This window comes from Rutidosis leptorrhynchoides, chromosome 4 (assembly GCF_046630445.1).
Source record: "Rutidosis leptorrhynchoides isolate AG116_Rl617_1_P2 chromosome 4, CSIRO_AGI_Rlap_v1, whole genome shotgun sequence".
Classification (NCBI taxonomy): domain Eukaryota; kingdom Viridiplantae; phylum Streptophyta; class Magnoliopsida; order Asterales; family Asteraceae; genus Rutidosis; species Rutidosis leptorrhynchoides.
In genome coordinates, this window is record NC_092336.1 from 48,808,663 (window position 1) to 48,952,841 (window position 144,179).

A 144,179-nucleotide genomic window follows, 5' to 3' on the forward strand; every position below is an offset into this window, starting at 1 on the left:
TTTGCGTTTTGAATCTTGTACTCTTGTAATTTCGAGACGTTTCTTATCAATAATTGGAACCTTTTTGATTGTCTTTTGTACTTTTGAGCTTTTTGGTCGTTTGCGTCTTCAATTCGTCGAATCTGTCTTTTGTCTTCACCGTTTATTATTTAAACGAATATCACTTGTAAATAGAACAATTGCAACTAAAAGCTTGTCTTTCTTGAGGAATAATGCTATGAAATATATGTTCGTTTTTAGCATTATCAATCATTATCATTATTATCCTTAACTTAGTGTTATTATTAATTTTTGCAAACAGAAGATATTTATATAAAAATATATGTACTAATATTACATAATATTAGGTTTCAACTAATAGAATATTATTTATATTGACATAACGTTAATTAAATCATATATCAAATAGGCATTATAATATATTATATGTATTAATAAAATTTTATATAAATATTAATCTTAATACATAACTTCATATATATAAAGTTGTCCGAATACCATTATATGTGTTAATATACATATAAATGATATAGGTTCGTGAATCCGAGGCCAACTCTATACTTGTTCAATGTCGTCATATGTATTTTTACTACAAAATACAGTATGGTGAGTTCATTTGATTCCCTTTTACTCTTTACATTTTTTGGACTGAGAATACATGCGCTGTTTTTATAACTGCTTTATTAAATGCTTTTGAAATATATTTTGAACTGCGAATACATGAAATGCTTTTATAAATGTTTGACGAGATAGACACAAGCAAAACATTCCTCGAATGAATTATTATGCAGACAGAAGTTCTGCAGATTATTATTGAATTATGTGGACATGATAATTGCCACCATTGAATTATGTGGACATGATAATTGCCACCATTGAATTATGTGGACATGATAATTGCCACCATTGAATTATGTGGACATGATAATTGCCACCAATTGAAGTGAATGTTATATATCGAGAGAATGATTTTATACACAGGTTATGTGTATGATATTTTGTACACGAGATATGTGTACGGTTACAAAGATTTGTTAAAATAGTTTCGTACACGAGAAAGGTGTACTGTATTTAAAAGATATCGCATGTACATTACAGGTGGGTATAGGATTCGGGCCCATTTGTACCATGCAGGATTTAAATCTTGTGGTCTATCAAAATGATGAATTTTATTATTTTATGATAAACTTATGAACTCACCAACCTTTTGGTTGACACTTTAAAGCATGTTTATTCTCAGGTATGAAAGAAACCTTCCGCTGAGCATTTTTCTCATTTTAAAGACATTATTTGGAGTCGATCGTCGTAATGGAACCAGATGTTGGTGACTTCATCCAGATGGATTAGGACGGGCCATCACAGTTGGTATCAGAGACAGGTTAATGTCGTCCATGTGTGGCGGGTTAGTCGTAAAGGAGGTTCTCACAGTGTGACCTGTGACGAAGCATTGGCTCTTACTCCTTGCGATCCCTTACGAGGGTTGGCAGTAGCCGAGAGGCAGGCCCTAAAATCAGTATCTGAGGTACACTCAGTGGTCACCAGGCGGTTAGCTGGGAAGGCACTGGGTGGGACGGTGGTTGTCCCCACTGTATCACAGTTGGTATCAGAGCGGTGGTCTTAGCGAACCAGGTCTTGCATTAGTATGTCTAACTGATAGTTGTTTAGATGCATTAGTGAGTCTGGACTTCGACCGTGTCTGCATGTCAAAAGTTTTGCTTATCATTTCTAGTCGGAAATCATATGCTTATCATCCTTAAGAAATTACCTGCATATTATTCTTAGTCTAGACACGTCTTACTGCCTCTATTGCATAGACAGTGTATAGATAAATTCATATCTTAGCGTATCTGTTATTGTTACCTTTGCCTGATAGCTTCCGTAGATTCCTCCATAGCTTATGGAATTTTAGTATTATATATGCATATGTAAATTATGTATTACAGGGTACTAATCTACATCCTATGATCTGTTTTTTTTATCGAAAATCCTTCATCTGATCGTACGAGGTGAATCCCTCGACTAGTTCGAGTCCCTCAGATTCCGATAGCTATTCCGATAGTTATTCCGACAGCTATTCCGACATGGATATTCACCTAAGCTCCGAAAGCAGTGTAAACGAAATGGATCAACCAACTAGTCATCTTCAATTCATTTGATGGGTTCGTAGTCGACTGAATCAACGGACACGGGAAGAAGGCAGTCCTTTCCATCAACCGAATTCACCTCTTGGTGAAGAACCTGAAACACTTACCGGCGAACTAGTCCGAAACACCATTTTCACTCTCATTTCTCGAATATCTCGCCAAGATTATATTCTATCAAAAATTTTAAACCTTAATCATTCGCTCGTTCCAACCGACAATCATCCCGAAATAATAAAAGAAGTCAACAAACTTCGCGCTCGAAAAATAAATTTGGAGAATATGGTGCAAAATTTGCCAGCTTCAGCAACATCACCGGTACCAACAGTACCATCAGCAACAGCACCAGTATCATTAACAATCCATGCCTCAACATCTCATTCTGTACCTCATGCATAATCATCGTTCTACATGATGTTCTACCTCATTTATCTTCGTTCGACATGACAATTATATAATCCCTAAAGTTTTAGAGATTATTCATTCTAGTTCCAACCAAAAAAAAAAAACCAAATGAGTTTAATATAATATTAACTCATTAAATCTATGATTATGTCTGAAGAAAATATATATGTATATATATATTTTTTTCATAACGATTGTAATTAAAAATTCTTTTGTACAAACTGTTAATGGTGAAAATATTTTAACGGGTAGGTAATACCCGAGGAATATTTAGATTTCACATTAATAAGTTACACTTTACATTCTTCGAATCTGATTCAACAGTCATTTACTATCCTATTTACAACCACCGATATACGTATCCGTTCACCAAAGAATAACCATTTTTATCCAATTTTATATTTGGATTTTGATTTACCAGAATCCAACAAGTGGCATAATGAAGAAAACATTGGACAAAATAAAATTTGTTAGAAACAAACAAATTAACTATAAGAAATTTTGTTAAGAATCCACGCTAACTGTTCCTAGCTAACTGTTAATTCCGTATTACTTTTTATTTATCACAATTTATTTTTCGCATTTTATTTATCGCAATTTAATTATCGCACTTTATTTATCGTCATTTAATTTCTGTTATTTATTTTACGCACTTTAAATATCGGGACACGTATACAAGGTTTTGACATATCATATCGACGCATCTATATATATTATTTGGAATAACCATAGACACTCTATATGCAGTAATGCGGGAGTTAGCTATACAGGGTTGAGGTTGATTCTACAATAATATATATAGTTTGAGTTGTGATCGAGTCTGAGACATATACGGGTCACTACAGGTGGTATTAATATATATGTACAAGGGTCACGATACGTATTAATTAATTCGAATATTATATATTAAACTATATATGAATTATTGGACTGTTAACTGTGGACTATCGACTGTGGACTAATAACATTGGACAATTAAAACGAATTAAAATATTGATTATAACATATGAAACTAGACAATTCTTCAAGTTTGCCACTTGATTTCATCTTAAACCTCGTTTGTATTTTGATGATTACAATCTGCGTTCAAACCTTTCATGATTCTTGAAAACACCTCAATCGAGAGGATGAACCAACCGAACTTCATCTACGAAAGATTGATACATATAGTTATGCACCTGAAAAACTCTCAGAACCTTAGTAAATGTTTAACACGTATCTGTGCTAGCTCCTTTGGCGTTGTTATTACCAAAAATCACTTTGCAACCCCTTTCCAAATTAGCCAATTTTGTCACAGCTTCAGCAAGTCAACTTCAACTTTTCATTCGGATTAACTTTATTAATAACCTTGATATTTATGCATGTTCTTTTATTGTTACCGGGGAACCTTTTATATTCCATCATATTACCATCAGTGTTTAATCATCTAAAAACAATTCTCCTGAAAACACCTCGGATTGATAACCGATGATTCAGATATCGTAGCATTAAATGCAGAGGAAACAAAAAAATGGTAGATGGTCTAAACGGCCAAAAGTTTGATGATAAAGAAAGGAGTGTTAGGAAGCTCGGTAGAAAATTTGATACTGAAAAACAGATTGAGCTAAGTATGAAGGAGACCAAGGACAAATACAAGGACCATACCCTATATTCAAAGAATCCAGTTAATTCTGGATCCGATGAAATCTTCAACAAATATCTTGCTCCGTACTCATATTAAAATCTTGCAGAAAATCTTTTTTCATCAATCATCGAACTTAGAAATTTCAAAATATCATCATAAATATTTTCTATATTTCTGAAGATATTTTCATAAATATTCTCGTCCGAAATTATATATCTCTTCGCGCTATCAGTGTAACATCATATAAGAAACTGTTAGTTTCTATATTCTGTAAACTTTCGAGATTAAATCACGAATGATATTGAAGTAGTGTTAGGAACTGAAGCATGAGTTAGTATAATATAATGACACTTGATCAACGTGATTATATTACAGTAAGTTATACTGAGTTTCTATTGGAACGTGATGATTCACAGATCATAACGTCATCATGTGCCATGTTACATAACTCTTTCATTCTACTTAACTCATGAACAAATCAAGAAAATGTATTCTTGATGGTTCTATCTTCCGTGATGTTGATAAATTTGAAAATCAAATCGTGCTATCATGTTCCTTCCTGCTTAGAACATTATAATCATTCGAAACTCTATATCTACAAATTCTGGACCATTATTCGCTTGACTTAAAGTTGGGAAGTGAAAACAAAAGCATGGAGCCCCGAAATATAAAGGAGTATACAAAACCCGATAACAACACAGGAATTACAAACCGTGTATGTCAATGTTTATCCCAACGTAAAGACACGGGAGAATTAAAAACACTATAACCCCAAGAGCGAAATAGAAGAAAACAGATTCATCCGGTGGGAGTTGGAAGAGGAGAATGAATGTTGCGATAGTCAGAATAAGAATAATGATCAGAACTGGATTAAGCATTTTCACAATCCTTGGAAATGTAAATCAAGGAAAGAAAATATAGAAGTGGTGAAAATAATGGAACGGTAGAGGTAAATTTATAATAAGAGTGTCCGACATAGCAATCGAGGCAGATATCCGCATTTAATTTAAGAGATCTTAATTACCGTATTCAACGAAGAATCAGATCTTTTAGATTTCAAAGATTTTCTTTAAATCCCTTGAATTCCGGAATTCAACCAAGACAACGTCAAAAGCTAAAACGCACCTTATTTTCTAAATTCCACCGTGACTACGTCAAAAGTTAAATCTCTATCTCAATATGTTGTGACAGCTTCATTCGTACTCCTCGAATAATTGAATGGTTTTATCCATATTACTCAATACTGATAAAACTCAATTGATCAACTCATATGCGTCATGAAATCATATTTATTGTTAACCATGACCACCTCACTCAAATTTCGGGACGAAATTTCTTTAACGGGTAGGTACTGTGATGACCCAGGAATTTCCGACCAAATTTAAACTTAATCTTTATATATTTTCGATACGATAAGCAAAGTATGTAATGTTGAGTCTAGAAAATTTTGAAACGATGTTCATATATTCAATTGACCTTCGACTGTTCTCGACGATTCATGAACGACTAATTGTAAATAGATACATATATATATATATATATATTTTTATTTGAAATATAATTGGAGATATAATATTAAATATTATATGTTGTTGTTATTAAAATTAATTATGTAAAATAAAATAAAAATGAGATATTATGATAGCTATTATTTAAAACATATCTATATATATAAATAAATTATGTTAAATATATATTTTGTGATTTCGAATCTATTTAATAAACGAAGGTAACACTCAATTTTCATACGATTGATAGTATACGAGTTAAAAAGGAACTTATGTGATTTTAAAATAAACGGTGATCCAAAAAGGAGTTTTATAAATTATAGGCTAATTAATAATACATTTAGAAGTTATTTGATAAAGTTTAAAACTTTTTATATTTTACTTAGGGGATGGGAGTGAATATTAATGTAATATTTATTTAATAGTTAATGATCAAATTTTATACCATAATGACCTAAATAAATAAAGATACTTAATTTAAAAATTTGGAATTTTTCTGAGTACTTTTTATTCGCCACTAATTAACAACGGAGTACAAAATCCGGTCCTTGATTTATAGTTTAACAGTGTCGGCAGAATTGCAACTTGTTTTTGCACGTTTGATTATATTAGTTGTTTTCTTTCTCTACTTTTTGACTAACATTACATTATTATTATTATTATTATTATTATTATTATTAATATTAATTATAATTATTATTAGTATTATATTAACATAGGTTACTTATATAAATACATAAGTATATCCAATATCCAGTGGCATGATTAAAGATATCACCAAACCCACTTCCATCTATGATCAACCATCGACCATTTTTCATTACCCTCACTAAATTAAAACCCATCTTCACCACATCAACCGCTTCAAACTACTCGATCACCACTATAAACCACAACCACATCACCACCATCTTGCTCAAAACGTCTATCACCTTCAACCACCCTCTTTCACCGTACACCATCACCTTATCACCTTCCATCACCACCACCGAGAACCCTCAACAACCAAATACCATCACCATTATTTTATGTTGTTTTCCAACCTCAAAACCATCTTAACGTCACCATGACCAAACCATCACCGCTGCTATTATCTTGCTGCTGCTACAAACCTGCTATGTTTTCTGTTTTATCGACAGCCCAACAAACCACCATAAACGAATCAATCTTGTCACTGTACCTCTATCCTGTGTAAACTAACACCCAAAGATAAACACCTATGTTATTACTCGACCGTTGTACAACTGCAACCCCCAACAGTGTTAATTAAACTGCAGCTCACGTTCGTTTTCATTTCTAAAACAGAAAGAAAGGATGTTGATGACGATGCTACAATAAAGGATGATGTTGTGGAAACAGAAAAAAAAAAAACAATGATTATAGTGGTGACGATCAGGACATTGATAACGATAGGAAGGTGATGCTTATGATCATACTTAATTATTCATTTAGTTATACAAGGTACTATTAATTGATTTCCAATAATCTGTCTGTTTCAATTATGATCACAGCCCAAACACCACATCGAGCTAATATTTATTCTTGCTCGAACACCATCTTATTCGAAACCCATTAAAACCGTTACCTTCATAAACCCACGAACGATTTCTCTTTTTCTGTTTCTTCTTCCGTTCTATGATTACTAAGAACCCAATACTATTTTTCTTCCTATCGTGAACCACCCAACAAAACCCAAAAGACTACTATTACATTTTGTTTATACTCCAATAAAGATGATGAACAATGAACCTATTTTATAGCTCGAAAGACGATGACCTACAACAACGATGATTATTGATGAAGAGTATGATAACATGATCGTGGTGATGTTACAGTAAAGGTGTTATGGAGATGATGATGATGAATGGTGAATAATGTTGATGATGATAAATCGAAGGAGATGGCTGCAGATCGAAAACCTACTGTTACATACGGCTGCTAACTCCTCACCGTATTCCTGTTTTGGGTTTTAAACTTCAATAAACTGGATCAAATTGTTATTGGGCTGCCATTTTCTGATTTGGGCCGTTTTGTTTTTCTATTGGGCTGAAACATGAACAAGTGGAATATTTAAACTGTTTTCGGGTTAAAAATATTAGGTTAGTAATTTAAATCAGAAAAGTTGCTGATGGATCCACGGTTTAGTGGTGGGTTGGATTAACGAGAGGTCGGGTGTTCGAGTCCCATCTTGGGCAGTTTATTTCTTTTTAATGCTTCTAAGCTTTATGAATCCAAGGCCTTTATTTTGAGGTAGTCTTTTTTTATAATAATTATTATTATTATTATTATTATTATTATTTTTATTATCATTATTATTTTTATTATCATTATTATTATTATTATCATTGTTATTATTATTGTTGGTATTACAATTATTATTCTTATCATTACTAATATAGGTATTAGTTATCATTTATTATTATTATTAAGATTATAGTTAAATTATTATTATTATTATTATTAAGTATTAGTACTATTATCAAAATTATTATTTTCATTATCAATATTATTAAACTTATCTTTTTAGTTAAAAACTACTATTATTATTAAAAGTATCATTCAGCTAAAATTATTATTTTGTTATCATTAAAAACTATCATATTTTTTATTAAAATTTTCATTATTAAAAAGAAACATTTTTTTTATTATATTTTTTATTACTATCATTATCATTATCATTATTATCCTTAACTTAGTGTTATTATTAATTTTTGCAAACAGAAGATATTTATATAAAAATATATATACTAATATTACATAATATTAGGTTTTAACTAATAGAATATTATTTATATTGACATAACGTTAATTAAATCATATATCAAATAGGCATTATAATATATTATATGTATTAATAAAATTTTATATAAATATTAATCTTAATACATAACTTCATATATATAAAGTTGTCCGAATACCATTATATGTGTTAATATACATATAAATGATATAGGTTCGTGAATCCGAGGCCAACTCTATACTTGTTCAATGTCGTCATATGTATTTTTACTACAAAATACAGTATGGTGAGTTCATTTGATTCCCTTTTACTCTTTACATTTTTGGGACTGAGAATACATGCGCTGTTTTTATAATTGCTTTATTAAATGCTTTTGAAATATATTTTGAACTGCGAATACATGAAATGCTTTTATAAATGTTTGACGAGATAGACACAAGCAAAACATTCCTCGAATGAATTATTATGCAGACAGAAGTTCTGCGGATTATTATTGATTTATGTGGACATGATAATTGCCACCATTGAATTATGTGGACATGATAATTGCCACCATTGAATTATGTAGACATGATAATTGCCACCATTGAATTATGTGGACATGATATTTGCCACCATTGAATTATGTGGACATGATAATTGCCACCAATTGAAGTGGATGTTATATATCGAGAGAATGATTTTATACACAAGTTATGTGTATGATATTTTGTACACGAGATATGTGTACGGTTACAAAGATTTGTTAAAATGGTTTCGTACACGAGAAAGGTGTACTGTATTTAAAAGATATCGCATGTACATTACAGGTGGGTATAGGATTCGGGCCCATTTGTACCATGCAGGATTTAAATCTTGTGGTCTATCAAAATGATGAATTTTATTGTTTTATGATAAACTTATGAACTCACCAACCTTTTGGTTGACACTTTAAAGCATGTTTATTCTCAGGTATGAAAGAAACCTTCCGCTGAGCATTTTTCTCATTTTAAAGACATTATTTGGAGTCGATCGTCGCAATGGAACCATATGTTGGTGACTTCGTCCAGATGGATTAGGACGGGGCATCACAGTTTGAAATCCCACCGGATTTGAAATCCTGGGATTTGAAATCCTATCTTCTGTTTGGTTCGAGGTTTTTAAATCTCAGAATTTGTAATGCGAACTCAAAACGTGAATACGATCGCAAAACGCAAACCCAAAATCAAACAAACGGGAATGCGACCGTCATACGCGAACCCGAAACCGAAACGTGAACCCGAAACGCGAACCCGAAACGCGAACCCGAAACTCGAGCCCTAAATGCGAGCCCGAAACGCAAGCCTGAAATGCGAGCCCGAAACTCGAACCCGAAACGGGAACCCGAAACTCGAACCCGAAACTCGAACCCTGAACCCGAACCTGAAACGGGTACCCGAAAAGCGAACCCGAAACGCGAACCCGGAACGCGAACCCGGAAAGCGAATTCGAAACATGAACGCGAAACGTAAATCGTAAATGTAAGATCTTAGAACATGGGATTTCAAATCCCTCATATATACAATGGATTTTCAAATCCTTCATCTATCGGATTTCGTGGGATTTGAAATGCAAATCTCTCCAACCAAATCCTCCAACCAAACATGGAATTTCATGGGATTTGAAATGTAAATCCCTCCAAATCCCACAAAATCCCACGAACCAAACGCCACCTTAAGGTTTTTAGTTTTGCTGAACTAGGTTATTCAACTTAAATTATGGTAAATTTGTATAATTATCACTTAATTCAGTTTAGAATGCTCAAAGAACTCAACTTTTGCCATCACTTCTTCATTTCTAACCACCGATTTTGTTCTGTTATTCTTGTAAATTTGTTTCTCGCATTTGTACCGAATAAATTTGTATAGAAATGAACGGATCTGATTCTGGACGAATCTACGAGCCAGCGATGACGCCAATGACGTCACAGCCGCCGGTCAACCGCATGTACATTCCAGGTGTTTCTGGTGGTTTCAGTATTGCTACTGATGTAATGTCTAGCAGTGGTGGTGGTAGGGGTGGCGGTCGGGTCGTCACAGCTCGATTGGTAGGGTTGGTTATTTTTGAGCTTATTCGTGTTTTTTGTACTTTTGTTGATTTCTTCACGTTTCAGTGAAAGGAGTTCGTTATATAGCATTCGTTTTTTTGGCAAAAAAGTGATTTTAGTTTATATATATTGATTTCAAAAACCACAACAAGAAAAAAAAATTTAATAATAATAATAATATTAATACATTGTTACTCCGTGTTTATTTTAATATAATAATAAATAATATACTAATAATAATAATAATAATAAAATAATAATAATCTATATCTATATAAATATTGACTCCAGATTCATAAATATGCTTATTAACTCAATAAAAAATATTTAAGTTATTTATTAGACGGATAGAAAAGTAAAAAAAATTATGATGTGTAAAAAAGTAAAAAAAAAATTAAAAACTATATTAAATAAAAATGTCATAAATTATATTTAACTAATTAATGATCCATAAATACTAATAGATAAACTTTTCATCTTCTAATTAACATCAGTTATTCTTTTTGTAGCCTATAAATATCTCATCTCCATTTCATTTTTCCATATCAATCATCTTCATTTTAATTCCATTTTTCCGTATCGATAATCCAAAAGAACACACCATATACTAATGTTGCATTTTTGAGTTTTTTTTTATGAAAAGAAAAAAAATGATATATAGATTATTGTTGTAGCTATAGTATATATATCCGGATACAATATATATATATATATATATATATATATATATATATATATATATATATATATATGTTTGTTTTTGTAGCTATCAAAGAAACACCTATTTCAAAATATTGTAAAGCCTGGACAAGTCAATGAGAAACGTGGTAGGCTCTATGTTGGATCGATTCGTCCGAAGATTCCCCTTTTAACGTTAATATTATGATATTATGATTATTATATTGTATATTGTATATTTGTATAATTTATATGATTAATAATTAAGATTATTATTATGATTATGATTATGATTATAGTTCATAATTATAAATATGAATATGATTACAATTATGATTAACAGTAGTTATTATTTTATTTATTATTATTTCTTTGTATTTATAATTTATATAAGTCTGATTATTATAGGAGTAACAGGTTTTATACAACAACAACAACAAAACCCAATCCCACATGAGTGAGGTATGGGGGAGGTGAGACGTAGACAATCCTTTCTCTATCATTGAATAAAGAGAAGTCATTTTTTCACCCCGAGTGTAACACTCCAAGAGTAGAGAAGGTCGTCCCTCTCTCTGTTCGACGGGTAAAGCGATTGCTTCCAAACGGACCTCCGGCCAAAATAAATAAATAAGTAAATTAAAAAAAAGATATATATATGTATATGTATATATATATATATATATATATATATATATATATATATATATATATATATATATATATATATATAATAAAATAAAATAATAATAACGCCATGTAACAGGTTTTATACATGTAAATATATAGATCCTATTTATTTAATTAATGAATATTATGATTATTATATTGTATATTTGTATAATTTATATGATTAATAATTAAGATTATGATTATTATTATGATTATAGTTCTTAATTATAAATATGAATATGATTACGATTATGATTAATAGTAGTTATAATTTTATTTATTCTAATTTTATTATTTTTATAATTTATATAACTATGATTATTATAGGTGAAACAAGTTTTATACATACATATATGCAACGATATCTATCGATGTTAATATGAAAAATGAAAAGTTTGAAACTATTGTTATTATTTATGTGATAACTTAACAAAATTTTAATAAGGAAAATGAAAAGATTGAAACTAATCATATAATTTATGACATATCAATTTTACTTATTATGAATGAATGTTTTAACTAAATTTAAATTAAGGATAATAAAAAGATAACAGTTATCGAAAAGTTTATAAAATTTAATAGTAAATTATAAAGGTAATATATGTTTTAATTCATTTGATCACCTTTAGTAAACTTTTGTTTATATATAGTTGCAACATACGTTAGTACATATGACTTGAATTTGCAGATTTTCATAGTGTAAAACAAAACATATGTACAAAATCTTACTTGGACACTTGCATAATCGGACCAACATCAACTTTTACTTCGCGGTTAATATGTTTTCGACCAACTCCCACTATGACTCTAACCATTCGGAAAACGAATTTCAAAATAGTGAAATTTGAGAGAAGTCATACAAGGCATGAGATGTATAGTGGAATCAACAGTTAAACATAAATTTTAAAAAATTGAAATTTGAAACAATCTGTGCAACGCACGGGCTTTGCTTTCTAGTAATAATAATAATAATAATACTCCGTAATAATTATAATAATTCATAATTAATAATTAATAATTAATAATTAATAATTAATAATTAATAATGAATAATGAATAATTAATTATTAATAATATAATTAATAATTAATAATCAATAATTATTAATTATCTATAGCAAGCGTCGATTTATTGACGACTTGACTGACTCTTAGAGCCTAAATTAACTTTCAGGCGGGATTTAAAACTCTTTGAAATTTGATTTTACCATTTTCACGGCGTCTCAATTCTATTTTTAATTTTTATTTAATTTTTTTATAATTTTTTTTCCTACTTATTGGTGGAGATCTACTCGAAAACAATCTCTATCCGTCGAATAGAGAAAGAGATGACTTTCTTTACTTTTGAGAGTGTTTTCAATCTGGATGGAGAAATGACTTGTCTTTATTCTTGAATAGAGGAATGATTGTTTACATCTCACCTCACTTATACACCACTTATGTGCTATTTAATTTTGTTGTTGTGTTGTGTAATAAGTAATATTAATTATTAATTAATAATTAATAATTAATAATAATACTACAATACTCACCAATCTATTATTAATTCTCTTTATGAATATTAATTACTAATTAATTCATTTCTAAATTCCACAAAACCTTAAATTGCTTCTGCTCTTGAAAATTATATTCCGAATATCCTCACATTTGACATTTATCTGTAAGTATATCATGGATTCCCTCAAATTTTCTCGATTCTCAATTTTATATTTAATTTATTCAATATTTTCCCCTCATGTAGCTGTAAATTTGAAAGAAAATAATAATAATAAAAAAATTCATTTTTCAATATGGTTAGTGTTATTATACTTCCTTTATACGGTACTTCTTTTCTAGTCTAATTTTGTTAATTCAGGGTCAAAATTTGATTTTGAAAAGAATTAGGGTTTTTAGTTTTGCTGAACTAGGTTATTCAACTTAAATTATGGTAAATTTGTATAATTATCACTTAATTCAGTTTAGAATGCTCAAAGAACTCAACTTTTGCCATCACTTCTTCATTTCTAACCACTGATTTTGTTCTGTTATTCTTGTAAATTTGTTTCTCGCATTTGTACCGAATAAATTTGTATAGAAATGAACGGATCTGATTCTGGACGAATCTACGAGCCAGCGATGACGCCAATGACGTCACAGCCGCCGGTCAACCGCATGTACACTCCAGGTGTTTCTGGTGGTTTCAGTATTGCTACTGATGTAATGTCTAGCGGCGGTGGCGGTAGCGGTAGCGGTGGCGTTGGCGTTGGCGTTGGCGGTGGTGGTGGTGGTGGGAGTGGGAGTGCAGGATTCCACCATAATATCAATATTAACGAGCACGGTGGCCACGGACACGGTGCAGGGGAAACGATGGTGAAAAAACGAGGGAGACCGAGGAAATACGCGCCGGACGGTTCTATGTCACCGTTTGCCGCCGCAGTGAAGGCGGCGAAGTTGACTCCTGTAAATGCTGCAACTGCTGTTTCGTTAAACGGATCATTTGAACCGCCATATCCGGGTGGTTCGCCTGTTACGGCAGCTCCGGTTAGTTCGGTTCCTATGGAGGAAGGTTTTGAATCATTGAAGAAGGTTAGAGGTAGACCGCCTGGTTCGACAAACAGGAAACAGAAAATTGAATCTTTTGGTAAAATTTATTACGCTACTTAGTATTATGTGAAAAAGTTTAAATCTTTTTGACTTTTTTGTTTAATTTTTGTTATTAAGATTAAGATTCTAGCTGAAAAGCATTCTTGTTAATCTGTTTTGTTGTGGGTGAATAACAAAATCCTGTTAGCTAATGTATCCTGCTAGAAATTTAAGTGTTTGACTTTTGAATTTTGGTCAACCCAGATCCAAATTCGTTGGTTATATAATATCCTGTTAGTCATGATAGTGGGACATGGAATGTTTCTTTGACTTTTGTTCTGATTAGCTTCTGATTGACTTCGCTAGTTTGTTGTATGTTTGGACCTCATTTTCTGTTGACTTTTCTTTATATACTGTGGTACTAGGTTGCCGTTGACTTGTATGTTTTCTTAATACATACCATAGGATGAAACTAATGAGAATAATGTTTCATTTAGATTATTGATATGGTTGATAATATTGAATTTTGTGTCACAAGATATTGGTGCATGTACATATATGAATATTATGTTCCTTAAAACGGTCCTCCTATAATATTGTAAAACTTTATTTTTGCAGGATCAGGTGAAGGTGAATCTGCTTTTACTGCGCATATCATCATGGTGCAGCCTGGAGAGGTTACTTTATTCCCATTGTTATCTCCATGCTTATTTAAGATCCAAATTTACAACGACATCATGTAAATTATTTAACTGCTCTTAAAGATTGTTGAGTTATTTTAAAGAACGTTAAAGTGCGTTATGTTGCTTAAAGGAAAATGAAACAAGCTTAAAATGTTGAAAGACTGAATGTTGTTTTTATAAATTTTGACTATTTCTAGTCACATTCTTGACTAATCGGCTAATTACAGTGTTTTGTTTTTTGTTCATTTATTTACAATAATGTTCAAATTATTATATGGATTTTCAGGATGTGCTAAACAGGATAATGTCATTTTCTCAAAATGGAGCAGGGGCCATATGCATCATGACCGGCATCGGTGTCATTACTAACGCTACACTTCGCCAAGCAGCAACTTCTGGTGGAACTGCAACATATGAGGTTTATTTGGTTTCATTTTTTTTGGAAATTAAAAAAAAGAAAAAAAAGAATTAGACTCGTATAATAATGAAACGACAGTACTAACGAAGTAATATTATTACATTAATAGTAAGAATTACTTTGTATATGGTGTAGATTCATGTGTAATTTGATCTTAAACTAGGGTTAAGTGCGCCAATATGTATCGAACTAATGACTGACATTTATAATTATAATGTGTATCGAACTATATGGGCTTCCATTGCGTGTAATGAACTTTCACTATATTGCTTTTGTATGTAATTTTTGGTGCTTCTTATTGTGTCATCTATATAAGATATCAAGTGGCATCTTTATGAGTACGTCAACAGAATACAATCAATCAATACATACAATAAATTGAAAAGTTCATTACAAGCGAGGCCCGAATAGTTCGATACATTTTGAAGCACTTAAGGTTCGATAATAGTAACCGCAGTTAGATTAAATATGGTTTTAGTAAATTTTATTGTGGAATCAATATTGGATAATTTCAGATGTTTCTAAATCCAACAATTAATATTCTTGTGGCTTGTGCAGGGGCGTTTTGACATATTATCTCTTTCTGGTTCGTTTGTGCAATCAGAGTTATATGGTCAGCGCACAAGGACTGGTGGACTAAGCGTGATGCTATCTGGACCAGATGGTCGGGTTTTTGGTGGTGTTGTAGGCTGGACTCTTAACGGCTGCATCTCTTGTTCAGGTCTTGTCTAATTTTTCACTCTTAATACTCGTTCCGTTTTCTTTTAAATCCGTTCTTATTTTTCTCAGTATTCACGCAATACCTAATAGTTACCTTTTGTTAAATATTAGTACCAGCTACGGACTATAATTTTTTACAAAGTTTTTTGCGTGGGTGGTTTAGTTCCCTGGGTGATCCCGGACTGCTGATAAAATAATAAAATTAAACAACCTTGTTTATATAATAATAATGTGATGCATGCAGGTTATAGTAGGAAGTTTTGATCTTGAGAATAGTAGAGAAGAGGGTAATAACCATATAGAACCATTAATGAACGGTACATCAGCAAAGGTGGTGACACCAGCAGCTAACCACCATTGCACAGGTGGACCAATTAGCAGCTCCCAATCTCATGGGACGATGAGCGAGTCTTCAGGGAGTCCATTGAACCGAGGAGGTGACGAAAGTAGCCCTCAAGGCATCTTGGCAAACATGCCATGGAAGTGATTATGTTATTGCAGGCAGATTCAACAAGTATTTATTTATTTATTGGGTAGGGTTGACTTGAGGGTATACTTATTTAGTTTAGCATTGATTTGATCTTGTATTTTAGTTGGTAGTTGAGGTCCTGAGGAGTTGCATGATAAGAGTTGAGACCCCGTGTAGGTGTTTCCCAGCAGAACCTATGATCAAATCCAATGCTAGTTTCTTAATTATTATTAAAGCATCGTGTATTTGTTATATCAGATCTTATTCAATACATTTGAAATTATTATTCAAAGTTTTAATTGAAATTATTCTAACTCATAATAATCCATTTGAAATTGTATTGAATGGAAATTGTAAATGATATAAAGTTAAATGATATAAACTTATTGTATCAACCATGTGAATGGAAATTCAAATATAAACATACTGTATTAACCTTTTACATACATATATATAAATTAGTATAATTTATTTACAACCAAAAAGCCAATATTGAGGCTAAACTTTACAACTTTGAGGTTGAGAGTTTAAGTCCTGCATAGGACATTTCGTCGTGGTGTATATATTCGTGTTACTATTAAATAAGTGTGTGAGTTTCCCTTAAAAAAATGAAGTTTTCTAATGACAACCCTAAGGGTTGTCATTAAGATATTTGGACATGTTAATTATGTTTGTACATTCAATGTAACTACTCATTCTCTAGAAATAACCACCACTAAGTCAACAAATGTATCACAAGTTAATGCATAATTTTTTCTTAAAGACAACCCTAAGGGTTGTCATTAGAAAACTTCTAAAAAAATATAATTTATTTACAAATGTTGTGAACATAATTTAAAGTGGGTAGGAAGGAAAAAGTGTTACTAGTTCATTTTATAATAATTAATAGAGTTTTTCAACTTTGAATAGTTGAATACATATTTTTGTCATTCAAATGTTAAATGTTATTGATAAATGCGATAAATGTCAAATGGTTAACCGTTCGAAAAATTTAATGGATTAAACACAACCTTGAACCAAAAGAAAAATTACACTAAATTTATTAATGTAGTACATTTTCTTTCTTTTCTAGCTTGACTCCGTAACTTTTTTTTTTTTTTTAGTTTTCTTTTGTTAGTGACAATCTTTAAAGTTGTGATTAAAATAAAATTAAGCATATAATATAAGTTCGTTATAAGATGTTATATCAAAAAAATAGTTGATTAATTCAAATTTATAAAAACCATTCTTAATAATACTTTGGGTTATCAATATGACGTTCTAAAAAAATACTTTAGGTTATCGCTAGAAAATCATTTTTTTTTTATTGTTTTCATTCATAATAAATAAAAAAAACTCTCACAATAAACAAACACGAAGAGTGTGTAAACTTATCACGTGTCAGATTCTCACCTCCTCACCGATTCCAAAATTGCCGGCAGTTGTTCGACGAAATGCCTCACCCAAATCTCCATCACTTCACCAACACCAACACCAACCTTCTTCTTCTTCAGAGTTAATTTCGGTAAAACCCCCAATTTTACCCCTTATTTTCGAATTTCGTAGTAATGCACTTCCTGTTTTTATGCATAATTATAATTATAATATATTGCTCTACTCTCTGTCGCATATTGCATTTTTTGAGTTTTGAAAATAAGTGATTAAGTGCATTTCTGTGAGTTTATTCATGAATTTACTACTTTAAGGGGGTGTTTGGGTACAGGGTCCGATCTGCAACAGGCAGACTTCCCCTAGAAATTGTAAATTATGTTTCATTTTAAATCTTTGCCTATAAAAGTGACAAAATTAGTTTTTTTGCCCCTCCATGCGAATTTGGGTGGGCTGATTTTGTATGCTTATTTAAACACTGTATAAGTTAGTTGGTTCTTAATTTTATTCTTTATATCAAATACTATTGTTATGCTATGGGTTTTCTGTAAACTCTTTTAGGACTAATTATGGGTCGGTTAAGACAGTTTTACCATAACCGACTCGTCGGTTAATGAGAAATCAAACCCATCGGTTATAGGTTAACCGGGTTGGCGGTATTTGGCTAGTCAGTCGGTTATTGCTACATGTTAACTTAAAAACGTTTTACGTACTGCGTTATATTGGTTCATATGGAAATTGGCTAAAAAGACGTTCATATGAATATTTCTTGATGACATCATCTTTAATGATCTACTAATTGAAGTAGCTTCTAGAAAGTGTATGCTTCAAATTGAATGAGTCTTAGCTTGTGCTGGCTCAGATATTACTTGTTCATGTATCATGTTACCTGCATATGATATTGCAGTTTTTAAGCTAACCAATTTGGGCTATGGGTGGATGTTTGATTTTTGAGATCATAATTATAGTTGGGGATTAAATATTTATTACATGTTTATGCTCATTGGTATCCATTATGGTCTATGTAAAATATGTTACTATGATATTTGTGCTACTGTACATAACACTAGTATTTACATATATAGATATTAGATATATGTTATACAAGTAAAAAAGATTAGTTTTTTGGACCGGTTAATGTAAGTTAACCATAACCAAACCGAATTACTTGGTTAGTTTAAAAACAATAATCAAATCGGTAGTTATTGATATGGTTCGGATAACTCTGTTACATATCAACCAATGTTTTTCTTTTCAGTTCTTTTCTATATCAAACTCGTATCATTTTTAATGTTAACTAAAAATTTCATACAATTCCTCATTGTGGGCAACTAAATCTGATTTTATAATACTAATGATTAATAAATGTATATGTTACTATGGTCTCGAATTTTAGTAGGTATCAACTTATGGGCTACCTTTCATACAAGGGAAATTAGTTATTTGAATACTAAGATATAGTTTAGATAGAATGCTATTATGTTTTGTTCGTTATAGATAGATGGTTTATTTACTGAACATATTATACATCAACGTAGCATTATCATATTATACATCAATGTAGCATTATAATGTTTACATCAATGTAGCATGATTATATTATACATCAATGATAAGCTATTGTAGTACTGTCCTCTATCTAGAATTACCTACCTGCCCAAAGTTCATATATATACAATGTTACAGTAATATGTTAGATTTTATAAAATTCGAAAGTAATCAACTTTTGTTTGTTTATAATTTTTTTTTTTTTTTTTTTTGTTAGCTCAGCTAAGGACGAACGTAAGATCAGATCAACCACTTGTAGAACTAACTTTTAGAAAACAATGGTGAACTCAGAAGATTCAAATGAAAATGGAAATTCATCTAGTGGTATTAACGAAGAAAATGTAATCAAGAAACAGGGGATTGATGATGGACCTTTTGTGATGCCCCTTATATCAATTCCTAAACTCGAAGAGAGAGGCAGTAGTTCAAAAAAAGCATGTAATATTGTTATGTCTGGAACAGCTATAAAGGGTGAATTAGGACCCGCTGTAGGAGCGGTAGATATCGGGATTAACAAAACTGCGTATTTTTTTCAAGTTGCTCTACCTGGTGTCATCAAGGATCCTGGTATGCTTTCTTTTCATTATTTTCTTCCTTCTCGATTACGTGTCTTGTGGGCCATCTGTAGATAGTGATTATTTTGCTATTTTGACTAACCAATGATCTAATAATCAGATATGTAATAGAACAATCTGCACGTTTTATATGTTCTATTAATTAATGTTTGAATTTGTAAGTATCAATCTGTTTTTAAGTAATTTTGATTGATAATCAAAGGAATTGATACGTAAAATATTAAATGAAAAAATGTACCCAGCTTTTTACAAATTCTTATTCGGTACTCAATTTTTTTTTCAAACAGAAGGGATATTTATTATTATATTTAACTCTTATGAAGCCATCATGATGACACCAAAAACTGTTTTTTCGGATGGTTGTGGGACCGCATATTTCTGCCTTTTACAATTAAATGTGATTTTTAACACCTTTTGAAGTATCATGACTAATAAAAATCGATTTATTCAACGTAACAGAAAAAACTTGAATACCTTAAAATTTTCAATGTGATAAAGAAGAGCCCTTTTTGAGACTATCTTGAATGCATTGTGATACCATGTTTGAGTCTCAAGAGAATTTATTTAAGAAACGAAGACCGTATACATATATACATACATATTGTATTACAATTGTAATGCTTCTGGATTATTAGAATAAGCACAGATGAATCATGATGTTGTTATCAATCAATTTTACTTTTGCAGGTCAGTTTAGTTGTGAGATCGAACGTAACGGGATGGTTCATGTAAGAGGTGAAACATCAACAGGTGGAACAACCATTACAAGACATTCTCGTGTTTTCAATATGAAATTTCAACAGCAATCACCACCTGGACCATTCACCCTCTCGTTTACCCTTCCAGGACCTGTCGATCCAAGGCTGTTTTATCCCAACTTTAGATCGGATGGCATTTTCGAAGCCGTTGTTATGAAATGCGATTAATATCTACATGGATTTATAAGCTTTCCTAAGTCTTCTTTTACCACTTTCCAACTAGGGCTAAAGATGATATTGAGTAGCAGTGAGTGGTTTACTAGTAGATAGTTTTTTGTTTGAGACCTGTATTTTGTTTGCTAGCTTTGCTTTCAAACCATTTTTAACTAATTTCTATATTAAAAGTTTGACAAGGTAGCAAAAGTTTATGAGATTAATTCCATCGACAGTTTATATTTTTGTTACATTTTAATTATTACCAATATAACTAATAGACAAAATTTGTCTTTTTTGTTATGAATAGTATTATTTAATTTTTCACTTTTCACAAACTTAACCCCCTAACTTCCATTAAAATACAAATCGAACCCCCACTTTATACCTATATTCTAACTTATTACTTATCCCATCACTATCATCAAAAATACTGAATAATAACATCCACCACGCTTTACCGACTTGTACACTGCGCTCAAACAGTAGGACCCACATAGGCCACTACTGCGCTACATTTTTTTTTGGTCTCCAACGATAAAAGAAACAACTTTCTTAAAAGGAACAACCCTTCAATGCTACCAAAAGATGTCGAAAAACATTATTTTTTACAAAATAGATCAACTAACTTTAACGCTAAAAGAAGCAACTTTCACAAAAGGAACAACCCTTCAATGTTAGACGTCGAAAAAAAAATCTTTTTTACAAAATAGATCAAGACTTTTTTTTTAACTCGCATTCAAAACGGAGCCCCCTGCGTGAAGCGAGGGCTCCACAGCTGGTTACTTACTGCTTACAAAGTCACGTACCGAATCAAACGATTTAATTTGTTTTTTCTGTTATAGATGATACTGTACATTTCGGGTATTTATGCTAAGTGGTTATGTTAACCAAAAGACACAAGTACACAGACACATAAATAGACAAGTGGTTATGTTGAGCCAAAAGACACAGGACACAACTTAATTTGCTGCTTCATTTTTTCTTTTTCTTCTTCTTGGTTCCTTTGTCTTCACGTCTACACGTCCTTTGATTATGGCCATAGTCTCCACATTTACCGCAACGCAGAATTTTACCGCTGGGGACCTTTGACTGATCAATGGTGCATTGTAGGTCTTTAATCAGTTCATTAAGTTCATTTAACCTGTGTGATACATGACAAAAAAAAATTAAAAATTTGACCACGTGTAATATATTAAACTGACACGTGCAAGCTCATTAACGATGTGAATGGTTGACATAGTGTTGAAATAAAAAGGATCAGAACTGTATTTGCTCATCATTTCCTGGAAAAGACCAAACGAAATAGTTGACCAGAGTTGACCAAAGTGGACCAGTTGCCCAACGGCTATTTCCTTTTTAGTCAAAAGCAGATTCTTCAAAAAAGTAAAAAATCACCATTCCAAAATAGGAATTAGCTGTTATATTCTTTGTATTATAAATCAAATAGCAATTCATTGTAAAGATATATCAATTCAAGTTTATGAATAATCACTTATCAATATCAATTCAATACTACAAAATCAGTTCATATTGTATCAATTTAAACATGGTATCAGAGCTTTGGTGTTGATCTAAGATCAAAACACTCAATTAGCTTCAATCATTTACCTCAAATTAAGCTGCCATGTCGGAAGACGGTAGTCTGAATCGTTCAAATCAATCAACCCAAAACAGTAGTAACATTGATGTTACTAAGGTGGGTACTTTTACAGTGCCAACACCTAGCCATTATATGAATTTCAATTCAAAACAGAGCAACCATAAACAACCCAGTTGCCATATAAACCCATCACCACAGCCACCTCTTAAACAAGACAGCACCACCTTAACCCATCACCACCGCAAACCACCCCCGTTATTTAAAGCAAAGAATAAGTGCACATATATTGGGAACTCGAAGCATACAATTGCAGAGGCCGTGGGTAACCTAGAGGAAACCAGCAGCGGCGGCGCCCAATATTCATCCCAGAACTTAGCTTTTCCAGCGGCGGTGGACGGTGGTGCCGGGGTTGAATGGGTGGCAGAACAAGATAGAGAAGGTGAAGTTGCAAGTGGTTTGGGAGTTGTGGCTGAGAAAGACAGAAGAAGCTCGTACAAATTAGGTATAGGGTTTGAGAGTTTACTCTCTAACCCTCTTCCTTCTCTTCCTTTTTATTTTAAACCCCATATAACTTCCAAATTGCATATTAATTCCCCATGTCATTTACAATTTATGAAAACAACCCCTGGTTACTCTAATGTGCGTAAAAACTTATGTGACCTTTCACCATTTACAAATAAAAACTTAAATATCTGTAATTTTCAATCCATGTCTTCCTTATCTAATTCTAATATTTTTTCAAAAGAAACACTAAAAAATAAAAAATTGTTAAAATCTAAATCTTTTAATTTAAAAAACACATCTTCCTTTGGAAAAGCTAATGCGGTTACAAATACGATAAAAAATAATGAATGGATTTTTGATTGTGGTGCTACTCACACCATGACTTTTGAAAAATCTGATTTTTGTACTGAATCGAAACCCCGGGTAAAAAAAATTCAAGCTGCCAATGGAGAGATTGTTCAAGTGAAGGGGGCTGGGAAAATTGAAATTACTCCAACTTTGAGATTATCTAATTGTTTATATATCTCGGACCTGTCTTATAAACTGTTATCCATTAGCCACGTTACAAAAGAACTAAATTGTTCTGTTCTATTACACCCCACCTTTTGTATCCTTCAAGACATTAGGACTGGGGCAATTATTGGACGTGGCACCGAACGGGGTGGGTTGTACTATGTGGACGAAGTAACCCAACAAGGTACCGTGATGCTTGCTCACGGAACATCTACAAGGGAAGCTTGGTTATGGCATAGGAGGTTGGGTCAGCCATCTGCCGGATACTTACATGCGTTATTTCCTAGCCTCTTTCCATCCAATGTTACTTTAAATTGTGAAACTTGTATATTGGCCAAAAGCCACCGAAGTACATTTAAACCTAGTAATACTAGAAAAAATGTACCTTTTGCTTTAATTCATTCTGATGTATGGGGTCCTGCACCGGTTATTGGGGGAAGAAATTTTCGGTACTTTGTCTTATTTATTGATGACCATTCACGAATGACTTGGATGTATTTTTTAACCCACAAATCAGAAGTTTTTGATAAATTTTCCCACTTTTATAAAATGGTACAAACTCAATTTAACAAAAACATACAAATGTTAAGATCCGACAATGGGGGTGAGTTTGTAAACTCATCAATGAAACTCTTTTGCGAAAATAATGGGATTATTCATCAAACCTCATGTGCTCATACTCCCGAGCAAAATGGCGTAGCCGAACGTAAAAATCGAATACTTTTAGAAATGACAAGAGCTTTATTAATTGAATCCAAGGCTCCGAAAAGTTTTTGGCCCGAAGCTCTTGCTTCCGCTACCTATCTTATCAACCGATTACCTACTAAAGTTTTGGGCACAAAAACTCCTAAAGATACTCTTTCCCAATTTCATACCCTTCCGACCTCATTTAGCATTGAACCTCGCATATTTGGGTGTTCCGTCTTTGTTCACATCCCAAAAAGTGAGCGCACCAAACTAGATCCATGTGCGGAAAAGTGTGTGATGGTTGGTTATGGGGTCAACCAAAAAGGGTATCGGTGCTATAGTCCAAAGAAACGTCATGTCTACACTACCATGAATTGTGACTTTCTCGAAACTGAATATTTTTATCATTCCCAACTCATGAGTGAGGGGGAGAAAGAGGATAATGACACTCTAAGTTGGATACAATGGATACCTAGATCCGACAATATCCAAACGTCAACACCAAACGCATTTCCCGATTCACCAAACCCATGTCCCAATTCACAAAGTTCAAGTCACAAATCACCTCAACGAGTTCCTGACGAACCACAAAGTTTAAGTCACGAATCACCTCAACAAGTTCCCGACGAACCACAAAGTTCATATCAACAATCAACTCAACAAGTTCCCGACGAACCACAAAGTTCATGTCATGAATCAACTCAACAAGTTCCCGACGAACCGGGTCAAGCAAGTCAGAATGAATCTAACGAAGGATATGTTCTTCCTCCGAGATCTAACAGGGGAGTCCCACCAAAAAGATATGATCCAGAAAAAGAAGCTCTTAGATCAAGATATCCGATGGCAAATATTGCCAAAGGAAATTTATCAGAAAAAGTAAAGAAATTTAATTCCGCATTATACTCGGAAGAAATACCAACGTCTATTGAACAAGCCTTAAAGTCACAGAATTGGAGAAAGGCAATAGAAGTTGAAATGGAAGCTTTGAAGATGAATGATACATGGGAAAAATGTATTATTCCTCAAGGAAAGAAACCAGTTGGATCTCGCTGGGTGTTTACAATAAAACACAAACCAGACGGCACAATTGAAAGATATAAAGCCCGGCTAGTTGCCAAGGGATATACTCAGACCTATGGGACTATTCCGAGACTTTCTCACCGGTGGCTAAAATTGACACCATTAGAGTGCTCTTCTCTATTGCTGCAAATAAAGGATGGCCCCTTCACCAATTTGATGTGAAGAATGCTTTTCTACATGGCGAGCTCAAGGAAGAGGTCTATATGGAAGCTCCACCAGGATTCGCAGAAAATTTTAAAAACAGGGAAGTTTGTCGTCTTAAAAAATCTTTATATGGGCTAAAGCAATCCCCTCGGGCTTGGTTTAGGAAATTTACCTTAGCCATGAAAAAATATGGCTATAAACAAAGTAATTCAGATCACACACTTTTTTTCAAACAAAAAAACCAAATGATAACTTGTTTGATTATCTATGTCGATGACATGATAATTACAGGAAATGATAGAGATGAATTTTTCAACTTAAAAGCAAACGTATCAAAGGAATTTGAAATGAAAGATCTTGGAATGTTAAAATATTTCTTGGGGATCGAAGTTCTTAGATCGCAACAAGAAATATTTATTTGTCAAAAGAAATATGTTCTTGATCTACTTGCTGAAACAGGGATGATCGACTGCAAACCAGCCGAAACTCCTGCAATTCCAAACCAGAAGCTGTTTATCGAAGAAGGAGCTCAACTTGCAAATCGAGAACAATATCAGAGGATCGTCGGAAAGCTAATTTACCTTGCTCATAGCGTATGCGGTAGGAGTTGTCAGCCAATTTATGCATCATCCTCAAGTACATCACATGGAAGCTATGTGGAGAATCATCAGATACCTCAAAGGAACAGCTGGACATGGAGTTGTATTCAAAAACAACGGACACCTCAAAACTCAGATATACACAGATGCAGGTTGGGGAGGTGAAAAAGGAGATAGAAAATCCACGTCAGGGTATTTCACCTCGGTTGGCGGGAACCTGGTTACGTGGAAAAGTAAAAAACAAAAAGTGGTAGCCCTTTCAAGTGTTGAAGCCGAGTTTAGAGGGATAGCACGAGGAGTACAAGAAGCTTTATGGATCAGAAAGCTATTAAAAGAGATCGGATTTCCACCCAAAGACAGTAGTCAGATTTTTTGCGACAATGAAGCAGCAATTGCTATTTCAGAAAATCCAGTTCAACATGATCGAACAAAGCATGTTGAAATTGACAGACATTTTATCAAAGAAAAGCTAGAAGCAGAAATCATCTCACTTCCATTTGTGAGATCAGAAGACCAGCTCGCAGACATCCTTACCAAAGCAGTCAATGGAAGAGTATTTAACGAAGTACTGTTCAAGTTGAATTTCGAAAATCCCACTATTCAACTTGAGGGGGAGTGTTGAAATAAAAAGGATCAGAACTGTATTTGCTCATCATTTCCTGGAAAAGACCAAACGAAATAGTTGACCAGAGTTGACCAAAGTGCACCAGTTGCCCAACGGCTATTTCCTTATCAAAGAAAAGCTAGAAGCAGAAATCATCTCACTTCCATTTGTGAGATCAGAAGACCAGCTCGCAGACATCCTTACCAAAGCAGTCAATGGAAGAGTATTTAACGAAGTACTGTTCAAGTTGAATTTCGAAAATCCCACTATTCAACTTGAGGGGGAGTGTTGAAATAAAAAGGATCAGAACTGTATTTGCTCATCATTTCTTGGAAAAGACCAAACGAAATAGTTGACCAGAGTTGACCAAAGTGCACCAGTTGCCCCACGGCTATTTCCTTTTTAGTCAAAAGCAGATTCTTCAAGAAAGTAAAAAAGCACCATTCCAAAATAGGAATTAGCTGTTATATTCTTTGTATTATAAATCAAATAGCAATAGCAATTCATTGTAAAGATATCAATTCAAGTTTATGAATAATCACTGATCAATATCAATTCAATACTACAAAATCAGTTCATATTGTATCAATTTAAACACATAGTGCATCTGCAGCCGCTACGGCTTGACAGACTAAACACGATTATATATAGGGGTTTTTATCATATATACTATTCTTAACTTTTAAAATCACATATTTACCTCTTCAATTTACCAGAACGCGAACATATACGTTTTTGGACCTTTGATTTGGACGACATTGATCTTCCGTTCACCAGATCACCGGCGCATTCTAGGTCTTCCAACTCTTTATTCACTTCATTTAACCGTTTTTCCGACTTTTTAATCAGTTCATTTAGTTCATTTAACCTGTGTGATACATGACAAAAAAAAATTGAAAATTGACCACATGTCATATATTTAACTGAGATGTACAAGCTCAGTAACCATACGTTGGGATGATGAAGTGCACGTACTGATCTCCATATGAGTTAGAGCTTCTATTTTTGATTCCTGATACATAATTAAAAAAAAATTCGTCAATCCAATCCCATTAGAAGGAAATGAACTGCTGAATATAAGTTTTTTTAGTTGCTACTAAGTATATATATACATATACATATGCAATACACAATAAATATAAAACAAACGGTTAAAATGAAACTGAAGGTAATCTAATATCGTCAATGCAATCTACCTTTTCCCTTCATTACTACTTGTTCACCACGATGGGTTCCCGGAAGAACCTGCATATGAAAAAGTATATAACCTTAGACAAGTGTAACGAGAATTTAATAAACTTGTTAGTGTTAACAGTAATATTTATTATTTAATGTAAATAATAATGAGAACAGAACCTTAAGAAGAACGTCACCCGTCAATGTTGGGACTTGTATAGTTTCTCCCAACCTTGCCTGCAAGTAGATATAAAGGCAGGCTCATCAGGTAATTAAAATATAGAGATAATGAAGTAGATGAATAACTTAATATGGCCGAGTCTTATTACCTGAGTCTTATTCAGAAAAGCATCAACATGAATATCTGGTCCTTGTCGTCGAAAAACAGGGTGATCTTGCACCTACATATTTATTTATCATCATTCATGATATACATAAATATGCATAATCAGCATACACGTGCAGATACGTACATATGCAATTTTTCTACACACCAAAACCAATAATATGACCCATACATTGAATCCTTGAGAAAATAATAGGGGCATATATGAAACTTGATATTACCTTGATGACAACATAAAGATCACCAGGCTGGTTACCATCTGGATCTGCCCCACCACTTCCAGAAATACTTAATTCTTCATTTGTATCAACTCCTGAATCAATCATGGATGGTGTGTGATCATACATACTTAAAGATAAAAAAAATAAATAGTTATATATTTATATTCAGAAAAAATACAATTTTTTTTTACATCAGCTTATCATACATCTGATGTGGATGTATGATAAGCTGCTGTGAAGTTTTTTTTTTTAAATGGTTTAGTGTTTGGGTTTAGTCCCTAAACCCAAAACCCTATACCATTCGTGTTAAAAACTCAATCTAAACCCTAAATCTAAATCCTAATTACTAAACCCTAAACAATATTTTTCATCCGCTCATTAGTCATTTTTCATTAGTTTTGGTTATCATACATCGATGTATGTTAACGTGCGGTATCATACATCAGATGTATGATAACAAGCTGTGAAAAATAAAAATAAAAAATATTTTTTTATATTCTAAATAGTAAAAATTAACCTTGGAAATTAAAAAATCTGCAATCTAAACTCTAATTTTAAAGATATAAAAAAATTAAATTTGATTATCCCCTTATCCCCACAAAGGGGTGCTTAGAGCTGGATCTTCTCCCTATATATATACGTAGTAATAATTAGTATTAATAATGACCTGGCATTATATCTACTTTCACCGACTTTGGTCCTCTCACAACCTTCTTGGCATTGCATGTCTTGCATGACCGCTGTATGTAAACCAACATTGTAGTATAAGTCATGATGGTTCGGCTAACATTATATTATGTGGTCATATACATTTTATGTGGTCCAAACTTCAACAACCAAATATAGTAACAGTAACGGTAACGGTAATAAAAGTAATGTAAATGAAAGTGAAAACCTAACAAACAAATTTTTGGGTAACACATATATACATTTTTATTTATTATAACATACCTTAAAGCCAAATATACCAGTTCCACCACAAACTTTACAAGTCGACTCGGTCTCGAAGACTACGTTTCTGGTACATCCCAGCACAGCTTCCATAAAGGAAAGTTCAAGGGTTACCTGCATATCATGAAAAAAAACTAACGACCCAATCATACACAAAAAGATCACCAAAAAAAAAACAGACCTTAACATCATTGCCACCAAAATCGCAATCAACTGGCCCACCAAAACCACATTTCTGATGATAAGACTGACAGACAAATACCAAAAGTAACAACATTATTATAATCAAACAACAATATAGTATTATAATTATTATAACTTCAGCCAATGTTGCCTGAAGGTCGTTAGAAACTAAAAATTCACAAACAAAAAACATTATAAATGGAGACCACCGCATGAATTGATTTCTTGATTCTACTTATTTATAAAAGACAGATAGATATATAGATTGTACATGGTCATATTGTGCTCGTTTCTCCTCATCTTTCAGAGCCTGCAGGCAGCAATGAACGAAGGTAAAGTATGAGAGCGTTGACTATAGATGGTAAAAATAAGTTGGAAAGATGTGACATTTTAAGATGGTATATCCTGAAATAGTTCGTTTATCATGAAAATATCATAATAAAATAAATAAAAATAAAACAGATGTTAACTACTACTACAACAACAACAGCAACAGATAGATAGATTGTACCTGGTCCTGGTCATATTGTGCTCGTTTCTCCTCATCTTTCAGAACCTGCAGGCAGCAATGAACAAAGGTAAAGTATGAGAGTGTTGACAATAAATGATAAAAAGTAAGTTGGAAAGATGTGACATTTTAGAATGGTATATCCGAAATAGTTAATTTATCATCAAAATATCAAAATACACTAACAAAATAAAACAGATGTTAAACAACAACACCACCACCGTACCTCGTATGCCTTTGAAATTTTCTTAAACATTGTTTCAGCTGCTTCTGGATCATTTTTATTTACATCTGGATGCCACTTCTTTGCTAACTAGAATATTCAAATAGCACAACAGAGTAACTAACTACTTAATTAATAATAGAGATATACATCACATCTAACCAAACGAACAAGCAAACTCACAAGAAATTGCATAAATCAAAACAATAAGGTTGTGAGAAATGACTAACCCCACTTACCCACCATGTAATAGGCGTTCTTAATTTCTGATGCAGTCACATTCTTATTGACTTTGAGTGTATCATAATAATCTTTAGCAGCCATGTATGCTGGTTAAGATAAAAAAAAAAAAGTTCAACGATCAACCATGGCGGCGAAAATTAATCAAAGGCTAACGTAAATGGTTCCCGTGTTATTAGCCTTATTGATATGATGGCTCCAGATAAAAACTTTTAAAGAGCTAGATATGCAGAAACACGCAACTATTATATTGCTAATGCTGTATGATCTTACCACCAACTACACAATCAAGGTGTTAATAAAGTGGTAATCAATGCCAGCTAATTCATATGCACAAAAAGAAAAAAACTTGGTGTGCTTTTATGATGAAAAGGTGAATCTTGGTTACAAAATAACTTAGTTGCATTAATTAGTATAAATTGTAAACCTGGGTTGTATTCATGATACATTTGCCCGCAAGAAGTTATGGAGCTTCAAATAATAAAGAAATTCATATATATTGGACAGAGAAATTGATACATACAAGTGCCATGAATCGATCTAGTATTTCCAAAACACGCATTAACCTTTACAGAATTTGCCCGATATCTCGAATTAACAACTGCAACAAATTAAAAAACACACCTGCATCATTAATAAATATAGCAACAGAAGCTACAAATATAAACATAATAATGCTTACCAGTTTTGTAATATTGAGAGTTAGGAATGATGTAGTAATAATAAGTATGAATGGATGTACCAAACTTTCTATAACCTCCTTTAATCACCGATTCATACAACTGCATCGTAATTACATTTACATATTTACATACACATATATAAGACAATAACTAAAAAGTACGGAGTACATAAATACACAAATACAAAATATAATAATAGTACAACTGAGAAAGGGAATGCATACGGTGGAATCGTTGGAGAAGGTTCGTCGAGAAATCAATGACAAGAGTTTAATGCCGTTATAACGAACCATTTGTATTTGTAATCAGTATTAAATTAGTGGAAAAACAAAACTTAATTTTTAGGTATCTGTGAGTGTTAAAAAGGGGATTTACAGTAAACCCTAAAAACCCTGACATTGTGGATTTGGAAGGAAATCAAAATCAAACACACTTTCCTTATTAGTCTTTTATCACGAAAGAAAAGGAATGAATTGCAAGTCAAAGTGGAAGAAATTTTCCTCCCAAACTTGACTGATTTGTGAGGGAGGGAACGTCTCATTTTATATTTTATATTTTATAATATACACTTGTATACACATTTTGGGTTTTAAAACCGTATGATGAATGATAAATGATACTCCATAAATGTAAATGATATATTGATAAATTGATAATATGAATACGAACTAGTGAAATGATCCGTAGAAGTACGGGTTTGTTTAAACGAAACAGTTTAACGATATGTTTTAGGTATTAAGTGAACGTAAATGCTAAAGTCATTTAGTTTAATAACCCGTGAAATCACAGATGACATACTAAGAAACTCGTCAGCTGAACATTTCATCAAACACCTAAAATGCATATTAAACAATTCACATTCAATCATAAGAGATAATATTGGTTGTTATTTTATTTTAAAGTGTAAATTAAGATATAAATTTAGAATTGGTTTCCTTCTGCCTAGCTTTTATACCTTCTCGTACTCAATTAAAATAATTAAAAATTATTTAATTTTAATAATTAAAACAATTATTAATAAGATTTAATAATAATAATTAATTAATAAGATTTAATTTTAATTCAAAATTATTTAGATTAATGACATCACCCACCATTCTTAGATTTTTTTTCTTTTGTTTTTTAGTTTTTTTTTTACAAAACAATTAGCCTAATAATGACATCATCATTATAGGATTTTAATAGAAATTATAGATGAATACACGAATATGATAATGATATATACACCTGTTGAAAAGAAGAATTAAATTAAAATGTTAATTATTGTTAGTTCTAAAATAAGTAACGTAATTTAAGTTAAAGATTAAAAATATAAATGTAAATAGGGTTGTAAATGAGCCAATCTAATAACGAGCTACTTAAGTTCAACTCGTTAAAAGTTCGATTTCGAGTCGTGTAGAGACCCGTCCTAATCCGTCTGGACGAATACATTACATTTGGTTATATCGCGAGGTACTTGACCTCTATATGATACATTTTACAAACATTGCATTCGTTTTTAAAAGATAAACTTTCAGTACATCGAAAGTTGACAGACATGCATACCATTTCATAATATCCAACTATAAATGACCTAATCTGTCATTTACTTAATGATAATCTTTATTGAACTCAACGATTTGAATGCAACGTCTTTTGAAATATGTCATGAATGACTCCAAGTAATATCTTTATAATGAGCAAATGCACAGCGGAAGATTTCTTTAATACCTGAGAATAAACATGCTTAAAAGTGTCAACCAAAAGGTTGGTGAGTTCATTAGTTTATCGTAATCAATCATTTCTATCATTTTAATAGACCACAAGATTTAATTTTTATAGTTAACTGCAGGAACACTCATCTGCAAAAATCATCTTACAGGAACACTCATCTGTATAAAATTCATTCATATGGTGAACACCTGGTAACCGACATTAACAAATGCATCTAGAATATCCCCAAATATACAGGTTCACTCATCTGTATATAAAATCGAAGTACTAAAGCATCCATAACCTGGATGGGGTTTGTTAGGCCCGATAGATCTATCTTTAGGATTCGCGTCAATTAGGGGGTCTGTTCCCCAATTCTTAGGCTACCAAGCTAAAAGGGTGATATCCGGTATAATGATCCAGCCATAGAATGTAGTTTTAAGTACTTGTGTCTATTTCGTCAAACATTTATAAAAACAGCGCATGTATTCTCAGTCCCAAAAATATATATTGCAAAAGCATTTAAAAGGGGAGTAATGAAACTCACGATACAATATTTTGTAGTAAAAATATTCATACGACGATACTGAACAATGCAGGGTTGGCCTCGGATTCACGAACCTATATCAGTTTTATATACCAAATAATATTATAAACATATAATGGCAATAAATCAAGTATTGCATAATATATTTTCATATTAATAGTTATAGTTATAAAATAGTTATAGAAATCTTATACCTGTTATACATTTATTAATATCATTTATTAAATTTTTTTAAAGGCAGGTTTTAATATTATTAGTTATTAATGTATTTTAACTATTATATTTTATAATTTATCATTTTTTATAATATATTACATTTTTTGTTATTATATATTTATTTTTAATATAATGTATTAAATTTATATCTATATAATTATTTTGATATTCTTGATATATATCGTTATACATATCATATTAGTATGTACATGTACTATATAGATACTTATATATAATATTATAAATATAATTAATGTTTGTCATAATATATTAAAATATAATAATATATATTTAAAAAAAATTATAATATATGTAATAAATATATTTCTCTATATAAATATTATATGAACTAGAAATTTTAATAATAATAACCATAATAATAATAATACTATTAATAATGGTAATAATATTAATAATGATAAATATAATAATAATAATTTTAATAACAATGATAATTTAATAAAAATGATAATTTTTAATAAAAATGATAATTTTTAATAATAAAGATACTTTTAATAAAAAATAAAATTTTAGTGATAATTTTGATGATGATGATAATAATAATAATAATAATAGTAATAATAATAATAATAATTCTAATAATAGTAATAATTGTATTAGACCATAATCATCATGGATTCATTATCATCATCATGTTTCATCATCATCATTAACATAATCTATTCATTATCATCACCATGTTTCATCATCATCATCATAATCTATTCATCATCATCACCATGTTTCATCATCATCATCATAATCTATTCATTATCATCACCTTAAACTCGTGATCGTTACCTCTATAATTTCGTATCATCATCATTTTAAACATGTCATGATCATAATCATAATCATTCCATCATGATCCATCATCATCACGATATCATTTGCCATAAAATCATCATCATCATAATTCTATTGTTATCATCGAGCATCATGTATCTATTTTCCTAATGTGATGACCCGAAAATTTTTGACTTATTTAAACCAATTCTCTATACGATTTATTATTTTAACACGCTAAACAAAGTCTGTTAGATTGAGTCTCAAAATTTTAGAACTGTTTCATATATACAATTACCTTTGATTACTCTCGACGATTCATGAACAATTATATGTATGTATATATATATATGTACAAGTAAAAACGACTTTCCTACAGTAAAACCCTATTTGCTACAGTAAACACTATTTACTACAGTAAACACTATTTGCTACAGTAAACACTATTTGCTACAGTAAACACTATTTGATGTCGACGAACTAGCAAACAAAAACAGAAAAGGCGGCCATGCGATTGCATGGCAAAAACACTGAAAACTCATGCGATCGCATGAGCTACAGTAAATCGAAAAGTACTATAAAAGGTCAGTTTTGCTCGACGAAATTTTTATAATTATTTATGTAACTTAAATTTTAATTTATAATTATAATTATAATTTAAGTTTAATAATAATAAAGTATATTCGAGGGTGTTTTAATTCGGGTTTCAAACCGCTTTAAGCTAAGGAAATATTGGGTATTGTTCTTGAATCCAAGGCCAACCATACAGTCGTCTACCATCATTACGTCTACGCAATTTGCCAACAATATTGAGTCTCAATATTAAACTGTGAGTTATAGATCCCTTTTTAAATACTTTAAATATTTTTGGGCTGAGAATACATGCAATTTATTTTAAACGCGATAAGACACAAGTACATACTAAATTCTACACTGAGTTAAACTGGAAATCCCTTAGCTTTGGTAACTAGTAGCTGCCAGTACATAGGATATGGACTGGTGGGCGCGAATAATTGTATATGGATCCATAGGGCTTGACATCCCCGTCCGAGCTAGAGCGCTAGCCTTTTAACGGACGTATGTTATTTGAGTTTAAGACACGTTGGTTTGCGTGTATTAAAACGAATGGGGTAATTATCACTATAGCGTTAAGTTTAGTTACCAGGGTGCTCTGTTACGTAGAATCTATTGATAAACTTTTGATGAAATCTTGTGGTCTATCTTTATACATGTTTATGACTCGAGCAATTAAACCTATAACTCACCAACATTCGTGTTGACTTTTTAGCATGTTTTATTCTCAGGTCCTTAGAATGCTTCCGCTGTGATGTGCTTGTTGCCTGCATGGAGTCTCTCATGCTTTGTACAAAGTTTATTGCATTCAAAATAAAACTGCGTTGTGTAATAAATAATTGGACTGTGATGTCAACCTGTAAATTAAAGACTTATGTATTTCGGGGTTTTGCTTATACCTAAGCACTCGCCCACATGTTTATAACTTTCTATGTTTAGAAAGTCACTTATTTTAATGAATGCAATATTTTATCAAAACGTATCATATAGAGGTCAAAACCTCACTGTGGAATCAATGATTAACGTGCCGCGTCAATAGCGATTTTGACGGGTCGTTACAGTTGGTATCCGAGCTTGAGGTCATAGGGAACCAGAAATTACATTAGTGTGTTTAACTGGTAATTGTTATGATGCATTAGTGAGTCTGGACTATGACCATATCTGTTTTTACTGATTTTTGCTTATTATTTGGTCAAAAACATTATATGTGATATATTTATATGCTAACGTAATTGTTGTTTCAATTATGTGATAGATGACTTCCTCTAATCCTATCATTTTGTACGACTCGGAATCGGACACTGAATCTATTCTATCCACAACTGAAAAGGGCGTTCCAATACCTATTAAAGAAGAAATTGTGTTAGCCGGGGAATCTCAACTCCCGGTAAACCCAGAGGAGGTTCCAGCTCCACCCAGCTTTAGTTTTCCGGAGCCACAGTATCGTTGGCATGGACCCATGATCCCTGGAGTAAACGAGGATCGTCCATTTCTAAACAAATATGGACATTGGTCCAGATATACCGCCGACGGGCGGGTTGTGCCGATTACGCCTGGCAGATTTCGGTTCATGACCACCGGTACATATTCTTGCAGTTCGTCATCATATTCTCCTACACATGACTCAGACAGTTCGTCATCAGACGAGATCAGTAAGGAGGAGGATTTCGCTAATGAAATAAAAGAGATCACTAAGGAGAAATTCCAACTTGCTATAGATAATAAAAACAACCACAATAATAAAATGTCCTTAATTATTAAAAAAGAACAGGACCATTCGATCCGTAACCACCCTTATTGTATTAAACCCACTGAGGCAACGGGTACCTCAAAACCCCAACTAAAAATAAAATACACTGCCAGAATGTCTGTCGGACCATGTGCACACAAACAATTGGCAGAGAGAACCAAATGGGAAGAAGTTTCTGATAGTTCTGAATTAACGACCTCGCAACCATAAATCTTCCATGCGCTATTTTATTGCTTATGTGTGCTACTCTATCTTGTTATGTAAAATAAGCATATGTAAAATATCAGTATTGTATGGTATTGTATTATTTTGGTTTATTAATAATAAATGCATGGAATGATTATTTGTATTATTACTACTTATTATTATTATTATTACATAATAATGTAGTAACTCGCTATAATTTTTCATAGTGGAATATTATTAGGATTTTAGTAGTTAATTCCTTGTACTAGCTATTATGTATGAACTTAACGGGTAGGTAATACCCTAGAAATAATTATAAAATGCTAATAAGAAGAAAAGTCTTTTATAATAATTGGTTCATATTATTAATATGCTACGATTAACTATTGACAACTCATTTTACCTATAATATTCTATATGATTAAATTATATCTGTTGTGTTTATTGAAGAAACATGTCTCAAATGTCGGATGCTGAGTTTGAGCAACTAGTCGAGAAACGTGTGAATGAAAGAATTGCTGCAACCGAAGTAGCAAAAGCAACAGCCGAAGCAGCAGCCAAAGCAGCAGCCGTAAACACAAACTCACGAAACGGATGCTCATACAAAACTTTTCAAGGATGCAAACCACAGACGTTTAGTGGAACCGAGGGACCAGTCGGTCTAACCCGATGGTTTGAAAAGATGGAGTCCGTTTTCAAAATCAGTAATTGTGCGAACGGAGACAAGTCAAAGTATGCTTCGTGCACGTTGCAAGATGGTGCACTTACTTGGTGGAACAATTATGCTAAAGCAGAAGGAATAGATACGGCATATGATATCTCTTGGGAAGAACTGAAAAAGATGCTAATCGAGGAGTACTGTCCTCTAAACGAGATCAGAAAAATGGAATCTGAGTTACGTAATCTGAAGGTTATCGGCGCGAATCTCAATAACTATGAAAAGCGTTTCATGGAACTAGCCTTGTTGTGTCCCGAATTGGTGCCAAACGAGAAACGAAAGATAGAAATGTATATTGACGGTTTATCGATCAATATCAAAGGAAATGTTACATCGTCCAAACCGAATACGATGCAGGAAGCCATGACAATGGCACACCAACTCATGGACCAGATCACAGAGAGTTCGATTAAGGCACCAATTACCGAAGTCAAGACAACTGAAGGAAAGAGGAAATGTGAAGACTATAAGGGCAAAAGTACTCACCTGAAGAAACAAGAAACTTTTAAAGGTAAACAAGATGGGGCAACTGCAAGTCCAAACTATAAGGGACCCCATCCGTTCTGCAAAAGATGTTACACACATCATGCAGGTTATTGTCAAGTGGTCTGTGATAAGTGCAACAAGAAAGGACATGTGGCGAAAGATTGTTATGCCACCGTTTCTGAAGTAAAGACAAAACTGACCGATGTCAAGAAATGTTTTGGATGCGGGAAGTCTGGTCACTTTATAAATCAATGCCCTGATAAGGAGAAGAACAAAGAAACCGCACGTGGGAGGGCATTTAATGTTAGTGCCAGTAAAGCACGTGAGGATCCTAATCTTGTCACGGGTACGTTTACCGTTAATAATCAACTAGCTTCTATTATGTTTGATACGGGTGCTGATAGAAGTTATATGTGTAAAGACTTTAGTTTTAAACTAAAATGTGCATCATTACCTCTAGACGATAAATATACTATTGAATTAGCTAATGGAAAACTGATAAAAGCCGATAAAATTTGCCATGGTTGCGAAATGAATCTCGCTGGTGAAACCTTCAAAATCGATTTGATACCCGTAGAATTAGGAAGTTTTGACATAATCGTTGGCATGGACTGGATGTCCAAAACAAGAGCAGAAGTTGTTTGCGCTGAGAAAGCAATTCGCATCCCTCATAAGGATGAAACGTCATTAATGATTTATGGGGAGAAGAGCAACTCAAAGCTGAACTTTATCAGCTGTATGAAGGCCCAGAAACTTATAAGAAAAGGTTGTTATGCTATTCTGGCACATGTAAAGAAGATCGATATTGAAGAAAGAAGCATTAATGACATGCCGGTTGTAAGAGAATATCCCGGAGTATTTCCAGAAGAATTACCGGGGCTACCTCCACACAGATGTGTAGAATTCCAGATTGAACTCATACCAGGAGCTGCACCTGTAGCCCGATCTCCATATAGACTTGCACCTTCAGAAATGCAAGAATTACAAGACCAGTTGCAAGAATTATCGGACCGTGGATTTATTCGTCCTAGTTTTTCACCTTGGGGTGCTCCTATTCTGTTCGTCAAGAAGAAGGATGGATCTATGAGAATGTGCATAGATTACCGAGAATTAAACAAATTAACGATCAAGAATCGGTACCCATTACCGAGGATTGATGATTTGTTTGATCAATTGCAAGGATCAAGTGTTTATTCTAAGATTGATCTACGCTCCGGATATCATCAACTGAGAGTGAAGGAAGAAGATGTTCCTAAAACCGCGTTCAGAACCCGTTACGGTCACTATGAGTTTCTAGTCATGCCTTTTGGATTAACTAATGCTCCAGCAGTATTCATGGATCTAATGAATCGCATCTGTAGACCGTATTTAGACAAATTTGTCATTGTTTTTATCGACGACATATTGATTTACTCGAAGAACAAGGAAGAACATGAGCAACACTTAAGACTGGTACTGGAGATACTCAAGAAAGAAGAATTGTACGCAAAATTTTCGAAGTGTGATTTCTGGTTACAAGAAGTACAATTTTTAGGCCATGTTGTCAGTAAACATGGAATTAAAGTTGACCCCGCCAAGATCGAAGCCATTAGTAAATGGGAAACACCGAAGACTCCAACACAAATCCGCCAATTCTTAGGTCTTGCTGGTTACTACCGAAGATTCATTCAAGATTTCTCTAGAATCACCAAACCCTTAACTGCATTGACTCAAAAGGGAAAGAAGTATGATTGGTCCACAGAACAGGAATCCTCATTCCAGTTATTAAAGAAGAAGTTAACGTCTGCACCCATTTTGTCATTACCGGAAGGAAATGATGATTTCGTGATCTATTGTGATGCTTCACGCCAAGGTTTAGGATGTGTATTAATGCCACGCACAAAAGTCATCGCATACGCCTCACGACAACTAAAAATTCATGAAAAGAACTATACGACTCACGATTTGGAACTTGGAGCAGTAGTTTTTGCACTCAAAATATGGAGACACTATCTATATGGCACCAAGTGTACAGTGTACACCGACCATAAGAGTCTTCAGCATATTTTTGATCAAAAACAACTCAATATGAGGCAACGTCGCTGGGTAGAGTTGTTAAACGATTACGATTGTGAAATCCGTTACCACCCCGAAAAGGCTAATGTTGTAGCTGATGCCCTAAGTCGAAAAGAAAGAGTAAAACCTCTTAGGGTCCGAGCTTTGAATATTAAAATTCGTACTGATCTCACAAAGCAAATTCAAGCAGCACAGTTAGAGGCTTTAAAAGAAGAAAATGAAAAAGGCGAAATGAGCAGAGGGTTAGAAAAACAGCTTGAAGTAAAAGCCGATGGAACCCTGTATTTTGCTGATAGGATATGGGTACCAAAACATGGTAATCTAAGGCAACTAGTACTAGATGAAGCACATAAAACGAGGTACTCAATTCACCCAGGAAACGGGAAAATGTACCACGATCTCAAGAAGTTTTATTGGTGGCCTAATATGAAGACAGAAATTGCTACTTATGTAAGCAAATGTTTGACGCGTGCAAAGGTCAAAGCTGAGCACCAAAAGCCGTCAGGATTACTGCAACAACCAGAAATTCTGCAGTGGAAATGGGAAAGAATAACTATGGATTTCATTATGAAATTGCCAAGGACTGCAAGTAGTCATGATACTATTTGGGTGATAGTTGATCGTCTAACTAAATCAGCTCACTTTCTACCAATAAAGGAGACAGACAGTATGGAGAAATTAGCACACCTATATTTGAAGGAAGTAGTTTCCAGGCATGGTGTACCCATCTCTATCATATCTGATCGCGACACCCGATTCACATCACATTTCTGGCAGTCATTACAAAAAGCATTGGGAACTCGATTAGATATGAGCACCGCTTATCACCCACAGACAGATGGTCAAAGTGAAAGAACAATACAAACATTAGAAGACATGTTACGGGCATGCGTGATTGACTTTGGAACCAGTTGGGATCGACACTTACCGTTGGCAGAATTTTCATACAATAACAGCTATCATACGAGCATCAACGCAGCGCCATTTGAAGCACTTTACGGTAGAAAGTGCAGATCTCCTATATGTTGGAGTGAAGTAGGAGAAAGACAACTTACTGGACCAGAAATTATTCACGAAACCACCGAAAAGATCATTCAAATACAACAGCGATTGAAAACGGCCATGAGTCGCCAAAAGAGTTATGCTGATGTAAGAAGAAAACCGCTAGAATTTCAAGTGGGCGACAAAGTCATGTTGAAAGTGTCACCCTGGAAAGGCGTTGTACGATTCGGTAAACGAGGAAAGCTAAGTCCTAGGTACGTAGGACCCTTTGAAATCACCGAAAGAATTGGAACAGTTGCTTATCGATTAAAGCTACCGCAAGAACTTAGTAGTGTTCACAACACATTTCACGTGTCAAATTTGAAGAAATGTTTAGCTGAAGAGGATGTCGTAATTCCTCTTGACAAAATACGAATCAATGATAAACTCCATTTTATCGAAGAACCTGTTGAAATCATGGACCGTGAGGTCAAACAATTAAAACAAAGCAAAATACCGATAGTTAGGGTTCGTTGGAACGCAAGACGAGGACCCGAGTTTACTTGGGAACGTGAAGATCAGATGAAGCAAAAGTATCCACATTTGTTCACTGATATGGCTCATGAAACAGGTACTACTCAAAATTTCGGGACGAAATTTTCTTTAAGGGGGAGGTACTGTGATGACCCGAAAATTTTTGACTTATTTAAACCAATTCTCTATACGATTTATTATTTTAACACGCTAAACAAAGTCTGTTAGATTGAGTCTCAAAATTTTAGAACTGTTTCATATATACAATTACCTTTGATTACTCTCGACGATTCATGAACAATTATATGTATGTATATATATATGTACAAGTAAAACCCTATTTGCTACAGTAAAAATTACTTTGCTACAGTAAAACACAATTTGCTACATTAAAACACTATTTGCTACAGTGAAACCGTATTTTGCTACAGTGCTACAGTGATTTGCTACAGTGAAACACTATTTGCTACAGTGAAACACTATTTGCTGCAGTAAACACTATTTGCTACAGTAACACTATTTGATGTCGACGAACTAGCAAACAAAAACAGAAAAGACGGCCATGCGATCGCATGGCAAAAACACTGAAAACTCATGCGATCGCATGAGCTACAGTAAATCGAAAAGTACTATAAAAGGTCAGTTTTGCTCGACGAAATTTTTATAATTATTTCTGTAACTTAAATTTTAATTTATAATTATAATTATAATTTAAGTTTAATAATAATAAAGTATATTCGAGGGTGTTTTAATTCGGGTTTCAAACCGCTTTAAGCTAAGGAAATATTGGGTATTGTTCGGGGTATTGTTCTTGAATCCAAGGCCAACCATACAGTCGTCTACCATCATTACGTCTATGCAATTTGCCAACAATATTGAGTCTCAATATTGAACTGTGAGTTATAGATCCCTTTTTAAATACTTTAAATATTTTTGGGCTGAGAATACATGCAATTTATTTTAAACGCGATAAGACACAAGTACATACTGAATTCTACACTGAGTTAAACCGGAAATCCCTTAGCTTTGGTGACTAGTAGCTGCCAGTACATAGGATATGGACTGGTGGGAGCGAATAATTGTATATGGATCCATAGGGCTTGACATCCCCGTCCGAGCTAGAGCGCTAGCCTTTTAACGGACGTATGTTATTTGAGTTTAAGACACGTTGGTTTGCGTGTATTAAAACGAATGGGGTAATTATCACTATAGCGTTAAGTTTAGTTACCAGGGTGCTCTGTTACGTAGAATCTATTGATAAACTTTTGATGAAATCTTGTGGTCTATCTTTATACATGTTTATGACTCGAGCAATTAAACCTATAACTCACCAACATTCGTGTTGACTTTTTAGCATGTTTTATTCTTAGGTCCTTAGAATGCTTCCGCTGTGATGTGCTTGTTGCCTGCATGGAGTCTCTCATGCTTTGTACAAAGTTTATTGCATTCAAAATAAAACTACGTTGTGTAATAAATAATTGGACTGTGATGTCAACCTGTAAATTAAAGACTTATGTATTTCGGAGTTTTGCTTATACCTAAGCTGTAACGACCCGCATTTTTTCGATCATACTATACTTATAAGATTAATATTTATATAAATTAAACCTTGCCAACATGATAAGCAATCCAATTTGTCGAGACTTATATTTCCGAAAAGAGTTTTACACAACGTTTGACCGTCTAGTTTGACCGATGATATCATGAACTATACAATATATGATAATTATACGTTTGTGTATATAAATGTATATATACATATTTAACATGATTAATAAATGTTTTAATATCTCATTTTGTATTAATAACAACAAGTTATATGTGTATTTTGAAACTACTAACTTAAGTTTTCAAAACGATAACTATACGTAACGTTATTTGACATAAATACTTAAGACATATAATGTTTATACATATATTGTATAAGTAATGTATTTAATCACTTTTAAAGACTTAAATACATAAAACCATATAAGTGTATTCACAAAAGATAGCTATATTTGAATCCTCATTCCATTTTTCACAAAATTTCTATACGTATACCTAGAGTATTTGTACTCGTATCATACCAAGCTCCTATACGTATTTACTAATAGTAAATACACATCAAAATCACCACCTAACCAGCCATTATTCATGCCATGAGGGCTAGGTAATTGAACTTGGAAGCAATTAGGACTAGATACATAAAATTATCACTTGAAATTTTGTCCATGTATACTAAAGGCCACGTTTTTTTTAGCTTATATGTATCATCATTTTCATTCATTTTAACTTCAAATTTTTTTAGCTAAACACACATTATCTCTTACCCTTTGAACTCCATAACAATTCAGTAACTTACCAAGAAGATCTAGCCATAAAAACCTTACTTAAACACCATAAAGAAAACCATACAAAAACACTTCAAGAAAACCCTCCAAGAACACCAACTTACTTCCAATCTTTCATCCACTTCTATCACCCTTTTGATTCTAGCTTCTTACTCCTCTTTTACAGCAAACTTATCCAAGGAACTTGAGGTAGAATCTATGTTCATAACCTTATTCGATTCATATATATATAGCTATCTTATTTTGTGGTACAAAAGTTTAACAACAAGAACATAGTTTGAATGTTTTCAAACTTGTTTGCAAACTAAGTAGATCCTTCTAACTTAACTTTTAAAATACTTCAAGACATGTAACATAACTTATTTATATGTTAATTTAACAAGGTAAAACTTGGTTTTTCAAAGTATAAGTATTTTTAGAAAAATGGTCATTAAATGATTTTGTTGTAACAAAAATGTTTAACTTCATATGTTTCACTAATGTTTCACTTATGCCGTATGATTTTGAATACAAACCAAGGTATTTACAGTTCATAGTCTTAAAGAAGAACTCGATCCAAGAAGATGGCAATTTGAATCAACGAAAACGGACTTGTAACGAAGAAACTATGACCGAAACAAAATTGGTTATCCTAGATCATTTCAACTACGGGATCAATTGGAAAAAAAGATATAAATCACATATTTCTAAGATAACATGATATTTTATATATGTGTACTCATAATTCAATTTCATATGGTTCAGGATCACCCGTAAACAACACGAGAAGATTAATCATAAGATCCCATGATTGTACGCAACACGTCATTTGACAACACCGGTACCATGGGTCAAGATTAATCTCGACCAATACATATACGATGGGGTTTTATTTATTTCGTTGGGGGTTTTATTTATTTCATTGCGGGTATATTAAACATCTAAAAATGAACCATTAAAATTGAATTACTAACAACGAACTGCTAACTACGGACTAAGGAAATATTCAAAATATTAAAAGTATAACAAGTATATATATATATAACGTTTGTTTTAAAATGAAAACATATTGATATATTATATATGGATAGGTTCGTGATATCAACCGGAAGACCGAGTCAAAATATATATATCATCAAGACAAGAGTGAGTATATAGTCCCACTTTTAAACTCTAAATATTTCGGGATGAGAATACATGTATTTTATGTTTTACGATATGGACACAAGTAACTGAAAAATATGTTCTACGTTGAGTTGTACCACTGGCATACTTCCCTGTAGCTTGGTAACTAATATTTACAGCGGTATTGTAAACGCGAATCCTGTTGATAGATCTATCGGGCCTGACAACCCCAACCGGACTGGACGACCAGTATTCAACGGTTGCACAGTACTTCGTTTTGTGACTACACTTGGTACGGTGTAGTAAGATTTCATATTAAAGGGAATATGCGACGTGAAAATGTTAAGTATGGTTACCAAGTGCTCAACCACTTAGAATACTTTTATTAAACTGTTTATATACGAAATCTTGTGGTCTATATATATATTGCTGCCGGCACTAAACCTATATCTCACCAACTTTATGTTGACCTTTTTAAAACATGTCTATTCTCAGGTGATTTCTAAAGCTTCCGCTGCATCATGTTGGATCTAACCAGGATCTTGCGTACGCATGTTTGTGTCAAAAATAAAACTGCATATCCGAGATGTTGTATTGTAAAATATGCTAGAAACCGTGTTGTTGTCATCATTTGTAAAGTTTGTAAGTCGAAGATTATCGCTAAACGTTAACCTTCTTTTTATTGTCTTAAGCTTGTAACAAAAATAATGGTTATGGTTTGTAATGTATAATATATGCAGTTTTCTTTCAAAAATGTCTCATATAGAGGTCAATACCTCGCAATGAAATCATACGTTATCTAACGCGTTCTTATGGTTAAGGACGGGTTATGACATGTGGTATCAGAGCGTTGGTCTTAGCGAACCAGGTTTGCATTAGTGTGTCTAACCAAGAAGTCGTTAGGATACATTAGTAAAGTCTGGACTTTGACCGGGTCTGATTTTAAAAACCATTGCTTATCACTGTTGGTTAAAAATTTATATGTAAATATTATGTAGTACTAATGGGTTAGTTGTTGTGTGATAGATGTCGGGCTCGAAACTTATTATCACATTCAGCGACTCCGAATCAGAACCTTCAGATTGTGTTTCAGTCATTAACATATCCGATGACGAAAGTGGTATTTTTGGGGAAGACTCACAATTTCCGGATGAACCAACTATAGAAATATCGGAAAGTGAACCCGAGGAGGAAAGTGAACCCGAAGAGGAAAGTGAACCCGAAGAATAAAGTGAACCCGAGGAAGAAATACTAGAAATTACGAAAGAAAAATTCGATCAAGGAAAGAAACGAAAAGCGAATGAATTAGAAAATTCAAATCCCGAACTTAGTGAGAATGACGTAGCACCAATTCCACTCAACACTACCACCCCTATTCCCGCTATTCCTATTAGTGCTATCCCCGCATCTAGTTCTTCGGCTCCTCAGCCAAAACGTAGGCAGACAGCTAGGATAAGCGTTAGGCCATTCATTGGAACTAAACGCCCTAGAAAATAGACCGAACGATGCACTGCCGTATTAAGCCATGGAATCATATAATGTTTTGTATAATATTATTAGTGTGGTTTGCTTAAAGTTTGATGTAAGATAAGCATATGTAAAATAGCGAAGTATGAAATGCAATAATTTTCCATGGTTAAGTATTATTTAGATTGTAGTAATTGATTCTGTACTAAGCTATTAAGTATGAACATTAACGGGTAGGTACTACCCAAGATATAATTATAAAACGCTAATAAGAAGAAAAGGCTTTTATAATAATACCTGGTTCATATTATTAACAAGCTATAAATGTACTATAAATACACACTACATCTATAATATTCCATGTGAATAATTATTTTCTTTCATTAGGAAATGGCGCGATTGAATCGAATGACGGAACAAGAACTTGAGGAACTCATCAACCAGCGAGTGAACGATAGAATGCTATGGGTCGAAGCTGCAAGAGCTGCTGCAGTTAACCCAAATCCTCGTGTAGGATGCTCCTACAAGACGTTTCAAGCTTGCAAGCCATCATCATTCAGTGGAACGGAAGGACCGATCGGTTTAACCCGATGGATAGAAAAGATGGAGACGGTGTTCAAAATCAGTGGTTGTGATGAAAAAGACATGACCAAGTTTGCATCGTGCACTTTACAAGATAGTGCACTCACATGGTGGAAGAATTATGTGAAGGCGGTAGGAGGAGATGTAGCTTATGATACTCCATGGGAAGAATTCAAAGCGATGATAATCACCGAGTATTGTCCAAGGAATGAGGTTATTAAGTTAGAAGATGAGTTACGAAGTTTGAAGGTGGTTGGTACTGAAATCACCAACTACAATCAGCGATTCATGGAATTGGTTTTACTATGTCCTGAATTGGTTCCAACCGAAGCACGGAAGATTGAAATGTACAAAGGTGGTTTGCCCAAAAAGGTCAAGGCAAACGTTACAGCATCGAAACCTAAGACAATTCATGAAGCTATAACCATGGCGAACGAGTTAATGGATCAGGTCATTCTGGATAAGAAAGCATCCAATACTGATGTGAAGGTATCAGGTAACAAAAGAAAGTGGAATGGAAATTATGATCGAGGTAACCAACAACAATCTTTTAAGAAACAAGAAACCATACAAGGTGCAGGTGGTGGTTCAAGCTTTGGTTATAAAGGACAAAGTCCTTTATGCAACCGATGTCACAAACATCATTTTGGTTACTGTAGTGTGTTGTGCACTAAATGCAATAGACAGGGACATCTTGCTGAAGATTGTAAGGCTCTCGTTACAAATGGTAACAAGACTCCTGCCACCAACGCAAATAGAACTGCTTTGGCTAACATTACTTGTTTTGGGTGTGGAAAACAAGGTCACTATAAGAGTCAGTGCCCGAATCAAGAGAAGAATGGCGGACCTGCACGTGGAAGAGCGTTTGTTATTAATGCTAGAGAGGCACGAGAAGACCCGGAGCTTGTTACGGGTACGTTTACCATTAATAACTTATCAGCATCTATTTTATTTGATACTGGCGCCGATAGAAGTTACGTGTGTATAAATTTTTACACTAAATTGAATTGTTCATCATTACCTCTGGATGCTAAGTACTTGATTGAGTTAGCTAATGGTAAACTAATTAAAGCCGATAAAATTTGTCGTGATTGTGAAATAAATCTAGCCGGAGAAACGTTTAAAATCGACTTAATACCCGTAGAATTAGGAGGTTTTGATGTAATAGTCGGCATGGACTGGATGTCCAAAATAGGAGCGGAAGTCGTTTGTGCCAAGAAGGCAATTCGTATTCCTGGTAAGGATAAAATACCGGTGATGATTTATGGAGAGAAGGGTAATTCAAAGCTAAAACTCATTAGCTGTTTGAAAGCCAAGAAGTGTTTAGAAAAGGGATGTTACGCTATTTTAGCACATGTTAATAAAGTCGAAAAGAAAGAAAAGTACATCAACGACGTGCCTGTGGCAAGAGATTTTCCTGAAGTTTTTCCGGAAGAATTGCCGGGATTACCTCCATTTAGATCTGTAGAATTTCAAATAGATTTAGTACCAGGAGCTGCACCAGTGGCCCGTGCGCCATATAGACTTGCACCGTCCGAATTAAAAGAACTTCAAAGTCAGTTAAAAGAATTACTAGACCGTGGATTCATACGACCAAGTACTTCACCGTGGGGAGCTCCGATTCTATTTGTTAAAAAGAAAGATGGATCTTTTAGGATGTGCATAGATTATCGTGAATTAAATAAGTTAACTATCAAAAATCGGTATCCACTACCGAGAATTGACGACTTATTTGATCAACTCCAGGGATCATGTGTTTATTCGAAAATCGACCTAAGATCGGGCTATCATCAACTACGTGTCAAAGAAGAGGACATTCCGAAAACTGCTTTTCGAACACGTTATGGTCATTACGAATTTTTGGTCATGCCGTTTGGGTTGACAAATGCGCCAGCTGTATTCATGGACCTCATGAATCGAGTTTGTAGTCCGTATTTGGATAAGTTTGTTATCGTTTTCATTGATGATATTCTTATCTATTCCAAGAGTGAGCAAGAGCATGAGCAGCATTTAAGGTTGATATTAGAGTTGTTGAGAAAAGAACAGCTATACGCTAAATTTTCTAAGTGTGCTTTCTGGTTGAAAGAAGTGCAATTTCTTGGTCACGTTGTTAATAGCAAAGGAATTCAGGTTGATCCAGCAAAAACTGAAGCTATTGAAAAATGGGAGACTCCTAAGACACCAACACAGATACGCCAATTTTTGGGTTTAGCCGGTTATTATAGAAGGTTTATTCAAGATTTTTCCCGAATAGCTAAGCCGTTGACAGCATTAACACAAAAAGGGAAGAAATACGAATGGACCTCGGAGCAGGAGAACGCATTTCAATTACTGAAGAAGAAGTTAACTACGGCGCCTATTTTATCGTTACCTGAAGGGAACGATGATTTTGAAATATATTGTGACGCTTTGCGACAAGGTTTTGGTTGTGTTCTTATGCAACGGAAGAAAGTTATTGCATTTGCATCCCGACAATTGAAGATTCACGAGCGAAATTATACGACGCATGATCTAGAATTGGGAGCAGTCGTGTTTGCATTGAAGATGTGGAGACACTACTTGTATGGGGTTAAATTCACTGTGTTTACTGATCATAAAAGCCTTCAACATATTTTTGATCAGAAACAATTGAACATGAGGCAACGTAGGTGGGTCGAGTTAATAAACGACTATGATTGTGAAATTCGTTATCATCCCGGAAAGGCGAACGTGGTGGCCGATGCTTTAAGCAGAAAGGAACGAGAACCAATTCGAGTACGAGCGATGAACATAAAAATTCGCATGAATCTCAACTCACAAATCAAAGAAGTTCAACAAGAAGCACTCAATAAAGAAAACATAAAGAATGAAATAATGAAGAAGTATGAGAAGCAACTCGTTATACGGGAAGATGGAATTCGATATTTTGCAAATCGTATTTGGGTACCGAAGTTGGGTGGATTAAGGAAGTTAATATTGAACGAGGCACATAAGACAAGATACTCGATACATCCTGGAGTTGGAAAGATGTATCAAGATCTTAAGACACGTTATTGGTGGCCTAATTTAAAGACCGACGTTGCAACATATGTTGGGGAGTGTTTAACTTGTTCTAAGGTCAAAGCAGAACACCAGAAGCCGTCAGGGTTACTTCAACAACCAGAAATCCCAGAATGGAAATGGGATGGTATTACCATGGATTTCATCACAAAGTTACCAAAGACTGCCTGGGGATACGACACCATTTGGGTGATTGTTGATCGTCTCACCAAGTCTGCACATTTCTTACCTATAAAGGAAACGGATAGAATGGAGAAACTATTACGATTGTATATAAAGGAAGTTGTTTCAAGGCATGGAATACCTATTTCCATTATATCCGATCGTGATAGTAGATTTACCTCAAAATTCTGGCAATCACTACAGGAGGCACTAGGAACTCGGTTGGATATGAGTACCGCATATCATCCACAAACCGATGGACAGAGTGAGAGAACGATTCAGACTCTCGAAGACATGCTCAGGGCATGTGTGATCGATTTTGGAAACGGATGGGATAAATATCTACCGTTAGCAGAATTCTCGTATAATAATAGTTATCATGCGAGCATTGGAGCTGCGCCATTCGAAGCATTGTATGGAAGGAAGTGTAGATCTCCTATCTGTTGGAATGAAGTAGGAGATCGACAATTAACTGGTCCCGAGATCATACATGAAACGACTGAGAAGATAGTGCAAATCAAGGAGAGATTGAAAACAGCCCGTAGTCGCCAAAAGAGCTACGCCGATGTCCGAAGGAAACCATTAGAGTTTCAGGTCGGGGACATGGTTATGCTAAAGGTGTCACCTTGGAAAGGTGTGATACGTTTCGGCAAAAGGGGTAAATTGAACCCAAGATATGTAGGTCCGTTCAAGATTATCGAACGCATTGGACCGGTAGCTTATCGACTCGAGTTACCGCAACAACTCGCCGGAGTACATAATACCTTTCACGTCTCAAACCTTAAGAAGTGTCTTGCAAAGGAAGACCTCACCATTCCTCTTGAAGAAATCCATGTCGACGAGAAACTACAATTCGTCGAAGAACCAATCGAAATCATGGACCGTGAAGTTAAACAGCTCAAGCAGAGCAATATACCGATTGTTAAGGTTCGTTGGAATGCTAGAAGAGGTCCCGAGTTTACTTGGGAACGAGAGGATCAGATGAAGCAAAAGTATCCACACTTGTTTCTCGATGACGCAAAATAGGTACAATTTTAAAATTTCGGGACGAAATTTATTTAACGGGGAGGTAATGTAACGACCCGCATTTTTTCGATCATACTATACTTATAAGATTAATATTTATATAAATTAAACCTTGCCAACATGATAAGCAATCCAATTTGTCGAGACTTATATTTCTGAAAAGAGTTTTACACAACGTTTGACCGTCTAGTTTGACCGATGATATCACGAACTATACAATATATGATAATTATACGTTTGTGTATATAAATGTATATATACATATTTAACATGATTAATAAATGTTTTAATATCTCATTTTGTATTAATAACAACAAGTTATATGTGTATTTTGAAACTACTAACTTAAGTTTTCAAAACGATAACTATACGTAACGTTATTTGACATAAATACTTAAGACATATAATGTTTATACATATATTGTATAAGTAATGTATTTAATCACTTTTAAAGACTTAAATACATAAAACCATATAAGTGTATTCACAAAAGATAGCTATATTTGAATCCTCATTCCATTTTTCACAAAATTTCTATACGTATACCTAGAGTATTTGTACTCGTATCATACCAAGCTCCTATACGTATTTACTAATAGTAAATACACATCAAAATCACCACCTAACCAGCCATTATTCATGCCATGAGGGCTAGGTAATTGAACTTGGAAGCAATTAGGACTAGATACATAAAATTATCACTTGAAATTTTGTCCATGTATACTAAAGGCCACGTTTTTTTTAGCTTATATGTATCATCATTTTCATTCATTTTAACTTCAAATTTTTTTTAGCTAAACACACATTATCTCTTACCCTTTGAACTCCATAACAATTCAGTAACTTACCAAGAAGATCTAGCCATAAAAACCTTACTTAAACACCATAAAGAAAACCATACAAAAACACTTCAAGAAAACCCTCCAAGAACACCAACTTACTTCCAATCTTTCATCCACTTCTATCACCCTTTTGATTCTAGCTTCTTACTCCTCTTTTACAGCAAACTTATCCAAGGAACTTGAGGTAGAATCTATGTTCATAACCTTATTCGATTCATATATATATAGCTATCTTATTTTGTGGTACAAAAGTTTAACAACAAGAACATAGTTTGAATGTTTTCAAACTTGTTTGCAAACTAAGTAGATCCTTCTAACTTAACTTTTAAAATACTTCAAGACATGTAACATAACTTATTTATATGTTAATTTAACAAGGTAAAACTTGGTTTTTCAAAGTATAAGTATTTTTAGAAAAATGGTCATTAAATGATTTTGTTGTAACAAAAATGTTTAACTTCATATGTTTCACTAATGTTTCACTTATGCCGTATGATTTTGAATACAAACCAAGGTATTTACAGTTCATAGTCTTAAAGAAGAACTCGATCCAAGAAGATGGCAATTTGAATCAACGAAAACGGACTTGTAACGAAGAAACTATGACCGAAACAAAATTGGTTATCCTAGATCATTTCAACTACGGGATCAATTGGAAAAAAAGATATAAATCACATATTTCTAAGATAACATGATATTTTATATATATGTACTCATAATTCAATTTCATATGGTTCAGGATCACCCGTAAACAACACGAGAAGATTAATCATAAGATCCCATGATTGTACGCAACACGTCATTTGACAACACCGGTACCATGGGTCAAGATTAATCTCGACCAATACATATACGATGGGGTTTTATTTATTTCGTTGGGGGTTTTATTTATTTCATTGCGGGTATATTAAACATCTAAAAATGAACCATTAAAATTGAATTACTAACAACGAACTGCTAACTACGGACTAAGGAAATATTCAAAATATTAAAAGTATAACAAGTATATATATATATAACGTTTGTTTTAAAATGAAAACATATTGATATATTATATATGGATAGGTTCGTGATATCAACCGGAAGACCGAGTCAAAATATATATATCATCAAGACAAGAGTGAGTATATAGTCCCACTTTTAAACTCTAAATATTTCGGGATGAGAATACATGTATTTTATGTTTTACGATATGGACACAAGTAACTGAAAAATATGTTCTACGTTGAGTTGTACCACTGGCATACTTCCCTGTAGCTTGGTAACTAATATTTACAGCGGTATTGTAAACGCGAATCCTGTTGATAGATCTATCGGGCCTGACAACCCCAACCGGACTGGACGACCAGTATTCAACGGTTGCACAGTACTTCGTTTTGTGACTACACTTGGTACGGTGTAGTAAGATTTCATATTAAAGGGAATATGCGACGTGAAAATGTTAAGTATGGTTACCAAGTGCTCAACCACTTAGAATACTTTTATTAAACTGTTTATATACGAAATCTTGTGGTCTATATATATATTGCTGCCGGCACTAAACCTATATCTCACCAACTTTATGTTGACCTTTTTAAAACATGTCTATTCTCAGGTGATTTCTAAAGCTTCCGCTGCATCATGTTGGATCTAACCAGGATCTTGCGTACGCATGTTTGTGTCAAAAATAAAACTGCATATCCGAGATGTTGTATTGTAAAATATGCTAGAAACCGTGTTGTTGTCATCATTTGTAAAGTTTGTAAGTCGAAGATTATCGCTAAACGTTAACCTTCTTTTTATTGTCTTAAGCTTGTAACAAAAATAATGGTTATGGTTTGTAATGTATAATATATGCAGTTTTCTTTCAAAAATGTCTCATATAGAGGTCAATACCTCGCAATGAAATCATACGTTATCTAACGCGTTCTTATGGTTAAGGACGGGTTATGACATAAGCACTCGCCCACATGTTTATAACTTTCTATGTTTAGAAAGTCACTTATTTTAATGAATGCAATATTTTATCAAAACGTATCATATAGAGGTCAAAACCTCACTGTGGAATCAATGATTAACGTGCCGCGTCAATAGCGATTTTGACGGGTCGTTACACCTAACCATAACATCATGATCTATTATTCGATCGTCACTTTCATCATTCGTTAATGTATCATTTATCACCATCATTATTTATTTATCTGTACTATAATAAAGTTATCATTAAAGTTTATAACAATAATTATAACAATCATAATTATAATTATAATAAAGATAATAATAATAGTATTACTAACACTAATATACCTTAAAGATGTTTGTGTTTGTTTTGACCTCGATCAAGAATCAGATACAGATTATGGGTCGGCTAGGAGTGGCCCAAATAGCCATAAGAGTTTAAGTAACATGAAATGGCCCAACCGAAAAGCAAAGTACACGGCCCAACAGTATAAACAGCCCATAGCAAAAACTGGAATAAAGTTTACGCTTTTGAACATAGGATTCGAACAGGGAACATGAGCCGTCATTTTCTACTTATCTTTATCGTCATCATTGTTCTTAAAATATAAAACCAAAAGCAATAGCAAAATACGATCAATAGTGGCGGTTGAGTGTTGATTTTCGATGGAGTTGAGTCTGTTTTGAAAGGCTGCAGCTTCAGCAACATCACAGCTGCTATAATGGTGCTTCAAGGCTGCAGTGTAACAACCCTGATTTTTCCGTTACTTTCGTTAACCTTCCGTTAGTTTATTTAACGGCGATTATTTAACTTTTATGCGTTTACGTGTATTAAATGCGTACTTGATCTTCGGAGGGTTTTAATAATTAATATGGGTTGATATTAATTCAAATAAATATTTCGGATAATGAAATACGATAAAAACGATACGATTTTGATAAAAGCTTTTTGAGAAACGAAACGCTCGGGTTTATTTTAATAATTAATTTTATTAATTATTAACTTTTTAAAATATTTAATTTATTGGGTTTTTAATAAATTAGACAATTGGTTGCGTTTAACGATCGGGTTAGCATTCCGGGCCTTCGGTATGACTAAACGGCACTTAAAACGGACCACGATTACACGAGATTGCAAAACGAGAGCCCGGGAACCCCATGTGGGCCCCATTCAGCCGAACCCCCCTCCCCACCCCCTTTATGTTTAATTTTTGATAACTTTAGGGACTTATGTGCTAATTGTTTAAACTAGGGTTAATATAAATACAAGTATTAACACAAATTAGGTATAAACCCTCACTAGAAAAAAAAGGCAGTCGATTTCTCCTTGGCTCACTCCCATCGTCGACCAACACCATCACCACCATACCTTCATCTTTCAAAATTAGCAAAAGTGTTATACACGAATCGCGTTCATCTCCTCGTTCTCTATCCATTGGTATAAACAATTTTGTGATCTAAGGTATATTTACATGAACTCTAATTCTTAAAAATCTGATTTTTATAAAGTTTCGTAGTTATGTTGTCAATTGCTCAAGTCTATACGCGTACGTGTTAATTGTAATCGTTATTTTGATTGTTTGATGCGCTAGGGTTTAAAAACGAATTTGTATTTGTTTGATCAAAAAAATTAAGTTTTTCAAATGTTAATTATTATGTTATAATCAGATTCCTTGCGAAAAACTATTGGGTTTAGGCATTGGATTCGCTTGATTTCGTTTCCGTATGATTAAGTTATGTCGATTTGAATTATCGTTGTGTTTTTGTTGCTTGATCAGAAATCTGGTATTGATAGAAAACGAATTGCAATGTGAGACTTATACCACTAGAAATATAATTTAAAAACACTCAAGTTAGACTAGGATATCATGTCGTTTGCTTATGTATAGCCCGAGATATGCTAGAATTAGTGTAAATGTAGTTTTATACAGCACTTGCATGAAAATAACCTTGTATGATAAAATGTGTTAACTTCCGTGATTAAAGTTTTGCATATTTGAAAAGTAGATAAAAAGTAATTCATCTTTCATGTGGATATCATAGGCTAATTGTATCTAGATCTTCGGATAATCGTATGCGAATGTGACTAACTAAATGAGAATCGAATCTGTAAATTGATCACGGTTTTGTACTCTGTGGATTATGTGAATTGTTTGAGGATGTATGCTTCTGGGAAATGAAACTTAACATGATATGTGACTTATTGTTAGTTTATGTCAATCTCTGACATCTTATGCATTGTGCACAATAGAGCTATACTTAATGTGAATTCTGATTTGAGCTGAAAACTGAATGTTCAACTTGCACGAATAAACTGTACCAATTAGCTAAACAAAAGTTGCTAGATTTTTTATATGTGTTACTTTGATTTGTCCTTGAACTATGTCCACTGGTCTTGTATCAATTGCATGTTCCTAACTCCGGTTATAGCCAAAATGAAATTAGTGCGCGGTCAGAAACTGACTTGGCAAACCCCAAATGTATCCCTTCTGATTCCTGACTTTTAATTGTCGTATGAGTCCCTGGCCATACTTTTTGAAATCTATTTTAAGTGTAATTATGATCTGGAGTTTTTCATATTTACATGAATTTTTTACTATGAGATAATGTGCTAAGTATGCTACGTGTTCATAAATTTTGTGCATGACGATAAACTGAAATTGTGAAAATGATCATTCATGACCTAAAACGTATTGTTTGACTTAGGTTTGACTTATTGACCAATATTTGACATGAACCTACTGATGTTGACTTTAGTTGTCTACTTTGACCAAGTTTGACTTTTGGTTTGACTTCGGTTGACTTTGTTTGACTTGCATGATATAGTTGACTTTTACTTTGAAACGCGTCGAGTCGAGCAATAAGACAATGTACACTATGAAATCACACTTATATAAGATACATATATTGACCAACCTACATACGTATACTTAGGTTACATTACTCGGGTCTAAACCGTAAAAGTCATTTGTCTTTCATTCCGAGCTTATTCAAAGGTGAGTCTACAGTCCCGCTTTTTACATGTTTTCAGGGATGAGAATACACGCTGTTATATTTACATTTTCAATTACTTTTATATTGATATGAGTACTACACATATGCATAATGAGTTTGTTCAAAAAGCCTCTAGCTTGAATACTTTTAATACCATCGGTGTAAGCACAATTTGTGATGACCCGGGAATTTCCAACCAAATTTAAACTTAATCTTTATATAATTCCGACACGATAAGCAAAGTCTGTATGTTGAGTCTCAAAAATTTTGGAAACTTTGTTCATATATTCAATTACCTTTTGACCATCCCCGACGATTCACGAACAATTGTTGTAAATAAAGCTGTGTATATATGAATGTTTGTATATATAATAATTTAAAATTATAAAAATAAACAATAGAACTAAATACATAAATTAAGATACAAAATAATTAGGTGTAATCTAAAACAATTATGTATATATAAATATATAAGATGACTATGTATAAGTAATATTATATGTACATTGTAACATGTATAAAATATTCAAATAGATCACTATATAAATAAATATGAAATATAAGATTAGTGTATTATATGTATTTATAAGTTAAGTATAATGTTATATTAAAATTATGATCATTACTTTCATTAATATTATTATCAACAATAATATTGAAAAATTAATATTTGTATCATTAATATTATTATAAGTATATACATACGTATGAAATTTGATAAGCATAAGTTGTTGTATTATTATTATTATTAATAATATTATTATCAATAACAATTAACATTATAGCTAATAATATTATTAGTACCATTAATAATATTAAACATTTTTATTATCATTATTGAAATTAGTATTAGATAGATTATTATTATTAATAGATAATATATTGATATGAAAATGGGCATATATAAATTGACATAGTTGTATTATAACCAGCATTATTATTATTAATAACAATATTATTAATATAAAATTTTATAGTTATTATTATCAGTATTTTAATTATATCATTATTATTATTAATATTATTGTTATTATTATTATTATAATTACCATTAGTGTTATTAATGTTATTATTGTAATATTTGTATTGTATTATAAATATTGATAATATTAATGTACTATATTTACTAGTATAAGTTAATCTGTATATTTTTTTATACAAATACAGATAGAACACTTTATTATCTGGTCCACTGATTTAATATGGATATTATATACGCTCATGATATCTGTCTTCCTATTTCGCCTGTGACTAAACATTGTAACCCTACAATTGACTTGTTCGACATATTTTTTTTGGATTCAACCGTTCAATCACAACTTATATGCATTTCTGTTAATTGTTAAGGGAGAGGGGTTCTTCATCTTTTTATTTTTTCCTTTCTTTTCTTTCTGTCTTGTAAACTCAAACCCATTTAACCTTGAAATTGATTCAAAATGAGTTAACCAGAAGTAAAATTGCAGAAGTGTCTGAAATCTTGTCGTGAATGCTTCCTCAAATTCGCAGGTCTTAATTTGTTATATCAAACATGAATTCTCGAGTCAAAATTGAAATTTTAAAAGTCAACAGATTGTTCTTCACAAAAATTTGAGTTCGTGTTTACGTTTTAGGATCAATTGATGATTGAGGAAAACTATATAAATGTTTTGGAACTTAATTTGTGTTGTAACTTTTGTCCAAAACTAGCTTGAAATCAAAATTAATTTTTTTTTTCTCTTCTTCAGCGACGACAGTTTTTTCTTTCTTTTCTTCCTTCATATTTTTTTGTTGTTGTTAATTCATATTATAACCTTCGAATTTTACTATGAGGCTGTTATCTGATTGGAAACAAATTGTTAAGAATATAGTTGTTGACTTGAGAATGGATTCTGGTCGACTAGTTTAAGCAAGAAGAAGAGGAATTGTAACAGAAAAAGGAAACAGAATATATAGTTTTAGTTCCTGGTTTAAAACAGATAGATAGCATTGGAGGAATGGTTAAGATGGGTTGCGGGTGAGCTTGAGGTCTCGGGTTCGATTCCCACTGGTGGCATAATTTTTTTTTAGGACATTTTATTGAGGTAGTAACCTTATTATTATCATTATTATTATTGTCATGATTGTTATTATTATTATCATGATTGTTAGTGTTATTATTATTGTTATTATTAATTATTAATGTTATAAAGATTATTATTATTATCACATGTATAAGTATTATTATTAATATCATCATTTGCAATAAGACTTTCATTATTATTATTATTATTATTAATTATTAAGTAGTATTACCAAAATTATTGTTTTCACTATCATTATTATTACTAGTATTACTGTTACTAAACTTATTAACATTATTAATTATCATTATTATCAACATTTTTAGAAGTATCGTTAGCATTAATCGAACTAAGAGCATTAACATTATCGTTATTCCTAAAATAAATATTATAATCACAATTAGGATTATTATTATTATTATTATTATTATTATTATTATTATTATTATTATTATTATTATTATTATTATTATTATTATTATTATTATTATTATTATTATTATTATTATTATTATTATTATTATTATGAAAGTAATATAAATTATTATCATTTTCGTAAATAATAGTATTAATATCTTTTTATAAATAGTAGAAGTGTTAATATTGACATAAGTAATATTATTATCACGAGTATTATTATGTAAGTACTAAAATCATTATTATGACTATCACTCTTACCAATTTTAGTATGATTACAAGTAAATATTTTTATATAAAGATACACTGCGATAATATTAATATTACATATTACTATATTTTTTTTAAAATGATATTAACTAACTATATATATATATATATATATATATATATATATATATATATATATATATATATATATATATATATATATATATATATATATATATATATATATAAAATGTACCAAACTATACATAAATATATATTGATATCTTATATAAACCCTAATATAAATTTTTAGTATTAACATATTAAAGAATGCTAAATAATAGCTATATAAGATATATAAAATTAAATATATTAAACTATCTATATCTATATAACATATAATATAACAATTATAATTATTAATAATATATATATATATACTTATTCAATTACGACTACATATTTTAATATATATAAATGATATAGGTTCGTGAATCCGAGGCCAACCCTACACTTGTTCATTGTCGTCATATGTATTTTTACTACAAAATACATTAGGTGAGTTTCATTTGCTCCATTTTTAAATGCTTTTGCAATATATATTTTTGGGACTGAGAATACATGCGCTGTTTTTATAACTGTTTTACGAAATAGACACAAGTAATTGAAACTACATTATATGGTTGAATGATCGAAATCGAATATGCCCCTTTTAGTCTGGTAATCTAAGAATTAGGGAATAGACACCCTAATTGACGCGAATTCTAAAGATAGATCTATCGGGCCCAACAAGCCCCATCCAAAGTACCAGATGCTTTAGTACTTCGAAATTTATATCATGTCCGAAGGAGGATCCTGGAATGATGGGGATATTCTTATATGTATATTGTGAATGTCGGTTACCAGGTGTTCAATCCATATGAATGATATTTTTGTCTCTATGCATGGGACGTATGTTTATGAGAAATGGAAATATGAAATCTTGTGGTCTATTAAAATTATGAAATGATTATTTATGCTAAACTAATGAACTCACCAACCTTTTGGTTGACACTTGAAAGCATGTTTATTCTCAGGTATGAAAGAAATCTTCCGCTGTGCATTTGCTCATTTTAGAGATATTACTTGGAGTCATTCATGGTATATTTCAAAAGACGTTGCATTCGAGTCGTTGAGTTCATCATGATTATTATTAAGTCATTTATAGTTGGATATATTGTGAAATGGTATGCATGCTGTTAGCTTTCGATGAAATAAAAGTTTGTCTTTTAAAAACGAATGCAATGTTTGTAAAATGTATCATATAGAGGTCAAGTACCTCGCGATGTAACCAACTATTGTGAATCATTTATAATCGATATGGACTTCGTCCGTATGGATTAGGATGGGGTGTTTCACAATTTAGATGGACGGATCCGTTAGGTTGACCACCTCACCCACTATAAAAGTAGTGGTGCATTTATTTTGAACATTAAATAAATTTGAACAAGTGTATAACATTTTACGAGGTAAGGTCGGGTGTAGTGGTTTCTATACTCGGGTCATTGCTAGTATTCAGGTGCTCGGTTTATGCAAGCGATAGAATCTCGTGGTCAAGGAAATCAAACTATTTTTCTTATAACTGTTTTTCAGATACTGTTACATTACTTTAAACCTGTAGATTCACCAACATTATTTGTTGACCTGTTTTTGCGTGTTGTTATTCTCAGGTCCTTAAGAGGTATGCTTCCGCTGTGTTTGCTGCATGACTGGCTGTGGAGTCAGCATTTGATTTTAAAGAACATTATTTACTTTCGCATTTAAAACTTTTATACTGTTTAAATACTGTTGGCTTGTGGTTACGATCACAACAGTGTTTCCATTTTGGGATTTTTGACTTTTGTTTTTGAAAGTTAATTTTTTAAAATAAAATTAAATGCGATTGCTTTAAACGTCTCATATAGAGAGCATAACTGTTAACTGTGAGACCGGAATTAACACGCCGTTAGATGGTAATTTGGCGGGGTGTTATAGTTGGTATCAGAGCTAACGGTTCGTAGGGAAACTAGGACTTGCATTAGTATGTCTGATTTGGTCATTAGGACGCCTTGATGAGTCTAGACTACGACCGGGACTTAGTCATTACACGAGTACTTTGTGACTAACGTTATTTACTTGACTAATCTGTTTTGTTTGTGTTCTTGTACTATGAGTTAGATGTCACAGGATTCAGGAAGCAGTGACAGCGACTCCAGTGTGGCTGAGGTGAATGCTCCAGCCCCAGCACCAGCACCTGCTCCGCATCGGATACCTAACCATCCCGTGAACCTTTATGCATTGGATTTGGTTCATACTAACCGTAACAGGGATATTGTTGATCGTGTTAACGCCTTGAGCGATATTGCTAGGACATATCTGCACCCCGATGATCTCGAGAGAATGGAGGAAAGAGTCACAGGTATAAATACTTATACGTACGAGGCTGAAGCGAGGTTCGTTGAGATGGCGAGATTGATAGCAGCCTTAACTGCCAGGGTTACTGCGTTAGAGGCGGAACGTAATAGGCCGAGGAATGATGGATCTGCCTTCCGTACCCGACAGAAGAGGAAGTGAAGGGTCGTTGACCATGAGTTTCTTTTCATTTTCCATCTGCCATACTTTCTTTATATAAGACTTGCCGGGTGTTATAAACCGGGCTATTAGCACATTATGTTTATTGTTTGGTTTACTACTTTGGAATTTGGTTTATCACTCTTGGATTTTATTTATATTAATGGTGGATTATGCTATTAGTAACTATTATCTTTTATTGCATGTGGTAATATTCTATATTTAGTAACTTTGTATGATCATAATACTTGTGTTATGCTATACTACTACTATTGCCATTAATGTTACTACTATCACTACTATCGCTACTTACACTACTTCTCACTACTAGCGAATCTTTTTGTACTATTATTTACTAGTCTTCAACACTCGTTGCTAGTATATTTTTAGTAACTCTATTTTTCATTGATCTTACCTTGATGTATCGTTTGTGTAGAAGGAGACCATGTTTACTACGGAAATGCTCGAGGCTCAATTGGAAGAACTCATTAACCAGCGTGTGACAGAAGCTATTATAGCTGCAGGTTTTGATTGCACGATTGAGAAATACTGTCCCCGACGAGAGCGGATAAGATGGGAAAATGAACTTTTGAACCTAAGGGTCATTGGAAATGACATTGCTAGTTACACTAACCGATTCCGGGAGCTATCGTTGCTTTGCCCACATTTGGTCGCATCAATGGAAAGAGCAATCGAGAGGTACATGTCGGGATTGTCGATGGAAGTGTTTGGTTTTGTCCTTTCCCATCAACCAAAGACAATACTCGGAGTCATCAACATGGCGATAAACAGGATGAAGCAAGTTAGCTGATCGGAAGGAAAAGAGATGCTTGTTATAGGAAATGAAGTTAATGGGAAAAGGAAACGATGTGAGAATTATGGTGGGAGTCTCACACAGAACCGAGGTGAGAAGCAAGAGATGCCCCGTAACTTTGAGAAGGGATCTTCATCCAACATGAATTACAAGGGAAAACTACCACTGTGTGGAAGATGCGGAAAGCACCATCGTGGGGAATGCAAAGTGCTGGTTTGCACCAAGTGTAAGAAGTTTGGTCATTTGTCAAAAGATTGCAAGGTTAATCTCAACGGCAATACTAACAACAACAACACTGCAAGCAACACGAACAATGCTAATGGTGGTAAGAACTGTTATGGTTGTGGACAACCGGGTCATTTCAAGAAGCACTGTCCTAAGAACAACAATGGGAATGCTCGAGGAAGGGCGTTCAACATCAATTAGTCATGGGTACGTTTTCACTTGATGATCAACTTGTTTATGTTTTGTTTGATACTAGCGCCGATAGAAGTTTTATATCTAAGGATATTTGTCACAATGTTAAGAGACATGTTTCTCCCCTAGATAACGTGTATTCCATAGAACTAGGGAATGGTAACTTGATGAGAGCTGATAAGATTTATCGTGATTGTACTTTGACGTTAGAAAGTAAGCCCTTTAGCATTAATGTGATACCTATTAAACTGGGAAGTTTTGACCTTGTGGTTGGAATGGACTGGTTAGCTGATAATAAAGCCGAGGTGGTCTATGACCTAAAGGCTATTCGTATCCCTATTGCTGACGGTGAACCTATGATGATTTATGGTGAAAAGAATGGCTCACAATTACATCTCATTAACTGCTTGAAAGTCCAGAAGTATGTGAGAAAGGGATGTATCGCGTTCTTGGCTCATGTAAGCCAAATTGTACCAGAAGAAAGGAGACCCGAAGACGTTCCTATAGTTAAGGAATTTCTTGAAGTTTTTCCGGAGGAATTACCTGGTCTCCCACCGCATCGAGAAATTGAGTTTCAGATAGACTTAGTGCCAGGAGCGGCACTGGTGGCTCGCGCACCGTACAGACTTGCACCCCCAGAGCTTCAAGAGTTATCAAGTCAATTGCAAGAGTTGTTAGACAAGGGATTTATTCGACCGAGTTCTTCGCCTTGGGGAGCTCCGGTCCTGTTTGTTAAGAAGAAGGATGGGTCGATGAGATTGTGTATCGACTACAGAGAATTGAACAAGCTGACAGTCAAGAATCGGTATCTGCTACCGAGTATTGATGACTTATTTGATCAGTTGCAGGGATCCAGTTGTTATTCGAAGATTGATTTGAGATCTGGGTATCATCAATTGAGAGTCAAAGAAGCTGATGTCCAGAAGACAGCGTTTAGAACACGTTATAGACATTACGAGTTTACAGTTATGTCGTTTGGTTTGACGAACGCACCAGCAGTGTTCATGGACATCATGAACCGTGTGTGTAAGCCATACCTAGATAAATTCGTCATTGTGTTCATTGATGATATATTGGTGTACTCCAAGAACAGAGAAGAGCACGAACAGCATCTACGCTCGATATTGACTATGCTTAGAGAAGAGCAGTTGTATGCAAGGTTCTCTAAGTGTGACTTTTGGTTACCATAGGTAAAATTTCTTGGCCATGTTGTAGGGGCCAATGGAATACAGGTCGATCCAGCAAAGATTGAGTCAGTTAAGAATTGGGAAACTCCAAAGACGCCAACGCAGATTAGGCAATTTTTGGGTCTAGCTGGTTACTACCGGAGATTCATTGAAGGATTCTCTAAGATCGCCTGACCATTAACCGCATTGACTCATAAGGGCAAGAAGTTTGAGTGGTCAGAACCGCAAGAGACTGCATTTCATTTGTTGAAGGAGAAGTTAACAACTGCACCAGTATTGTATCTACCCGAAGGAAGTGTAGATCTCCCGTTTGTTGGAGCGAGTTGGGAGATAGCCAGTTGACAGGTCCTGAGATTATTCACGAGACAACTGAGAAAGTTCTACAGATTCAGGAACGATTGAGAACGGCTCGAAGTCGTAAAAAGAGTTACGTCGATGTTAGACGGAAGGACATAGAGTTCCAAGTTGGTGACAAGGTTATGCTTAAGGTATCACCTTGGAAGGGTGTTGTACGATTTGGTAAACGAGGTAAACTGAGTCCTAGATATGTTGGACCGTTTGAGATAATTGAAAGGGTTGGACCAGTAGCTTACAGACTGGAACTGCCACAAGCACTCAGCAGTATTCATGACATTTTCCATGTATCCAATCTAAAGAAGTGCCTAGCCGATGATAATTTGATTATTCATTTATAGGAACTACGTATCGACGACAAACTTCATTTCATTGAGGAACCTGTTGAAATCTTAGGCCGTGAGGTCAAGCAGTTGAAGCAAAGCAGAATTCCTATCGTTAAAGTTCGGTGAAATGCGAGAAGAGGACCAGAGTTCATGTGGGAGCGTGAAGACCAGATGATGCTGAAGTATCCGCAATTGTTTCCCGAGAAAACCACTTCAGCGGACGATCACTAAAATTTCGGGACGAAATTTCTAATAACAGGTGGGTAATGTAACAACCCTGATTTTTCCGTTACTTTCGTTAACCTTCCGTTAGTTTATTTAACGGCGATTATTTAACTTTTATGCGTTTACGTATATTAAATGCGTACTTCATCTTCGAAGGGTTTTAGTAATTAATATGGGTTGATATTAATTCAAATAAATATTTCGGATAATGAAATACGATAAAAACGATACGATTTTGATAAAAGCTTTTTGAACAACGAACGCTCGGGTTTATTTTAACAATTAATTTTATTAATTATTAACTTTTTAAAAAATTTATTTTATTGGGTTTTTAATAAATTAGACAATTGGTTGCGTTTAACGATCGGGTTAGCATTCCGGGCCTTCAGTATGACTAAACGGCACTTAAAACGGACCACGATTACACGAGATTGCAAAACGAGAGCCCGGGAACCCCATGTGGGCCCCATTCGGCTGAACCCCCCTCCCCACCCCCTTTATGTTTAATATTTGATAACTTTAGGGACTTATGTGTTAATTGTTTAAACTAGGGTTAATATAAATACAAGTATTAACACAAATTAGGTATAAACCCTCACTAGAAAAAAAGGCAGTCGACTTCTCCCTGGCTCCCTCCCATCGTCGACCAACACCATCACCACCATACCTTCATCTTTCAAAATTAGCAAAAGTGTTATACACGAATCGCGTTCATCTCCTCGTTCTCTATCCATTGGTATAAACAATTTTGTGATCTAAGGTATATTTACATGAACCCTAATTCTTAAAAATCTGATTTTTATAAAGTTTCATAGTTATGTTGTCAATTGCTCAAGTCTATACGCGTACGTGTTAATTGTAATCGTTATTTTGATTGTTTGATGCGCTAGGGTTTAAAAACGAATTTGTATTTGTTTGATCAGAAAAATTAAGTTTTTCAAATGTCAATTATTATGTTATAATCAGATTCCTTACAAAAAACTATTGAGTTTAGGCTTTGGATTCGCTTGATTTCGTTTCCGTATGATTAAGTTATGTCGATTTGAATTATCGTTGTGTTTTTGTTGTTTGATCAGAAATATGGTATTGATAGAAAATGAATTGGCATGTGAGACTTATACCACTGGAAATATAATTTAAAAACACTCAAATTAGACTAGGATATCATGTCGTTTGCTTATGTATAGCCTGAGATATGCTAGAATTAGTGTAAATGTAGTTTTATACAGCACTTGCATGAAAATAACCTTGTATGATAAAATGTGTTAACTTATGTGATTAAAGCTTTACATATTTGAAAATTAGACAAAAATTACTTCATCTTTCATGTGGATATCATAGGCTAATTGTATCTAGATCTTCGGATAATCGTATGCGAATGTGACTAACTAAATGAGAATCGAATCTGTAAATTGATCACGGTTTTGTACTCTGTGGATTATGTGAATTGTTTGAGCATGTATGCTTCTGTGAAATGAAACTTAACATGATATGTGACTTATTGTTAGTTTATTTCAATCTCTAAAATCTTATGCATTGGGCACAATAGAGCCATACTTTATGTGAATTCTTATTTGAGCTGAAAACTGAATGTTCAACTTGCAAGAATAAACTGTACCAATTGGCTAAACAAAAGTTGCTAGATTTTTGATATGTGTTACTTTGATTTGTCCTTGAACTATGGCCACTGGTCTTGTATAAATTGCATGTTCCTAACTCCAGTTATAGCCAAAATGAAATCAGTGCGCGGTCAGAAACTGACTTGGCAAACCCCAAATGTATCCCTTCTAATTCCTGACTTTTAATTGTCGTATGAGTCCCTGGCTGGACTTTTTGGAATTGATTTTAAGTGTAATTATGATCTGGAGTTTTTCATATTTACGTGAATTTTGTACTATGAGATGATGTGCTAAGTATGCTACGTGTTCATAAATTTTGTGCATGACGATAAACTGAAATTGTGAAAATGATCATTCATGACCTAAAACGTATTGTTTGACTTAGGTTTGACTTATTGACCAATATTTGACATGAACCTACTGATGTTGACTTTAGTAGACTACTTTGACCAAGTTTGACTTTCGGTTTGACTTCGGTTGACTTTGTTTGACTTGCATGATATAGTTGACTTTTACTTTGAAACGCGTCGAGTCGAGCAATAAGACAACGTACACTATGAAACCACACTTATATAAGATACATATATTGACCAACATACATACGTATACTTAGGTTACATTACTCGGGTCTAAACCGTACAAGTCATTTGTCTTTCATTCCGAGCATATTCAAAGGTGAGTCTATAGTCCCGCTTTTTACATGTTTTCAAGGATGAGAATACACGCTGTTATATTTACATTTTCAATTACTTTTATATTGACATGAGTACTACACATATGCATAATGAGTTTGTTCAAAAAGCCTCTAGCTAGAATACTTTTAATACCATCGGTGTAAGCACAATTTAGATGGACGGTTCCGTTAGGTTGACAACCTGTAACATCCCGTTTTTCATCATACATGTCCGAGGTACGTTATTGATCTTTAGAATGTTCATACTTGGTTGTATAATAGTATAAAGATGATTGTACGATGAGTGCATGAAGTGTACCAAGCGTGTACGTGTTTCTTGTTCGAATGTCGAAGAAAACTGGACGTTGTTTGAGTTACAAGGTGTGTACGTACCTTTTTGACTCCAAATAAAGTTTGAGTTAATATTTCAAAACCTTACCATTAGAAAGAAAATCTTATTACGTTTCCAACGATATTTGATTCGTCGAAAACGGAGTTACGGTTTGAAAGTTACGAGCAAAACAAGTGTCAGAAAAATGCGAAAAAGGGGCCAGGCGCAAATTGCGACTGGTGGGCGCAATTTGCGGCTGGCTGGAGTTCTTCAGCGCCCAAATGGGCGTATTCTTGCGGCCACTTTTGCGGCTGGCCGTAATTTGCGGCCAGTAGGCGCAAATTGCAGCTGGAAACGCATTTTTGGTGATTTTCTTGATATTTTGTGTTTCAGTGAAGGGTATTTGAGTCTTTTCACTTGGGGGTCGGTTTTGAGCCTCTAAAACTGATCCAATCTCAATCTTATCCTCATTTACACTCCAAACACTCTCATCTTCAACCCTCGAGAGAGAGAAGAGAGTTTAGAAAGAGAGAGCTCCATTTGGAGAAGAAGAAGGGTGTTTCGGGTCAAACCTCAAGTGTTAAAGTTGTTCATCTCGTTCATGGCTACGTTGTGGTAGTGTTGGTAAGTTCTAACTCCGAAATTCATCTTTATGATTTGATATTCAAGTTAGGATTTTGAGCTTTTTAGTTGTAAAACCCATTTAGATGATGAAGTGGGTTTATGGAAACTAGTTATTTTTGATACATGGCGGGTTTTGGGTTGTTTAACGTTTTAGCCATGATTAGGCTTTGGTTATGGGTGTAATCACTCAGTTTAGTAATTTTGAAAGTGTTGGAACCCTTTTGGATGTATTTGGGTTGAATAATTTTGAATTTGGTCAAAATTAGGGTTTATGTGTCAAATTGGGTAAGTTAAGGGTTTAACACTTGTGATTTGGTTTAATTGGTGTATTAGGGCCATTTTCACTTGTGTTAGTGATTATTGATTAGTTTGGGCATTTTTAATGACTTTGGTCAAAATGGGTAAATTGAATTGGGTCAAACTTGATGATGACACTATTTTTGGTCAAACGATTGTTTAAACACTAGTGTTAAGTGTTAAAGGACGTGTTTGGATGTAAGTTAATCGTTGAAAATGATTTTGGGTTGAAATTTGGTGTTTTGGCAATAAAGTCAAACTTGGTCAACCATGGAATGGGTTTTTGTGTAAAATGCGAACTATTATGCGTTTAAAGGTTAAAGTTGATGTATTTGGGTATTTTGGGAATGCGGGAACTAGTCTCGTTAGTTTTAGACCTTCGAGTAGCGTTAAAAGTGCAAAAGGGTGTATTTTGCACTTATGGTTCATTTGGGTGGGTCAGGAGTCCAAATGAGGTTGTATGTTGATTATGTGTATACCTATATGCGTATTATAGGTAAAATTTTGCTCGTTTGCGTGTGGTGGAGATTTCGCGCATGGTTTGTAATGCTCGAGTTCACAAGGTGAGTGGAATAATTATGCGTGTACGTATTTAATGTATTTATTTGTGAAGTATGAATGTGGAATTGTCGCGGTGTTCAAGACACCACATTCTAAGTAACGAGTAGCATTGTCGCGGTGCTCAAGACACTACTCATTGTTTGATTGACATGTGGTATTGTCGCGGTGTTCAAGACACCACATTGTCATGGGAGTGGAATTGTCGCGGTGTTCAAGACACCACTCATTGTTTTGATTGACATGTGGAATCGTCGTGGTGTTCAAGACGCCACATTGTCATGGGGGTGAGTTAGTCGCGGTGTTCAAGACATCACCCAGGGGATTAGTGATTACGCGGTGTTTAAGTAACACTAATGAATGTTATGAACTCCGGCGGTCTTTCAAGTACCGTTCCCTTGTGCGATTGGTTAACCATGGTTATGTGTTGTAGTGTAGCATATTATATTGTTCGAGTTATATGCTATTGTTTGTGCTAGCTTGCGTATTGGAGATTTAGCGTTATACCTTGCGATGGTATGCTAATTATATTGCTAGCGTGTATGCGGTAATTGTGTAAGTGATTGCAAGTAAGTAGGTTATATATGTATATGTATAATTATTGCATTCACTAAGCTTCAAGCTTACCCCTCTCATTGTTTACCTTTTTACAGGTATTGTGATTGTGAAGCTAGCTAGTTGATAGACTAGATGCGTAGGAGCGCTTGGGCTCGATGGGGTAGCTTTTGGATAAACGGATGCGGATCGGGGATGTGGTAGTCCCCGGGATTATGCTCTTAGTATCGGGTTGGGTTATTAAGTATTAACCCGTATTTCGTGTGATTGAGTCATTATTACAAATGCTTTTGTAATGCGTTAATTGTGTACCAAGGGTCGTTATAATTTGTTAAACGTATCGATATGATATTATGTTTTTGGTTAAAACAGAGTTGGAAATGTAATGTATTAATGGGACCTAACTTATAAAAAAAAATGTGCTTCGTTTTTGGTAAACGGATTCGGGGTTGTTTCAAGTGGTATCAGAGCATAGTCTAAGGGAAGTAGGTAACCTTGGAATAGGTGCCTAGTCTTAGACTTATTGGCAGTTGTGCGTTATTTGCAGGACTTGTAGGAATACGGGTCGGATTGAGATTTGTTAGTGCCTTAGAGTAGGTGACTAACTAGGACTTGCGTTTGTCCAAAGTGTGATTATGTGGGCCTTATTTCGTGTGTAAATTAGTGCCTTAGACAGTTAGTGCCTAGTGTAAGTAAGCGAACTTGGACGTTGTTTTAGTGATAGTCACCTAAGTTGTAGGTTGACTTGTGGTTGCGGTGTAATTGTGTACATTTATTATTATATGGTATATAGGTGTATATATACAGGTGTCTTTTGTACGGTGTCCTAGGGATGAATCTATTGGAGAGATTCGAATATTTGGTGGTTTGAGTGATCAAGTTCGCGGTAAGGACTTTGGTCACTCGGGTACTAAGAAATATCGCGTGTTATTTTGTGTGAATGTTGCGTCAGTCCGGGTAAAGTACTTTGCGTGACCATGTGAAAATGGTAAGGTACGCATTTGTAATAGTGACCGATCACCATTATAACGAAAGTGTATCTTGACATCAAGCATGACATGACGAGCACCTGGAAACGTGGCATGGTTGGGGTAGATTCGGGATAAATGAGGAATCTTTATTGGTTCCTAGGTGATAGTTGTCTCGGGTGATGTGCTTGTAGTCACATCGGGTTCGTTGCGAGTCGAGAAGTGTTACAGTGGATTCAGTTAGTTAAGTGGGCGAGCAAACTCACGAGTTTGGCGCGTACTTAGTCACCCTAGGTAGTGGGTGCACTATTGAGATTGTCATTTGGTTAAAGTTACCCATCGTAACTAGAATAACCGATTAGTGTGTGTGTGTGTGTGCGACGAGGATCTGAGTTCCGTAATGGGACGTAGCAAGTTTAATGATTGTAGAATTGAGTTACACTCGGTAGAGTGTGTGGTTAGAGAATCGTGTTAGGATTCTAGTTGTGAGTCTCCTTGGAATTGGCGAATCGCGGAATCTTCGGGTCGTTAAACTCATGAGAGTGAGACCCGTATAACGATGATTGTGTTAGTGTGTTGTGGGTTATAGGGTAACATTCCTAATGGAATATCCCTCGTAGCGGTGGATGTGCCGATATGTGGAAGGGTGTAAGACTTGGTGTTTCCAAGCATCTCTTAGTGTTAGACGGAAGGTTTCGTTAGGCTATATCGTTTGGCCTTGTGGAATTGCGGGTAGCGTGTGATCGCTAGGAACTTTCGATAAGACAATAAATCGTAAGGTTTGTCGGGTAGGAATGACTTCAGGTCATTATTGTAGAGAAATGGGTGACATCGGGTGTATGGAACCCAAAGGTTGAGTTTCTAAATCTCGGTAGAATGCGGTGGGAGTCTGCATGTCACTGTGTCAGGTGCCCCTTTATATCTGCAAAGTGTGATGTTCAACTCCGGTGATGGTGTGATCACTTTGTGCTTAGGGTGACGGTGAGATACCCTTGGAAGCATCGGAGATTATAATAGTGATCGACGGGTGATAGTAGTTCGACGGTGGCGAAAGTCGAAATTTAAGAGCATTGCGGTCAATACTTCTTATGAAGTGACGGATGAGCGAATCTTGCTGCTCTTAAGTGTTAGACGAGTAAAGATGACCGGTGAACCGGTAATGGACTTAATGGTCGGTTAGGCCGAAGGTTACGATGAATTGTAAATATTGCGGTCAATGCAATTATCGTGTCAGATTGGTCACTCTTCTCCATGAGAGTGAGCAATTGTTGATAAAGGTCCGTTGAGTGGAAGTTCGGGTGATCCCGACTGAGAAGCAAGACAGGTCGAGCGGAGTGGCATATGCCTAGGCTTAGAGGCATATGTAGGACTTTGGTGGAGTTCGCTTTGCGAACAACGAATGGCTATTAATTGTGATTAGTGGTATGAAGGTGCGATGTCGTCGCGTGTACGACATTTCAAGTGAATGTGTATGAAGGCTCTGAGAGCCTAAAGTAAATTTGCGGTGATTTGATGTTTATGTCCAATGATGAGATTGCTCATGTGTGTCGTGGAAGGATAAATCCGCGGGATGTTATCATCTTGGCGGTGAAAGTGTAGAGCTGAATCCTAAGTGGGGGAGTTTTACTGCCGCCTGAGGAAGCTCCGGTGGTGTTAGATCAAGTGAAGTGTAAGACTTCTTATGTAAGGTGGTCTTGTAGTACCAAAGTGCGGTATGAGACCAAGTGTGAAGTTTGAGATCATGGAAGTGAGTGAATGTAACTATCATTGCGGGTGCTCTCGTGATGTAAATTTTGAGTTGGTGTGAAACTCGGGTAGTACTGTGAGTGAGTACGAGTTCGATATCGTGGTGAGTACTGTATTTTTCCCTATCGGGAAATGTGTTCGTGGAAAGCGTCAGTGGATTATTCCACTTTATGGATGATTGTGAGGCGGGGAGTGCCGGTTTCGATTGTCTCACATAGAGACACGCGGATGTTGTTTGTTTGCAAGGGTGTGTACCCTAGTGATGTGACCCGTTAGTTTTATTTAAATGTCGAGGTCATCCTTAACGGACGATTTAGGAAGGAGGATTCACCCTGCATAGGTGAATATATTTGTGGGTAGTGTGGCAAATCGCGAATTGTTATGATGATAATTCGCTGTTGACGAGATTCTAGTACACGAATAGTTTTCATGCTATTAATAGGAAGCCGTAGTGTATGATGTGTTGTAGGGTTTAAGGGAGAAACCCTGTGTCGAGTGTTGATGTTTTTCCTAGTTCGTGGTGTATTATTGTCGTCCTGGATTAATCCAGAGACTGATGGTCATGTGTGGATCAATCGATGGGAAAGTTGTGTTCCCTAGAGTGATTATTTAGGTGATACCGAAATTTCTTCGTTGAAGGAATAATCCGGTTGCGGAAATGAGGGAGGTTCGTTCTTGAAATAGAGAACATACTTGATTGACCGGTTGATTGGTGCGTTATGGACTGTTAAAGTACAGAGTTTTAATGGGGGCAGTTTGAACGTTGAGCGCGTAAAATATCGCCTGTTGCGGTAATGCACGCTAGTGATTATTAGCGTGTGGTGAAAACTTCGGATTAATTGAAATTTTTATTAGATTTGTTGCAGACATCAAGTTTGGATGTGTGTCGGAGGACTATAGAGTGTAGGTTCGGATTGGTTAAGTGACTAGGATCACGAGGACGTGATCCAATTTAAGTGGGGGAGAGTTGTAACATCCCGTTTTTCATCATACATGTCCGAGGTACGTGATTGATCTTTAGAATGTTCATACTTGGTTGTATAATAGTATAAAGATGATTGTACGATGAGTGCATGAAGTGTACCAAGCGTGTACGTGTTTCTTGTTCGAATGTCGAAGAAAACTGGACGTTGTTTGAGTTACAAGGTGTGTACGTACCTTTTTGACTCCAAATAAAGTTTGAGTTGATATTTCAAAACCTTACCATTAGAAATGAAATCTTATTACGTTTCCACCGATATTTGATTCGTCAAAAACGGAGTTACGGTTTGAAAGTTACGAGCAAAACAAGTGTCAGAAAAATGCGAAAAAGGGCCCAGGCGCAAATTGCGGCTGGTGGGTGCAATTTGCGGCTGGCTGGAGTTCTTCAGCGCCCAAATGGGTGTATTATTGCGGCCACTTTTGTGGCAGGCCGTAATTTGCGGCCAGTAGGCGCAAATTGCGGCTGGAAACGCATTTTTGGTGATTTTCTTGATATTTTGAGTTTTCATGAAGGGTATTTGAGTCTTTTCACTTGGGGGTCGGTTTTGAGCCTCTAAAACTAATCCAATCTCAATCTTATCCTCATTTACACACCAAACACTCTCATCTTCAACCCTAGAGAGAGAGAAGAGAGTTTAGAGAGAGAGAGAGCTCCATTTGGAGAAGAAGAAGGGTGTTTCGGGTCAAACCTCAAGTGTTAAAGTTGTTCATCTCGTTCACGGCTACGTTGTGGTAGTGTTGGTAAGTTCTAACTCCGAAATTCATCTTTATGATTTGATATTCAAGTTAGGGTTTTGAGCTTTTTAGTTGTAAAACCCATTTAGATGATGAAGTGGGTTTATGGAAACTAGTTGTTTTTAATACATGGCGGGTTTTGGGTTGTTTAACGTTTTGGCCATGACTAGGCTTTGGTTATGGGTGTAATCACTCAGTTTAGTAATTTTGGAAGTGATGGAACCCTTTTGGATGTATTTGGGTTGAATAATTTTGAATTTGGTCAAAATTAGGGTTTATGTGTCAAATTGGGTAAGTTAAGGGTTTAACACTTGTGATTTGGTTTAATTGGTGTATTAGGGCCATTTTCACTTGTGTTAGTGATTATTGATTAGTTTGGGCATTTTTAATGACTTTGGTCAAAATGGGTAAATTGAATTGGGTCAAACTTGATGATGACACTAGTTTTGGTCAAACGATTGTTTAAACACTAGTGTTAAGTGTTAAAGGACGTGTTTGGATGTAAGTTAATCGTTGAAAATGATTTTGGGTTGAAATTTGGTGTTTTGGCAATAAAGTCAAACTTGGTCAACCATGGAATGGGTTTTTGTGTAAAATGCGAACTATTATGCGTTTAAAGGTTAAAGTTGACGTATTTGGGTATTTTGGGAATGCGGGAACTAGTCTCGTTAGTTTTAGACCTTCGGGTAGCGTTAAAAGTGCAAAAGGGTGTATTTTGCACTTATGGTTCATTTGGGTGGGTCAGGAGTCCAAATGAGGTTGTATGTTGATTATGTGTATACCTATATGCGTATTATAGGTAAAATCTTGCTCGGTTACGTGTGGTGGAGATTTCGTGCATGGTTTGTAATGCTCGAGTTCACAAGGTGAGTGGAATAATTATGCGTGTACGTATTTAATGTATTTATTTGTGAAGTATGAATGTGGAATTGTCGCGGTGTTCAAGACACCACATTCTAAGTAACGAGTAGCATTGTCGCGGTGCTCAAGACACTACTCATTGTTTGATTGACATGTGGTATTGTCGCGATGTTCAAGACACCACATTGTCAAGGGAGTGGAATTGTCGCGGTGTTCAAGACACCACTCATTGTTTTGATTGACATGTGGAATAGTCACGGTGTTCAAGACGCCACATTGTCATGGGGGTGAGTTATGTGAAGACCCGTCCTAATCCATCCGGACGAAGTCCATATCGATTATAAACGATTCACAACAGTTGATTACATCGCGAGGTACTTGACCTCTATATGATACATTTTACAAACATTGCATTCGTTTTTGAAAAGACAATCTTTCATTACATCAAAAGTTGACAGGCATGCATACCATTTCATAATATATCCAACTATAATTGACTTAATAATAATCTTGATGAAATCAACGATTCGAATGCAACATCTTTTGAAATATGCCATGAATGACTCCAAGTAATGTTTCTAATATGAGCTAATGCACAGCAGAAGATTTCTTTCGTACCTGAGAATAAACATGCTTTAAAGTGTCAACCAAAAGTTTGGTGAGTTCATTAGTTTAACATAAACAATCATTTTATAATTTTAATAGACCACAAGATTTCATATTTCCAGTTCTCATAAACACACGTCCCATACATAGAGACAAAAATATCATTCATATGGATTGAACACCTGGTAACCGACATTCACAATATGTATATTAGAATATCCCCATCATTCCGGGATCCTCCTTCGGACATGATATAAATTTCGAAGTACTAAAGCATCCGGTACTTTGGATGGGGCTTGTTGGGCCCGATAGATCTATCTTTAGAGTTCGCGTCAATTAGGGTGTCTGTTCCCAAATTCTTAGATTACCAGACTTAATAAAAAGGGGCATATTCGATTTGATCATTCAACCATACAATGTAGTTTTGATTACTTGTGTCTATTTCGTAAAACAGTTATAAAAGTTGCGCATGTATTCTCAGCCCAAAAATATAAAGGGTAAAAAGGCAAATGAAACTCACCGTACTGTATTTTGTAGTAAAAATACATATTACGACATTGAACAAGTATAGAGTTGGCCTCGGATTCACGAACCTATATCATGTATATACTCATTAATATATATAATTGTAATTGATTAAATATATATATCATTACTATTAGTGATATAATTAATTTATAAGTTTAATTATTTATTTATATATTTTCATTTTTGTACATAATAATATTAATACAGTTAAGTTAAATATACTTTTATATGCGGTTTACTTGGTTGGAGTTAATAATTATGATAACACTAACATTAGTAATAATATTGATACTATAAAAAAAATGATTAAAAGTGATAATAATAATGTTAATAATAATAGTAATAATGATAATACTAAATTGTATTAAAATGACTATGTTAACATTAATTATAATAATCCCTTTAAAACATACTTTATATAAGATTTTAATCATTTTCATATTAATATTTATATCCTAAAATTTCTATATTTTTAATCTCAAAATATTATTAAAACCGTATATTCATAGTTATAATAATCATAACCTTCGGTTTTAATTTATAAACTAATGTCCATAGTTTCTTTTAACATTAAATTGTATTTATACTCATAATCTACATGTATTCATATAAAAATTTTCTAATCTTTATCATAACACCTTTTATTATAAATTAACATGTTTAATATTCTTGTAATCATAATAATATTACTAACAAAAATAATACAATAATAATAATACTATAGATAATAACTAACGATGATAATACTTCTAATTTTAAATGATAATACTAATATAGTTAATAATAATAGCTAACATAATAATGATAATGATATAACTTGTGTTAATGTTAATAATAATAATAATTTACTTAATACTAATAACCATAATTAATAATAATAATAATAATAATAATAATAATTCTATTTCTAATATCATAATAACATAACTAACATGATTTATAACAACAACAACAATAATAATAATAATAATAATAATTATAATAATAATAATAATAGTAATAATAATAGTAATTGAAATAAAGAAAATAAAAGTGTATACCATTTGAAAAGTTTTCTAAAAAGACTTGTCCCATTCGAGACTCGAACCTGTGACCTCCTGCTAATCACCAACACCACTAAACCGTTGGGCTGTTGCCCTTTTTCTGTATTAATATCCAACCGAAAAATATATAACTCATATTCTATCTCCATCTCCTTCTTCTTAATTGTAAACGTCCAGAGGTTAACCAAGGATCAAAACCAGTTAATAATATGATTCTAATTATATTTAAGATTAAACGTGGATACAGATTCATTTACAGAGTGGTTAAATGGATTGAGAAAAAGAAGAAAAAAATAACAGAAAATAAAGAATCCCGCTGTTCGCGAAAAAAATAAAAAAAAATATTTGATTTTTGAGTTTCATTGTTTTATAGAAAAAGATTATAATACGAAATAGTTTTCTAATCCTATATAGAAACTATTGGAATCATTAATCGAACTTAAAACCTCAAAACAGATTCAAATTCGATGATGAACACAAAGCTTTGACTTTTTTTGAACTTTACTTTGACTCCAAAATTAACACTTGATAACTCGAATTGGGAGCCAAGGTTTTGCAATTAGTTCAAGTGAAGGTTTCCTAAGAAGACTGCGTTTTTAGATTTTGAAAAACAATTATGAAATCGAATTTTATCTTCATGGCTCAAGAACAGGGACATCGAGACTGTTTTTAAGATTTCTGTTTTCTTTAAGAGACATACACGAAATCAGTGGTTGTAATTGTTATTGGTAGTGAGATGGGATTTGTATGAATACATGACAATGTGAATTAATCAGTTTTATTGCAATTTGAGTAGTCGACAGGAATCAGAATCAGATACAGCATGTTAAATAAAAAATATAAAGTATGACTGTGACTTCTAATAGATTTGGATTTTAATGTATATGAAATTGATAGAGGAATCAATTAGGAAAAAGTGATAACGAAAGGAAACAGATTTCTGATATATATCTGTTTTCATTTATACATATTTATTAATAAATATAAATACATATTATTAAAATACTAATAATAATAATATAATTTATAATAATAAATAATATTGATATTACAAAATAAAATAAAATAATAATACTGTTAATGTTAATAATAATAATAATTTTTAATGATAAAGGTAATAATAATATTTGTTAATTCTACAAATAATAATTAAGATATAACCAGTTAAATGTATCAAATATCATATCTATATATTTATTTTATAAATACTAATATTAATAACACAGATATTAATATTAACATTAGTAATAATAATGAAATTACTAATAGTAATATAATATTTATCTAAATTTGTAATTAGATATATTAATATTTTAATTCGTTAATTATGTAGTATTTAATAACAACATACATTTAATGTTAAATATTTATATATCTTAATATATTAGAATATACATATAATCATAGTCATATTTAGAAAATAATTTATACATAGATTCATTATATTATGTCTATATATACATATTAACATGCTCTATTACAAGGATATTATCCGAATCAGTCAAGTATAATGTTATATGTTTAATACTTTATTAAGGTTTCCAAATCCTAATACCAATAATAGATTTCATTACTTAGTAATTTATTTTCATATTAACCAAACCATTTAAAGTTTTATTTATATTTCTCAATTTATTATACACACATATATGTACATATTTACATATCTAATTACAAACAATTGTTCGTGAATCATCGGGAACAGTCAATGATTAAATGAATGTATGAACGCATTTTAAGATTTTTGAGATTCAACTTAACAAGCTTTGCTTATCGTGTCAGAATAATATAAGGTTAAGTTTAAATTTGGTCGGAAATTCCCGGGTCATCATAGTACCTACCCGTTAAAGAAATTTCGTCCCGAAATTTGAGTGTGGTCGTCATGGCTAACAATAAGAATGTTTTCATAACGAATATGAGTTGATAAATTGAGTTTTATCATCATTGAACAATAAGGATAAATAATTCGATTATTCGAAGAGTACAAATGAAGCTATCACAAATGAATGAAATGAGAAACAAAGATTTGTTTTTAACTTTTAACGTAGTCATGTTTGAATTTAGAAAATAAGGCGCGTCTTAACTTTTGACATTGCCTTGGTTGAATTCCGGAATTCAAGGGATTTAGAGAAAATCTTCGAAATCTAAAAGATTTGATTCTTCGGCGAGTAAGAAAATTAAGATCTCTATAATTAAATACGGTGATCTGCCTCGATTTCTCCGTCTGATATTTCCCTTATAAATTTACCTTTTTCGTTCCATTAGTTTCCACCACTTCTATGCCTTCTTTCTCAGTTCATATATCCAAAAGATTATAATAATGCTTAATCCGGTTCTGATCCTTGTCCTCATCCTTATTATCGCAACAATTATTCTTCTTTTCCAACTTCCACTAGAGGAATCTGCTTACTTCTACTTTGCCCTTGGGGTTATAGTACTTATAATTCTCCCGTGTCTTTATGTTGCGATAAACATTGATATACACGATTTGTAATTTAGGTGTTGTTATCGGGCTTTATATCTTTCCTTATATTTAAATGTCCCTATATCTGTTTTCTATAATCATTGTCATCCACAGTTAATACTCCTTCCTCTTTGCTGCGATTTATACTCCAATTTCTATTTCTTTTGGAGCTTTGTCCCTTCGTTTCTTCTTTTTACGATTGGACACCTCTTGTAATGGTCCAGAATTCGTAAGTATGGAGTTTCGAATGAATATAATGTTCTAAATAAGAAAGAACGTAATAACACGATTTGATTTGTCAAATTACCAGAGTCAATGTGAATAGAACTATCAAGAATATATTTTCTTGATATGTTCAGAAGTTAATCAGAATGAAAGAGTTACGTAACATGTCACATGATGACGTTATAATCTGTGAATCATCATGTTCCATTTAAAAACTCAGCATGACTTACTGTAATATAATCACGTTGATCAAGTGTCATTATATTATACTAACTCATGCATCAATTCCCAACATTACTTCAATAACATTCATATTTTAATGCTCGAAAGTTTACAGAATATAGGAACTAACAGTTTCTATATGATGTAACACTGATATCAGGAAGAGATTATTAATTTCAGATAAGAATAGTTATGAAAATATCTTCAGAATTATGGAGGATATTTATAATGAAAGCTACGATGATATCTTGGAATTTCTAATATCAATGGATGATGAAGAAGATTTATCCGTAAGGGTTTAGAGTAAGGAGCAAAATATTTGCTAAAGACTTCAGCAGGCATTGAATCTTTTGGATTCTTTCAAGTCAAACTTATTCTTTGTGATTTGTCCACAGCTTTCTTCATAGTTTCGCATAATCTGCTTTTCGGTACAAAATTTTCTCTTGAATGTTTCCAATATAATGATACACAGGAAGCACGAAGAGGTATATAATTTCGGACGAGAATATTCATGAAAATATCCTTAGAAATATCGAAGATATTGATGATGATATTTTAGAATTTCTAAGTTCGATGGTTGATAAGGAAAAATTTTCCGCAAGATTTTAACATGACTTCGGAGCAAGATATTCTCTAAAGATTTCAACAGATTCATAATTACCTGGATTCTTTGAATATAGGGTATGGTCTTTGTATTTGTCCTTGGTCTCCTTCATGGTTAGCTCAATCTGTTTTCCAGTTCCAACTTTTCTGAGCTTTTCCAACATTCTATTCTTTATCATCAACTTCCGATGATTAAGGTCGTTTACAGTTTTTGTTGCTTCATTCAACTTTTCAAAATTCAGAGTATTAGTTTGCAGACTGGGTGCTTTTCAGAATTTCAGAATGGAAGATCATTATTCTAAGAGATAAATGTTATACATATAACTGTTGATGTAGATATGCTGTGAGTTTTCAAAGTACTGATTGCCGATTCCTCTACATTTACTGCTACCATATCTGAATCATTGGTTATCGATCTGAGGTGATCTCAAGAGAATTGTGTTTTTAGATGATTAAACGCTGACGGTAATATGGTGGAATATAAAAGGTTCCCCGATAACAATAAAAGAGCATACATATAAATCAAGGTGATAATAAGGTTGTTTCGAACGAAAAGTCGAAATTGATTTGCTGAAGCTGTGACAAAATTTGCTACTTTGAAAGGAATTACCAAGTTATTTTGAGTAATAATAACACTAACGGAATTAGCACAGCTACGCGTTAAACGTTTACTCAATTTTTGAGAGTTTTCAGGTGCATAACAATATGCATCGATCTTTTCTTCCATAGGTAATGTGCAGTTGGTTCATTCTTTCGATTGAGGTATTTTCAAGAATCATGAAAGATTTTGAACGCAGATTTGTAATCGTCAAGATACAAATGAAGTTTAAGATGAAATCAAGTGGCAACTTGAAGAATTGTTTAGTTTCATATGTTATAATCAATATTTTAATTCATTTTAATTGTCCAATGTTGGTAGTCCTCAGTTGATATGTGACAACCCGGAAATTTCCAACCAAATTTAAACTTTAATCTTTATATATTTCCGACACGATAAGCAATATTTGTTAAGTTAAATTTCAAGAATTTTAAACTATGTTCATACATTCATTCAACCTCGACCAAGTTCCAACGATTCACGAACCATTAAACGAATATGATTATATATGTATATGTGTATATATATATTATAACTTGAAACGTAAACAAAATATTAGATTAAATACTTTATATGATTGTATCTGTTTCAAAATGTTTATCAATGGAATTAGAAGATAAGATCAAATGATTGAATTATCAGATATATTGAATTATGATTACAAGTCTCTGTTGAAAGGCCCACGTTGATTTGAGAAATCTTTTTATTTTAACAATATTCGGAAAATGGTAAAGTGATTTATAAATATGAACAAATTGTCAATCATTGAGAACTAGACAAAGGATAGTGGAAGATTGAATCTCATAAAGACTCGATTGATCTATTTAGTTTCAAACGTACAAAAACATTTTCAGTTTAAAAAGAACTTTATTATTAAAACGTATATAACTTTTATAAATATCTAGAACCACTTTTGACAACTCATTACTTAACTAGTATGATAAAGATAACGATATTTATATTTTATTTTATTAAATATATATAACGATTTAAATTAATATTATATATATTTATACGCGTATTATACGTACATAGTTTTATACTTTTACTATACTTAAACTTTACCTTTACTTTATTTTTACTTTACTTTAACTTTAATAATTCATACTTTAATAATTCACTTTAATAATTCATACTTTAATAATTCACTTTAATAATTCATACTTTAATAATTCACTTTAATAATTCATACTTTAATAATTCACTTTAATAATTCATACTTTAATAATTCACTTTAATAATTCAAAAATCTATTATAAATAGAATTTAATAGGTTTCATTATTTCATAGAAACTTGAAAATAGTTTTCTCTAAACTCTCTCAATCGATTTACATATATATATTTACTCCGTATTATCTCAAGATATTATTAGTATACATAAAATATTACGACGGAGTGCTGTCCGAGTGATTTCGAAGTTGTTTTTTTCGAGTGGGATAGGATTAAAGAAATTATGGGTTATAGCTATGGAGGTGATTGAGTATGGTTCATGGGTATGCTCGTGAGGTCAATATAGTGTTTATCATCTCCGTTGCGTTTACGTACCTTTCCTGCAATATTGAATCTCAATATTGACATGTGAGTACTCATAATTTAATTTTTACATACTAATAGTGTATCCCTGACTAGTGCTCGAGTATATAGGATTATGCATGCTTGTACTTTTGATATTGCCATTAGATAGGTTATGTTGATTCCTGAATTAGTTACATATACGATTGAGATAAGGTATAAGATATGCATGTCGTTGGAAAGCTAGCGAAAAATAGTTGAATTTTGGTTTAAGAATCACTTGAATCCAAGTAACGGTTAGAAAGTTATGAAATAAACAAATTGCATAATTAATTTCGTAATTAAAATTGCTGATGATAATTAGTGAACTAATTTTCTGGGTTATAAAAAGTGGTTATTTGGATTCTACTCGTCGAGTAGATGAATTTTCATATAAAGCACGTCTCGTTTCGTTGAACGGTTGTCAAGTTATGGACAAAAGAAGTTTTGCAAATTTTGATGAAATGTCGAAACGGGAACTGAAATTCTCGCTGATCTGCGTTGTTTCATATATAAAAAAAAATACCACTGAATTCTTTGCTGTAAGGTCTAACAAACGACTCTGGCCGTTTGTCAATTCAAGTCTCGACGATTTTTCTAAAAATCATCAAAGTTGACGGTTTGGTCACATTTTAAAATTCTAAAAAGAGCTGAAACTTTTTTATTTAAAAATGTCAGTTTTGTATCAGTTGTCATGGTCGGCCTGATATGTGTTTACTCTTGCCAAAAATCATGTTATATCTTTGTGGTAACGAGAATTTGCAGGCTTTGACCGTTTGTCAATACGAGTTTTGAGGAATTTTCTAAAAATCTCCAAAGTAGGCTACTCGGTCACTTTTGTAAATTTATTAAAGCTGAAAAATTAACTTTGAAACGCCGAAAACGCGTTGGCAACTACGAGTTGTCTAGGTTTAGTTTACTTCTGTAATATTTATGCTTAATCTTTTTGGTAATGTGTAAGTTTTATCTTTGGCCGTTTATCAATCGGAGTTCCGATAATTTTTCTAAAAATAGCTGAAGTGGCCCGTTTAGTCATGTTTGACCGAAAATCATTTTTGTATATGTTATTATATATTTGCATGCGACCTCATTTTTATTTTGACTTTTTACTTTAACCTTTGACTTTTGACTTTGAACTTTGACTTTTCCTGTTAACTTTTCAGTTAACTTTTTGTGTTGATTTTCTCAAAAAAAAAAAAAAAACCTAAAATACTATTTTATGATTATAAAACCATTTGAGTTACGTTGTTTCACACGTCACCTTTTACTAGAATCCTAATTGAGCATGAGTAATATAACATGTTACTATACTGTAGAGTCAGACTCGAGCTATAGGATAGGATTACACTATGACCTGACCTAAATTGCTATACAAATATTGACCAACATATAAATATATATAATTAATATAGGTTCGTGAATCCGAGGCCAACCTTGCACTTGTTCAATGACGTTATATGTATTTTTACTACGAAATACAATATGATGAGTTTCATTTACCTTTTTACCCTTTATATTTTTGGGACTGAGAATACATGCGCTTTTATAAATGTTTGACGAAATAGACACAAGTAATTGAAACTACATTCTATGATTGAATTATCGAAATCGAATATGCCCCTTTTTTATTAAAGTCTGGTAATCTAAGAATTAGGGAACAGACACCATAATTGACGCGAATCCTAAAGATAGATCTATTGGGCCTAACAAACCCCATCCAAAGTACCGGATGCTTTAGTACTTCGAAATTTATATCATGTCCGAAGGAGGATCCCGGAATGATAGGGGATATTCTTATATGCATATTGTTAATGTCGGTTACTAGGTGTTCACCATATAAATGATTATTTTTGTCTCTATGCATAGGACGTATATTTATGAGAACTGGAAATGAAATTCTTGTGGTCTATTAAAATGATGGAAATAAATGATTATGATAAACTAATGAACTCACCAACCTTTTGGTTGACACTTTAAAGCATGTTTATTCTCAGGTGTTAAAGAAATCTTCCGTTGTGCATTTGTTTATTTTAAAGATATTACTTGGAGTCTTTCATAGCATATTTCGAAGAACGTTGCATTCGAGTCATTGAGTTCATCAAAGATTATTATTAAATCAATTTATAGTTGGATAGTGGATATTATGAAATGGTATGCATGCCTGTCAATTTTTGATGTAAAGAAAGATTGTCTTTTAAAAACAAATGCAATGTTTGTAAAATATATAATATAGAGGTCAAATACCTCGCAATGTAATCAACTATTGTGAATCGTTTATAATGTATATGAACGGGTCCTTTCAGTTAGTATCAGAGCGGTGGTCTTAGCGAACCAGGTCTGCATTAGTGTGTCTAACAGATAAGTTGATAGGATGCATTAGTGAGTCTGGACTTCGACCGTGTCTGCATGTCAATAGTTTTGCTTATCATTTTGTGTCAAAAATTAACTACTTATCATCCTCAGTAAATTACCTGCTTATCATTTTTAGTCTAAGACACGTCTTGCTGCATTGATTGCATGAATAGTGTATAGACAAAAATTCATATCTTAGCGTATCTGCTAAATCATATCTTATCGTATCTATTACTGTAAACGTTGCCTGATATATCCCGTAAATTCCTCCGTAATTTACGAAATCTTTTGTTCTATATATATGGATATTCTATGTAATTAGAATACCATCCGATAACCGAAAATCATTTCATATCGGGAAAAAAAAATCCTTATTCAATCGTACGAAATGGAATTCATCATTAATTCAAGTTCCTCGGATTTCGAAATGGAATCCCACTCCAGCTCCGAAAGTAGTGTGACCGGAATAGATCAACCAATCAGTCATCACCTATTCTGGATGAATTGGGGATGGGTTCGTAGCCTCCTCAATCATTGGAGACAAGAAGAAGGTGATCCCTTCCATCCACCACATTGCCCTCTTGACGAAGAACCTGAAGCACTTACCGGCGAACCTGTCCGAAACACCATTTTCTCGCTCATTTCCAGAGTATCTCGTCACGATTATATATTACATCAAATTTTAGATTTTATTTATCCGCTCGTCCGAACCGACAATCACCCCGGTGTAATAGAAGAAGTCAACGAGCTTCGCGCTCGGGTAGTGGCTTTGGAGAATATGGTGCAGAGATTACAAACACCAGCAGCAGCATTAGCAGCATAACCAGTAACACCATCATCAACGCCAATAGTACCATTACCACCCCAACCACAACCACGTCGTAAACCTCAACTTTACACTCTGTCCCACGAGCACCAATGTCATACGCCCTGTAGATACCAAGGAATACCAACAACAATAACCGACGAAGTATTAATTCATAACTTCATTGGAGAAACATTCCGCGCAGATTATGTAATCTCTAAAGTCTTAGAGATTATCTAATCTAGCCCTAACCATAAATCAGTTAAGCGAACCAAAATGATAGAAGGAAGAGTAGAAACCCTGACAAAAATGGGGTGTGATTAACAAGCTAAACTTGTTTTACCAACAGCATCAACAGTACCGTCAGCGTCACCGGCATCATCAGTACAGTCAACATCAGAATCAACAACACCTATAACATCACAAACTCCATCAGCTCAAGAATCACTATGGACATCATTACGAATCAATAACCCGTATATTGTATCAACGAGTTATGAAGATTTAACTCATTCCCTTTGAAGAAATTATATGTATATTTTATATATTTTGAAATAAAAATAAATCTTTCCGTGCTAAGCTATTGTGTGTGAATCTTAACTACTCGGTTAATTCATATTACAAATATGCAATAATGTACGTCCTTCGGCCGCAACTTAACCAGTGTTCACTACAATCTCTGTCGCAATTCAACAAATTCCATTTCATAATAAATCAAGTATATATTTGATTTTACACTTTCATCATCGATGTACCCGAAACTTTTCAGATAACATCATTCGTACTTTGCGAAATTCACAAGAAATTCACGAACCGAACATCATACATCAACAAATAACGAAGTATTGATTCATAATTTCAATGTCATTAAAGAAATACTGCGTAAAAGTTATGTACTTTTTAAAGCCTTTAGGGATTACTCAATTCTAGTTTCAACCGTAAATCAAATTAGTTTAATTTAACATTAACTCATTAAATCTATGTTACATCTGAAGAAAATATACATATATATATTTTCATAAAGACTGTAATAAAATTCTTTTGTACAAAATATTAATTGTGAAATTTTTTTTAACGGGTAGGTAATACCCGAGAGATATATAAATTCACAATTAATATATTATATTCTTCGAATCTGATTCAGCAAATCATCCATTATACTCCCTACTTTCACAACAATATACATTCTTTTATAGAAATCAAAACAACCATACTCATTCAAAATTTAATTACATATTCTGATTTTGAAATCTCAAAATTCAACTTGAGATATGACCAAAATCATCACTCTTAGATCCTTACATCTTTCACAAGCTATATTTTGACTTCAAAACTGTGTTAGAACATCAAATATATGTTAACGATTACCATCTGTGTTCAAACCCTTCGAAAATTTCTGAAGACACTTCGAATGATGAGCAATCGAGATGATGATCCAACCACATGTTACCCACAGTTATGTACCCGAAAAACTCTTGAAACCAAAGTAAAAGTTTAAACAACGTATCCGCATCAGATTCTTTAGCATTTATTAGCAAAAATAACTTTGCGACTCCTATTCAAAGTAGCCAGTTTTGTCACAGCTCCAGCAAGTCAACTTCGACTTTTCAGTCAGACTAACCTTATTATAACCTTGAGATATACACCATCGTTACCAGGGAACCTTTTACATTCCACCACATTATTAACAGAAGTATCAACAACTTCATTACCCTTTGACTTTAGCCTCTCCAAAAAGTCATTATAATTATTCATTGAAACCCCATCATTTACTCATTCGCATCTTGTAATGAGAATTTCCATACGAATCATTGGGAATTAGCAATCAGTATTTTGAAATCTCGCAGCATGTCTACGCCAACAGTTATATGTGTATATATAACGTCTATCTTCTGGACTTAATTTGAATGTGAAGATTCTGAAAAACACTTCGAACTACGAATTGGTTCTCCGAAAATGGAAAAATACTGATGAATCAGCAAAAAACTATAAACGACCTTAACAGTAAAAGTTTGATGATAATGAATAGGTGTGCTGGCAAAGCGCAGAAAAAGAGAAGTCTTGGAACTGGAAAACGGATTGAGCAAAGTAGGAAGGAGGCTGTGGACAAATTACAAAGACTGAACCTGACTTCAAAGGATCCAAATAATTCAGTATCTGCTGAAGTCATTAACGAATACCTTGCTCCTGACTCTAAACCCCTGCGAACAATATTCTTCATCATCCTCTGATATTAGAAATTCTAAAATATCATCATATCTTTCATTATAAATATCCTCCATATTTCTGAAGATATTTTCTTAATTTTTCTTATTTGAAATCATTTACCTCTTCGCGCTATCTGTATTACATCATAAAAGAAACTATTTTAGTTTCTAAATTCTGAAACATTCAAGTTTAAAATAGGAATATTTTGAAGTAGTGTTGGGAACAGAAGCATGAATTAGTATAATATAATTACACTTGATCAATGTGATTATATTACAGTAAGTCATGCTGAGTTTCTAAATGGAACGTGATGATTCACAGATCATAACATCATCATGTGCCATGTTATACGACTCTTGTATTCTATTTAACCTCTAAAATATCAAGAAAATATTTCTTGATGATGCCTTTTCCAAGGTATTTTAGTAATTTGACAAGTCAAGATCGTGCCATCACAATTTCCTTCCTAGAACATTAACAATGTTCATTTTGAAATTCATATCTGTGAATTCTGGACCATTACAAGTGGTGCTTAATCGCAAGAAGAAGAAACGAAAGGACAAAACTCCAAAATAGAAATTGGGGTATAAATTGCAGCAAATAAAAGAGAGCATTAACTGTGAATGATAATGATTATAGAAGACAAAAGCAGAGACTTTGAAATATAAGGGAACATATAAAGCCCAACGACAAACCAGAAATTATAAACCATATATATCGATGCATATAGCAATATAAAGACACGGGAGAACTAGGAACACTATAAACCCAAGAGTATAGTAGAAGTAAATAGATTCTTCCGGCGGTAGATGAAAAAAAGAAGAATGACCGATATGAAAGTTAGAAGTATATCGAGAATCAGAACTGGATGGAGCATATTGATGAATACTTTAAAATATGAGTTGAGGGGGAAAGAATAGAAGGTGATGAAACATGACTAGGAACTTAGAAATCAACAGATTTAACTCACACAATGACAGAATAAGTGAATCAACCCCTCTAGTGAATAGGTTAAGTTTTTTTTTGATTAATTTAGTCAAACCACAACTAAATCAAGTGTGATTAGATCAACACCTAGAGCTATTATTCACCACCTGGGTGATTTGGACTGAGAGAGAATCGAAGGAGCTCACTAGATCTCAGTGTGTGTAACAAATGAGAGGCTTAACCTAAAATGAAGAACATAAGACTTTATATACCCCTGCTGTTGACACGCCCATACGATTCATTCATCACACGTACGAGTTGGCTTCATCAACCGTACGGGTGATCACTCACTCGTGTCTTATCATTTAGGTTGTAATTGTGACTTAGCTCAGCATCAACCATGCGTATGAGCCTGTCAGCCGTACTAGTGAGGCTTCACTCGTACGTCTGACTAAGTCTAACATAGTCAAACATCTAAATCTCGTTCCTGCAGTTCCTGTAACCACATACAAACACGGATAGGATAATAACGAGCAATCATGGTGGCCTGTAAACTGTTGTACTTGCAATGGACGTGGGTAGATGTCTAGGGACTTGCATAAAATGCATCAACAGATGGTGTGAGTTGTAAGGAAATGAAGGAGGTGAATTTATAAGAAAATATCTGACAGAACAATTAAAATGGACGATCGCATTTAAAGCGGATCCTAATTCCCTTGATTACCGGAGAGTCAAATCTTATTAAGAAGATTTTCTTCAAATCCCTTAAAATCTGGGAATCAATCATATCTACGTCAAATGATAAGATGAATCTACACTTACTCATTTCACTCTTCTATGTTACCTTCATTCGTACTCTTCATATAAATGGATTGTTTATCCAAAGTATTCGCTGATGATAAAACTCTAATTTTCAGCCCGTATGCATCATGAAAACATACTTATTATCATTCACGACCTTTCCACTCAAATTTCGGGACGAAATTTCTTTAACGGGTAGGTACTGTGACAACCCGGAAATTTCCAACCAAATTTAAACTTTAATCTTTATATATTTCTGACACGATAAGCAATATTTGTTAAGTTAAATTTCAAGAATTTTAAACTATGTTCATACATTCATTCAACCTCGACCAAGTTCCAACGATTCACGAACCATTAAACGAATATGATTATATATGTATATGTGTATATATATTATAACTTGAAACGTAAACAAAATATTAGATTAAATACTTTATATGATTGTATCTGTTTCAAAATGTTTATCAATGGAATTAGAAGATAAGATCAAATGATTGAATTATCAGATATATTGAATTATGATTACAAGTCTCTGTTGAAAGGCCCACGTTGATTTGAGAAATCTTTTTATTTTAACAATATTCGGAAAATGGTAAAGTGATTTATAAATATGAACAAATTGTCAATCATTGAGAACTAGACAAAGGATAGTGGAAGATTGAATCTCATAAAGACTCGATTGATCTATTTAGTTTCAAACGTACAAAAACATTTTCAGTTTAAAAAGAACTTTATTATTAAAACGTATATAACTTTTATAAATATCTAGAACCACTTTTGACAACTCATTACTTAACTAGTATGATAAAGATAACGATATTTATATTTTATTTTATTAAATATATATAACAATTTAAATTAATATTATATATATTTATATGCGTATTATACGTACATAGTTTTATACTTTTACTATACTTAAACTTTACCTTTACTTTATTTTTACTTTACTTTAACTTTAATAATTCATACTTTAATAATTCACTTTAATAATTCATACTTTAATAATTCACTTTAATAATTCATACTTTAATAATTCACTTTAATAATTCATACTTTAATAATTCACTTTAATAATTCATACTTTAATAATTTACTTTAATAATTAAAAAATCTATTATAAATAGAATTCAATAGGTTTCATTATTTCATAGAAACTTGAAAATAGTTTTCTCTAAACTCTCTCAATCGATTTACATATATATATTTACTCCGTATTATCTCAAGATATTATTAGTATACATAAAATATTACGATGGAGTGCTGTCCGAGTGATTTCGAAGTTATTTTTTCCGAGTGGGATAGGATTAAAGAAATTATGGGTTATAGTTATGGAGGTGATTGAGTATGGTTCATGGGTATGCTCGTGAGGTCAATATAGTGTTTATCATCTCCGTTGCGTTTACGTACCTTTCCTGCAATATTGAATCTCAATATTGACATGTGAGTACTCATAATTTAATTTTTACATACTAATAGTGTATCCCTGACTAGTGCTCGAGTATATAGGATTATGCATGCTTGTACTTTTGATATTGTCATTAGATAGGTTATGTTGATTCCTGAATTAGTTACATATACGATTGAGATAAGGTATAAGATATGCATGTCGTTGGAAAGCTAGCGAAAAATAGTTGAATTTTGGTTTAAGAATCACTTGAATCCAAGTAACGGTTAGAAAGTTATGAAATAAACAAATTGCATAATTAATTTCGTAATTAAAATTGCTGATGATAATTAGTAAACTAATTTTCTGGGTTATAAAAAGTGGTTATTTGGATTCTACTCGTCGAGTAGATGAATTTTCATATAAAGCACGTCTCGTTTCGTTGAACGGTTGTCAAGTTATGGACAAAAGAAGTTTTGCAAATTTTGATGAAATGTCGAAACGGGAACTGAAATTCTCGCTGATCTGCGTTATTTCATATATATAAAAAAATACCACTGAATTATTTGCTGTAAGGTCTAACAAAAGACTCTGGCCGTTTGTCAATTCGAGTCTCGAAGATTTTTCTAAAAATTATCAAAGTTGACGGTTTGGTCACATTTTAAAATTCTAAAAAGAGCTGAAACTTTTTTATTTAAAAATGTCAGTTTTGTATCAGTTGTCATGGTCAGCCTGATATGTGTTTACTCTTGCCAAAAATCATGTTATATCTTTATGGTAACGAGAATTTGCAGGCTTTGACCGTTTGTCAATACGAGTTTTGAGGAATTTTCTAAAAATCTCCAAAGTAGGCTACTCGGTCACTTTTGTAAATTTATTAAAGCTGAAAAATTAACTTTGAAACGCCGAAAACGCGTTGGCAACTACGAGTTGTCTAGGTTTAGTTTACTTCTGTAATATTTATGCTTAATCTTTTTGGTAATGTGTAAGTTTTATCTTTGGCCGTTTATCAATCGGAGTTCCGATAATTTTTCTAAAAATAGCTGAAGTGGCCCGTTTAGTCATGTTTGACCGAAAATCATTTTTGTATAAGTTATTATATATTTGCATGCGACCTCATTTTTACTTTGACTTTTGACTTTAACCTTTGACTTTTGACTTTGAACTTTGACTTTTCCTGTTAACTTTTCAGTTAACTTTTTGTGTTGATTTTCTCAAAAAAAAAAAAAAAAAACCTAAAATACTATTTTATGATTATAAAACCATTTGAGTTACGTTGTTTCACACGTCACCTTTTACTAGAATCTTAATTGAGCATGAGTAATATAACATGTTACTATACTGTAGAGTCAGACTCGAGCTATAGGATAGGATTACACTATGACCTGACCTAAATTGCTATACAAATATTGACCAACATATAAATATATATAATTAATATAGGTTCGTGAATCCGAGGCCAACCTTGCACTTGTTCAATGACGTTATATGTATTTTTACTACGAAATACAGTATGGTGAGTTTCATTTGCCTTTTTACCCTTTATATTTTTGGGACTGAGAATACATGCGCTTTTATAAATGTTTGACGAAATAGACACAAGTAATTGAAACTACATTCTATGATTGAATTATCGAAATCGAATATGCCCCTTTTTTATTAAAGTCTGGTAATCTAAGAATTAGGGAACAGACAACCTAATTGACGCGAATCCTAAAGATAGATCTATTGGGCCTAACAAACCCCATCCAAAGTACCGGATGTTTTAGTACTTCAAAATTTATATCATGTCCGAAGGAGGATCCCGGAATGATAGGGGATATTCTTATATGCATATTGTTAATGTCGGTTACCAGGTGTTCACCATATGAATGATTATTTTTGTCTCTATGCATTGGACGTATATTTATGAGAACTGGAAATGAAATTCTTGTGGTCTATTAAAATGATGGAAATAAATGATTATGATAAACTAATGAACTCACCAACCTTTTGGTTGACACTTTAAAGCATGTTTATTCTCAGGTGTTAAAGAAATCTTTCGTTGTGCATTTGTTCATTTTAAAGATATTACTTGGAGTCTTTCATAGCATATTTCGAAGAACGTTGCATTCGAGTCATTGAGTTCATCAAAGATTATTATTAAATCAATTTATAGTTGGATAGTGGATATTATGAAATGGTATGCATGCCTGTCAATTTTCGATGTAAAGAAAGATTGTCTTTTAAAAACAAATGCAATGTTTGTAAAATGTATAATATAGAGGTCAAATACCTCGCAATGTAATCAACTATTGTGAATCGTTTATAATGTATATGAACGGGTCCTTTCATGATAGTCCACAGTTAGCAATTCAATAATTCATATATAGTTTAATATATAATATTCGAATTAATTAATACGTATCGTGACCCGTGTACATGTCTCAGACTCGATCACAACTCAAATTATATATATTATTATAGAATCAACCTCAACCCTGTATAGAGAACTCGATCATTACTGCATATAGAGTGTCTATGGTTATTCCAAATAATATATATAAATGCGTCGATAAGATATGTCAAAACCTTGTATACGTGTCCCGATATTTAAAGTGCGTAAAATAAATTACAGAAATTAAATAACGATAAATAAAGTGCGTAAAGTAAATAACAGAAATTAAATGACGATAAATAAAATTGCGAGAATGTAAATTGCGATAATTAAATTCCGATAAATAAAATTTAATACGGCATTAACAGTTAGCTAGGAACAGTTAGCTAGGATCTTGTTAGCGTGGTTTCTTAACAAAATTTCATATTATCAATTAGTCTGTTTCTAATCAATTTTTATTGTGTCCATTATTTCTTCGTTATGCCACTTGTTGGATTCTGATAGGTCAAAATCCAAATATAAAATTGAATGAAAATGGTTATTTTGTGGTGAATGGATTTGTATAGCTGTGGTTGTAAGTAGGATAGTATATAACAGTTGAATCAGATTCGTAGAATGTACAGCGTAACTTATTAATGCGAAATCTAAATATTCCTCGGGTATTACCTACCCGTTAAAATATTTTCACCATTAACAGTTTGTACAATAAAAATTTTAATTACAATCTTTATGAAAACATATATACATATATATTTTCTTCAGACGTAATCATGGATTTAATGAGTCAATGTGATATTAAACTCATCAGATTTATGGCTGGAACTAGAGTACATAATCTCTAAAACATTAGAGATTACATAATCGCCATGAAGAACGAAGATAGTTTATGTAGAACGATGATTATACTCGAGGTACAGAATGAGGTGTCGAAGCTGGTGATGCGGATGTTGTTGTTGGTGGTACTAATGCTGTTGGTGCTAAGGTTGGTGATGTGACTGGTGTTGGTGATACTGCTGGTGCTTACAAACTGTGTACCGTGTTCTCTAAAGTTAACACTCAAGCTCGGAGTTCTTTAACTTCTTCTACTAATCCTGGTTGGTTATCAGTGTGAGGTAGTGATTGGATATCTTCTCTAGTTCCGTTAATGGTAGTCTCAAGACGAAAAATCCTAGCAAAAAGGGTATACACTGTGTTGCGAACAGGTTCGCCGGTGAGCGGGTCAAGTACTCCAAGGTTAGGTGGTAGATTCGGTTCATGATATGGAGTACCTTATTCCCTTCTCCATAGAGTGAGTATGTCGCGAACCCACCCCCATTTTCTCCAGTAATCATGATAGTTGATTGATTGATGTGCTCCTGTCACGTTGTCTTCAGAGTCAGAGGAACTTGGTCGATTCGTAGAGGCCATCTTACGCGATCTCAGGAAAGATTTTTGATATGAAGAGTTTAGTGACAGTAATTGATAGTTGGATGGTATTCTCTATGCATAATTTACATAGATATATATAGTACCAGGATCCCTTAAATTAAGGAGAAATTTACGAGAGATATCAGGCAAGGTCTACAGTAACATATACGCTAAGATATGAATTGTCAGATACGCTAAGATATGAATTTTGTCTATACACTAATCATGCAATCAATGCAGCAAGACGTGTCTAGACTAAGAATGATAAGCAGATAATTTTCAACATAAAATGATAAGCAAAACTTTTTGACATGCAAACCAGGTCGAAGTCCAGACTCACTAATGCATTCTAACGACTACTAGTTAGACACACTAATGCAAGACCTGGTTCGCTACGACCACCGCTCTGATACCAACTGTGAAGACCCGTCCTAATCCATCCGGACGAAGTCCATATCGATTATAAACGATTCACAACAGTTGATTACATCGCGAGGTACTTGACCTCTATATGATACATTTTACAAACATTGCATTCGTTTTTGAAAAGACAATCTTTCATTACATCGAAAGTTGACAGGCATGCATACCATTTCATAATATATTCAACTATAATTGACTTAATAATAATCTTGATGAACTCAACGATTCGAATGCAACGTCTTTTGAAATATGCCATGAATGACTCCAAGTAATGTTTCTAATATGAGCTAATGAACAGCGGAAGATTTCTTTCGTACCTGAGAATAAACATGCTTTAAAGTGTCAACCAAAAGGTTGGTGAGTTCATTAGTTTAACATAAACAATCATTTCATAATTTTAATAGACCACAAGATTTCATATTTCCAGTTCTCATAAACACGCGTCCCATACATAGAGACAAAAATATCATTCATATGGATTGAACACTTGGTAACCGACATTCACAATATGTATATTAGAATATCCCCATCATTCCGGGATCCTCCTTCGGACATGATATAAATTTCGAAGTACTAAAGCATCCGGTACTTTGGATGGGGCTTGTTGGGCCCGATAGATCTATCTTTAGAGTTCGCGTCAATTAGGGTGTCTGTTCTCAAATTCTTAGATTACCAGACTTAATAAAAAGGGGCATATTCGATTTGATCATTCAACCATACAATGTAGTTTTGATTACTTGTGTCTATTTCGTAAAACAGTTATAAAAGTTGCGCATGTATTCTCAGCCCAAAAATATAAAGGGTAAAAAGGCAAATGAAACTCACCGTACTGTATTTTGTAGTAAAAATACATATTACGACATTGAACAAGTATAGAGTTGGCCTCGGATTCACGAACCTATATCATGTATATACTCATTAATATATATAATTGTAATTGATTAAATATATATATCATTACTATTAGTGATATAATTAATTTATAAGTTTAATTATTTATTTATATATTTTCATTTTTGTACATAATAATATTAATACAGTTAAGTTAAATATACTTTTATATGCGATTCACTTGGTTGGAGTTAATAATTATGATAATACTAACATTAGTAATAATATTGATACTATAAAAAAAAGATTAAAAGTGATAATAATAATGTTAATAATAATAGTAATAATGATAATACTAAATTGTATTAAAATGACTATGTTAACATTAATTATAATAATCCCTTTAAAACATACTTTATATAAGATTTTAATCATTTTCATATTAATATTTATATCCTAAAATTTCTATATTTTTAATCTCAAAATATTATTAAAACCGTATATTCATAGTTATAATAATCATAACCTTCGGTTTTAATTTATAAACTAATGTCCATAGTTTCTTTTAACATTAAATTGTATTTATACTCATAATCTACATGTATTCATATAAAAATTTTCTAATCTTTATCATAACACCTTTTATTATAAATTAACATGTTTAATATTCTTGTAATCATAATAATATTACTAACAAAAATAATACAATAATAATAATACTATAGATAATAACTAACGATGATAATACTTCTAATTTTAAATGATAATACTAATATAGTTAATAATAATAGCTAACATAATAATGATAATGATATAACTTGTGTTAATGTTAATAATAATAATAATTTACTTAATACTAATAACCATAATTAATAATAATAATAATAATAATAATTCTATTTCTAATATTATAATAACATAACTAACATGATTTATAACAACAACAACAATAATAATAATAATAATTATAATAATAATAATAATAATAATAATAATAATAATAATAGTAATAATAATAGTAATTGAAATAAAGAAAATAAAAGTGTATACCATTTGAAAAGTTTTCTAAAAAGACTTGTCCCATTCGAGACTCGAACCCGTGACCTCCTGCTAATCACCAACACCACTAAACCGTTGGGTTGTTGCCCTTTTTCTGTATTAATATCCAACCGAAAAATATATAACTCATATTCTATCTCCATCTCCTTCTTCTGAATTGTAAACGTCCAGAGGTTAACCAAGGATCAAAACCAGTTAATAATATGATTCTAATTATATTTAAGATTAAACGTGGATACATATTCATTTACAGAGTGGTTAAATGGATTGAGAAAAAGAAAAAAAAAATAACAGAAAATAAAGAATCCCGCTGTTCGCGAAAAAAATAAAAAAAAATATTTGATTTTTGAGTTTCATTGTTTTATAGAAAAAGATTATAATACGAAATAGTTTTCTAATCCTATATAGAAACTATTGGAATCATTAATCGAACTTAAAACCTCAAAACAGATTCAAATTCGATGATGAACACAAAGCTTTGACTTTTTTTGAACTTTACTTTGACTCCAAAATTAACACTTGATAACTCGAATTGGGAGCCAAGGTTTTGCAATTAGTTCAAGTGAAGGTTTCCTAAGAAGACTGCGTTTTTAGATTTTGAAAAACAAGTACGAAATCGAATTTGATCTTCATGGCTCAAGAACAGGGACATCGAGACTGTTTTTAAGATTTCTGTTTTCTTTAAGAGACATAAACGAAAATCAGTGGTTGTAATTGTTATTGGTAGTGAGATGGGATTTGTATGAATACATGACAATGTGAATTAATCAGTTTTATTACAATTTGAGTAGTCGACAGGAATCAGAATCAGATACAGCAAGTTAAATAAAAAATATAAAGTATGACTGTGACTTCTAATAGATTTGGATTTTAATGTAGATGAAATTGATAGAGGAATCAATTAGGAAAAAGTGATAACGAAAGGAAACAGATTTCTGATATATATCTGTTTTTATTTATACATATTTATTAATAAATATAAATACATATTATTAAAATACTAATAATAATAATATAATTTATAATAATAAATAATATTGATATTACAAAATAAAATAAAATAATAATACTGTTAATGTTAATAATAATAATAATTTTTAATGATAAAGGTAATAATAATATTTGTTAATTCTACAAATAATAATTAAGATATAACCAGTTAAATGTATCAAATATCATATCTATATATTTATTTTATAAATACTAATATTAATAACACAGATATTAATATTAATATTAGTAATAATAATGAAATTACTAATAGTAATATAATATTTATCTAAATTTGTAATTAGATATATTAATATTTTAATTCGTTAATTATGTAGTATTTAATAACAACATACATTTAATGTTAAATATTTATATATCTTAATATTTAGAATATACATATAATCGTAGTCATATTTAGAAAATAATTTATACATAGATTCATTATATTATGTCTATATATACATATTAACATGCTCTATTACAAGGATATTATCCGAATCAGTCAAGTATAATGTTATATGTTTAATACTTTATTAAGGTTTCCAAATCCTAATACCAATAATAGATTTCATTACTTAGTAATTTATTTTCATATTAACCAAACCATTTAAAGTTTTATTTATATTTCTCAATTTATTATACACACATATATGTACATATTTACATATCTAATTACAAACAATTGTTCGTGAATCATCGGGAACAGTCAATGATTAAATGAATGTATGAACGCATTTTAAGATTTTTGAGATTCAACTTAACAAGCTTTGCTTATCGTGTCAGAATAATATAAGGTTAAGTTTAAATTTGGTCGGAAATTCCCGGGTCATCACAAGTTAGTCGCGGTGTTCAAGACATCACCCAGGGGATTAGTGATTACGCGGTGTTTAAGTAACACTAATGGATGTTATGAACTCTGACGGTCTTTCAAGTACCGTTCCCTTGTGCGATTGGTTAACCATGGTTATGTGTTGTAGTGTAGCATATTATATTGTTCGAGTTATATGCTATTGTTTGTGCTAGCTTGCGTATTGGAGATTTAGCGTTATACCTTGCGATGGTATGCTAATTATATTGCTAGCGTGTATGCGGTAATTGTGTAAGTGATTGCAAGTAAGTAGGTTATATATGTATATGTATAATTATTGCATTCACTAAGCTTCAAGCTTACCCCTCTCGTTGTTTACCTTTTTACAGGTATTGTGATTGTGAAGCTAGCTAGTTGATAGACTAGATGCGTAGGAGCGCTTGGGCTCGATGGGATAGCTTTTGGATAAACGGACGCGGATCGGGGATGTGGTAGTCCCCGGGATTATGCTCTTGGTATCGGGTTGGGTTATTGAGTATTAACCCGTATTTCATGTGATTGAGTCATTATTACAAATGCTTTTGTAATGCGTTAATTGTGTACCAAGGGTCGTTATAATTTGTTAAATGTATCGATATGATATTATGTTTTTGGTTAAAACAGAATTGAAAATGTAATGTATTAATGGGACCTAACTTATAAAAAAAAAATGTGCTTCGTTTTTGATAAACGGATTTCGGGGTTGTTTCACAACCTCACCCACTATAAAAGCAGTGGTGCATTTATTTTGAACATTAAATACATTTGAACAAGTGTATAACATTTTATGAGGTAAGGTCGGGTGTAGTGGTTTCTATACTCGGGTCATTGCTAGTATTCAGGTGCTCGGTTTATGCAAGCGATAGAATCTCGTGGTCATGGAAATCAAACTATTTTTCTGATAACTATTTTTCAGATACTGTTACATTACTTTAAACCTGTAGATTCACCAACATTATTTGTTGACCTGTTTTTGCGTGTTGTTATTCTCAGGTCCTTAAGAGGTGTGCTTCCGCTGTGTTTGCTGCATGACTGGCTGTGGAGTCAGCATTTGATTTTAAAGAACATTATTTACTTTCGCATTTAAAACTTTTATACTGTTTAAATACTGTTGCCTTGTGGTTACGATCACAACAGTGTTTCTATTTTGGGATTTTTGACTTTTGTTTTTGAAAGTTAATTTTTTTTAAATAAAATTAAATGCGATTGCTTTAAACGTCTCATATAGAGGGCGTAACTGTTAACTGTAAGACCAGAATTAACTCGCCGTTAGATGGTAATTTGGCGGGGTGTTATATGTAGAAACGCTGCAGCAGGCGATGGTTTAATGGTGGTGTATCGGTGTTTGATTTAACAGAAACAAAAACAATAGTATAACAGCTGCAGCTTGCAAAAGGAAAGATCAATGATGGTGGTTGTTTATTGTTTCACGGTGGATGGTGTAATGTATATTAACCGAAAACAGAAAAAAATTCAAGTGGGTCTATGAGGTGGTTTCCTGGTGGTGTCGTGTGGTTTGATTTTCGAACAAACAGAAAGAACAAAAGTGATGTGGGTTTGATGATTGCAATAGTGACCGGTGTGGTTTATGTTGGTTTTCTCGATGGTTACTAACGGTCAGTAGCATCAATAAAAGAGACGAATAGGAACAGTCTATGATGATGATGTTAGATAGTGGTATTCAAACAAGAAGGATATTTGTGTTTGATGGTGAAGGATGGTTGTGGCCGGTGGTTGAACTATCGGTTGATCAATGGTTGCCGTAGGGTCTCAAGGTGGAAGATGGGTTTGGTTAACGGATTCAATATATCAATATGCATAACATATGTATATGTATATATAGATATAGTTTTTAGTGAATAAACCAAAGTGATCAATAAATTTTCAAATTAATTCACGGGAATGAAATGAAACTTGTGGGGAGAAAAATCAACCTACTTTAATTATAATATGAATATAAATATGGATAATAATCGATAATCCAACAAACGTGTGAATAAGAAAACTAGTAGTAATCATGATGTGGTTTCAAAAGAGGTTTAAGGTGTATGTTTAGTGTAAGGATCAAAAGGGGAGTCATATACAAACAAAAATATAAATCGATTGTTAAGTAGAAGTTGTAAGTTGTTGGAAATGGTAATATGCATCTCTGTGTTGTGAAGCACTAAAACAACTTGATAATTTATAATACTATAATAAAATTTAATTAAGTCAAAAAAAAAGTTTAACACATGTGTTAATAAAAAAAATTAGCAGCCATTGAACTTGTCAGTTTACTAATCGACAACTAATTTAATTCATGGACCAATATATCACGGTCCGTGATTAATCAGTGGCGGATAAAAGTCTTCAGAAAAATCTCATATTTTTAAATTAACTATATTTATTTATTTTGGTCATTATGGTATAAAAAACGATCATTAACTATTTAAAAATTATTAAATAAAAATTAACTCATTGTCCACGCTCGATCCTAGGTAAAATATAAAAAGTGTTAAAATTTATTATTTAGCTTCTAAATGTATTTTTGATAGGCCTATGATTCCTATAACTCATTTTTGGATCACCGTTTATTTTAAAATTATATAAGTTTAAATCTAACTTGCTTAATATCAATCGAAAAATCAAACGAGTATTACAATCATTTAATATTTATTTTTAATATACTTTAGTTATGTATATAGATATATTTAAGATAATAATTATTATAATATCCTATTTTTATTTTGCATAATTAATAACAACATATAATACTTCAAATTATATTTCAAATTATTATATATATATATATATATATATATATATATACACACACACACACACACATATTAATTGTTCGTGAATCATCGAGAACAGTCGAGGGGTAAATGAATGTAAGAAAATAGTTCAAAAAATTTTGAGACGCAACATAACGGACTTTACTTATTATGTCAGAATTATGAAATCGTATCGAGAGTTTGATTTAAAATTAGTCGAAATTTTTCGGGTCGTCACAAGTCGAGCCTAAACGAACTCATTTAATAAACGAGCTCGAGCTCAAACTTCATATCTCGAGCTCGAAAAGCTCGTGAAACGAGCTTTTAGTTTATATACATCAAAATATCAAATAATTTAATTTTAATAATATAATATATTAACATAATGTTTACCCCTTTTGTAATGGGTGATGATATGTACACAACTCATTTTTGTTATGTATACAACCATCATACTTTACAGTATTGTACAGTACAACACTGTAAATCATGATGGTTGTGTACATAACAAGAATGAGTTGTGTACATATCACTCCCCGTATGTAATGGGAGGACCAATATTGTTAACTTTCATTTTAATAATATAATAGATGATGGAGGATCAAATTGTTAACTTTCATTAAGATAAGTAACACACAGTACAACAATGAATATGAAAACTAAAAATGTTGCAAAACTTCTTTACAGATGTTCTTTGCAATGATTTTCAAACTTGATTTTGACTTTAGAAAACATGGGTGAAATCAGGATTTTTAAATCGTTGGTGACACATACCAATATCGAAATCTGAATTTTTAGATTAGATTGTATTGGTTTAGGATTGACCCCATTTGAGAACTGACAACTAAGAAAATTAGAACCAGAGACTTGGCCAACTATATATAGTTGAGTTTTCTTCCGGTTCCATTTTGATCCAATGGGTGAATATGAGATTTTGACTAAGTGATTCCTTAATCTTCTTATATCCGAAGAACTTTTGTGAGTTTTTTTCTGTCTAGTATTTTATTGGAAGAAAGAGGGAGCCGCCCGTCCCAAAAAACGAAGTACGCTTTGGTGAGCGAGAAACAGCCATGTATAGGGGAAGGGACGGTGAATGATTCATCGTAATAATGAGTCCACGAGTGATATCAACACGTCACAAATGTCGGTGGTTCATTTGCAATTCTTTCCTTTTTCTTATAGCTCAATAACTCGTTTGTACACATATGGACCTCCCGCGAATTAGAGACCGTGCTCGAAAATGTCAAATCTTTGATAATTCCATCATCTATGATGCAGTTGTTTTTTTTTTAATGGGTATGTATCCTACAACATGATTCTTTATTTTTGAATAATCTCAATGTCATCACTAGCATCAACATCATTGTGATCTAACCGACCCACAAAAACATATCTACAAAAAATTTATATCTAATAACATTTTACATTTACACTAACATGATGACCGATGATCAAACCATATATGTCTATTATTTCACCTTTAATTTTGGTCTAATTGTCTGAGTAGTTTGAAAGTTTTGATATCTTCTCAACCACCAATATATAAATAAGTTAAGAAATGGAAAGAATTCTAAGATTCCTGAAAGGAGTCATTAAACTGAATAGCTAGCATTCCATACTCAATCACTTTCCCTTTGTCATCAAATGAAGAGAGAAAAAAAAATACTATTTATCGTCAAATAAACAAAAAACGAAAATTCAAAGAGGCCAATATGCAAACGGATTGGGATTGGTCGGTTTGCAAAGCGAATCCGAACCTATGTATAAAAATAAAAAATTGATGAAGAATCCAAATAATGGTAACCAAAACTATGAACACGCAATATTTATTCAGAGTAATTCAATCTACAATTCAACGTACTCAATAGTATAATGACACATGGAATATCCAAGATTCATGAGTTGGAGAGAGAATTAGTGTAATACACATGGAAGATCCAAGATTCATGAGTTGGAAAGAGAATTAGCGTAGTGGTGGGATCTTAGAATGGTAGGAGGATTAGTATGATGAAATGGTATGATGAAAAGTCATTTTCCACTCGTTATTCAGTTCAATCCCAACTCCTTATATTACGACCCCTTTATTACTCCGGCTTACCAAATTACCAATAATTCCGACACGAGCAAGACCCATCTTTAAAGTGATGAAAACGATTTGCATCCAAACTATAAGTTCCATTGATGTCACACGAGACCCCAATTTTATCACCAAATGACAATCATTACATATTCTAAGGCCCCGTTTCTTCACAGAATCCCAAGGAAATTTGGAGGAATTGGAATTGAATTTCTTAGACTCCTCCGTTTCTCCGTTTGGTTCACATATTTTGGAAATAATTAAATTCTTTGAAATATTGGGATTCTTTCAACTATGGAATAATCATTACTTCAAGATGTTGATGGATTTGAATACTTTCAACGTTGAATCTATGATAATTCAAAACATCCACAAACATTTCGGTTTATATTTTACGTAAATTTTGACTCGCGTTTTCGATGCGCGTTATCGCCGCGCATTTTCGCAACGCGTTCTCTCACACATTTTCGCAGCGGGTTTTCTTAGCGCGTTTTCAAAGAGCGAATTCGCCGCGTGTTTTCGTATGGCTTTTTCGACGCTCGTTTTTGATTCACGTTTTCAATTCACGAATCTGAAAACTTCAATCGAAACACGGGTCTGAAAATGGAAATGAAAATTGAAAACGTAAAATTTTTTATATTACTTTTTAGCTATTTTATAAAACGGAATCCAATACCTGTAAATAAAAAACACATTTTTTTTTCATATTTTATGTAATTTATCAATTTCAGTTCCTTCTAATTTCAATTCCCTTGACACATTCAATTCCTTCCAAAAACATTCTTCCAACCAAACGGGCCTAAGATTCTTCATTATGTAGTGACCCGAACTTTTCCATGATTATTCCATGATTATATATTAAATGAAAACTATATTTGCATGATTAAATATTTCCAACATGTTAAGCAATCAAACTTGTTAAGACTTGATTATTTGAAATGAGTTTCATGTAGACAATTGACCACCAAAGTTGACCGGCGATTCACGAACGTTAAAACTTGTAAAAACGACATGATGATATATATATGGACATACATGTGGTTAACATGAGATTATGATAAGTAAGGATCTCACTAAATATATTAACAATGTGTGATATACATAAAAAAAAATGAGAATATTGAATTATGAAGCTCGAAACGACATACATAACGATTATCGTTATAACAACGTCTTACTAAATACATATGTATTATATTAAGATATTGATATACTATATTTAACATGATAAAATGATAATTAAGTATATAATTGAGTGTATTAACAATGAACTATACAAGTAAGATGAGACTACTAACTTAAGGATTTCGAAACAATATATATATATGTAACGATTATCGTTGTAACAGTATTTTAACATATATATATATATATATATATATATATATATATATATATATATATATATATATATATATATATATATATATATATATATATATATATATATATATTCATACACCATGTTATCATGTTAACATAACAATTTAACATCTCATTTAAGTATAATAACAATGAATTAATTACATTTAACAAGATCGTTAACTTAAAGGTTTCAAAACAACACTTACATGTAACGACTAACGATGACTTAACGACTCAGTTAAAAATGTATATACATGCAGTGTATTTAGATGTATTAGTACACTTTTGAAAGACTTCAAGACACATATCAAAGTACTTCTACTTAATAAAAATGCTTACAATTACATCCTCATTCATTTTTATCAACAATTCTACTCGTATGCACCCGTATTTGTACTCGTACAATACACAGCTCCTAGATGTACATACTATTGGTATATACACTTCAATGATCAGCTCTTAGCAGCCCTTGTGAGTCACCTAAACATGTGGGAACCATCATTTGGCAACTAGCATGAAATATCTCACAAAATTACAAAAATATTATAAATCATTCATGACTTATTTACAAAAAAATAAACTTACATATCCTTTATATCTAATCCATATACCAACGACCAAAAACACCTACAAACACTTTCATTCTTCAATTTTCTTCATCTAATTTATCTCTCTCAATTTATATCTTCTAGTTCTAAGTCTTCTTCATAAATTCTATAAGTTCTAGTTTCATAAAATCAAGAATACTTTCAAATTTACAAGTCTACTTCCAAGCTTTCTAATCCATTCCAAGTAATCTAAGATCAAGAAACCTCTATTATTTACAGTAGGTTATCATTCTAATTCAAGGTAATATTCATATTCAAACTTTGATTCAATTTCTATAACTATAAACTATCTTAATTCGAGTAAAAATCTTACTTGAACTTGTTTTTGTGTCATGATTCTACTTCAAGAACTTTCAAGCCATCCAAGATCCTTTGAAGCTAGATCAATTTTTGTCACTTCCAGTAGGTTTACCTACTAAACTTAAGGTAGTAATGATGTTCATAACATCATTCGATTCATATATATATATAACTATCTTATTCGAAGATTTGAACATGTAATCACTAGAACATAGTTTAGTTAATTCTAAACTTGTTCGCAAACAAAGTTAATCTTTCTAACTTGACTTTTAAAATCAACTAGACACATGTTCTATATCTATATTATATGCTAACTTAATGATTTAAAACCTTAAAACAAGAAAAACACCGTAAAACCGGACATACGCCGTCGTAGTAACACCGCGGGCTGTTTTGGGTTAGTTAATTAAAAACTATGATAAACTTTGATTTAAAAGCTACTATTATGGGAAAATGATTTTTCTTATGAACATGAAACTATATCCAAAAATCGTGGTTAAACTCAAGGTGGAAGTATGTTTTCCAAAATGGTCATCTAGACGTCGTTCTTTCGACTGAAATGACTATCTTTACAAAAATGACTTGTAATTTGTATTTCCGACTATAAACTTATACTTTTTCTGTTTAGATTCATAAACTTAAGTTCAATATGAAATCATAGCAACTTGAATCACTCAAAACGGATTTAAAACGAAGAAGTTATGGGTAAAACAAGATTGGATAATTTTGCTTGTTGTAGCTACGTGAAATTTGTAACAAATCTATACAAATCATAACTTAACTAACTTATATTGTATTATACATGTATTCTAACATATATTATGTAATCTTGGGATACCATAGACACGAATACAATGTTTTGACATATCATATCGACCCATCTATATATATATATTTAGAAACAACCATAGACACTCTGTATGCAGTAATGCTGGAGTTAGCTATACAGGGTTGAGGTTGATTTCAAAATATTATATATACTTTGAGTTGTGATCTAGCCTGAGACTTGTATACACTGGGTCGTGGATTGATTCGAGATATTATATATTGATTTATTTCTGTACATCTAACTGTAGACAACTAGTTGTAGGTTACTAACGAGGACTGCTGACTTAACAAACTCAATCATTAAAACGTAATAAAAATGTTGTAAATATATTTTAATCATACTTTGATATATATGTACATATTTGTTATAGGTTCGTGAATCAACCCGTGGCTAAGTCTTACTTCTCGACTAAGTAAAAATCTGTGAAAGTGAGTTATAGTCCCAATTTTATAAATCTAATATTTTTGGGATGAGAATACATGCAATTTTATAAATGTTTTACAAAATAGACACAAGTACGTGAAATTACTTTCTATGGTTGAATGATCAAAGCCGAATATGCCCCTTTGCTTGGTAACCTAAGAATTAGTAAACCAGTCTACTAATTGACGCGAATCCTAAAGATAGATCTATTGGGCCCAACAAACCCCATCCGTTGTAGCGGATGCTTTAGTACTTCGAGTTTTTATATCATGTCCGATGGATGTCCCGGAATGATGGGGATATTCTTAAATACATCTTGTTAATGTCGGTTAACAGGTGTTCACCATATGAATGATTTTTATCTCTATATATGGGATGATGTTTATGAAAAATGAAAATATGAAATCTTGTGGTCTATTATTACGATTGATAAATATATAGGTTAAACCTATAACTCACCAACATTTTTGTTGATGTTTTAAGCATGTTTATTCTCAGGTAATTGTTAAGAGCTTCCGCTGTTGCATACTAAATTAAGGACAAGATTTGGAGTCCATGCTTGTATAATATTATTTAAAAACTGCATTCGAAGACATATATTGTTGTGTAATATTATTGTAAACCATTATGTAATGGTCGTGTGAAAACGCTATATTTTTCATTATCATTTTTAAACCTTTATTGATAAAATAAAGGTTATGGTTTGTTTTAAAATCGAATGCAGTCTTTGAAAAACGTCTCATATAGAGGTCAAAACCTCGCAACGAAATCAATTAATATGGAACGTTTATAATCAATATGAACGGGACATTTCACATTATATCAATAGGGCATCCAACCTGGCAAACTTATAACCCAAACTCAAACGCAAGCTTTTCACAGTGATAAACAGAACTGTTTTTCTTAATATACATTCCCGTTTCTTCTATTTTCTGTATAACCTCATCTAATGTGTAATAAACATCTCTAATTCTTGGATGATTAGTATCATCTACTTATTCTACTGTAAAAACATGTACCCTGTTATCTACTTCAATCCAACTGCACCCAGGATCCTTCCTTAGTCCTCTATCTTTCATTATTCGCCTTACATTTGAAACATTTTCTAAATTTCCAAAATCTGAATAAAGATTGGCTATAAGTACATAACTACCCGAATCTTCTGCATCAAATTCAACAAGATTCTTTAAAGTAGTTTCTGCCATTGTTGAATCACCATTCTGAAACCACCAAGCAAAGCTCCCCAAACAGCAGCGTGATACTAATAATGATAACTGAGTTTTAAAAATCCTAACAAGAAATATAAATAGTCTAGGGAAACAAGAAAAACTGGGGAACATAATAAAGATAAGCAGAATCCTTATCAAACACTAACTTCTTGTAGTTATCCTTGACCTCTTCTTGGCCTAATGTTTCCATCTTCCAAACGTGTAAAATAAACTTCCCACTCTCTGGCCTGTTTCGAAGCTTGATCCAATCCAGAAGCAGCCGATGGCTCAATAGTCATAGACCCAATATCATCCTGTCTCAATAGTCATAGGCCCAATATCAGCCTGTCCCAATAGTCATAGGCCCAATATCACCCTGTCCCAATAGTCATAGGCCCAATATCACCCTGTCCCAATAATAGTCATCTGCAGCCTCATTTGTTCCAGTGTTTTGCTTTTTCTTCTACTTGGTTCCTTTGTATCCACATTTACAACAACACAAACATTTACCCGTTGGAACCTTTGACTTGGCCAACATTGATCTTCCATTCACTAGAACAACTGGTGCATTCTAGGTCTTCACAACTCTTTATTCACTTTATTTAACCTGTTGTTTTTCTTTTCTTTTGTTTATTTATTTTTTTTCTTTCTATTTTTTTTTTTGGAAAGCAAGCTGTTCCAACTCTTTAATCAGTTCATCTAACCTGTGTGATACATGACAAAAATAAAATAAAATAATATAAAATTGACCACATGTAATATACTGGAGTATTAAACTGAGATGTACAAGCTCATTAACAATGTGAATGGTTGACAACTTGACATAGTGCATCTGCAGCCTTTACTGTGCTTGCTTGGCAAACTAAACGCGATTATATTTAGGGGTTCTTATCATATATACTCTTCTTAACCTTTAAAATCACATACTAACCCACTTAAAGACATATATGCCCATTTTAAACTCTTAAATGTATTGTGTGCGTGCGTGCGTGTGTGTGTGCAAGGGTGTGTGTATCAGGGAGCGTGCGCGCGCGTGCGTGCGTGTGCGTGCTCGTGGCCACTTAAAGAGACAATATGCCCATTTTAAACACTTGAATCCATCATATATACCCATTCATTAACATACCAATCTAGTAGTTTGTTTTTACCATGCAAATTGAATGGTTGTCTAAAGCCCTGAAACAAAATATGACGAACCAAAATGTGATCCAAACTCCAAAGGTCACGGCTCACGAGTATGAGTCGAGATGTATAAGTGACCGATTTTATTTATTTATTTATTTAAGTAGGAAAGTGATGGAATTAAACAACCATTCAATTTGCAAGGTAAATTGAATGGTTATGAGTTAACTCATCAACCTTGAGGTTTTGAATTCGAGTCCCGTAGTGAATTATTTAATGGGTGTGTGTTTGTTGTTCAAAAAAAGTTTGCATGGTAAAAGCATATTATTAGATTCGTATTTATTTTTTAATTTTTTTTTTGGAAAAAAAAATTAATAATAAAAACGATTGGTATTTTAATAAATGGGCATAAATGATGATTTTTAATGTTTAAGATGGGCATATATGATATTATCCTTTTAAGTGAGTGATGCAGGAATTATTAGTGGGCTTGCTAGCATTGGGCTCGCTGAGTATTTTGGGGAAACTGGTATTGGGCCGCCTAATGGGCCTGTTGTTCTTATGTTTCTGGAACGAGAAGGAATAGGCTAAAAGCCGTTTACTTGGTCAGGAAGCAGGAGGAGTTGTACTCCTATTATAATTATATTAGTTATTTGTTTTAAATAAGGATTTTATCCCCTTAGCTCTTTTAATTCAATAAGGATTTGGAATGATCCATTAGTATAAATAGGACCCTATGTACGTGCTTTTTCTTCAGTTTTTGATATTACCAATCATTCAGTTTAATAAAGTGAGCTGTGAGCTTGTTTTCAAGTGTGTTTATATTCTTTTAACCTGTAATTCTATTCTATTCATAAGCAGCCATCAAGATCTACATTAAGTGGTATCAGTAGTCAGGGATGGCTGATCGAAATCATCGTGGACGGTACGTTCATGGTGATCATCCTCGATTTGATCCTCATGATGCTTTTGATCCACGAGACGCGGAGATCGAACGCTTGAATAGGAGAATTGCCGAGTTAGAATTAAACTACACATATGAATACGAAGGAAGTGATTCGGACCGAACCCACGACCAGTGGGCAGATCAAAATCCCTTCGCAACCAGGAGACCACGACGGGAATACAATGAAGATCCGCTGCGAAATCTAGGAATCAAATTTGCGATACCTGAGTTTAACGGATCTATGCATCCGCAAGATTTTCTAGATTGGTTAAGCACGGTTGAGCGTATCTTTGTTATCAAAGATATCCCGGAGAATCTCAAGGTTAAATTGGTAGCCATAAAGTTGCGTAAACGCGCTTCTTTATGGTGAGAACATGTTCGGAAGTCTAGGGTGTATGCCCGAAAATCTAAAGTGAAAACATGGGATAAAATGAAAAAGTTACTTCAACGACAATTCTTGCCCATAAATTATAGGCAAGAAGGTTGTGTGGAGTATCACGACCTCCAACAACACTCCTTGAGTGTCGACGGGTTGATTCCAGATATGGAATTAAATTCCTTTAACAGGTACGAAGTTCGTGCTTCAGAGCCAATTTTTAATTTGGAATGCGTTCTCGAACCTCTGGTGGATGAACCTATGGTGGATGAAAATACCAAACCCATCTATGATACGGATCGTGAGGAGGAAGAGTTACAAGTGTACGATGTTAACCTCACTTCCGCACTTTTGGACACCCAACAAAAATCAGAGGATGAGTCTGATAGTTTTGGAAGTAAGTTTGCAGATGTGGAGCTACTGTTTGTGTTGGAAGAGCTTTTAACAGCTCCACACCAGAGTATGGCAGCCTCCTCAGATTCTAATAATTTATCAGAATTGTCTATTTCAAAACCCAAACCCGAGCCTATTAACTCGAGCAAATCCAGTGAAATCTGTAATGAATATTCGATGTCCAACCTTAGTTACAAACCTTCTGATGACACGAGTTCTTTACCGAATATTGCTTTGAGTGGTAATGTCTCGTCAAAAGTGTTAAATATTTCAAATAATTCGGTTTATGGAAACGTTACAAATGTCTTAAGGGATGATGATATGATCAAGATGGTGATTGTCTATGATAAACAAAACCCGTTGATGTCCGTCATTGATGTTGAAGACTCGAGGGCGAGTCTTTTCGAAGAAGGGGAGGATGATGCAGGAATTATTAGTGGGCTTGCTAGCATTGGGCTCGCTGAGTATTTTGGGGAAACTGGTATTGGGCCGCCTGATGGGCCTGTTGTTCTTATGTTTCTGGAACGAGAAGGAATAGGCCAAAAGCCGTTTACTTGGTCAGGAAGCAGGAGGAGTTGTACTCCTATTATAATTATATTAGTTATTTGTTTTAAATAAGGATTTTATCCCCTTAGCTCTTTTAATTCAATAAGGATTTGGAATGATCCATTAGTATAAATAGGACCCTATGTACGTGCTTTTTCTTCAGTTTTTGATATTACCAATCATTCAGTTTAATAAAGTGAGCTGTGAGCTTGTTTTCAAGTGTGTTTATATTCTTTTAACCTGTAATTCTATTCTATTCATAAGCAGCCATCAAGATCTACATTAAGAATGATGCAGTATTGGGGCAGATTGTTGTTGGGCCTGCATTTATTGCTAAGATTGGGCTCGCCAAGTATTTAAAGGGACAACTGAATCAAGCTAGTTGGTTACAGGATTATTTTGTTGGGCCGCATGGGGATCAAGTAGGAATAGGATAGTAGACATGTTGGAAACAAAAGAAGTCGGCTAGATCAGTTACAATTCAAGACTTCTAATTTAATTGGATTTTAATATTTATGTTTATCTAAAAAGTCAATTGGTTACTTTAAAGCTTATCCAAAAGTTAGGTTGTTATGATCTTGTTTAACCGTATATGTAGCCACGTAGGTTGAGGTCTATAAAGACCTTGATTTTTAATTATGAAAATTAGTTTTTTGATTGATATTGTTTACGTGAATAAAAGCAGAGCCATCTTTGGTTTGTCTGTGATCTAGCAACTATATTGTTGGTGCGTAATATCCAACTATATTTTGCATTTGTATTGGTGAGTAATATCCAATACTAACTATCTTGTTCTATCTTTTCAAGTTTCGTTTAGCCACGATCGTCTTTATACGCTATTTGGTATCAGATTCCAGGCATGGCTAAACAAACTGAGTTCGAGAGATTGAATCGCAAAATTCAAGAGTTGGAAGACATGCAACATCTCTTGCGTAATATAGAGATGAAGCTTGAAAATATTGAATTTTCAAGAAAGCCTCAACCGGATGACTTTGTTGATTCGGTTGATCAAGTTTTTAACATGGAGTACGTTTCCGAACTTTGTGTGGTTGAAGATACCGTCCCGATTTATGATACTGACGTCGAGGAAGAGGAAGACGAGTCACAAGAGGACGGGTTGAACATGCCAATCGGTCATGAGAGTGAAGATGAGCCAGTTGATGGTCTTTTTCGTGGGTTAGAAAACATTAATGACCACACGTTTAAGATTGAACTCCCGGTTGGTTATAATGTATTCGTCACTTTTAAGATTGCTAATTTATCATCATATGTCAATTATAGTGGTGATGGCAACGACTTAGACTCGAGGACGAGTCTTTTTGAAGAAGGGGAGAATGATGCAGTATTGGGGCAGATTGTTGTTGGGCCTGCATTTATTGCTAAGATTGGGCTCGCCAAGTATTTAAAGGGACAACTGAATCAAGCTAGTTGGTTACAGGATTATTTTGTTGGGCCGCATGGGGATCAAGTAGGAATAGGATAGTAGACATGTTGGAAACAAAAGAAGTCGGCTAGATCAGTTACAATTCAAGACTTCTAATTTAATTGGATTTTAATATTTATGTTTATCTAAAAAGTCAATTGGTTACTTTAAAGCTTATCCAAAAGTTAGGTTGTTATGATCTTGTTTAGCCGTATATGTAGCCACGTAGGTTGAGGTCTATAAAGACCTTGATTTTTAATTATGAAAATTAGTTTTTTGATTGATATTGTTTACGTGAATAAAAGCAGAGCCATCTTTGGTTTGTCTGTGATCTAGCAACTATATTGTTGGTGCGTAATATCCAACTATATTTTGCATTTGTATTGGTGAGTAATATCCAATACTAACTATCTTGTTCTATCTTTTCAAGTTTCGTTTAGCCACGATCGTCTTTATACGCTAGTGAGTATGTATGATGAGTTTACGTATCTAAAAAGGACATATTATGTCATTATTCTATTGTTAAAGCTACAAATACGTTATATACTTGTAGGCTATATACCCCAAAAATATCATTGTAGGCTATAAGTTTATTATTTATGTGTTATTATCGACATAAATAAAATTTTGACCTGATAATACTCACCAAAATCACAAACCCTAATTTCTCCTTAATTTCTTCATTAAATCAAGAACAAACCTTGCAATTGAATCACAAACCATAAATTCTTCCTAATTTGAATTTCTTCATATTCTTCGTTTATTAATCTCCTTACAAACACAAAAGAAAAATGTTTATAATAGGGGCATTAATTAATATCCTTACAAATCCATTAAAAAGAAATTAAATAGAAGAATAGCAGCAGCAGCAAGCAGCGTATGGGTTCGAGTTTTTGAGCTAGAAATGAAACGATTTCATCGATGTTTTTAGATGATAGATCGGACTGTGAGTGTTGTTCTTGATTATTGAGTTGTGATTTTGTTTCAAGTGTCTCCATTTTTAACAACTCAACATCTCAGTTTTTGGAGAAAAAAATTCAGGAGAAAAAAAGGGATTTTTCTTGATTATATCCTATAATTGTTAGCTTATTCTCTATTTGATAGCTTATGTTCGAACCTTCAATTCGTAACCTTCAATTTGCTTTTGATTTAAATTTAATTAATTTTAATTTCAGTGGGTTTTGATTAGAGTTCTAAATTTCTAATGGGGTAATTTGATAATGATTTCTTGAATGAAGATGAAATGAAGTTAAAAGATGAAAATACCCTCACAAAAATGCCACATAATTAGTTTAACCGGTTCAGCAGGTATCCGGTCACACTTTGTTTACATTAATACACGTTTAGAAAAAGTTTATGACCTACAATGATACTTTTAGGGGTATATAGCCTACATTAGAACATAAGTGAAAGTATATGACCTATTTATAGTTTTAACCCTTATTCTATATAAGTGGGTATATATGATGCGTTTAAGTGTTTAAAATGGGCATATATGATGTTACACTTAAGATCATTCTTGATTTCCCTAATTACTATTAGAGTCATCCCCAGAATTATGACCTAACAACTTAAATGATAATATGGGGTCTCATTTATTCCTACAATTCTGAGAGATTTTTAGAAGGGAACAAGTAACCATACGTTGGCATGCGGAAGTGCACGTACTGATCTCCATATGAGTTAGAGCTTCTAGTTTTGATTCCTGATGCATAATAAAAAAAAATGTGTCAATCCAATCCAATCTTATTCCTATCCCACTGAAAGGAAAATAAACTGTTAAATACAAATCTTTTTAGTTCCTACTAAGCACATACATATACAATACCCAATAATATAATAATATAATAAATAAAAAACAAATGGTTAAAATGAAACAGAAGGTAATCTAATACTGTCAATATATGCAACCTACCTTTTCCCTTCATTACTACTTTTTGACCAGGTAGGGTTCTTGGAGGAACCTGCATATGAAAAAGTATATAACCTTAGACAAGTGTAACGAGAATTTAATACAATTGTTATTGTTAATGTTAATTATTATTAAGTAATCTAAATAATGAGAACAGAACCTTAAGAAGAACGTCACCCGTCAATGTTGAGACTTGTATAGTCCCTCCAAACCTTAACTGCAAGTAGATATATACAAAATGTGACTCTATATATAGAGATAACGAAGTAGATATATAACTTGATATGGCTGGCTTTTGGACCTTGATTATAGTAAGTTACCTGAGTCTTACTCACAACTGCATCAACATGAATATCTGGTCCTTGTCGTCGAAAAACAGAGTGATCTCGCACCTGCAAATTTATCATCATTCATGATATACATAAATATATATAATCAGCATACACATGCAGATACATACATATGAAACTTCATATTACCTTGATGACAACATAAAGATCACCTGGCTGCTTACCATCTGGATCTGCCCCACCACTTCTAGAAATCTTTAATTCTTCATTTGTATCCACTCCTGAATCGGTCATATATGGTGTGTGATCATACATACTTACAGATAAAGAATATATAGTTATATACTAGCATAAGCTTAATTTACACAGCAGCATACAAAAATAGTTGTTCAAAAATAGAGACTTTAATATTCCCTTTATGGGTCACCTTGACTTTCTATCATGAGGGAATAGAACTGAATTTTTGAAACAAACTAGAAAAAAATACAGTAACTACAGTTATTCATCCAGTCCCCCATTAACTTATTATACAATCCACAACAAGTAATAACAAAGACAAGAAAGACAAATAATAATAATTATTAATTAATATTAGTAATGACCTGGCATTATATTTACTTTAACCGACTTTGATCCTCTCCCTACCTTCTGGCCATTGCATGTATTGCATGTGCGCTGTATGTAAACCAACACAGTAGTATAAGTCATGATTGTTCACCGGGCTACTTGAGAATTTATGTGGTCAAACAGCCAAAGATAAAGATAATAATCATAATAATAATATAATAATAATAATAATAATAATAAAACAATGATAATAAAAAAAAAATAATGTAAATGGAAGGGAAAAACTAACAAACAAATATTTGGGTAACACACATATACATTTATTCATTATCACATACCCCAAAGACAAATATACCAGTTCCATCACAAGATTGACAAGTCAACTCGGTCTGGAAGACTACTTTTCTGGTGCATCCCTGCACAGCTTCCATAAAGGAAATATCAACGGATACCTGCACATCATGAAAGAAAAACTAACGACCCAATCATACACAAAAACATCACCAAAAACTAATAAATAAATAAAAAAAACTAGACCTTAACGTCCTTGCCACCGGAATCACAACCAAGTTGCCCGCCAAAACCATAATTCTGATGATAAGACAGACAGATACCAAAAGTAACAGCATTATTATAATCCAACAACAATATAGTATATAGTATTATATACTATATTTATAAAAGACACTAAGACAGATAGATTGTACCTGGTCATATTCTGCTCGTTTCTTCTCATCTTTCAGAACCTGTAGGCAGCAATGAACGAAGGTAAAGTTTGAGAAAGTTGACAATAAATGATAAAAAAAAATAAGTTGGAAAGATGTGACATTTTAAAATGATATATCCTGAAATACTTCGTTTATCAACAAAATATCAAAATAAACTAAGCAAATATAACAGATGTTAAACAACAACAACAACAACACCACCACCGTACCTCATATGCCTTTGAAATTTCCTTAAACATTGTTTCAGCTGCTTCTGGGTCTTTTTTATTTACATCTGGATGCCACTTCTTTGCTAACTAGAATATTCAAATAGCAAAGAGTAACTAACAAACTACTTAATTAATAGAGATATATCACATCCAACCAAACGAACAATAATCTTTTGCAGTCACATTCAAAAACGATAAGGTTATGAGAAATGACTAACCCACCATGTAATAGGCTTTCTTGATTTCTGAAGCAGACACATTCTTATTGACTTTGAGTGTATCATAATAATCTTTTGCAGCCATGTATGCTGGTTAAGATAATAAAAAAAAGTTCGAAGATAAACCATGGCGACGAAAATTAATCAAAAGCTAACGTAAATGGTTCCCGTGTTATTAGCCTTATTGATATGATGGCTCCAGATAAAAATTTTTAAAGAGCTAGATATGCAGAAACACGCAACTATTATATTGCTAATGCTGTGATCTTACCACCAACTACACAATCAAGGTGTTAGTAAAGTGGTAATCAATGCAGCTAATTCATATGCACAAAAAGAAAAAAACTTGGTGTGCTTTTATGATGAAAAGGTCAAAGGTGAATCTTGGTTACATAATTACTTAGTTGCATTATTTAGTATAAATTGTAAAACTTGGTTGTATTCATGATACATTTGCCCACAAGAAGTTATGGAGCTTCAAATAATAAAGAAATTCACAATTAGACAGAGAAATTACTACATACAAGTGCCATGAATCGATCTAGTATTTCCAAAACACGCATTCACCTTTAGACAATTTGCCCGATATCTCGAATTAACTACTGCAACAAAAAAAACACATGACCTGCATCAGTAATAAACATAGCAACACAAGCTCCAAACATAATAAACATGACATAAAAAAACCATTATATATATATATAGGGGCAGGATCAATGGGTAAGTAACCAATCGGGGGAAGCAAAAAAAAAAAAAAAAAATTTCGTTTTTTTTGAAAAAAAAATTTTCCGGCATCAAGATCACACGAAAATATGAACATTTAGAAGAGACACCTCGTGATGAATGTTATTATTTAGGCGGGAAAACGATCGACAAAAATAACATTCAATATAATATTGTTCGAGAAGAATATGAACGTTTTTTTTTTATGTTTTGTGAAGTAAAATTTAGCCCGATTTAGAGTTTAGGGTTTAGGGTTTAGGGTTTAGGGTTTGGTGTTTTGGGTTTATTCCATAAACCCAAAACACCAAACCCTAAACCCTAAACCCTAAACTCTAAACTCTAAACTCTAAACTCTAAACCGTTCGTGTTAAAAACTCAATCTAAATCCTAAATCTAAACCCTAAACCCTAAATTTCTAAACCCTAATATCTAAACCATATAAACCCTAATATCTAAACCCTAATATCTAAACCCCAATAGCTAAAACCTCAAAATACGCTCGAAAAACACGATAATTGTTATATATTACTTCTTCGAGCGTTTTCCCGCCAAAATAAAAACATTTATCAAAAAGTGTCTCTACTAAATGTTCATATTTTCATCTCATCTATAATGTTCGTGAACAAAGTTTTTTTAAAAAACGAAAAAAAAAAAAAGTTTTTGCTTCCCTCAGCTTCCCCCGAATGGTTACTTCCCTCTTGATCCTACCACTATATATATATATATATATATATATATATATATATATATATATATATATATATATATATATATATATGCACAATGTTTACATTGAGAGTTAGGAATGATGTAGTAATAAGTATGAATGGATGTACCAAACTTTCTATAACCTCCTTTAACCAGCGATTCATACAACTGCAACGTAATTATTACATATTACATATTACATTACATTTACATATATAATTATAAGACAATAACTAAAAAGTACATAAATACACAAATACAAAATATAATAATAGTACAACTGAGAAACGGAATGCATACGGTGGAATCGTTGGAGAAGGTTCGTCGAGAAATCCATGACAGGAGTTTAATGCCGTTATAACCAACCATTTGTATTTGTATTTGTATTTGTATTTGTATTTGTATTTGTAATCAGTATTAAATTAGTGGTAAAACAAAACTGAAATTTTAGGTATCGATGAGTGTTAAAAAGGGGATTTTCAGTAAACCCTAAAAACCCTGACATTGTGGATTTGGAAGGAAATCAAAATCAAACACGCTTTCCTTACTTTTTTTATCACGAGGAAAAGGAATGAATCGGAAGTAGAGTGGAAGATATTTTCCTTCCAAATAAACTTGACTGATTTGGGGGGAAGGTGTATTGACGTCCAATTTTTTTTTTTTTTTTTTTTTTTTTTTTTTTTTTTTTGTTACCAACATAAAATATAAACTTGGGTTGTACACATTTAAAAAAAAAAAAAAAAAAAAAAAAAAAAAAAAAAAAACAATTAAAAATAGTAAATTTTTTTTTTTTTTTTTGAAAAAAACGATAACATTGATAACTGATCCGAAGATCAACGAGTACAGACGGTACAATGAGCCAAAAACGAACCGCACCAATCTAAACTCCCTATACTAAAAGAGTAAATATAATTATTAGTAGGGTCTTCATTAAATGGTTCAAACCGAAAAATCGAACAATCGAATTGATATTGGATGAAACGGGTTTGACTAGTTTATATTTGGTCCGGACTTTTGGTGACACCCAAATTAAAAAGTGGTTTTTGTATCGGTTTTTGATTTTAAAAATATAAATACGATTTTAAACTGAAAAGCTGAATTAATATAGTAACTATGTTTTATTATATATATATATATATATATATATATATATATATATATATATATATATATATATATACATAAAATATGTGATAAGTATTGATCATAAATATAAATTTAGGGAATGTCTAAGGCTCATTAATACTTAGAGCGCTCCCAACAAAGACATAACTTCCTCCATGACTAACCAATAATTCAGTGCCACATCAGCACCTCCTTCTCACCTCCTTTTCCAGGACTAAACCTGGACTAAACTTGAACTAATCACTGCCAACCATGACACTCCTCCTTCCATTTTTTTATTATTTTTTTATTTTTTATATTATCAAATAATTATTAATATTTATAAAATACATTTTAAATAACAAACATAAAACTACCATTTCATTAAAAATAAAAAAAAATTACAATAATTAAAAATTAAACATTACGACAATTAAAAACAAAAACAAAAATTACAATCCTTAAATTAATAATTTAAAAAATTACAATAATTAAAAAACTACTCGTCGTCGTTTTCTTCATATTCTTCTTCATCTTCTTCATCCTCGTCATCTGGAATGTGTGAAGGTCCAGCGTCATCTTGATTGTTTGGGTTTTGTGTCGGGTCATATCGTATGCGATAATTTGGTGGAAGATTGTGTATGTGATCGACAAGCATACGTTGTAGTAGTCGATGAAGGCCCACATCTCTAAGTTCCGCGTCCATTGCATATGCATATCAACCCTTTCTTGGAATGAGCCCGATCTTCGTCGAACGGAACGATAATTGTCCTCGAGTCCACAAAATGCACGGCCGTTGTCCTCGGTTATCATATTATTTAATATCACACATGTTAACAAAATTCTTCTAATTTTGCTAATATAATACGATCGTGCCGGACGTTGAACAATTTGCCATCGGCCTTGTAGAATTCCAAATGCTCGTTCAATATCTTTTCTTGCCGATTGGTGATACCTTGTGAATTTTTTTTGTTTCGGGTCTATCAGATTTCTAAACGCCTTAACTAATGTAGACCATTCCGGGTAAATTCCATCAACCATATAATAACCCTTAGAAAATGTATACCCGTTAACCGTATACGTACATGGTGGTGCTTCACCGGCTAATAACTCGCTAAACAAATCGGATTGATTAAGTACGTTGATATCATTGTTTGAACCAGCCGTACCAAAAAAAACGTGCCAAATCCATCCATCGTACGATGCTACCGCTTCAAGCATAATAGACGGGTAACCATGGTCACCTCGTGTATAATGACCCTTCCAAAGGGCCGGACAATTTCTCCATCTCCAATGCATACAATCAATACTTCCTAACATCCCCGAAAAACCATGTATTTGAGCATGTTTTGTGGTCAAACGTTGCACATCTTGTGCAGTTGGTTTTCTCAAATATTCGGGCCCGAACAAGTGGTAAACACATTTGCAAAAATTGTTTAAATAATCATATGAGGTTTGCTCACCCATATGCAAATACTCATCAAAAACATCGGCCGAAGAGGCATAAGCTAGTTGACGTATGGCGGATGTTACTTTTTGAACAATATTAAAACCAAGTAATCCCGTAGCATCACGTCTTTGAGTAAAATAAGTAAAATATGGTGGAACTGGAGTCTGAGAAAAGTTTAATATACCTTGACATATACGAAGAAATAGAGGTTTGCTCATTCGATAACGATTACGGAAATAATCGTCTGGATATGTGGGATTGTCGGAAAAATAATCATTCCATAGTAACTGTGCACGCTGTAGTGACCCGAACTTTTCCATGTATATATATATATTAAATGAAATTGTTATTTACATGATTAAGTGTTTCCAACATGTTAAGCAATCAAACTTGTTAAGACTTGATTAATTGAAATATGTTTCATATAGACAATTGACCACCCAAGTTGACCGGTGATTCACGAACGTTAAAACTTGTGAAAACTATATGATGACATATATATGGATATATATATAGTTAACATGATACTATGATAAGTAAACATATCATTAAGTATATTAACAATGAACTACATATGTAAAAACAAGACTACTAACTTAATGATTTTTAAACGAGACATATATGTAACGATTATCGTTGTAATGACATTTAATGTATATATATCATATTAAGAGATATTCATACATGATAATATCATGATAATATAATAATTTAAAATCTCATTTGATATTATAAACATTGGGTTAACAACATTTAACAAGATCGTTAACCTAAAGGTTTCAAAACAACACTTACATGTAACGACTAACAATGACTTAACGACTCAGTTAAAATGTATATACATGTAGTGTTTTAATATGTATTTATACACTTTTGAAAGACTTCAATACACTTATCAAAATACTTCTACTTAACAAAAATGCTTACAATTACATCCTCGTTCAGTTTCATCAACAATTCTACTCGTATGCACCCGTATTCGTACTCGTACAATACACAGCTTTTAGATGTATGTACTATTGGTATATATGAAATGTCCCGTTCTTATTGATTAAAAACGTTCCATATTAATTGATTTCGTTGCGAGGTTTTGACCTCTATATGAGACGTTTTTCAAAGACTGCATTCATTTTAAAACAAACCATAACCTTTATTTCATCAATAAAGGTTTAAAAAGCTTTACGTAGATTATCAAATAATGATAATCTAAAATATCCTGTTTACACACGACCATTACATAATGGTTTACAATACAAATATGTTACAACAAAATAAGTTTCTTGAATGCAGTTTTTACACAATATCATACAAGCATGGACTCCAAATCTCGTCCTTATTTAAGTATGCGACAGCGGAAGCTCTTAATAATCACCTGAGAATAAACATGCTTAAAACGTCAACAAAAATGTTGGTGAGTTATAGGTTTAACCTATATGTATCAAATCGTAATAATAGACCACAAGATTTCATATTTCAATACACATCCCATACATAGAGATAAAAATCATTCATATGGTGAACACCTGGTAACCGACATTAACAAGATGCATATATATAAGAATATCCCCATCATTCCGGGACACCCTTCGGATATGATATAAATTTCGAAGTACTAAAGCATCCGGTACTTTGGATGGGGTTTGTTAGGCCCAATAGATCTATCTTTAGGATTCGCGTCAATTAGGGTGTCTGTTCCCTAATTCTTAGATTACCAGACTTAATAAAAAGGGGCATATTCGATTTCGATAATTCAACCATAGAATGTAGTTTCACGTACTTGTGTCTATTTTGTAAATCATTTATAAAACCTGCATGTATTCTCATCCCAAAAATATTAGATTTTAAAAGTGGGACTATAACTCACTTTCACAGATTTTTACTTCGTCGGGAAGTAAGACTTGGCCACTGGTTGATTCACGAACCTATAACAATATATACATATATATCAAAGTATGTTCAAAATATATTTACAACACTTTTAATATATTTTGATGTTTTAAGTTTATTAAGTCAGCTGTCCTCGTTAGTAACCTACAACTAGTTGTCCACAGTTAGATGTACAGAAATAAATCGATAAATATTATCTTGAATCAATCCACGACCCAGTGTATACGTATCTCAGTATTGATCACAACTCAAACTATATATATTTTGGAATCAACCTCAACCCTGTATAGCTAACTCCAACATTCACATATAGAGTGTCTATGGTTGTTCCGAAATATATATAGATGTGTCGACATGATAGGTCGAAACATTGTATACGTGTCTATGGTATCTCAAGATTACATAATATACAATACAAGTTGATTAAGTTATGGTTGGAATAGATTTGTTACCAATTTTCACGTAGCTAAAATGAGAAAAATTAACCAATCTTGTTTTACCCATAACTTCTTCATTTTAAATCCGTTTTGAGTGAATCAAATTGCTATGGTTTCATATTGAACTCTATTTTATGAATCTAAACAGAAAAAGTATAGGTTTATAGTCGGAAAAATAAGTTACAAGTCGTTTTTGTAAAAGTAGTCATTTCAGTCGAAAGAACGACGTCTAGATGACCATTTTAGAAAACATACTTCCACTTTGAGTTTAACCATAATTTTTGGATATAGTTTTATGTTCATAATAAAACTCATTTTCTCAGAATAACAACTTTTAAATCAAAGCTTATCATAGTTTTTAATTAACTAACCCAAAACAGCCCGCGGTGTTACTACGACGGCGTAAATCCGGTTTTACGGTATTTTTCGTGTTTCCAGGTTTTAAATCATTAAGTTAGCATATCATATAGATATAGAACATGTGTTTAGTTGATTTTAAAAGTCAAGTTAGAAGGATTAACTTTTGTTTGCGAACAAGTTTAGAATTAACTAAACTATGTTCTAGTGATTACAAGTTTAAACCTTCGAATAAGATAGCTTTATATGTATGAATCGAATGATGTTATGAACATCATTACTACCTTAAGTTCCTTGGATGAACCTACTGGAAAAGAGAAAAATGGATCTAGCTTCAACGGATCCTTGGATGGCTCGAAGTTCTTGAAGCAGAATCATGACACGAAAACAAGTTCAAGTAAGATCATCACTTGAAATAAGATTGTTATAGTTATAGAAATTGAACCAAAGTTTGAATATGATTATTACCTTGTATTAGAATGATAACCTACTGTAAGAAACAAAGATTTCTTGAGGTTGGATGATCACCTTACAAGATTGGAAGTGAGCTAGCAAACTTGAAAGTATTCTTGATTTTATGTAACTAGAACTTGTAGAATATATGAAGAACACTTAGAACTTGAAGATAGAACTTGAGAGAGATCAATTAGATGAATAAAATTGAAGAATGAAAGTGTTTGTAGGTGTTTTTGGTCGTTGGTGTATGGATTAGATATAAAGGATATGTAATTTTGTTTTCATGTAAATAAGTCATGAATGATTACTCATATTTTTGTAATTTTATGAGATATTTCATGCTAGTTGCCAAATGATGGTTCCCACATATGTTAGGTGACTCACATGGGCTGCTAAGAGCTGATCATTGGAGTGTATATACCAATAGTACATACATCTAAAAGCTGTGTATTGTACGAGTACGAATACGGGTGCATACGAGTAGAATTGTTGATGAAACTGAACGAGGATGTAATTGTAAGCATTTTTGTTAAGTAGAAGTATTTTGATAAGTGTATTGAAGTCTTTCAAAAGTGTATAAATACATATTAAAACACTACATGTATATACATTTTAACTGAGTCGTTAAGTCATCGTTAGTCGTTACATGTAAGTGTTGTTTTTAAACCTTTAGGTAACGATCTTGTTAAATGTTGTTAACCCAATGTTTATAATATCAAATGAGATTTTAAATTATTATATTATCATGATATTATCATGTATGAATATCTCTTAATATGATATATATACATTAAATGTCTTTACAACGATAATCGTTACATATATGTCTCGTTTAAAAATCATTAAGTTAGTAGTCTTGTTTTTACATATGTAGTTCATTGTTAATATACTTAATGATATGTTTACTTATCATAGTATCATGTTAACTATATATATATCCATATATATGTCATCATATAGTTTTTACAAGTTTTAACGTTCGTGAATCACCGGTCAACTTGGGTGGTCAATTGTCTATATGAAACATATTTCAATTAGTCAAGTCTTAACAAGTTTGATTGCTTAACATGTTGGAAACATTTAATCATGTAAATATCAATCTCAATTAATATATATAAACATGGAAAAGTTCGGGTCACTACAGTACCTACCCGTTAAATAAATTTCGTCCCGAAATTTTAAGCTGTTGAAGGTGTTGACGAATCTTCTGGAAATAGATGTGGGTATTTCTTCTTCATCTGATCTTCACGCTCCCAGGTGAACTCGGGTCCTCTACGAGCATTCCATCGAACCTTAACAATTGGTATCTTGTTTTGCTTAAGTCTTTTAACCTCACGATCCATTATTTCGACGGGTTCTTCGATGAATTGAAGTTTTTCGTTGATTTGGATTTCATCTAACGGAATAGTGAGATCTTCTTTAGCAAAACATTTCTTCAAATTCGAGACGTGGAAAGTGTTATGTACAGCCGCGAGTTGTTGAGGTAACTCAAGTCGGTAAGCTACTGGTCCGACACGATCAATAATCTTGAATGGTCCAATATACCTTGGATTTAATTTCCCTCGTTTACCAAATCGAACAACGCCTTTCCAAGGTGCAACTTTAAGCATGACCATCTCTCCAATTTCAAATTCTATATCTTTTCTTTTAATGTCAGCGTAGCTCTTTTGTCGACTTTGGGCGGTTTTCAACCGTTGTTGAATTTGGATGATCTTCTCGGTAGTTTCTTGTATAATCTCCGGACCCGTAATCTGTCTATCCCCCACTTCACTCCAACAAATCGGAGACCTGCACTTTCTACCATAAAGTGCTTCAAACGGCGCCATCTCAATGCTTGAATGGTAGCTGTTGTTGTAGGAAAATTCTGCTAACGGTAGATGTCGATCCCAACTGTTTCCGAAATCAATAACACATGCTCGTAGCATGTCTTCAAGCGTTTGTATCGTCCTTTCGCTCTGCCCATCAGTTTGTGGATGATAGGCAGTACTCATGTCTAGACGAGTTCCTAATGCTTGCTGTAATGTCTGCCAGAATCTTGAAATAAATCTGCCATCCCTATCAGAGATAATAGAGATTGGTATTCTATGTCTGGAGACGACTTCCTTCAAATACAGTCGTGCTAACTTCTCCATCTTGTCATCTTCTCTTATTGGTAGGAAGTGTGCTGATTTGGTGAGACGATCAACTATTACCCAAATAGTATCAAAACCACTTGCAGTCCTTGGCAATTTAGTGATGAAATCCATGGTAATGTTTTCCCATTTCCATTCCGGGATTTCGGGTTGTTGAAGTAGACCTGATGGTTTTTGATGCTCAGCTTTGACCTTAGAACACGTCAAACATTCTCCTACGTATTTAGCAACATCGGCTTTCATACCCGGCCACCAAAAATGTTTCTTGAGATCCTTGTATATCTTCCCCGTTCCAGGATGTATTGAGTATCTGGTTTTATGAGCTTCTCTAAGTACCATTTCTCTCATATATCCAAATTTTGGTACCCAAATCCTTTCAGCCCTATACCGGGTTCCGTCTTCCCGAATATTAAGATGCTTCTCCGATCCTTTGGGTATTTCATCCTTTAAATTTCCCTCTTTTAAAACTCCTTGTTGCGCCTCCTTTATTTGAGTAGTAAGGTTATTATGAATCATTATATTCATAGATTTTACTCGAATGGGTTCTCTGTCCTTCCTGCTCAAGGCATCGGCTACCACATTTGCCTTCCCCGGGTGGTAACGAATCTCAAAGTCGTAATCATTCAATAATTCAATCCACCTACGCTGCCTCATATTCAGTTGTTTCTGATTAAATATGTGTTGAAGACTTTTGTGGTCGGTATATATAATACTTTTGACCCCATATAAGTAGTGCCTCCAAGTCTTTAATGCAAAAACAACCGCGCCTAATTCCAAATCATGCGTCGTATAATTTTGCTCGTGAATCTTCAATTGTCTAGATGCATAAGCAATCACCTTCGTTCGTTGCATTAATACACAACCGAGACCTTGCTTTGATGCGTCACAATAAATCACAAAATCATCATTCCCTTCAGGCAATGACAATATAGGTGCCGTAGTTAGCTTTTTCTTCAATAACTGAAACGCTTTCTCTTGTTCATCCTTCCATTCAAATTTCTTCCCTTTATGCGTTAATGCAGTCAAGGGTTTTGCTATTCTGGAAAAGTCTTGGATGAACCTTCTGTAGTAACCAGCTAGTCCTAAAAACTGGCGTATGTGTTTCGGAGTTTTCGGGGTTTCCCACTTTTCAACAGTTTCTATCTTTGCCGGATCCACCTTAATACCTTCTTTGTTCACTATGTGACCGAGGAATTGAACTTCTTCCAACCAAAATGCACACTTTGAAAACTTAGCGTACAATTCTTCCTTCCTCAATACTTCTAACACCTTTCTCAAATGTTCACCGTTTCAATCCGATCGGTCCTTCGGTTCCATCAAATTCCAAAGGTTTGCAGGCAGTGAATTCTTTGTAGGTGCATCCTACACGATTTCCTGTACTGCTGGATCCAAGGTTATTGTTGGTATGTAGCGCAGCCTGTACTGCGGCTATGTTTGAAGCTAGAAAAGTACGGAATTCCTCTTCATTCATATTCACGGTGTGTCGAGTAGTCGGTGCCATTTCCTTCAAAATAGTTAAATGGAACAAGTTAATCATACAGAATATTAAGAGTAGTTAATAGTATTTCGTAGCATAATATGAACTCATTTATAAAAGCTTTTTCTTCATATTAGCGTTTTATAAGTTTAAATTCGGGTAGTACCTACCCGTTAAGTTCATACTTAGTAGCTAATATACAATTCAACTACTACAATTCTATATGAAAAACTGATTATAATAATATTTCGCGTTCAAACTTTTATACAATATTTTACAAACTTACAATACCGCTTATTTTACATAAAGCATGAAATATAGCACACAATAACTTTGATACAAGATAGTTGTGAAGATAATTCTAGCTAGTACACAAGTCGTTCAGCAAAGGCAATAAAGACACGTAATTCATACGTCCAGAAACAAGTCATGCATTCTGGTTTTACTAGGACTACTTCCCATCCTTGGTCTTGTGCAACATAACCGTTATGGCCATTGATAAGACAGCGTGTTGTAACGTCGTCAAAGGGACGAGGGTTACGTAATGTCCAACAGTCCCGTAACAATCTAAAAACCTCATTTCTTACCCCAATTACCGACTCCGTCACTTGTGGGAACGTTTTGTTTAATAGCTGTAGCCCGATGTTCTTTTTCTCACTTTGGTGAGAAGCGAACATTACTAACCCATAAGCATAGCATGCTTCTTTATGTTGCATGTTAGCTGCTTTTTCTAAATCATGAAGTCCAATATTCGGATACATTGAGTCAAAATAATTTCTTAACCCGTTGCGTAAAATAGCATTTGGGTTCCCCGCAATATATGCGTCAAAGTAAACACATCGTAACTTATGGGTTTCCCAATGTGATATCCCCCATCTTTCAAATGAAAGTCTCTTATAAACCAAGACATTCTTGGAACGTTCTTTGAATGTCTTACAAACTGATCTCGCCTTAAATAGTTGTGCCGAAGAATTCTGACCGACTTTAGACAAGATTTCATCAATCATGTCTCCGGGTAGGTCTCTTAAAATATTGGGTTGTCTATCCATTTTGCGTTTTTATACTGTAAAATAGACAAGAGTTAGATTCATAAAAAAAAATACTTATTAATACAAGCAATTTTTACATATATCATAAAGCATAAGCACACTATATTACATATATTACACCACATGAATACAACTATCTTATTCCGACTCGCTTGTTTCTTCTTCTTCTTCGGTTTTGGTTCGTTTTGCCAAGTTTCTAGGGATATATGATTTTCCCCTAATACGAGCCGTCGTTATCCACATTGGTTTAGAAAAACCTGGTGGTTTAGAGGTTCCCGGGTCATTGTTACAACTTAAGGACTTCGGGGGTTGACGATACATATAAAGTTCATCGGGGTTGGAATTAGATTTCTCTATTTTTATGCCCTTTCCCTTATTATTTTCTTTTGCCTTTTTAAATTCAGTTGGGGTAATTTCTATAACATCATCGGAATTCTCGTCGGAATCCGATTCATCGGAGAATTGGTAATCCTCCCAATATTTTGCTTCCTTGGCGGAAACACCATTGACCATAATTAACCTTGGTCGGTTGGTTGAGGATTTTCTTTTACTTAACCGTTTTATTATTTCCCCCACCGGTTCTACTTCTTCATCCAGTTCCGATTCTTCTTCCGGTTCCGATTCTTCTTCCGGTTCCGACTCTTCTTCCGGTTCCTCTTCGGGAACTTGTGAATCAGTCCACGAATCATTCCAATTTACATTTGACTCTTCATTATTATTAGGTGAGTCAATGGGACTTGTTCTAGAGGTAGACATCTATCACATAATATCAAATGCGTTAAGAGATTAATATATCACATAATATTCACATGTTAAAAATATATAGTTTCCAACAAAATTTGTTAAGCAATCATTTTTCAAGTAAACACGGTCGAAGTCCAGACTTACTAATGCATCCTAACAAACTCGATAAGACACACTAATGCAAAATTCTGGTTCTCTAAGACCAACGCTCGGATACCAACTGAAATGTCCCGTTCTTATTGATTAAAAACGTTCCATATTAATTGATTTCGTTGCGAGGTTTTGACCTCTATATGAGACGTTTTTCAAAGACTGCATTCATTTTAAAACAAACCATAACCTTTATTTCATCAATAAAGGTTTAAAAAGCTTTACGTAGATTATCAAATAATGATAATCTAAAATATCCTGTTTACACACGACCATTACATAATGGTTTACAATACAAATATGTTACAACAAAATAAGTTTCTTGAATGCAGTTTTTACACAATATCATACAAGCATGGACTCCAAATCTCGTCCTTATTTAAGTATGCGACAGCGGAAGCTCTTAATAATCACCTGAGAATAAACATGCTTAAAACGTCAACAAAAATGTTGGTGAGTTATAGGTTTAACCTATATGTATCAAATCGTAATAATAGACCACAAGATTTCATATTTCAATACACATCCCATACATAGAGATAAAAATCATTCATATGGTGAACACCTGGTAATCGACATTAACAAGATGCATATATATAAGAATATCCCCATCATTCCGGGACACCCTTCGGATATGATATAAATTTCGAAGTACTAAAGCATCCGGTACTTTGGATGGGGTTTGTTAGGTCCAATAGATCTATCTTTAGGATTCGCGTCAATTAGGGTGTCTGTTCCCTAATTCTTAGATTACCAGACTTAATAAAAAGGGGCATATTCGATTTCGATAATTCAACCATAGAATGTAGTTTCACGTACTTGTGTCTATTTTGTAAATCATTTATAAAACCTGCATGTATTCTCATCCCAAAAATATTAGATTTTAAAAGTGGGACTATAACTCACTTTCACAGATTTTTACTTCGTCGGGAAGTAAGACTTGGCCACTGGTTGATTCACGAACCTATAACAATATATACATATATATCAAAGTATGTTCAAAATATATTTACAACACTTTTAATATATTTTGATGTTTTAAGTTTATTAAGTCAGCTGTCCTCGTTAGTAACCTACAACTAGTTGTCCACAGTTAGATGTACAGAAATAAATCGATAAATATTATCTTGAATCAATCCACGACCCAGTGTATACGTATCTCAGTATTGATCACAACTCAAACTATATATATTTTGGAATCAACCTCAACCCTGTATAGCTAACTCCAACATTCACATATAGAGTGTCTATGGTTGTTCCGAAATATATATAGATGTGTCGACATGATAGGTCGAAACATTGTATACGTGTCTATGGTATCTCAAGATTACATAATATACAATACAAGTTGATTAAGTTATGGTTGGAATAGATTTGTTACCAATTTTCACGTAGCTAAAATGAGAAAAATTAACCAATCTTGTTTTACCCATAACTTCTTCATTTTAAATCCGTTTTGAGTGAATCAAATTGCTATGGTTTCATATTGAACTCTATTTTATGAATCTAAACAGAAAAAGTATAGGTTTATAGTCGGAAAAATAAGTTACAAGTCATTTTTGTAAAAGTAGTCATTTCAGTCGAAAGAACGACGTCTAGATGACCATTTTAGAAAACATACTTCCACTTTGAGTTTAACCATAATTTTTGGATATAGTTTCATGTTCATAATAAAACTCATTTTCTCAGAATAACAACTTTTAAATCAAAGCTTATCATAGTTTTTAATTAACTAACCCAAAACAGCCCGCGGTGTTACTACGACGGCGTAAATCCGGTTTTACGGTGTTTTTCGTGTTTCCAGGTTTTAAATCATTAAGTTAGCATATCATATAGATATAGAACATGTGTTTAGTTGATTTTAAAAGTCAAGTTAGAAGGATTAACTTTTGTTTGCGAACAAGTTTAGAATTAACTAAACTATGTTCTAGTGATTACAAGTTTAAACCTTCGAATAAGATAGCTTTATATGTATGAATCGAATGATGTTATGAACATCAATACTACCTTAAGTTCCTTGGATAAACCTACTGGAAAATAGAAAAATGGATCTAGCTTCAACGGATCCTTGGATGGCTCGAAGTTCTTGAAGCAGAATCATGACACGAAAACAAGTTCAAGTAAGATCATCACTTGAAATAAGATTGTTATAGTTATAGAAATTGAACCAAAGTTTGAATATGATTATTACCTTGTGTTAGAATGATAACCTACTATAAGAAAAAAAGATTTCTTGAGGTTGAATGATCACCTTACAAGATTGGAAGTGAGCTAGCAAACTTGAAAGTATTCTTGATTTTATGTAACTAGAACTTGTAGAATATATGAAGAACACTTAGAACTTGAAGATAGAACTTGAGAGAGATCAATTAGATGAAGAAAATTGAAGAATGAAAGTGTTTGTAGGTGTTTTTGGTCGTTGGTGTATGGATTAGATATAAAAGATATGTAATTTTGTTTTCATGTAAATAAGTCATGAATGATTACTCATATTTTTGTAATTTTATGAGATATTTCATGCTAGTTGCCAAATGATGGTTCCCACATGTGTTAGGTGACTCACATGGGCTGCTAAGAGCTGATCATTGGAGTGTATATACCAATAGTACATACATCTAAAAGCTGTGTATTGTACGAGTACGAATACGGGTGCATACGAGTAGAATTGTTGATGAAACTGAACGAGGATGTAATTGTAAGCATTTTTGTTAAGTAGAAGTATTTTGATAAGTGTATTGAAGTCTTTCAAAAGTGTATAAATACATATTAAAACACTACATGTATATACATTTTAACTGAGTCGTTAAGTCATCGTTAGTCGTTACATGTAAGTGTTGTTTTTAAACCTTTAGGTTAACGATCTTGTTAAATATTGTTAACCCAATGTTTATAATATCAAATGAGATTTTAAATTATTATATTATCATGATATTATCATGTATGAATATCTCTTAATATGATATATATACATTAAATGTCTTTACAACGATAATCGTTACATATATGTCTCGTTTAAAAATCATTAAGTTAGTAGTCTTGTTTTTACATATGTAGTTCATTGTTAATATACTTAATGATATGTTTACTTATCATAGTATCATGTTAACTATATATATATCCATATATATGTCATCATATAGTTTTTACAAGTTTTAACGTTCGTGAATCACCGGTCAACTTGGGTGGTCAATTGTCTATATGAAACATATTTCAATTAGTCAAGTCTTAACAAGTTTGATTGCTTAACATGTTGGAAACATTTAATCATGTAAATATCAATCTCAATTAATATATATAAACATGGAAAAGTTCGGGTCACTACAATATACACTCCAATGATCAGCTCTTAGCAGCCCATGTGAGTCACCTAACACATGTGGGAACCATCATTTGGCAACTAGCATGAAATATCTCATAAAATTACAAAAATATGAGTAATCATTCATGACTTATTTACATGAAAACAAAATTACATATCCTTTATATCTAATCCATACACCAACGACCAAAAACACCTACAAACACTTTCATTCTTCAATTTTCTTCATCTAATTGATCTCTCTCAAGTTCTATCTTCAAGTTCTAAGTGTTCTTCATATATTCTACAAGTTCTAGTTACATAAAATCAAGAATACTTTCAAGTTTGCTAGCTCACTTCCAATCTTGTAAGGTGATCATCCAACCTCAAGAAATCTTTGTTTCTTACAGTAGGTTATCATTCTAATACAAGGTAATAATCATATTCAAACTTTGGTTCAATTTCTATAACTATAACAATCTTATTTCAAGTGATGATCTTACTTGAACTTGTTTTCGTGTCATGATTCTGCTTCAAGAACTTCGAGCCATCCAAGGATCCGTTGAAGCTAGATCCATTTTTCTCTTTTCCAGTAGGTTTATCCAAGGAACTTAAGGTAGTAATGATGTTCATAACATCATTCGATTCATACATATAAAGCTATCTTATTCGAAGGTTTAAACTTGTAATCACTAGAACATAGTTTAGTTAATTCTAAACTTGTTCGCAAACAAAAGTTAATCCTTCTAACTTGACTTTTAAAATCAACTAAACACATGTTCTATATCTATATGATATGCTAACTTAATGATTTAAAACCTGGAAACACGAAAAACACCGTAAAACCGGATTTACGCCGTCGTAGTAACACCGCGGGCTGTTTTGGGTTAGTTAATTAAAAACTATGATAAACTTTGATTTAAAAGTTGTTATTCTGAGAAAATGATTTTTATTATGAACATGAAACTATATCCAAAAATTATGGTTAAACTCAAAGTAAAAGTATGTTTTCTAAAATGGTCATCTAGACGTCGTTCTTTCGACTGAAATGACTACCTTTACAAAAATGACTTGTAACTTATTTTTCCGACTATAAACCTATACTTTTTCTGTTTAGATTCATAAAATATAGTTCAATATGAAACCATAGCAATTTGATTCACTCAAAACGGATTTAAAATGAAGAAGTTATGGGTAAAACAAGATTGGATAATTTTTCTCATTTTAGCTACGTGAAAATTGGTAACAAATCTATTCCAACCATAACTTAATCAACTTGTATTGTATATTATGTAATCTTGAGATACCATAGACACGTATACAATGTTTCGACCTATCATGTCGACACATCTATATATATTTCGGAACAACCATAGACACTCTATATGTGAATGTTGGAGTTAGCTATACAGGGTTGAGGTTGATTCCAAAATATATATAGTTTGAGTTGTGATCAATACTGAGATACGTATACACTGGGTCGTGGATTGATTCAAGATAATATTTATCGATTTATTTCTGTACATCTAACTGTGGACAACTAGTTGTAGGTTACTAAAGAGGACAACTGACTTAATAAACTTAAAACATCAAAATATATTAAAAGTGTTGTAAATATATTTTGAACATACTTTGATATATATGTATATATTGTTATAGGTTCATGAATCAACCAGTGGCCAAGTCTTACTTCCCGACGAAGTAAAAATGTGTGAAAGTGATTTATAGTCCCACTTTTAAAATCTAATATTTTTGGGATGAGAATACATGCAGGTTTTATAAATGATTTACAAAATAGACACAAGTACGTGAAACTACATTCTATGGTTGAATTATCGAAATCGAATATGCCCCTTTTTATTAAGTCTGGTAATCTAAGAATTAGGGAACAGACACCCTAATTGACGCGAATCCTAAAGATAGATCTATTGGGCCTAACAAACCCCATCCAAAGTACCGGATGCTTTAGTACTTCGAAATATATATCATATCCGAAGGGTGTCCCGGAATGATGGGGATATTCTTATATATGCATCTTGTTAATGTCGGTTACCAGGTGTTCACCATATGAATGATTTTTATCTCTATGTATGGGATGTGTATTGAAATATGAAATCTTGTGGTCTATTGTTACATTTTGATATATATAGGTTAAACCTATAACTCACCAACATTTTTGTTGACGTTTAAAGCATGTTTATTCTCAGGTGAATACTAAGAGCTTCCGCTGTTGCATACTAAAATAAGGACAAGATTTGGAGTCCATGTTTGTATGATATTGTGTAAAAACTGCATTCAAGAAACCGATTTCGATGTAACATATTTGTATTGTAAACCATTATGTAATGGTCGTGTGTAAACAGGATATTTTAGATTATCATTATTTGATAATCTACGTAAAGCTTTTTAAACCTTTATTTATGAAATAAAGGTTATGGTTTGTTTTAAAAATGAATGCAGTCTTTGAAAAACGTCTCATATAGAGGTCAAAACCTCGCAACGAAATCAATTAATATGGAACATTTTTAATCAATAAGAACGGGACATTTCAGTTGGTATCCGAGCGTTGGTCTTAGAGAACCAGAATTTTGCATTAGTGTGTCTTATCGAGTTTGTTAGGATGCATTAGTGAGTCTGGACTTCGACCGTGTTTACTTGAAAAATGATTGCTTAACAAATTTTGTTGGAAACTATATATTTTTAACATGTGAATATTATGTGATATATTAATCTCTTAACGCGTTTGATATTATGTGATAGATGTCTACCTCTAGAACAAGTCCCATTGACTCACCTAATAATAATGAAGAGTCAAATTTAAATTGGAATGATTCGTGGACTGATTCACAAGTTCCCGAAGAGGAACCGGAAGAATAGTCGGAACCGGAAGAAGAATTGGAACCGGAAGAAGAATCGGAACCGGATGAAGAAATAGAACCGGTGGGGGAAATAATAAAATGGTTAAGTAAAAGAAAATCCTCAACCAACCGACCAAGGTTAATTATGGTCAATGGTGTTTCCTCCAAGAAAGCAAAAATATTGGGAGGATTACCAATTCTCCGATGAATCAGATTCCGACGAGAATTCCGATGATGTTATAGAAATTACCCCAACTGAATTTAAAAAGGCAAAAGAAAATAATAAGGGAAAGGGCATAAAAATAGAGAAATCTAATTCCAACCCCGATGAACTTTATATGTATCGTCAACCCCCGAAGTCCTTAAGTTGTAACAATGACCCGGGAACCTCTAAACCACCAGGTTTTTCTAAACCAATGTGGAAAACGACGGCTCGTATTAGGGGAACATCATATATCCCTAGAAACTTGGCAAAACGAACCAAAACCGAAGAAGAAGAAACAAGCGAGTCGGAATAAGATAGTTGTATTCGTGTGGTGTAATATATGTAATATAGTGTGCTTATGCTTTATGATATATGTAAAAATTGCTTGTATTAATAAGTATTTTTTTATGAATCTAACTCTTGTCTATTTTACAGTATAAAAACACAAAATGGATAGACAACCCAATATTTTAAGAGACCTACCCGGAGACATGATTGATGAAATCTTGTCTAGAGTCGGTCAGAATTCTTCGGCACAACTATTTAAGGCGAGATTAGTTTGTAAGACATTCGAAGAACGTTCCAAGAATGCCTTGGTTTATAAAAGGTTTTCGTTCGAAAGATGGGGGATATCACATTGGGAAATCCATAAGTTACGATGTGTTTACTTTGACGCATATATTGCGGGGAACCCAAATGCTATTTTACGCAATGGGTTAAGAAATTATTTTGACTCAATATATCCGAATATTGGACTTCGTGATTTAGAAAAAGTGACTAACATGCAACATAAAGAAGCATGTTATGCTTACGGATTAGTAATGTTCGCTTCTCACCAAAGTGAGAACAAGAACATCGGGCTACAACTATTAAACAAAATGTTCCCACAAGTGACGGAGTCGGTAATTGGGGTAAGAAATGAGGTTTTTAGATTGTTACGGGACTGTTGGACATTACGTAACCCTCGTCCCTTTGACGACGTTACAACACGCTGTCTTATCAACGGCCATAACGGTTATGTTCCACAAGACCAAGGATGGGAAGTAATCCTAGTAAAACCAGAATGCATGACTTGTTTCTGGACGTATGAATTACGTGTCTTTATTGCCTTTGCTGAACGACTTGTGTACTAGCTAGAATTATCTTCACAACTATCTTGTATCAAAGTTATTGTGTGCTATATTTCATGCTTTATGTAAAATAAGCGGTATTGTAAGTTTGTAAAATATTGTATAAAAGTTTGAACGCGAAATATTATTATAATCAGTTTTTCATATAGAATTGTAGTAGTTGAATTGTATATTAGCTACTAAGTATGAACTTAACGGGTAGGTACTACCCGAATTTAAACTTATAAAACGCTAATATGAAGAAAAAGCTTTTATAAATGAGTTCATATTATGCTACGAAATACTATTAACTACTCTTAATATTCTGTATGATTAACTTGTTCCATTTGACTATTTTGAAGGAAATGGCACCGACTACTCGACACACCGTGAATATGAATGAAGAGGAATTCCGTACTTTTCTAGCTTCAAACATAGCCACAGTACAGGCTGCGCTACATACCAACCATAACCTTGGATCTAGCAGTACAGGAAATCGTGTAGGATGCACCTACAAAGAATTCACTGCCTGCAAACCTTTGGAATTTGATGGAACCGAAGGACCGATCGGATTGAAACGGTGGACCGAGAAGGTCGAATCGGTGTTTGCCATAAGTAAGTGTACTGAAGAGGACAAAGTGAAGTACGCTACGCATACCTTCACAGGTTCTACGTTAACATGGTGGAATACCTATCTAGAGCAAGTGGGACAAGACGATGCGTACGCACTACCGTGGTCAGCATTCAAGCACTTGATGAACGAGAAGTACCGTCCCAAAACCGAGGTCAATAAGCTCAAGACAGAACTTAGAGGGTTACGAACCCAAGGATTTGATATTACCACGTACGAAAGACGATTCACAGAATTGTGCCTATTGTGTCCGGGAGCATTCGAAGATGAGGAAGAGAAGATCGACGCGTTTGTGAAAGGATTACCGGAAAGAATCCAAGAAGATATAAGTTCACACGAGCCCGCCTCCATACAACAGGCATGTAGAATGGCTCACAAAATAGTGAACCAGATTGAAGAAAGAATTAAAGAACAGACTGCTGAAGAGGCCAATGTGAAGCAAGTCAAAAGAAAGTGGGAGGAAAACGGTGATAAGAATCACCAATACAACAACAACAGCAATTACAACAATAATCGCAACAATTATCCCTACAATCGCAACATCAATCGCAACTACAACAAACGGCCCAACAACAACAACAACAACAATAACAACAACAGCAACTACAACAATCATCCCAACAACAATAATAACCGCAACAACAACAACAATCAGAAGCAGCTATGCCAAAGGTGTGAAAAGTATCACTCGGGGTTCTGCACCAAATTTTGCAACAAGCGTAAAAGAAATGGTCATAGCGCGGCGAAGTGTGAGGTCTACGGACCAGGGGTTAATAGAACGAAAGGAACAAATGGTGTCGGAACGAGTAATGGCGGAGCAAGTAGTGTCGGAGCAAGTTATGCCAATGTAGTTTGTTATAAATGTGGAAAACCGGGCCACATTATTAGAAATTGCCCGAACCAGGAGAACACGAATGGACAAGGCCGCGGAAGAGTTTTCAATATTAATGCGGCAGAGGCACAGGAAGACCCGAAGCTTGTTACGGGTACGTTTCTTATTGACAATAAATCTGCTTACGTTTTATTTGATTCGGGTGCGGATAGAAGCTATATGAGTAGAGATTTTTGTGCTAAATTAAGTTGTCCATTGACGCCTTTGGATAGTAAATTTTTACTCGAATTAGCAAATGGTAAATTAATTTCAGCAGATAATATATGTCGGAATCGAGAAATTAAACTGGTTAGCGAAACATTTAAGATTGATTTGATACCAGTAGAGTTAGGGAGTTTTGATGTGATAATCGGTATGGACTGGTTGAAAGAAGTGAAAGCAGAGATCGTTTGTTACAAAAATGCAATTCGCATTATACGAGAAAAAGGAAAACCCTTAATGGTGTACGGAGAAAAGGGCAACACGAAGCTACATCTTATTAGTAATTTGAAGGCACAAAAACTAATAAGAAAAGGTTGCTATGCTGTTCTAGCACACGTCGAGAAAGTACAAACTGAAGAAAAGAGCATCAATGATGTTCCCATTGCAAAAGAATTTCCCGATGTATTTCCGAAAGAATTACCGGGATTACCCCCACATCGATCCGTTGAATTTCAAATAGATCTTATACCAGGAGCTGCACCAATAGCTCGTGCTCCTTACAGACTCGTACCTAGCGAGATGAAAGAACTGCAAAGCCAATTACAAGAAATTTTAGAGCGTGTTTTCATTCGACCAAGCACATCACCGTGGGGAGCTCCTATTTTGTTTGTCAAGAAGAAAGATGGTACATTCAGGTTGTGTATCGACTACCGAGAGTTGAACAAACTTACCATCAAGAACCGCTACCCACTATCGAGAATCGACGACTTATTTGATCAACTACAAGGCTCGTCTGTTTATTCAAAGATTGACTTACGTTCCGGGTATCATCAAATGCGGGTGAAAGAAGATGATATTTCAAAGACTGCTTTCAGAACACATTACAGTCATTACGAGTTTATGGTCATGCCGTTTGGTTTAACTATTGCACCAGCTGTGTTCATGGACCTTATGAACCGAGTGTGTGGACCATACCTTGACAAGTTTGTCATTGTTTTCATTGATGACATACTTATTTACTCAAAGAATGACCAAGAACACGGTGAACATTTGAGAAAGGTGTTAGAAGTATTGAGGAAGGAAGAATTGTACGCTAAGTTTTCAAAGTGTGCATTTTGGTTGGAAGAAGTTCAATTCCTCGGTCACATAGTGAATAAAGAAGGTATTAAGGTGGATCCGGCAAAGATAGAAACTGTTGAAAAGTGGGAAACCCCGAAAACTCCGAAACACATACGCCAGTTTTTAGGACTAGCTGGTTACTACAGAAGGTTCATCCAAGACTTTTCCAGAATAGCAAAACCCTTGACTGCATTAACGCATAAAGGAAAGAAATATGAATGGAATGATGAACAAGAGAAAGCGTTTCAGTTATTGAAGAAAAAGCTAACTACGACACCTATATTGTCATTGCCTGAAGGGAATGATGATTTTATGATTTATTGTGACGCATCAAAGCAAGGTCTCGGTTGTGTATTAATGCAACGAACGAAGGTGATTGCTTATGCGTCTAGACAATTGAAGATTCACGAACAAAATTATACGATGCATGATTTGGAATTAGGCGCGGTTGTTTTTATATTAAAGACTTGGAGGCACTACTTATATGGGGTCAAAAGTATTATATATACCGACCACAAAAGTCTTCAACACATATTTAATCAGAAACAACTGAATATTAGGCAGCGTAGGTGGATTGAATTATTGAATGATTACGACTTTGAGATTCGTTACCACCCGGGGAAGGCAAATGTGGTAGCCGATGCCTTGAACAGGAAGGACAGAGAACCCTTTCGAGTAAAATCTATGAATATAATGATTCATAATAACCTTACTACTCAAATAAAGGAGGCGCAACAAGGAGTTTTAAAAGAGGGAAATTTAAAGGATGAAATACCCAAAGGATCGGAGAAGCATCTTAATATTCGGGAAGACGGAACCCGGTATAGGGCTGAAAGGATTTGGGTACCAAAATTTGGAGATATGAGAGAAATGGTACTTAGAGAAGCTCATAAAACCAGATACTCAATACATCCTGGAACGGGGAAGATGTACAAGGATCTCAAGAAACATTTTTGGTGGCCGGGTATGAAAGCCGATGTTGCTAAATACGTAGGAGAATGTTTGACGTGTTCTAAGGTCAAAGCTGAGCATCAGAAATCATCAGGTCTACTTCAACAACCCGAAATCCCGGAATGGAAATGGGAAAACATTACCATGGATTTCATCACTAAATTGCCAAGGACTGCAAGTGGTTTTGATACTATTTGGGTAATAGTTGATCGTCTCACCAAATCAGCACACTTCCTGCCAATAAGAGAAGATGACAAGATGGAGAAGTTAGCACGACTGTATTTGAAGGAAGTCATCTCCAGACATGGAATACCAATCTCTATTATCTCTGATAGGGATGGCAGATTTATTTCAAGATTCTGGCAGACATTACAGCAAGCATTGGGAACTCGTCTAGACATGAGTACTGCCTATCATCCACAAACTGATGTGCAGAGCGAAAGGACGATACAAACGCTTGAAGACATGCTACGAGCTTGTGTTATTGATTTCGGAAACAGTTGGGATCGACATCTACCGTTAGCAGAATTTTCCTACAACAACAGCTACCATTCAAGCATTGAGATGGCGCCGTTTGAAGCACTTTATGGTAGAAAGTGCAGGTCTCCAATTTGTTGGAGTGAAGTGGGGGATAGACAGATTACGGGTCCGGAGATAATACAAGAAACTACAGAGAAAATCATCCAAATTCAATAAAGATTGAAAACCGCCCAGAGTCGACAAAAGAGCTACGCGGACAGTAAAAGAAAAGATATAGAGTTTGAAATTGGAGAAATGGTCATGCTTAAGGTTTCACCTTGGAAAGGCGTTGATCGATTTGGTAAATGGGGGAAACTAAATCCAAGGTACATTGGACCATTCAAGATTATAGATCGTGTCGGACCAGTAGCTTACCAACTGGAGCTACCTCAACAACTCGCGACTGTACATAACACTTTCCACGTCTCAAATTTGAAGAAATTTTTTGCTAAAGAAGATCTCACTATTCCGTTGGACGAAATCCAAATCAATGAAAAACTTCAATTCATTGAAGAACCCGTCGAAATAATGGATCGTGAGGTTAAGAGACTTAAACAAAACAAGATACCGATTGTTAAGGTTCGATGGAATGCTCGTAGAGGACCTGTGTTCACTTGGGAACGAGAAGATCAGATGAAGAAGAAATACCCGCATTTATTTCCAGAAGATACGTCAACACCTCCAACTGCTTAAAATTTCGGGACGAAATTTATTTAACGGGTAGGTACTGTAGTGACCCGAACTTTTCCATGTATATATATATATATATATTAAATGAAATTGTTATTTACATGATTAAGTGTTACCAACATGTTAAGCAATCAAACTTGTTAAGACTTGATTAATTGAAATATGTTTCATATAGACAATTGACCACCCAAGTTGACCGGTGATTCACGAACGTTAAAACTTGTGAAAACTATATGATGACATATATATGGATATATATATAGTTAACATGATACTATGATAAGTAAACATATGATTAAGTATATTAACAATGAACTACATATGTAAAAACAAGACTACTAACTTAATGATTTTTAAACGAGACATATATGTAACGATTATCATTGTAAAGACATTTAATGTATATATATATCATATTAAGAGATATTCATACATGATAATATCATGATAATATAATAATTTAAAATCTCATTTGATATTATAAACATTGGGTTAACAACATTTAACAAGATCGTTAACCTAAAGGTTTCAAAACAACACTTACATGTAACGACTAACAATGACTTAACGACTCAGTTAAAATGTATATACATGTAGTGTTTTAATATGTATTTATACACTTTTGAAAGACTTCAATACACTTATCAAAA

General features: G+C 33.2%; 3 protein-coding genes and 1 pseudogene across 9 annotated transcripts; 2 read left to right on the forward strand and 2 right to left on the reverse strand.

Moving 5' to 3' along the window:
- The first annotated feature begins 13,843 nt into the window (after nt 1-13,843).
- LOC139844633 (AT-hook motif nuclear-localized protein 10-like) lies at nt 13,844-16,927 on the forward strand (annotated as a pseudogene).
- A 1,070-nt stretch (nt 16,928-17,997) lies between these two features.
- Nucleotides 17,998-21,278, forward strand: LOC139845134 (increased DNA methylation 3-like). 2 transcript variants are annotated; one of them, XM_071835361.1, is made up of 3 exons: nt 17,998-18,185; nt 19,815-20,164; nt 20,860-21,278. In XM_071835361.1, the coding sequence occupies exons 2-3, from the start codon at nt 19,876-19,878 to the stop codon at nt 21,096-21,098; spliced, it is 528 nt and encodes a 175-aa protein (XP_071691462.1). In that variant the 5' UTR covers nt 17,998-18,185; nt 19,815-19,875; the 3' UTR covers nt 21,099-21,278. The 2 variants fall into 2 exon arrangements, with proteins under 2 accessions (XP_071691462.1, XP_071691463.1); XM_071835362.1 differs by having other exon boundaries at nt 19,820-20,164.
- A 663-nt stretch (nt 21,279-21,941) lies between these two features.
- Nucleotides 21,942-120,434, reverse strand: LOC139839491 (chaperone protein dnaJ GFA2, mitochondrial-like). Of its 6 annotated transcripts, none has more exons than XM_071829566.1 (16): nt 120,174-120,434; nt 120,002-120,041; nt 118,967-119,041; nt 118,447-118,532; nt 118,225-118,311; nt 117,995-118,033; nt 117,825-117,878; nt 117,626-117,739; nt 117,323-117,395; nt 116,910-117,001; nt 116,751-116,822; nt 116,591-116,647; nt 116,434-116,482; nt 27,769-27,829; nt 27,518-27,685; nt 21,942-22,227 (listed from the first exon to the last, which is right to left on the reverse strand). In XM_071829566.1, exons 1-16 carry the CDS (start codon nt 120,240-120,242, stop codon nt 22,059-22,061), a joined length of 1,305 nt encoding a protein of 434 aa, XP_071685667.1. In that variant the 5' UTR covers nt 120,243-120,434; the 3' UTR covers nt 21,942-22,058. The 6 variants fall into 6 exon arrangements, 5 of the variants coding, with proteins under 5 accessions (XP_071685667.1, XP_071685666.1, XP_071685665.1 ...); XM_071829565.1 differs by having other exon boundaries at nt 118,967-119,044; XM_071829564.1 differs by having other exon boundaries at nt 118,967-119,044; nt 119,957-120,041.
- LOC139904647 (chaperone protein dnaJ GFA2, mitochondrial-like) lies at nt 28,000-30,749 on the reverse strand. The gene is made up of 11 exons (XM_071886580.1): nt 30,669-30,749; nt 30,429-30,515; nt 30,206-30,250; nt 29,966-30,004; nt 29,693-29,758; nt 29,512-29,625; nt 29,228-29,300; nt 28,561-28,652; nt 28,323-28,394; nt 28,174-28,230; nt 28,000-28,062 (listed from the first exon to the last, which is right to left on the reverse strand). Exons 1-11 carry the CDS (start codon nt 30,747-30,749, stop codon nt 28,000-28,002), a joined length of 789 nt encoding a protein of 262 aa, XP_071742681.1.
- Nucleotides 120,435-144,179: the final 23,745 nt, after the last annotated feature.

Excerpts from the sequence above, each read along its gene's own strand:
- LOC139845134 (XM_071835361.1), top strand. The coding sequence starts at position 19,876 with ATGGTGAACTCAGAAGATTCAAATGAAAATGGAAATTCATCTAGTGGT. Across the intron at positions 20,165-20,859 it reads TGGTGTCATCAAGGATCCTG|GTCAGTTTAGTTGTGAGATC; the intron begins GTATGCTTTCTT and ends TTACTTTTGCAG.
- LOC139904647 (XM_071886580.1), bottom strand. The coding sequence starts at position 30,749 with ATGGCTGCTAAAGATTATTATGATACACTCAAAGTCAATAAGAATGTG. Across the intron at positions 29,301-29,511 it reads CTGGTATATTTGGCTTTAAG|CGGTCATGCAAGACATGCAA; the intron begins GTATGTTATAAT and ends GTTTACATACAG. Across the intron at positions 28,395-28,560 it reads ATCTTTATGTTGTCATCAAG|GTGCAAGATCACCCTGTTTT; the intron begins GTAATATCAAGT and ends ATAAATATGTAG.
- LOC139839491 (XM_071829564.1), bottom strand. The coding sequence starts at position 120,242 with ATGGTTGGTTATAACGGCATTAAACTCCTGTCATGGATTTCTCGACGA. Across the intron at positions 116,823-116,909 it reads ATCTTTATGTTGTCATCAAG|GTGCGAGATCACTCTGTTTT; the intron begins GTAATATGAAGT and ends ATAAATTTGCAG. Across the intron at positions 22,228-27,517 it reads CGTTCTGGTAAATTGAAGAG|GTTAAATGAACTTAATGAAC; the intron begins GTAAATATGTGA and ends TGTATCACACAG.